The sequence below is a fragment of the Podarcis bocagei genome, assembly GCF_964188305.1.
Source record: "Podarcis bocagei genome assembly, chromosome: 5".
Lineage (NCBI taxonomy): Eukaryota > Metazoa > Chordata > Lepidosauria > Squamata > Lacertidae > Podarcis > Podarcis bocagei.
Window position 1 is genome coordinate 77,051,084 of NC_138129.1, and position 144,179 is coordinate 77,195,262.

General features: G+C 44.0%; 1 protein-coding gene across 8 annotated transcripts; it reads left to right on the forward strand.

Moving 5' to 3' along the window:
• Positions 1-3,764: 3,764 nt before the first annotated feature.
• On the forward strand, positions 3,765-85,186 carry LOC308586926 (uncharacterized protein). 8 transcript variants are annotated; one of them, XR_014008127.1, is made up of 5 exons: positions 3,765-3,866; positions 5,749-6,023; positions 8,625-8,733; positions 9,336-9,688; positions 82,178-85,186. XR_014008127.1 is itself a non-coding variant. In XM_081194140.1 (4 exons), exons 1-4 carry the CDS (start codon positions 6,488-6,490, stop codon positions 82,195-82,197), a joined length of 306 nt encoding a protein of 101 aa, XP_081050266.1. In that variant the 5' UTR covers positions 6,407-6,487; the 3' UTR covers positions 82,198-85,186. The 8 variants fall into 8 exon arrangements, 2 of the variants coding, with proteins under 2 accessions (XP_081050266.1, XP_081050267.1); XR_014008130.1 differs by lacking the exons at positions 3,765-3,866; positions 5,749-6,023; positions 82,178-85,186 and adding exons at positions 6,407-6,531; positions 73,977-74,055; positions 75,613-79,791 and having other exon boundaries at positions 9,336-9,468; XR_014008128.1 differs by lacking the exons at positions 3,765-3,866; positions 82,178-85,186 and adding an exon at positions 75,613-79,791 and having other exon boundaries at positions 5,336-6,023.
• The last annotated feature ends 58,993 nt before the right edge of the window (positions 85,187-144,179 follow it).

Below are 144,179 nucleotides of genomic sequence, written 5' to 3' on the forward strand. Positions count from 1 at the left end.
GGCAGCCGTAGGGTGAACTCGTGCGCGTGCATGTAAGGGATGGAGCGGGAGAAAGGCGAGGACGAGAGATCAAAGGAAGCAGACAGAGCTTCCAGGTCGAGGATGATCAGCATCCAGGCAGTAGATCTGAAACTCTCCTTCTGTCTCCTCTTCAGCGCTGCTAGCCACGTCCCGTGCTTTTGCCTCCTGCCTGGAAGTCTCCTCCCCGCCCCGCCCTCTCTGCCTCGGAGTTGGCCCGCCCGTTGCCACTGGAGGGATGTGCTGCTCGCTGGCCTTTGAGCGGTGCCCTTTAGCTGCTCCGTGAGTTGCCTGGCAATGAGGCGCTTGCGGCTCCGCCCATCAATCGGCATCTCTAGGCGGTTGGGCTTTCCCTCCTCTGGGCACGCTGGGCTCGAGATCACCACGAGGGTTGATGGTGTTCCCATCGCTGGATCCGGACATCGCTTTTCCACTCCTTGCGTGCCAGCATTGCGGCCTGCCTTCTGGTTCCTTGCTATTCCTTCCTCCTTGGCTTCCTTTAAAGGACTCCTCCTTGAGCCTCACGTCAACGCGAGGGTTCAGCATCCGCAGCATATGCCTGGTGGAAGGTTGTGATGTGGGAGAGGAGGCTCCCGAACATGCACAGAGCGCGTGTTTTCATTCGCTACACACAGAAGGTAGTTAATTAACTCCCAGGTGCATCTGAGAAAAGGCTATTTCGGGTCCGGTTAATCCAGTGGTTCCCAAAGTTGGGTCGTCAGCTGAATTTTGGACTACAATTCCCATCATCCCTGACCACTGGTCCTGCTAGATAGGGATGGTGGGAGTTGTAGTCCAAAAGCAGCTGGAGACCCAAGTTTGGGAAACACTGGGTTAATCTACAGTCCTGCAGTTTTCAACACCTGGAGGGGTAGGTTGGTCGGGATCTCTTGGGGACCTGCAGTGGATCGCCAAGGGTTTCTGACTCCCTTTTATTAGCAATATCAACAAAATGGCTTCTCCCACCTACATAAGGCTGCTGAAATGAAGAAAGCTAGCCAGGGCAGGCGTAGAATTTTGTGCAAGAGAACGGTGATCTCAGTTCAGTTCTGGTACTGAGAGCATTTTCCTGGGCTCCGAATGTGCTCAGAGGCACCTTGTCTTGGAATTCAAAAAGACCTGGCTCTGGTTGGTAAGATCATGGGCTTCTAGTGAAAATCAAAGATCTGACAAGCCGAAGTCTGCCCTCCTCTGAAAGTACAGAACGGGTGTGCACGAGAGAGGCTTGAGACGGGGACGCAGTATGTACTCCGCCATCTCAAACGGAAATCCTTCCTGTCCTCGTGTTCTTTCTGCTACATCGGAGTTACTCTCCTTTGAGTTAAGAAGGTGTAAGAGAACCTTCGGCGCTCCAGGTCAACTACAGCTCCCATCAGCCTCAGAAAGCTAGGCCTATATCTAGGGATGAAGGGAGTTCATGGACATATGGAGGGCCAAAGGCCTCCCACTTCTGATTTAAGGCAAGGGTAGTCATCAGAGTGCCGTCCATGTGCCCTAGCCAAGGTGGCCCGTGGTCAGGGATGATGGGAGTTGTGGTTCAACAGCGCTTGGAGGCACAACGTGGGCAATCTCTGATTTAAGGCACATCCCATGACACCAGAACCATCAAAAAAGCATTGTCGGGTGCTAGCAAGCCTAGTTTCAGAGGGAATCTTCTGCATGCTATAATATGGATGGACCCTCAGCTCCCAAACTGCCTGGGAGTATCACTCATGCTTCTGAATGGCACACCACCTGGCTTATCCTGCTGTCACCACGATGATTTGAAAGTTGGAAAGGAAATCACCACCAGAGAAGGGAAGAAGGGGACGTCGCTGGTTACCTCCAGCCAAAGAAAGAGCTGCATTGAGGCATATTTGCATTGTATGGCTAGCCTCCCGCCCCCCGACGTGGATAGCTTTACCACCCAGTGGTCATAGACAGCCATTCCATATGCTCATCTGAGGAAGCTCGTCCCGATTGCTCTAAAGGGCAAAGAGCAACTCGCATTGCAAATCTTCAACTCTGTCCTTTGCCTAGGAGGGCGGGGCGTGGAGAGGCGAGCTGGGCTATCAAAGCATCAACTCCTCCTTTGCGGCCCTGGAATGACAGCTGCTACCCCACCCCCTTCGGTGCAACGCCATTTCCTTACTTTTGAGTTGAGGCACCCAGTGCAAAGTCAGGTGACGTCACTGAGCTGGGACTGTCCCTTAATAATAATTTTAACAAGAATTTTCACGTAGCGATGGTCTCCCGAAGGAGGAGTGGCGTGCAGTCCTCATCCCCCAGACCCCAGTGACAACATTATTGTTTTTAGAAGGGTGGGTGGGAGGTTTGCATGGACGTTTCTTGCTTTCCCATCCCTTTACCTTGTTGAGAAATATTTGATTCCTCAACTGCACACGTGGAAATGTATGCAAGTCACCAAAGCAAAACAGAACAACTCCCCGCCCCATCTTATGCCTACGACTCCCTTTAATGCTTTTTAAACAGGACAAATCAAACGCTCTTCAATTACCTTTAAGCGAGCGATTAATAATTAGTCTGCCTTAGTATCTCCTAATAGGGCATTTTGCATATTATTGATTGACTCTTCGCTTGCACTGTATGAAGTGCGGCCAACTATCACTGCGGGAATCATACCTGACAGAGAATCAAAAGTTACAATCCTCTTTACAGAAATATAAAACGATCCTTATCAAGAGGCAATTAACTGGGCTGTTGTTTCTCTCTCTCTCTCTCTCTCTCTCTCTCTCTCTCTCTCTCTCTCTCTCTCTCTCTGTGTGTGTGTGTGTGTGTGTGTCTCTTTCTCCATTGGATCGGTTTTCCTCTAAAGCCCAACCCTTCCAGTCCAGTCTACAAGCACAGCTACACAACCGAACACACATTTTATCAGTGGAATAATTCATCCAGAATAATAGCTACCTCTGGTTTTGGGGGTTTTCTTTCTTTCTTTTTTTACAGTCACTAACAAGGGCCGGGATCTCCATTCAGAATCTTCATGATACAGTACTGAAAAGGCAGAAAATGTTTCCCCCTTTAGTCATGTGTGCAATAAAAGGGGGAGGGGGAAGGGCGTTGGGGGGGGGAGGGAGCTAGCGTGCATTCAGAGGAATCTAAGCTGCACTAAGCAATCTTTCCTGTGCAACTTCCAAGTAGAAAGGTGTAGTCTGAGTCGCCTTTCTGACTGGCCAAGGGATTCTCGTTCTCTAGGACTTGCAACCGTGAGTCCCCAGATGACTACTCTACCTTAAAACTCGCCCCCCATACGTTTGTGATTAAGGAGAAACTGAATTCCTTGCTGTGTTTAAACACCCAATTGAAGCCCAGAGATTTTCTGCGGGTCAGGTTCCTGGCCGGGTTTCAATCTGGGGTGAGTTGTGGACAGTAGGATGGGGTCTACTCCAGCACATAGCAGAGCTGAAAATTGTTAGCACAAAACTCCCCAACTAGCGGAGTAGAACAGAAAGAACAGAACTTCAGATCATAAGCAAGCGTGAGTGTGTTGGGGGGGGTGTAATATGCTAAGTGCGGCCACACACACACATGCGCGCGCATACATACAGTGCTAAATAAACATTTAGTGTCCTAATGCTAAGCCTCCGGGAATGCTTGTAAAGTTCCCTACCTGCCTCTAAAACGAGCGACCAATTCGTCTGCCATACTTCTTTCTTTCTTTCTTTCTTTCTTTCTTTCTTTCTTTCTTTCTTTCTTTTTTCTTTTTTTCATTTTTTATTTTTCGCAATAGCCTTGCCTGGGAGGACTCGAAGGCTGACCTGCAGAGGGCAATCGTTGGACACGGATGATAACAAAGGCAGCTGGGGAGATTAGGCTCAGGCACGTGGCTGTGACCCAGGACTGCTGCGTAGGTAGGCAGTGGTGCTTAATTAATGGATATTGAAACAAAAGGTGTGTGTGTGTGTGTGTGTGTGTGTGTGTGTGTGTGTTTGTCTTTAGGCTACGTTTTCCAAGGCTAATCTAATTCATAACCGTTAGGTTTGTTCTAAAGAGATTAACCCAAACTTTCAAGAGACAGGTCCAGTTAACTCTAGAATTATCCTAAACGGTTAATTGTTTACTGGAATATTTAAAGTCGGTCATTTAGATGCACCCCCCCTCTTCTTTTTTAGTTCTCTGCTAATCAAATAGGGAGGAGTGGGAACTGACAAGAATCTTAATTGCTTCAGCCATTGGCAAGAGAAACGTGTGGGCTTTATATAGGGACGGGACACCCCCCTCCCGTCTCCACTCCCTCCCCCTTCCAAAGCAAGCAGTGAACCACGTCCCAATTCCTGGTAATAAATTTGCTGTTTGCTTCCTATCTGGCTATTGTCTCCGCTTTTAGAGCGGTTCACCTTTCCGTTTCAGCACCAGGTATGTGGACAGCGACACGCTAATTTGCATATCATACTCAACTCCCTTCTGCCGTCCGCTTTAAAAAAAACCGCGTTCACACGAAAATAATATTCGCGCTCCGTGTTTGTTTGTTTGCTTATTTGTTTTTTAAAAGACTCTTTTGGCTAACTTGTTTTTTGAGCTGCTGTAGTGTAACCTGCTCCCACCCCATTAACGGCGTATTCATTAGAATAGAGGAGAGGAAACAGTGTGTATTCCTTCCAACTTTTTCTGCATCCTTTATATATTTTAACAACTAGCCCAAACGGACTGGAAGCTGCAAGGAAATTTGGTGATGGCAGACTGTGTAAATGCTGTTCTAAACACACACACACACACACACACACACACACTGGGTCTCCCCCTCCCTCCCCTGTCTGAGCCTTAGGAAGAACGGGTGGGAAACCCATATTTAATCAGTCGATGTCCAAATTTCAGTGATCGGAAATGTCTTTCTCAAAAATAATCCCCACTGGGAGGTTGAGTGGGGGGAAAGGTCCCGGGGTTTGCTGGCAAGAAAGCGACTTTGCGTCAATCCTGATGAAATTAGCAGCGCTGAGATTTTAAGAGACATTATCTGGGTGTGCTTTGAGCGCAAGTGAGATGGTATAGATTAAACACACACACACACACACACACACATCATGAAAAGAAGGGCGCCTAACTTCTTCGAAAGGAGCAAGACCCTGTAACAACCATACGTTCGAGACCGTTACAGTCCCTAAAGAATTGATATACATATCTATTCTTACAATGCAACGTGCGGGGCTTGCTAGCTCTGGTTCAAGAGCATGCATAAACACACACACCGCCCTGCTAAACGGTTCTGCTCGACACATGTTTGTTATCAGAGGGAAAAGCTGGGAACACAGAGCCATTTTTCTCAGCAGCTTCCCCCCCTCCCCCCCTTTTGGACTGCACGTTTACCATCATACCACCCAGCATCGGTCCTTTCCCAATAGGAAGTCATGAATATGAGCTGTATGAAGCCTGCACGTCAGATCTTCCTCAATTAATCCACCATTAGCATGCTTGGGATCTGGTGCTTGATGGCTTAACAGAAGCTTCGGTGGTTGCTGTATGTGCTTGGCCATCTCCAATTAAGCTCTGCTCAAAATGAACTCGGCAAGACCAGCCTTTCCTGAGCTGTCAGTGACTCCCGTTTTTCCTTATTTTAACGTTTGTGTGTAGTGGCAGGCGACAGATGGTGTAGATCAGATCGATTTGATTGCATTAGGCGATTTTTTTTCTCTCTCTCTCCTCTCTCTCTCTCTCTCCTTCTCCCTCCTCTTCTCTCTCTCTCTCTCTCTCCCTCCCTCCTCCCTCCCACCCCCACCATCACTTCTTTTCTGGAAGCTCGCAGCATCTGAAAGGCGATCGTCGGGGACTTGGAGAACACCAGCATCCGTGAGGTGGGAAGGCAGCGGAGCACACAAAGACAGCCAGAGGCGCCGAGGTCCCTTTCCCAGGGCTTGTTAACACTATAATCCGGCACCAGGAGGGAAGGCGAGAGTGCGGAGCGAGGAGTGGGGGCAGCTTTCCGCTGCCCAGAGCGTCTTTCCCTAGCTCATCAGATGCCTCCCTGGGTTTTACACACAGTTGGAGTTCGGCTCGAAACCAGGATTTAAAGGGTAAGCGCTTCAATAGAGGTGGATTTCTGGGAGTTGCATGGGGAGGAAGTGGCGAGGAGTGACTCTCTCGGCTCTGGAAAAGGAGGCAGCACTTTAATCAAGATAAATATTTCTCTGATTAACCCCCTGCGTGCACTTGCACCTTATCCTGCCTGGTCCAGAGTTCATATAAGTCATCGCATCCCTGGCTTATATTGGCGACGTTTCTCTTTCTTCTTGGCAATCCCTGAACTGCTCAAAAGCTTTATTCTCAATTGCTGGCAATGGCTTGCTCATCTCTTCCTAGCCCCTCACCCTCCCACCCACCCCAAATCAACACAGAGAAATATTTGACATTTTAAGCGGAGCCTTCCTCGCCTGTTATTCTGATCGGTGGCTTTGGGAGGGCTCAATCCCTCCAGTTATTACGGTAGGGAGGGAGGAAGATTCTAATCAACATGGCTTTCCATGAACAAAGGTAGTTAATGCTGATGCTGAGCGTCGCTCCGGGCTCCAGAAGCTGCAAAAGGTATCGAAGGAGCAACAAAGCGCCAGAGATGGCACTGGGGTTTGTGGTGTGGCATGGCGTGTTTGTGTATGTCTGTGTGTGAGAGAGAGAGCGTTGAGGGGTGGGGTGGCGATGGAGCCGACAGTTTAAGGAGGTTTGAATAGAATATGCGCCCAGAGGCAAGCGATCTGGTAGGAAATGGTGTTCTCGTTAAGTCCCCGTGCCCTGCCTGAAGGAGGGACCGCTGTTTGTTGGCTTAGGGCTCATCAGAGCTCTCTCGCTGGTGCAGCGGGGAGGGATTCCCCAAGGACGGAGCTGTCCACTAGCCCCGGTGCTGAACTGCCTTCGACCATTTTGGTAGGTGCTATCCAGCAAGGAGGGCCGTGCACAGTAATCACTGCATTGAAGCGGTCAACGGGCGCGACTGATGGAGCAAGTTTGGAAATGGGCGCTTGATACTCCGGGGTGGGGGTGGTGAGTTGGGGCTGATTTCTCAGCCCGGGGAGGAAAATCGCCAAAGTGCATTTTGTTATGCGAGCTTCTGTGTTTGGGGGTAATAATAGTAATGCTACTATTGGAAAAGTTTGGCTATCAACCCTCAGCCATTCCCCTACCACGAATTTTTGGCACGAGGGGATTCTCGGACACGTTGTTTTCGGAATTAAGGCGAGAGAGATGAGGTGCCTCAAACTGGTGGCGTGTTGACTTTCGTCAAGCGGTTTTTCTGGCTGAGAGTTCAGTAGGAGGACAGACTGCCCCCGTCTCTTTTCCTCCCCTGCCCGAGCTCTCTGTAGTGTGTCAATCTTCAATTGTGCACAGCGGAGGGAAAGGAATCTCTGTGTGCTGCTGCTGGTGTTTCTTTTATAGCTGTTATTCTCGTAGTGCAGCCTCAGCCTTCTGCCTTCAGGAGGGTGAGAACCGTAGCTGAAAACTGAAGAGAATGCGTGGAAGTTGCATGTGTCATTATTTTTTAATGATTGAAATTATTATCTTTATCGTGTAAGTACTTTGGGATGTTGTTGGTGTTGGTGGGTGTCTATATGCATTTTTTAAAAAAGAAAGAAGCAGTTATTCTTTCTAGGTCTTTGTAATGATCTGGTATTAAAGCAGGAGCTGGTCCTGAAGGAGGAAATCTGGCAAGAATAAACGCAAACATCTTGTGTGAATGTCACTTGCAATCTGATATACAAGCTGGTCAGTTACAGAGCTCTCTAGCTAGACAGATGCCTTACAATGAGTCTTGGTGCGAGGAAGAGTGCAGCACCCACCCACACCCAGCCTTCTAGCGGCGCTTCTTTGTATTTTGCAGCCAAGGCGGAACAAAACCATCCCAAACTTACTGTGCACTGGGATTTTTTTAAAAAAAATATTTTTATTTTATTCTGTTTGCTCCTTTAGAGGAAACCGAATCCTAAACCCTTATCCTCAGGGGCAACCGCTGCAGGTTCGACAAACAAAGACCTCCTTTACCGCCCCCACTCTGGCTCTTGATTGTAGAGTGTTCATTCACACGTTGTGTCTGTCTATACCAGCATTGCAGGATGAGAAAACTTTTTTTTTGTAAAAAAGAAATGTGAATGGATCCGTACAAATGTACATAGGGACGGAGTGTGAAGGGGAGAGACAGGGGAACTCGGTTAAGCGCTTTCACTTTGGAGACATGCTGGCCAGACCGTAAGGCGTAGAGAGTTTCCGTAGGATGTGCTATCACGCGTTTATCAGGCGATCTCAAACCCTCGCCACTGAGACCCAGCTCTTTAGGGGCACGCGGGAAAGGAAAACGGATGGTTTCTATTTTATCTTATATTACTGCGCTTGGAAGGGACTTTTAGCCTTAGGTTATACAGCATGCGAGAGGCCTGGAGCGGAGAGGCACTTGCTTCTCTCCGACAGCTCCGGGGGCGCCTTCTAGCAGCTGACAACGGCGGAGAGAGTATGTTTTTTGTTTATTTTCCCCCGCGAGGACGGGACCTCTCCAAGCGCCTCGCTGAAATTCTCCCGGGCGTGCGCGGTTTTCTTGATCAGATTTCCACCCATGCGCTCTTTCTCACCTTGCTAGTCTAAGCAAACAGCTCGGTAAGACTTGTGTGCTTAACTGTGCGTCTCTTCTCCAGAAATCGCGTCGGCTGCCATGAAGAGCCGTTCAGCGCAACCCCAGGGAGAACTCGAGAGAGGGGAAAGGATGGCAGACAAGCCCAGAAGAAGAAGCTGGAAGCTGGCCAGGTAACGCTGGGCGGACGGAGCAATGAATGCATGCAGGGATGCATGGATGGATGGATGGATGGATGGATGGATAGACGGAGCAGTGAATGCGTATAACGGTGCTTTGGAAAGGTGCATGCGGCCGGCTTCCTGGGTGCACAGTCTTTGCATGCAGCTGATGCGTCTGTAACGCGCGCCTACGTCTTTTATGCGGATAGACGGTCTGTGGGGTTTGATAAGAACATGTGTGTGTGTGTGTTGTGTGACACGCAAGCAGGCTGGATTGTCAGCTCGGTTATTTATGTTTGCTGACGGGGTATCCAAGCACGTCTGGGGCATTCGTGGACGGGGGCTGTGCAGCGCCCAGGTGGATCCAGATCAGCCCCGTCCACGCGTCGCGTGGGAATAGGGCTGCCTCCTCGGAGGAGCCACGCATCTGAACGTGGCGTGGCAAGGCTCGTGTCTTGATGTGGCCGCATGCTTGCGGGGTGCATGCGTGTGTGTGTGCCCTCGCCTGCCTGCCTGCGCCTTTGGACCTGGGCATCTGCCCTGCTGCCAGTTGCTCTCGGGAGTTGCCCTCGCTCCAGTCCTTCATGGCTGCCTCTTCTCCTTTGCCTTGCCAGGGTCCCGGAGTCCAGCAGCCCTGCGTGGATTTGGGATCATCGCTCGCTGGGCGACTCTCTCTCGGATTCTCCTCCTGCTCCTCCTCCCGTTCCTCTGGGCCACCGGACGTACAGTTGTGGATTTATTGTCGCGGTGCGTGCAGCTCCAGCCTCCTCTTCGCCTCCTCTTCCACCGGCGCCAGCACCACCACCGGCTTTCTGACTCTCTTCGGTGACGGGTATTCTTGGGTGGATAATACGGATTACGTTGTTATTGCTTAAGAATACGCGTAGTCGAGGAGAGTACTCGCGGCAGGCGGGTGGGCAGCGACCACCCACCCCGGTTGGCTCCTTAAACGGCTCTAGTTGCCAAGGTAGCGCATCATTTTTTAAACATATATATTTAAATAATAATCATTATTTCATTTTGCTCTCGTACTTCCCTTTTCTCCTACCTCGCAATCTCCGGCTGCACCAGACCTCTCCACCCCTTCAACCGGGGCGGGGTTGCCTCACTGCAGCTTCCCACTCGGATACTGCGGAGATGGGAGGCAGGGAGGGAGGGGGGCGTCTGTGGAGTCCTGGCGTCTGCGCTCCGGCTCCGGACGTCCTCTTTCTTAATGCGGATTATTGACTCCCCCACTTTGTTACTTCTGATCCACTCCCAACCGGAGTGGAATTGGTCCGCCCGGGTGCCAGACGCGCAAGCGGGGATTCTGATCCGCCTTAAGCCATTGGGAGGGTGAAGCCGGGGCACGTATGGATGGAAGGAAGGGGTGGTGAGGTTGGGGTTGGTAGAGTGGCGGCGGTGGTTTGTCAGGATGGAAAGAAGTGGCTTTGTGTGTTTGCCCAAATGTGGAGTTGGGAGTAAATCTCAAGGAGGACTAGCGGATTGGGTGTTCAAATACAATTTGTACATTGGTATCCATCTTTGCTTCCCGCTTTTGCCTGGCCCGGTTCTATTGCGTTTTTGGACAAGGGCTGCGTGCTCGGTGGGAACAAAACAAAACTTGAGGGACTAGCGACAGGTTTAATTCGGTTTAGCCCTGGACGCTTGGTTTCTCGCTCGAGGGAGGTGGGGTAGCAGGGTCACCCGTTCCTTCTCTCTTGTCTCTTGCGATGCGGTCCTAAACACGTTGACTCGGATGTCAACCCCATTTAACGCGTGTTTACTGAGAAGCAAATCCGACCTTGTTCATTAGGCCAACTGGCAGCCAACTGTGCACAGAGGGACAGCCTTAGTCTCTAGCGATCCTAATGCATGGGATTACAGCTCGATCTTTGAACTGTTTTCTTGGTAGTCTGGCCGAGGTCCTAGACTCGAAAGAGCCCTTTAAAACCGGCATAGGATCCGGCTGCGCATCTCAATGAGTTCTGTATGTGTATAAAACTGCAGCCTTAGAGAGTTGCTTCAGTCCTTGCTACTAGGTACCTTGGTCAGCTCCACGGAACAGGGGTGAAGAAGATCCAAGCTTTTCACAATAGGAATTGTATATATAGTGTCATTTTATACACTTCACGCGCACACGATCCGGAGTTTCAGTTTATTTAGGATCGTAGGGTGCGCAACATTGCGGCATTTTGATCGAGAAGTCCTCCCGCAGTGCCTCTGTGTAGACAGGCCGGGGCAGAGATTCTTTTGGACTTCCCACGCCGTGGTTCTGTAGGAAGGCTTCGCTGACCCTAATGAGTGCCCGACTGATGCAATAGCGAGCCGCTTCCCGCAGGCCTAAGGCGGGGTGTATATATCTCTCTATATAATAATTACAATTATTATTATTACTTTGCACCCAAGGCCGAGGCAGTATGGAGAAATTTCCCCAAAGTAGAGCATGTGGCCTGCCCTATTGTAAAAGAGGAGGATCTGGGTCCATCGCTTTCCTGCAGGAAAAAAAGGAAGCAGAGTCTGGGACGAGCTACCACACCCTGGGTTAGCATTTTACCACCCACCCACCCTCCACTAGCGACTACCATTTTAAATCAAAGCTCTCGACTCGCTTCCCTTACTACGCGGAAGAGGAACGTGATTATCTAACCAGAGAGAGATACAGACTCGAAGAAAGAGCGCCTGCTCTCCTTTCAGTTCTATGGTCAAAATACAATCCAGTCCCTAGTGATGTCCGTTTGGTCTCCCTCTCTTTTGACGTAACTTATCTTGTGGGGATGACGGTCCCCCCATAAGTAATTCGGGGGAGTCCAATTTGGGAGAGGGAGTATTTAGTCCAGAGCAATAGGAATATGCCCTGGTGTAGTTGAGAAAGTGGGGGTTGTTTATTTGTTCCAGATCCCTTTGTCCGCAATTCTTCACCCCAGCAGCTATTAAATTTAACTCGTGGTCTGGCAATAGAAAACATACTGCGTAGTATGGTGGTTGTGTCAGTGTGGAGAGGCTTTAGTGGCACATTCACCTCTGGGTTCAATCCTGTCCCATGCTTGCTTACCACATCCGATCCATAATTTGCTGGTTGTCCTTCTCTCATTGTGGGACAACCAACTGGAGTAGAGCAACGCTGTCGAAGGGACTCCTCGCCTAAGTTCTTTCCGAGCCACACTAGAGCTCTTCCTGCGCTCTTCCCTTCCTCCCCGGTTCCAAGTAGCCCGTCTCTCTCTACCGCCTGGATAATCTGCCCTTCTTTCGCAGTCAGTTGTTACTACTGCCCGAAGGCTGCCTTGTCCAAAGCAAACCCCATTGGTGGTGGGGGAGGGGGGTATGTAATAAAACCAGGCGACAGCAAGAACGCCCCCCCCCTCCTCCTCCTCTGACCCTTGGGATTCAACGGACGATTGACCCCATTCTAGAAGACTAGCCTAGCCGGGTTTGGCTTTTGCAGCCCAAATACACCACAGTCTGGGAGCATCCTGAGCACTCATTCGGCTGCAAGCCTAACCCGGCTTGTCCGGGAGTAAACCCCACTGAATTAAACAGGACTTTGAGTAGCTAGCCGTGGTTTTAGGATTACAGCCCGGGACGTTGATGGTGGCCCGTCGTTAGATACGTGGTGCCTTAGATGTGTGTGAGCAAAGAGAGAGGACGGGGATGGGCTAAAAGGTCCATCCGTGAGAAACGACCAGGATAAACTTCACAAAAGGATGTCTCTGTCCAAACGTTTTAGTTACTACTGCTAGTATGGGCCTCCTTTCTAATCGTTTCTTGCCGCGAAAGCTGCTAGGATTCCTTCTGCATTATTATTTTTTTAATCTGTTGTATAATTGCTTAATTCACTCCTCTTCTCTTTATTTGTCCACCTGATCCTTGTGGGGGCATGGGAGGGGAGCCGCTGTTTATTTTAGGCCCTCCCTCCGCTTGGAGAAATGATTGGTGGATTTTTGAACTCGCTGATCTGTATGTGGCGGAGGCTAAGCCAAGGCCCTTCTCCTAAGTCGTCGATTCCTCTGGTCAGTGGTCCTTATGAGTGGGTTGTTGGGAGATAGTGATGGTTCCATAAGTGTGTAGACGGCCCCTTAAGGGTCAATATTAGCAAAGCAAAGCAAATCCCTGCCCCGAAGAATACACATTTCTTTTGCCAGGAGTCAGGAAGGAAACACCCGGGATTTGAAATCATGAGTGACGGGAAAGAATTGCTTCCATCTTAACAGCATTCTTCTTCCCCATTCCTGGCCACACCCAAGTTTCCTTTCGGCTGTGCCGCATTAGAACAGCAAAAGGAGCAGGAAATTTCTGGATAGGGGTGCGCAACAGAAAAAAGCACCCGCATCGCTTTCAACAGCATGTTTTTTTTGTTTTTGTTTTTTTACAGTGCGGGGGCGAAAATAAAGAGGTTGGTAGGATTTAGGAGATCTTTGTTCTTCTCTAATTAAAAATAAATAAATCACAAAAGCCCATTAAAAATCCTGCCCACATGACGAAAGGGGTCAAAGGCGTAACGGAGTTAATCCAAGAAATGGTTAGGTGAAATTCAAAGCGCGTACAAGAATCAGAAAAGTGAGAGTACTCGAAATTTCCAATTTCCCTGCCGAATGTTGGAGCTGCCGAACATTCCAGCAAGAAGGGTGGAGTTGGTGAGGGGCGCGTGGGAGGGGCAAGGCCTCCAATGGGGACTGGCGCTTTCTCTTTCCAGTGGCGCCCCGTTTGGCGAGAGTCCCTCCTATTGCTTAGAGACGCCTTCTTCGATAGGGCGGCTCTTCCCAAATCGTGTGTGCGCGCTCGTGTGTTCCCCTTTCCTCTTCTTCCCTATATTGATCTTACATCTTGATTGATTGAACGACATCCTGCTTATTAACCCCCAGGTCCACGCAGTGGCAACGTATTCAAAAAGCGCAATTGAAATGTCTGCTAGGCGATTCACACCAAGCAATGGGCGTAAAGCAGCAGCAACAAACTTGAGTGTCACACCGAAAAAACCTGACGATTGCGTTTTGGTGGCTTACAATTCAAAAGCCTGAACAAAACCACACACAGAAAGAGATTTTTTTAAAAAAAAAGAAGTAAAAGCATGGTCGCCTTGCGGAACACAGTAAATTAGGCAGCCTTGGAGCAACAATTCGTTATTTTCCATTTGTCAGTCCAGAAGCCCAGAGTTATCCTTTATTAGGGTGGCAGGTGAGGAGCAAGGAAGGATGTTACAGTTTCCAAATTCAGATGGGGGAAAGCTTTCAATTGTTCAGGCTGGGCAGCTATGTAGGGTACATACTTAAAAAGCAATGTAGTGGCTCTGGAAAAAGAAGGTGTTGGGTGTGTCTTTCTCCTATTTTTTCCTATCCCCAAAGATTTCCGGTCATAATTAAGTCATGGCCATTAGTATAGATGGCTTCTTAAGAGGATTAGACAAATTCATGGATATGGCTGTTAGTCATCATAGCTAAGGGCCACTTCACAATGATGTTATTCCTGCATGGAGATAATTGTGCAGAGGCAAGTGGGCAGAGAAACAAGATCATGTTTGCAAAGTGCAGAGCCAATGTTTATTGTAAGAGTTCATTTTATCATAAGAGCAGATTATGGAGGCATATCTCGGGGAAGATGTGTGTAAAGTCCCACTGAGAATGGAACCTCCAGAGCCAAAAGCAGTCTACGTCTGGCTAACTGATGGGTCAAAGTGGAGCAAACAACAGGAGAACGCTATTGCCATCATAACCAGTTTGTGAGCCTTCCAGCGGCTTGCTGCTGTCAAAGACAGAACGCTGGACTAGATAGGCCTTTGGTAGTTTATTTAGGAATTGTTTATTTAAAATATATATACCTCACTTCAGTTGCAGAGAATCCTGAGGTGACAGACAGACAGACAAACAAACAAACAAGCAAAAGAACACCAACAAATAAGATTATTATTATTATTGCTGCTGCTGTTACTACTGCCGGTGGCATTATTTATATATTACAACTGTTATATCAAGGTCCCTGCACTCAAGATGTTTCCAATCTAAATCCTGACAGTGGTGGAGACATTAATGAGAAAGGAAGGAGAAGAGAGGCAGAGGCAAAAAAACAAACAAAACACGAGCAAGGGAGAAATCTGAGCAGATGCACTTAGACCTGCACTTAGGCTTGGCTACAGCTGGAAAGCGCTGAACTCATTCAGCGTTGTGATAAACCAACATACAAAGTAATGTATATAAAATACAGTCGGAGATTCTGCTTTGTTAGACTGTTGCCGTAAGCACTTAGTTATCTCAGTCTGAAAGCCAGATGTGCTTATTCTCCAAATCAAATTTTCGTGTTCCGTTTAATTCACTTTCTCCAGCTGGAGTTCTTTGAGAAGGAAGGATCAGCACATATATTATGTGGGAAGAGGGAATGTAGACCACACCCTGAACAGCCCAGTAGCCAGGCAATGGTGGATGCTGAATTTGTAGCCCTGTTAGCAGGGCCTCGTATTGGGACACAGTACCCCCCTCTCCCCTTAACCTCTGCAAGAGACATCCCTCGTTCTAGCATGAAAGCGGAGCATCTCTTTCGGACTTTTGTCCCACATGTATGTCAGCGGTGCACTTTTATACTACTAAAGGGAGCTGGTTATTCGTTTGATTTAAATGTCTCTTAAACATGCTTCACCAAGCGATTCCAAGGCAGTTTATAAAGGCGTGGTTAAAATGATTCGGACAACATAAACAATGCAATATTGAAACCAACGAGCATGCATAAGAATACAGAGCAATATTAGAGGCAAATAGAAATAAATTAAAGGGCAGAGTAAAGGGTATTTTTCAAGTGCACCCAAGGAGAGAAAGGTCAGTGCTGGCATAAGAGAGCCCAGCAGTGGCTTAGTTCATTCTTCTTGTGGCTGCCAGAAATGATATGAAATAATTCCAGTCCAAATTAGGTTAGGACCAAACCTTTATTAGAACAACCAAAATTTCATAAAATAGGGTGCAAGCTTTCGCTACACTCAATACCTAATGAAGGGTGGGCCAAATTGCATTTCATTTTTTTTGGGGGGGGGGGACCCAGTAGTAGCCAAGTTAGCCTCTTCCATCATCATTTCAAAGAGATTCTTTACCTGAGTTCCATTTCATTTCTCCCCAGGTTTATCTGTCTTCTTCCCTAAAATACATTTTTAACAGCCTAACGATGCTCCCGAACAAGATTTTTCCTCTTCCCTCTTCTTCCCCATCAGAAAGAATGTGGTAGAAAAGGAAACATTGCTTGTATATTTTTGGAGATAAATTTATCTTTCCTTTATGAATCCTATTATGATTGTGTCGGCCTTTTTGCATTTAACTCTTATTCATTTTAATGTTATTCTTGTCAAGATCATTTAAAACTCTAAGATATATATTTAAAAAAATCAAAGCTTTCTTTTACGTTTTGAGAAGCTGGTTGGCAATGTTAACCCGGATCAGTGTCCTATAGTGCAATCCTATGTATGTTTACTCAGAAGTAAATCCTGCGGAATTCAGTGTGGTTTGTCCCCTGGTAAATGGGGTTAGGTTTGCAGCCTTTAAGTTCCATGGCACTGCCTGTTAGCTAAGTACAGGTAGCAGCCCAAAATCCTCAGTCAGTAGGAGAACAACATAGCAAAAGGGAGGCTGAAGAGAAAATGAGGCAGGATCTGAAAGATTCTGATTTGTATTACAAGCCTCTGTACACATCCTCTTTCTGGTGTCAAAAACACTACCTGGGCATCAAGTTCAACACAAAAAAGAGACGGCATATACAATAATTATTTGCTTTATGGTGCGGCTGCGTATCTTGTGGGGTTGAAGTGTTTCAGCCACTAGTATATATAAGTTAGGTAAGCATCTATTTAAATTTGTATTTCTATGGTTTCCTTGTTTAATATGACTAGCTCGTGGAATGAATATATATATATATATATATATATATATATATATATATATATAGTCTTAATGATAGGGGCTGATGCATTTTTAATGCCTGTACTCTTTGTGCTCTTTTGTTGCCGTCTAAATTAACATTTTGATGACCATGGGTTTCTTTCTCCCTTCATCTAGCATTTTAGAGATTGCTGCATTGTGGGGCTAATAATAGCCGATGTATATGGCCTTCTTCAGAAATATATAATGTTGACAAATGCTAGATGGTGCAAAAGCAGCTAGAATTACATTCCCAGTGGCCTTGTATAATATATACCCTTAGCAAATGGCCTAGCTGCTTCTGGGATCTGCCATCCAGATACAATTTTAAGGAAACAGCAAGGCTCCTAGAATCCTAGAAATACAAGGAGCCTGAAAAGCCTTTGGAATCATTTCCACCCCCCACCCCCTGCAAGGGTATAAAAGACGTTTATGATTTCTAATATCTAATTGTTCCTCACAACGACCCTGTAAGGCGGGTTAGAAAGAGGCATAAGTCAACTGCAGATCGCTGAGTGAGGAACTGACTCCCCTCAGTGCTCTTGTCTAGTAGTAGTAGTAGTAGTAGTAGTAGTAATTTATTTATATGCTGCCCATCTGACTGGCTTGCCTCAGCCATTCTCAGCAGCTCCCAACAGAATACTAAAAACACAACAAAACACCATACATTAAAAACTTCCCTATACAGGGCTGCCTTCAGATGTCTTCTAAAATCAGATTTCCTTGACATCTAATGGGAGAGCATTCCACAGGGCGGGCGCCACTAATGGAGAAGGCTCTCTGCCTGGTTCCCTGTAGCTTCACATCTGACAGTGAGGGAACCACTAGAAGGCCCTCGGAGCTGGACCTCAGTGGTGGTGGTGATGCTCTTTCAGGTATATAGGGCTGAGGCTGTTTAGGGCTTTAAAGGTCAGTATTGCATTTGCACATGCCCAGAGCCCAGCATGGTGTGTGTGTGTGTGTGTGTGTGTGTGTGTGTGTGTGTGTGTGTTTAATGAGGTGGGAGTTAAGAGCCTAGAGGAGGGACACCACACTGTGAAACAGCAAAAACCGAAACACAAGTAGTCTAATGGGTTGCACTAAAAGTTAATTATGTAACTCTAATTCTTAAAAACTAAAAATAAATGCTAGATGCAGAGCAGACATTCAAGCAAATATTTGTAGTGGCTAGAACATTGGAAGCAGGGATTAGTAAGGGCATGTGTACCCTATGATCTGCATTAGGGAGATACTTACTTCACTCCTATGATTAATGGAAACTAAGTGTTCAAAGAGGGACGCGGGTGGCGCTGTGGGCTAAACCACAGAGCCTAGGACTTGCCAATCAGAAGGTCGGCGGTTTGAATTCCCGCAACTGTGTGAGCTCCCGTTGTTTGGTCCCTGCTCCTGCCAACCTAGCAGTTCGAAAGAATGTCAAAGTGCAAGTAGATAAATAGGTACCGCTCAGGCGGGAAGGTAAATGGCATTTCCGTGTGCTGCTCTGGTTCACCAGAAGCGGCTTAGTCATGCTGGCCACATGACCCGGAAGCTGTATACCGGCTCCCTCGGCCAATAAAGCGAGATGAGCGCCGCAACCCCAGAGTCGGTCATGACTGGACCTAATGGTCAGGGGTCCCTCTACCTTTAAGCGTTCAAAGAAGGGGCTGGTATATCCCATAGGAAGCTGTGTCTCAGCATCTTCCACAAGGCTGCAGGCAAACTTCTCCACCTTTCCCAATCGAGGCTGGAGCTTCTGTGGCTAAATAGAAACAAACACACACATTTGTGTGGAAATCTACTTGCCTGTACCTACCCACCTCTAGAGAGCAGCCTGTTATCAACCAAGTAATAATATTGGAGAACAAGGGAAGCCAGGGAGTCCCATGCCAGAGCACTCTATCAAGCAAACAGACATTTAATAAAACCTGCAAGAGCAGCATGCTCCACACACTGCAAAGTGAAAAATCCTGTCCTACTGGGGATACCGCATACTCTGAGCTGGGCACAAATCGCTTCCCCAATTTATCATGTTGAAAGTGTTAACCTTTAGAACCCTAAATGGCCTCAGCCTGGTATACCTGAAGGAGCGTCTGGACCCCCATCATTCAGCCTAGACACTGAGGTCCAGCTCCGAGGGCCTCACTGCGAGAAGTGAGGTTACAGGAAACCAGGCAGAGGGCCTTCTTGGTAGTGGTGCCTTCACTGTAGAACACCTTCCCACCAGATGTCAAGGAGATAAAGAATTGCACATCTTTTAGAAGACATCTGAAGGCAGCCCTGTATTGGGAGGTTTCTAATGCTTGATGTTTTTAGATATGCTGTAAGCTGCCCAGAGTGGCTGGAGAAACCCAGCCAGATGGGCAGGGTAGAAATAATAAAATTGTTGTTGTTGTTAGTAGTAGTAGTAGTGGCAGCAGCAGTAACTATACAACCTTTAGAAGACATCTGAAGGCAGCCCTGTGTAGGGAAGTTTCTAATGTTTGATGTTTTATTGTGTTTTTAATATTCTGTTGGGAGCTGCCCTGTGTGGCTGCGGCAACCCAGTCAGATGGGAATAATAATAATAATAATAATAATAATAATAATAATAATAATAATAGCATTTAGTTGTCCTGAGCCTGAAAGCTGAGTATGCATCTCTCCATCATCACCACTATGTCTTCCGTTTATGTCAAGGGTAGTGAACCTCCATATGTTGTTGGTTCTGCAACTCCCATCAGCCTCTCCCAGCATGGCTGATGATGGGAGTCTTAAGTCCTACAACATTTGAAAGGACAAATATTCTGTAAGTTTGATCAATATTTTCTCTTCAGACGCGTGCCTAGTTGTTGGAAACCCCCCCCCCCTCCAATGAGTGCAGGCCCTGGGGTAGGGCACACACACAAAAATCACCTATCAGACTAAGGAGTGTGTGACATATGTTTGTGTGGCAACACACCACTCCTGTTGCGGCAATATCAAACACAGGAGAAGCTTCCTGTCCTATTCACATTGCAGCACAAATGTGTGCAAATGCGTCCTTCCTCCTCCCCTCATCTGCACTGGGGACAATTTGATTACCGTATTTTTCGCTCTATAACACGCACCTGACCATAACACGCACGTAGTTTTTAGAGGAGGAAAATCCGTAGGCATGCTACCCGTAGGCATTTCCTCCATAACACGCACAGACATTTCCCCTTACTTTCTAGGAGGAAAAAAGTGAGTGTTATGGTGCAAAAAATACGGTACTTGGGTCAAGTAAAATGTAGTAATTTCTAATGCAGAAAAGTGATTTTTTTTTTCCTGCAAAGGGCTGTGGGGCACTGATACATCTCCTTGCCAAGGGCACAAGGGACCCTAAGTACACCTCTGTCTATCAAACAGCTTAGGATGCTAGATGGAGTACTTATTCTACTGAAACAAACCTGTAAAGTAGGTATGAATGATTAGTTCATAGCTGAGTTCCAGGTCTACTCAGTGCATCTTGCCCATTGGTTCGTGGGCTTCTCCAACAGAAAATACGGTGGTACCTCTGGTTACATACTTAATTTGTTCCGGAGGTCCTTTCTTAACCTGAAACCGTTCTTAACCTGAAGCACCACTTTAGCTAATGGGGCCTCCTGCTGCCGCCGCGCCGCCGCCACACGATTTCTGTTCTCATCCTGAAGCAAAGTTCTTAACCCGAGGTACTATTTCTGGGTTAGCGGAGTCGGTAACCTGAAGCGTATGTAACCCGAGGTACCACTGTAATTCAGAATGAAGTCAGATACAGTGGAAGCATTCTTAGATCATTTTAGCAGAAATGGTCCCATAGAAATCAAGGTGTTTAGAGTAAAATGAATTGAAAGATGTCATGATTAGTGAATGAGGCCCCAATTTTGCAACTTGTTTAAGATAGTGATAAAATAAAGGATTGTTTCTTCCCAGTACAACATTTCCCTAAAAAAACCCTAATGTATATATATTTGCTTCACAGAAAAATAAAATTGAATATATAGCCAGAAGAGTACACCTTTAATTTTAAGCAATCTGCAGTTTTGGTTGCTATATTTAAACATGGCAAAGTATTACATCATCATAATTACTCTTATGCCTGAAATTTTCGTTATAACTACTCATTTTTTAAAAAATAAAATCAAAAGCCAAGATTTCACACAAGTCTGGGCATTTAACTAAAACTGAGCAGTTTTTAAAAATCATTACACTGATTTATGTGTCCTCTTTTGTTACCACATGCATTTTTTGATGCTTTGATAAGGATATCTTTAGCCATGCGACCCTATACTTGCCTGCTTAGATCCAGTGAGTTCAGTGAGGCTTACTCCCAGGTAAGTGAGTGTACAATGGCAACCTTAAACTGAAATCTTATGTTTACTGTCTAGTGCGTAAGCCAAATTGAACACAATGGGTTTACTTTTGAGTAAGCATGCATAGCATTGCACTGCACTTTAAATAAGTACAATAAATATATATTTATGGGTCAATAAAAAATATGTTGTAAATCAACCGTTGAAAGAGAAGTACAACGTGTTTAATTAGTTGCATGGAATTTCAGCCCCTCCCCAAATATGTGTGTATGTGTATCACATAGGCACAACCTACATACATGAATATCTTTAAACACCAGTGTGACTATAGTCATTTCACTCTAATGATGCACATTTGCACGATTGCAGAAAATGCTTACATATAATTATGGCCTTCCTTATCTAATATCCACGAAGTACATATTCTTCTCCTTGCTGGAGCCTTAGATCCTGCCAGCGCTAAGCAGTTCTGCCTAAACATTGTGTGTGCCCTGACCTCACATACAAACACTATATGATTCTCTCCTCAATAAGGATTCACATTACTCTTTCTCTAAAGTTTCAGGTGTTTAAGTCTTGGCAATCCTGTTTAAACTGCATGGCCATAAAGGAAGCCATTGTGCAGGAAGAATTTCCAGGGATAAATTGGTCTCTGTAAGGAAAGTAGACCCAATTTCTCAGTGAAATCCAAGAAAAGAAAATGTTCTGTGTCTTCTCATAACAGGATAGGCCACATCATGTGTGAGGGACCCTTTGCCCTCCAGAAGTTGCTAAACTGCAAATCCCATCATCCCTAGCCACAGGATGTTCTTGATTTGGCTGATGGGAGTTGAAGTTCAGCAACATCTGGAGGGCCACATATCTGGGCTCCACCTATGTGTTCTGGCCTTAAAGTTCTTCCTCTACTCTTCAGTATGATTGGCAGTTCAAAATGAAACCTAAAGTACTTGCCTTTAAGGTGCGCTAGCCCCAATAGAGTCAATGGGATAAAACAATCTTAAGTCAAATTCTGTTGGTTTAGCCACCCTCTATCAGTGGTGGAGTGGTGCTGTGGGTTAAACCACAGAGCCTAGGACTTGCCGATCAGAAGGTCAGTGGTTCAAATCCCCACGACGCAGTGAGCTCCCGTCGCTCGGTCCCTGCTCCTGCCAACCTAGCAGTTCAGAAGCACGTCAAAGTGAAAGTAAATAAATAGGTACCGCTCTGGTGGGAAGGTAAACGGCATTTCCGTGCACTGCTCTGGTTCACCAGAAGCGGCTTAGCCATGCTGGCCACATGATCCGGAAGCTGTATGCCGGCTCCCTCGGCCAATAAAGCGAGATGAGCACCGCAACCCCAGAGTTGGTCATGACTGGACCTAATGATCAGGGGTCCCTTTACCTTTATCAGTGGTGGACAGCTATGTGAGTGCAATTTTTAAAAAGAACCATATTTAGGAAATATATTAAAGAGCATATTGCTCCTGGCTCTTTACACTTAACTTCTGTTTTTGCAGTCTTGATTTAGGCACAGTTCTCACTGACCTCAGCAAAGGCTGCAAGATCAGACCATAATCGGTATTCAATAGCCTACACACGCCGAGTGCAGATTTGTCATAAACAACAGCTTGTATATGCAGCTTAGCAATACAGCTTTGGCACAGAAGCCGTGTTTTCCTTGGGGGCCAATCCAGCTTCCCTTCTACATCCAACAACACTTCCCATTGATTTCGAAAGGGATTTTAGTTTGCACCAAATGTTCATGTGCAGATTTTGTATCAAAACCATTCTTGTGATAAACGTCTCATGTTCCTGATGCTGGCAAAGCTTTTATTTAGCAAAAAAACAAACAAAAAAAACAACCAGAAACCAACTCCTTGCACATTTGCATTGTTTACTGTGCTACAAGAAAAAATAGCAAAGAAACTTAAAATGAGTACACATCAATCCACACCTTTGCATTTTTAAAGGCTGCATGCATGTCCTTTATTATAACATGGTGGCTGCAAATCAGTGCAAATTTTTTTGAGCGTAAACTCCACTAAATTTAGTGGCACTTGTTTCCGAGTCAGTGTGTCTAAGATTAGGTTCTACATTGTAAAACCAAGCGAAATATTAGAATGGCACCAATGTGCTTTTCTAATTTATATATTGACCCTCGTATGCCCACCAAAACAAATTCAAATATTTAAATGCATAAGTACCAACAAGATCAATCTTAGTACAAAGAATGCGTGTATCCGCAAGTCTATGAAGTAATTGTTTCAGTATTTAGCCATCCTTCAGTATTGCTAGCTTTGAATACAGATAAGAACTGTTCAAAGAATCCTTGAGAACTAGAATTGTAAACACAATATTCAAAATAGCCTGGAATTAGAGACACTGAGAGCTGTTACTAACTACCAGGATATATTCGAAACTCAATTATGGAGGGACCGCTATATTTCGATCACCACGTAGTTCTGAATTCAGCATGCATTCCATATGTTCCCAGCAAAGCTTTTCCATATATGTAAGCCTTTAGTTGTTGTGATGCTTCCCAGACCTTTCAAAGAAATGTCTCTGCACAGGTAATTTCTTTTTAGACGTATACTTAAGATTAAAATGTTAAGCCTGAGTTCAATAAAAGGGTGTATCATACAGGTATGTTCAGTGGCGAGCCAACATTGGCTACATCTCCCTTGCTAAATGTATACAGTACTCAGCAGCAAACCCAAGTTTGCTCCTTTGGTATGTGTGAAATGACTCTGAGTTTGTCCCGTGTTCAAAATCAGCAGCCATATTAATGCAGTAGAAGAAATTACGGGAAACTGCACTTTACAGAGTAATGTATGAAAAATACTTGTCTCAGATGACCTGCAAGAGAGAGTACAGTGTACCGATAAAATAAAGATACCTGAAGAAGTGTGCATGCACACGAAAGCTCATACCAAGAACTAACTTAGTTGGTCTTTAAGGTGCTACTGGAAGGAATTTTTTTATTTTGACTATGGCAGACCAACACGGCTACCTATCTGTAACTAGTGTACCGATAGCTCAGGATAATGTTTATGGAAGGCTCAGGGAGGACACCAGTCAGAAAGCTGGTTAAGAACTTCTGTTTGTCTTAAACAAGAACATAAAAGTAACAGGGAACACCTGACTCCACCCAACTATAGCTAAGTCCAGAGCCACCTAGTGACTAAGCTGTATAATGACACTATCCACTACCTTCCCCAACCTTTTGTTTAAATAAACAATACAATAAATCAGCACCACTGAAATATCTGGTAATTCAGGGGTTCAGCCACTCATCTCTTAAATTCTGGAGGTTTCTGAATATCTTGGCTGGACTGAGCAATGATCTGAGTAGTAGCATTGCTGTTAGTCTTAAAAGATGGCTCAGGCAGTATCTCAGTAGATTAATTTGGGGTTTCAGGTACTTCTTGGGCATTTGGCAACTGCACCTTTTCGGGAATAGGAAAATGTCAGATTCTTTTAAGCATTTCACATGTAGGCTCAAGAAACAGGGTGTTTCATTTGTTCTGTGCACAGTAGCTGGAGTTTGCCATCAGATTTGACAAAGACTCTTCCTTCTGACTCACTCTTCCTCCTGACTCTAAATGTGGTAGTTCTCATTCATAACCACTCCTAACTTAGAAATCTGAAGTGGCGACAGTCCCCAGATCCTTCTTTGTGGCTGAAATTGGTGGTCAGATTTTTCTCCGTATTGACAATTCTTCTGTGCTTTATCCAGACGCTACCAGTGGTGCTGACCTGCACCTTTAAACTGCAGTATACGGGTGATTGTCTAGAGATTTGGTTTGCAGTCTGTACTGTTCTCTCTGCCTCACCTTTTGCTTGACAGTAGCAGGGGATAGTGCTCATATGATTAAAGGTGTAAGATGTCTGGAACGACTAGGATTCTGTATGGCAAACTGGATTGCAGTGTTGGTCACATGCATCATGTATGGCTAAGTGAACAGTTGTGCAACATTTCTGTGACAGGTAATATCAGGCACAGGAAGCATCTCTGGACATATAAAACTGTGGTCCATGACAATTGTGTCAATCTCTCAATCCATACAGGTCAGCCACTAGCCTTTTCCAAAGTCTATTGGATAAGGATATTGTGATAATGGTTCTTCCCATGGTGCTGACCTAATTCTTCTGCAGTATTCACAGGATACGATTTTCCTTGTTGTGTCATTTCTATCACCAGACCACCAGACTGTCTACTTGGCTTACTTGTAGCATTTGATTAGACCTAGATGGTCTGTTATTTCTTTCCTGATAATTTATGGTGTAACAATACAGTTCCCTTTTGTTGTTAGGCCTTCCAGTTCAGTCCATAGTCAGCACAGTTCCTAGTAATCTCTGAAGCACTGAGAAGCCCATCCTGATTAGATGTCATGTGAGACTTCTTGAAAGTCTGAAGCTACATGAATGGCTGCTTATATCTGATTAAGCCTATTTTCAGATGCTGATAAAGAGGTGGGCACCACACGTTCACCTAACTTGTAAGCATCTACTTGAATTGTGAGGTTTTATGGTAGGATGTTTGCTATGAACACTTCTCCGGGTTTGCTTTTGTCCCATCCTGCATGAGTAGTGTTCTAAATACTCTATTTCGCCTTTATGAATAACATGCTTCTCCTCATTTACTTTGAGTCCAGATTCATGGATCCTTTTCAAACCAATGGTCAACATTTTGTCATGCCTTCTCACTGGTGTGCCATGAATTAAGATGTCAGTCAAGAAGACAATGACTCCTTTTACGTCTCTGAGGAGTTCTGTCATCTTCCTTTGAAAGAATCTTGAAGCACTTTTGATTCCAAATGGCAGGCATTGAAAGCAAAGTCTCCCAGAGGGTGTGATAAACATAGTCAATTTAGCACTCTGGTTTGTCAAAGGAAAAGATTTGGAAAATCTTACCACTTTTGAGAAAAGACCGGTTGGAAGTGCTCCCCCCCCCCGACTACAACTTCATTACTTTTTAAAAGATCTACACAGATTTACATTCCCCTCATTTCTTGATGTTTGGAACCATTGGTAAATGATGTAGAGTTGGTAATTTTTTTAATAATGTCATGTTTGTTCATCCTTCCCACCTCCACACACCTTATGGAATAAGGAAATGGGGATGCCGTGGGTTGCTTTTCTGCAGGATCACCTCTTAGTAGACCAGAGGTTTTCAACCATTTTGGGTCCGCGGCTCCCTTGACCAACTACATTCTTTCTGCGGCACTCCTGGAGGGCAAAGGAGCCCAGTTATGCCACCCCTTACCTGCAGAGCCAGAAGCCCCTCACCCCTTTTCAAACACCCTCTCTTGTGGAGTGTTCCCTCAGCCTCCTCTCCTCTCCTCTCTCTTGGGAGTCCCATGGGAAGCCGCTGCTGCTGCCCTGGTCTCTGAGCCACTGCCACCCCAAAAAGAGGTGTCTCCTCACAGTGCCCCACAGAAGCCTGGGAAGCACCCCCTGGCCAGCCCCAGAGGCACCATTCACCTGCAACAAACAGCCATTCAAGCCTTTGGGAAGCAGAGACCTGAGAGGGCATCAGAGGAGGGAGGGAAGGAAAGAGGGTCAGAGGCCAGTGTTGCCGGCAGCACCCTTGATGATCATTCAAGGCACCCCAGGGTGTCATGGCACACTGGTTGAAAACCACTGTAGTAGACCATTGTCTCCAAACTTCTTCTGATTATCTCGCTGTTTTCATTAGTCTCAGTCTTGGAGCTTCTCCATAACTGATGTGATTATCCAGCTTAGGAGCTTGTAGCAAATATACAGTGAACGAAAACTGCTCCTGAGCTGATTTTGAAATTAGTAGTTAACTTTATTCTCTAAGGAGGGACAATGTCTTCATAAAATGTGGTACCTAAATTGTTGTCTGCCTCTGTTGTTTTGCTTTTGGGGCAATCTGGATATGACACATGATAGCAAAATGCCTGCTTTTGAATATCACCTGCAAGAAACTTAGGAAGCTGCCTTAAAGCAGGTCAAACCAATGGTCCATCTAGCACAGTTTTGCCTACAGTGATTGGCTGTGGCGATTCATGGTTTCAGACAGAGAGATGTTACTTATAGATGCTGGGTATTGAACCTAGGACCTTCTGGCTGCAAAAGTGATGCTGTACCACTGAACTACGGTACTGCAGTGTGCTCCTTGAGCCAGACAAAGCCTTCTAATCGATGAGTCTTTCTACATCTTCTGCATGCAGTCTGAAAGGGTAGGACTTTTTGCTGCAGGATGCTTTAAAAATGTATGGACTTCTTTTTAAAGGCTTCCTTCTCTGTAGCTTCTGTCAGGACTATCCTTTTCAAAATGGCTGCTGTGATGGTTTCTGGTGTTTTGTGGAGCAGAGGTTAGTTACCTCTTCCCAGTCGCTCACACGTTTTCTGTGTTCCCTGGTCTGGGCTTTGATCAACTCAGACTGCCTTGCTTTCTCTTATTCTTTATGACTTTGTGAAGTGCTTCCACTCTTTCAGAAAGGACTCTAAAGAATTCCAAGTACAAATCTCTTTTAATCAGCCAGCTCACAGAATTCACCCTGTTCATAATTCATGCACAGTCCTAACAAACGACTCAGCAGTTTCTCCTGCCTACTAAGCTCTTTGGTTAGGATGGTTGCATAGGTATTGCCGAAAGAGAGGAGATGCACCATCAAAAGAGGGAACACAGATCTGCCTAACAATTGGCATATGCTAATAATATATATATATATATGATGTCCAAGGACTGTCAGTTGAGGGGCTCCTTCATGGCCCTTGCTCTCCCTTCTTAGGATTCTTTATCTTTAAACTAGATTTGGATCAGACAGCTTTCCAAAAAGAGGACTCCTCCCAACAGACCTTCAAGTAGAAGACTGTCACCTTAAAGTAGGACACATCTCAAAACACATTCCTTTTGGGGGTCAGATGAGCATTCAGCTTCGCCAGACCATGCTCACCATTGTGTTTATGGACCTCTTCAGCAAAGGCTAAGAATTCATAAACATCATTGGCTTCTTACCCCATGGCTTAAAGCAGTGGTTCTCAACCTGTGGGTCCCCAGATGTTGTTGGACTACAACTCCCATCATCCCTAAGCTCTGGCCTTCCTAGCTAGGGATGATGGGAGTTGTAGTTCAACAACATCTGGGGACCTACAGGTTGAGAAAGGCTGGCATAAAGGAATGAATGTACCAGCACAATTCCTTCCCCTTGTAAAGCTTTCAAGCTCAGTGGAAGCAACCGGATCTTGCTTTTGGTTTAGGCGGCGCTGTTGGATTATTAAAGCTGTTGGTTCCTAGGACGGAGAACTCTACAATTTTCTTCCTTTCATTGAGAATCTGTGGGTTTAAAACTTAAAAGCATGAAACTGCACGGCACTCAGACAGCTAGACATAATAGCAACACAAAACTCCTGACTCCACTAAGATACAACAAAGCCGAGTGCCACATGGTGTTTTAAACTATATAATGATGCTGTCCACATGATGATGTGCAAATGCTGCTAGGTTTGCTTCCATTTGGGAGGTGGGGTTTAAGGCTTTAAACTGAAGACTTCTCTGAAGAGAAGAGCTTTGGGTAAGTGTCTGTAGGAAAAGAGAGTGGAGGCCCCACCATGTTGGTGTTTGGAGGATTTCAGGCATAATTGTCAGCAAGGGAGAAAGGTAGTTAAGAGAGCAGGGCACTTTTGAGTGCCCAACGGTTGCTGCTAAGGTCATAGGGACCTAACATGATTGTGTATATGAAGTCCAATAAAAGGGAGAAAGCTCATAGTCGCTGAGAACTAAGCAAGAAATTTGCTTCCAGGATCAGGAATTGAGTTGTTAAAAGTCTCCAATTAAAGGAGACACTGTGGGTGGGCACAGAAAACCATAAATGCAGCCGAGGGCGGGGCGCAGATAGTGGTTTAAAGAAACTCCATAAGGCTACATCTATATCGCCAAGGTCTAATGAGCATAAAATAAAATAAAATGCATCAATGAGTTAATCATAAATTTTGCTGCTAGTTTAACTGCAGCTCGCTCGTTCTTAGAGAGTATTGGAGTGGGAGGATCTGTAGGATGGCTTTAAAGTGAGTCAGATTTCCAATGGGAACAATGCTCCTGGCTACTGAAAAGTGAGTGCAATCTAGTAGGTAGATTTTCTCCCCATAAAAACCTGTATATTTCACACACACACACCCAGTTTGGGAAAAAATTAGTGCAGTCAATCAGCTAAGAAACATGGAGGAAAAGAGCAAGAGTCCTATAAAAGAGAGATATCTAATTTTGGAGACACACCCCCCCGGTACAGTATCTTTCCATGAGATCAAAATGACTCGGCTATTTCTGATATTTTGTGCCATTAGAGAGAGAGAAACCAGGTTCATATTGAGCTTTGAAAAAGGGGGAGAGAATTCTTTCACAGTGAATCTCTCTCAGGCAGACTGTACAAAACCATTTCCGTCTTCTGTATCTGCTCCAAAACTAATTGGCAGCAAATGTTTATTCCCCCCCCACTCCACTCTGTATTAATTTATTTCTCTCTATCTAAAAAGAAAATGCAACATACACTAGTTAAGAGTTGATCTGGCGTAACTATTGAAATCCTGTAACTGTGTTTCCTCTGAGTATTGAAAAAGATGCTGATTCATGATCTCCCTTGGTAAATTTAGCCGTCCTTTTAGCAAGATTTAAAAAATAATATTCACAGAATTTGTTCACCCTGTTGAGGCCAAATCAAGCCCATAGAAGTGGGGGGGGGGGAATCTATATTACCATTTGACGAGGGAAATGGACTTTTCTAGTGGGAAATACAATAATGTATAGAGCCAAATGGAATTTAAATGGACAGTCTGTCCATAAAATCCACAGATGGAGAGCACAGCATTGCATCATGTATGAATGTTTGCATAGAAAATGTAGAATTTCAGTGACTCATTTTACATTAACAGAGAGTAATGTCTTTATAAGGATCACATCTTTCTTTCTCTTTCCTTTTTTTATCAAGATAGTTCCTTGGTGGAAAATCTGTATTTCAAAAATGCATTACTGACATTACATTAGAGGAAGAGGGCTTAAAAAAAGAAAAAAAGAAAAGTTGAATGTCAGCAGATAAGCGCACTGTAACTAGCCAGTGTTCCAAATAATGCATCATATTTTGGAATCTAAAATGGTAATGTAGCCTAATTATATTTTAAAGGAAAATGAATGATCACAGAATTATACTAAGCACATGTAGCAGCAGTATGATGTCCTTAGCTGCAATGTGGAACAAGCTTTCTTTAAATCTAAAATTATACAGTTTAGCACCTGCTGTTTTATTCAGGTGTTGGCTGTTACACACTGTTTTGTCCACAGCAATAGTAGTCAATGAGAGCCCACAAAGGGATTGGAGGAGCGCTTCTCTATCTTTTGTTCTTGTTATTTATGGAGGGGGGAAAAATCCTTTTGGCCAATTGATTCCTTGTGATATGCGCAGTGAGGCTAAGAAGGATTTTATTCTCTTTGCTCTTAACCTTAGAAAATACCCAAGTACTAAATTTCCTTTGTTGTCTTAAAAAGCATGCTGGATTTTGTAAAAGGGTTTTCTTCTCACTTCACAGTTGCATTATGGCTTTAGCTGAGTTTAAAATCTTTCTCCTGGACCATTTTTTTGGGAGATTAGAATTAAATATGTGTTAGCAAATGGGGGAGGGGTGGTTTAACTGACATATAAAACCTTGCCCAACTCTGGCCTCCAGTATACTGTTCATTCCTACGATGCTTAAAATTACCAGTGGATATTTGGGACGCAGGTGGCGCTGTGGGTTAAACCACAGAGCCTAGGACGTGCCAATCAGAAGGTCAGCAGTTCAAATCCCCACGATGGCGTGCGCTCCCGTTGCTCGGTCCCTGCTCCTGCCAACCTAGCAGTTCGAAAGCACATCAAAGGGCAAGTAGATAAATAGGTACCACTCCAGCGGGAAGGTAAACGGCGTTTCCGTGCGCTGCTCTGGTTTGCCAGAAGCAGCTTAGTCATGCTGGCCACATGACCCGGAAGCTGTATGCTGGCTCCCTTGGCCAATAAAGCGAGATGAGTGTCACAACCCCAGATTCGGCTACGACTGGACCTAATGGTCAGGGGTCCCTTTACCCTTTACCTTTATGCAGAGATTGAACTAGTTCACAGGTAACATGTGAATGTTTGGGTTCCTGGAGAGATCACAGCCACTTTGCTTCTCCTCTGGTCTTACTTCTGCTGTGCTGCCATCAGTTAATCCATGGTTTGTCTTCTTGTGTTGTCTGACTCATGGTTTGTCTCACTCTGTGACCAAGGTTTGCCCTTGCATTTATAGCTCTATAAGAAACAAACCATGAGCTTGGGTTTGGACGATACACTAAGAGAAACCATGGCTTTGTTCACATCAGCACAGGAGGACTCAGATTAGGGGAGAAGCACAGCAGCCATAATTTCTTCTCTGGAAATCCTCATGCTCATACATTTACATTTTGCCATATTGTGGCATCGTGTTACATGCAAATCAATTCATAGTGCAAATGGAAAGTGCAGAAGTCATATGTATTTGGAGGTTGGGGCTAATACGATATTGGGGAGATAGGAGATCAGTGAGAGAGGTATCAAGAGAACCTTGATTTCCATTACCCTTCTCAATCATCCAAATTAAAATGTATACATAAAGTCTGGCGTTTTCAGTGCAGAAGCAAAAACGAAACACCGCTTGTCATCACCATTATAGGCCCTTGGTTCTCAGACCAGGAGGCAGACTACACGGCAGTTGAACGAAACACATTGGTGACATTTCCTGGTCTACTTTTCATACATAATTTTGATTGATCAAGGAGAGAAAGCTGGGATAGGCATTCTCCAAACCAGTGAAGGGTAAGTGAGCATGTGGGCAAACCACAGGGCAGGCAATCCTCCCACCCATGGGTATATAATCCATGGTTAAACTGGGAGGGGTGTCCTCAACTCATAAGTGGGGGATTGCTTGCAAAGAGGTTTAAGTAACTTTTCTTTTTAGATTTAGGCAGGTTTCCCATGGCAGACATGGATGCTTCTAGGTATCATTTACAAAGTACATCATTTAGAAACTGGAAACAAAGATTACTTAGTTGGGTGGGTTTTGTTTTTTTAAAGGGTGGTGGGATCTCCACTGCAGAAATGGATCCACCACTTTGTCCCATGTAGCTCTCTTTGCCGAAGTGGGTTCCTTTTGTGAGATTGACAGGGTGGTTGCCTTCTAATGGAATTAGAACTGGTGTTTGTGTGTGTGAGTCAGTAGAATCAACAATTGTCGCAGTAGGCTGAAGAACATAGAAAGACAGCTTCTGTATTTTTAGGAGCTACTCTCTCTTCTCCATAAAGTGGCTCAAGACTGTAAATATCAAGCATCTTTGTCAAGCTCCATAATGAAGCTGGAATTATCCACAATAAGGGCTTCACGCTAAGAATGGGCAAATCTGTCAGTTTCATTTTCTCTCTGTTTCTCATTTCCCAGTCTTCAGTTCTTCGTATTTCTCCATCACTTTTAGGTGTGTTTTTTTAAAGTTCCCATGAAAATTCACCAGCATCTTAGGGTGAACATTTTCATATGCAAAATATTTTCCCTGAACCTAGGGCATTTTATATGTTAATTTCATCAATATATGCATTTAGTGGCACACTTTACCTCAATATATGCACCTTTGTAAGCATTATGTTGCTGGAAAACTGCATTGCAAAATTCAGAGAAGTACAAATTTTGAAGGAGGGAATATGTCTCAGTTTGCATATTGCTTCAGAAAATGAGAATTAGGCAGATTCTCTTTTGATTGTGAATTGAACCAAAGTTCTCTCCCCATTGCTACTTCACAGTATATGAATTGGGATGTTTTGAGGTTTTTCAGGGGGTGGGTGAAAATTAAATTCATTCCCTTGATAGATTCCCCCCCCCAGAAGCAAATTGGCAACATATTCTGTGCAGAATATGGATGACGTAGAAACAGAAATATGTAAGATTCCTTTCCCCCCGTCACATATGAGCCGAACTTAGCACATTTCAATTAAATTTAGCAGGATCAGTGGATAAAATTGACTTGAGGGCTGGATCTGGTCTATGGCACCAGCTGCCCCTCTTTGTTTTAAGGAATAATGCTGATCAAATTGGGAAGACGGCGTTTTGTTTCATTTTTAAAGCATTTTATTTGTAGCAAGGTAGGGGATGCCAAAATCGATTGGCATTGATCTTTTAATTTTATTCTGTGATTTCTTCATTTCTGTTTAGAACCCCGGCATACTGCTCTGCAACAAAAGATAAATATTGGCTCTTCAGCTTGACTCAGGAAAATGGGCCGTGCTATTCTCCTGACATATTATGCTTCTCCAATTAAGTCTAGTGGGTGCTTTGACCAGAAAGTTCAGTTTGATCGAAGTTTTGAGGCTCATTCAGACCATTGATTTCTTTCCAGCTGGTTATGATTTTGAATGACAAGGAAGTGGGCTTGCTAAAGGTAATGACTGCCGAACTTTGGATTAGACCAGACACCTTGTCAGAAACTGCATACAATGACAGAGAAATGCAGATGCGTTGAGCTTGTAGGATTTGAAGTGGCTGAAAATCTGCCAAGTATAGCTTCCTATTTTTTTAATTTTTTATTTGGTACATAGAACAGCCCAATGAGGATATATATATATATATATATATATATATATATATATGCCTTACAGTATGATACAATAAAGGCACACCATGCCAGAGGTATTGTTGGGGGTGTTTCTTTAAAAAACCAAACCAAAACCCACAAAATTTTCATTTAGAAATTAAGTTGGGGAAAAAATGTAAAAAAGAAAATGTAATGACTGCAATAGTGTTACAAATTAAGTGCAAAAGGGTAAAACAAAACTCTCTGGTTGCAATCCTTAGCATAGGTTTGTGGGACAAGTAGCCCAAAGCAGAAGATCCCTAACAATTAAGCAAGTGTGGACATGCAAGTGTAACCGAATCGTACTCAGAAATTAATATATGTGTCTGCATTTGATTAGAATGTGGTCAGAAGCTTGAAAGGCTTTCACGTATGAGATAAATGAAAGATGTGGTGCCAGGATTCAGGAGAAACAGTGATTTGAGCAAAACTTCAGGAAATCGATGCAGAATGTATTGTAATTTAAGGGAAACCTTCGTGAAATCACCACAGTCCTTTGCTTCTTTGAGTTATTTCACTGATTCTCCAGCAAGCTGACTTGAGACTTAGTCCCACTAAACTCATGGGGCTTATCTCTGATTAGACATCTGTAAGACTGCAGTGTTAATCTTTGATTTCCACTCACATGTACCTCCACAATAGCAGGAGATGCCTTTTGAACCTTCAAATAAAGCATGCTTGCTTCATTGCAAGACATTCTTATAGTTTGAAAGATTGAGAGGTGAAACATGTTTTCCTAGTATTTTAGGATTAAAAAATAGAGTTGTGTGGAATGACATACTGTGTCATCTCCTCCTCCTTACAAGGCTGCTTTATTAACTACCTTTTCTTTGGAGGGTTGTTTAACACTCAATCTCTCAAATAAAATTAGCAACAATCTGCCCGCTCTGTAAAAGCATGTAGATAGTCAACTGCTCACCATGAAAATGGCGGCCCCCAGTAAGCAGCAAAGGAGGCAGCCATCTTTAAAACTCAATAGCAGCCATTTTGAATTAACAGTGTCATCCTATAAACAGCTACTCCTGTTTAAGTGCCATTGATTTCAATGAGGCTTACTCACAGGTACGTGGGCACAGTATTGCAGCCTAAGTGGGGTTAAGGAAATCTATAGGAATGCTTTGTATCCCTCAGGGTAAGCAGACAGGAATTGGGTAAGTTCTCTGAAGAGCTGAGTTATCATCAGGTAACAACATGCAGAAATGGGCCAGTGGGAGGATTTGAAGCTTCTGCTTTCACAGTGACAAACCCTTTTACACAAAGTAATTTAAACAAACATAGTAACCAACAGGCTACTTGTAAGTGGGGCTTTGGGGCTGTAGACAAGATGGAGCCAGTCTGGTTTGGCTGACCAAACTTTAGTAGCCCACCTAATTTTTGTCACAGTCTCCTACCAAGTCAACCATTCATCTCTGTTAGGAAAAAATCAATAAATATTTTGATCTGTCATACCAGGCGAAATAGTTTGAAATAGTCTCTCTAGAATTAGTGTTCTCTTAAATTTCCCTCTCTAGGCATTCTTCTTCTTCTTCTTCTTCTTCTTCTTCTTCTTCTTCTTCTTCTTCTTCTTCTTCTTCATATATTGATTGCCTTCTTTATCACCATCTCAAGCTGAATGAGAACAAAGGCAATTAAAAAAACACAAAAGCAAATACCATGCAAAATAGACACTCATGGCAAAGACCCAGCTATGTTTACTAGTTATTTCTTAAATTTATATACCACCCTTCATCCAAAGATCTCAGGGCAGTTCCTGCTGGGAAAGTGTGTCAGAACAAAAACGACTTGAATTATTTCTGGAAAGTGTTGACAGTGTGCACCTGACAAGAATGCTATTCCACAAAACAGGGGCAGCCACACTAAAAGGTCCTGCTCCAAGTAATAGTAGTAGTGGAAGCATATTATTTTTATCGCTCTGAGTTACTCAGATAACACTGTTCTTGGACACCATAATTTTTTGCTAATAATAATAATAATAATAATAATAATAATAATAATAATGCTAAGAGAAAGATGAAACCTGCTTTAAATGTAGCTCCTGGGCATATTGCTGTTGTTTTGTTGTTTAATTTATTTGAAGCGTTATAAACCGGTCCATATCTGAAAGCTACCAAAGCAGTGTACAATAAAATCAAAGATTACCCACTCAATAAACTGTGCTACTTATTTATTTGCAGTTGTGCTACTTATTTATTTGCAGTTAAAATAGTGTGGGTGTTTTAACCTTTCCACGTGGGATTCCCACAGTCAATAGCAACTCTAAACCTGACCACCCACTATACACGCCACATTAACACAACCAGATTCCTTTGTGCAGTTAGCACACTGATGTGTTCCCACTGATGGGCTAACACTCTACAGCTAAGTGTTGTGATTCTGTTTAGACACGACACTGGCTGTGCGGATTACTGCGCAGGTAAATTTCTAGCATCGTGTTTAATAAGCCACAACAGACAATAAATACTTTATTCTAATTTGCTTTCATTTAGGACTGTTTCCCCCATCTTATTAGAGAGTGTAGTTTGCAATTACCCACTATTAACTGGAAATAGCAATATAATATGGAGCTTGATGAAAAGGTCCAAAGATCACGGGATCCTTCTTTTTCAACTGTATTAGTGAGGATAACTTTAAGAAAATCCCGACTGTAATGTAATAGCATTCTTTGAAGAATTAGGTAGCTCCAGAACACTACCATTGAATGGCATTTCTAAATGAACTGAGGGCAGAGAACAGCGATGGGTGTTATAAATATTCATATTCAAATGTTATTTTTTTATCCAAGTCCATAGGACTCAATGGAGCAAAAGAAAAAGGGAACAATAGAAAACAACTGTATTAACAATCCTGTAATATAGCTCAGTTGGTTAGAGCTCTGTGCTGATAATGCCAAGGTTGCAGGTTTGATCCCCATATGGGACAGCTGCATATTCCTGCATTGCAGTGGTTTGGGCTAGATTATCCTCGGGGTCCTTCCCTGTTGTAGTGGTTTCGGCAACGTTTGGTAGTTCTTTTTGCAGATTTTTCCATATAAATTTGCTGTGTTTCTACAATGCAGGGTCCCCCCTCTCATTAAATCCAAAAATCTTGTGAATTTAGAGCCATCAATCTATAGAAATTGCAGCACCTTCTATGGATGGGTGGGGGGGGGTCTCTGTTCTTTCCTTAAAGATGACATTCTCTTTCATGCAGTTCTCATTTTAATGTAATAATTACAATTTGGGGGCATGAAAAATATATATCTGAAGCTCCAGATGCAGTTCAAAAGTCAAAACCATATTTATTTAAGGGGGGCATCTCTAATTTGAAAGCAATAACTGCTATTTGTTAAACATAATGTGGTTTCTGATGCTTGCAAAGAATGAGAGTGATGAGCCCTTTACTAGTTGACTACGAAAACAGAGGCAGGGAGGGATGGGGAAGAGGCTAAACTTTAATGCAGCAAGAGGAGGAAAATCGATTGCAGTGTTCAAAGAGATCTCTGCTGGTGAAGAATATTAAAAAACCTTTTCGCCAGTTTTGCAATGACTCTTATGATCTACAGAGAGAAAATCAACTAATCTATGAATGAGCTGGCAGGGAGGAAGAAGAGAAAGGGAATATTCTTTTGCAGTTTGGCTCCTGGTCTACAGAACAGGTAGTCGCGGGGGGGGGGGGGAATTGCTACTGTACACAAATTAAATTTAGAGGCTTTGCTGACACGTCTTTCCAAGCATTTAAGAGTGCAAGCCTGTACCTGTTTACACAAGAGTAAATCCTATTGAGTTCAATGGTGCTTCCAAAGTGGGTATTGAATTATACTCAATGGAACTTACTCCTGAATAGTCAACCATAGGATGCAAATTGCCCTAGCGGGGTGTGTGATTGGAATTTGTGAAGGAAGGAAAAAGGGGAGTAAATAAAATGAAATAAATATTCACCACAAAAGAAGAAATAACTGGTTTGGCTTTGTACCTAACCTGTAGAACAGTAGCAATTTGATCTTCTTCCAAGTTTACCACTGCTGTACCATAGCCAAGTCCAATGTTAATTTGGGTTACTGGCTGTGCATGACTTTGTTATGATGCCCTAATAATAGGATCTGAGTCAAGTTTAGCCAGATCTGTGTTTGTGCCATGATTCTGTAAAGAGCACAGTCAAACCTCAGCATGCAGTTTGGGGTGCAGAACTGATTGAGAATCAGGGCCTCAGCGGCTCTCATGTCTCCTTGATAAGCAAAAACAGAAAGGTGGATCGCAAGACAAAAGTCTGAATGGCTAGCAAAATTGCGCAAGATGGCTTACATTGGGTGGTACAGTGGTACCTCGGGTTAAGAGCTTAATTCGTTCTGGAGGTCCGTTCTTAACCTGAAGCTGTTCTTAACCTGAGGTACCACTTTAGCTAATGGGGCCTCCTGCTGCCACCGTGCAATTTCTGTTCTCATCCTGAAGCAAAGTTCTTAACCTGAGGTACTATTTCTGGGTTAGCGAAATCTGTAACCTGAAGCGTATGTAACATGAAGGGTCTGTAACCCGAGGTACCACTGTATTCAGCTAAGTTGTTCTGACAGCTGGCCGTGGGCTTCGTCCAAGTGCCTTCATTCTAGGGAGTTGCTCTTCTTGCCCATGTGTTCCCTTGCTTTTTCTTCCATCCTCTATAAAACACACTTCTGGTAAACGAGGAGGCTGGAATGACTCCACTGGATAGATTCTAAATTGGACGAGTCCCTTCCGAATTAAAGTATGTGTGATACCAAATGTGAGAAGTGAAACTTAGCACCTTCCAATCTGGGCATGTGAAGGAGGAAGGAGAGTCGCCGAAGGAATATGAGCCATATGGCTTCCACCCACCTACCCGCTTAACTGCAGCTCAACCAATGTAGCCTTTCCAGAGTTTTCTTTTCTTTTCTTCCTATGCAAATGCATTCCAACTGATATAGAAGAAGAAGAAGAGTTTGGATTTGATATCCTGCCTTTCACTCCCTTTAAGGAGTCTCAAAGCGGCTAACATTCGCCTTTCCCTTCCTCCCCCACAACAAACACTCTGTGAGGTGAGTGGGGCTGAGAGACTTCAAAGAAGTGTGACTAGCCCAAGGTCACCCAGCAGCTGCATGTGGAGGAGTGGAGACGCGAACCCGGTTCCCCAGATTACGAGACTACTGCCCTTAACCACCACACCACACTGGCTCTAGGGCTTTCTTTGCTACTTGATGCCACTCTTAAATTAGCCTTTGCACAAAAGGAATGGCTCTTGAATTCGTAGATGGATGCATGTGTCGGTCTCAGAATATGATCCCCCATCAGCATAAATCTTTAGTAGCATGAAATATAACTAACTAGGCAGTGTGGTTTAGTGGTTAGTGTATCTGACTAAGTATGGGGACACTGGGAGTGGCAGCCGAGACAATATAACACTGGTCCTGAAAGACCAACATTGGCTCCCAGTACGTTTCCTAGCACAATTCAAAGTGTTGGTGCTCACCTTTAGAGCCTTAAACGGCCTTGGCCCAGTATACCTGAAGAAGCGTCTCCACCCCCGTTGTTCAGCCCAGACCCTGAGGTCCAGCTCCAAGGGCCTTCTGGTGGTTCCCTCACTGTGAAAAGTGAGGTTAGAGGGAACCAGGCAGAGGGCCTTCTCAGTAGTGGCGCCCGTCCTGTGGAACACCCTCCCATCAAGTGTCAAGGAAATAAACAGCTATCTGATTTTAGAAGACATCTGAAGGCAGCCTTGTTTAGGGAAGTTTCTAATGTTTGATGTTTAATCATGTTTCAATATTCTGTTGGGAGCTGCCCAGACTGGTGGGGAAACCCAGCCAGATGGGCGGGGTATAAATAATAAATTATTATAATAACATTATTATTACTACTCAGGTTCAAACCCCCACTGGGTCATGTCACTCACTGGGTGCCCTTGGGCCAGTGACTCTCTCTCAGCTTGGCCTACTTCACATGATTGTGATGAGGATAACATGGTGCAAAGGAAGACTCTTGGACACAACCCTGAGCTCCTTGGAGGAAAAGCAAGATAAAAAATGTAATGTTTTAAAAATATGGGAAACAGGACCTTTTTTTTGAACCAGAACTAGCTGGAACTCAGTTTTGGCACCTCTCAGGTGGGCACCATTGCCATTCTCAGAGAATGAAGGAGGTGGTCATGGGAATTCCAGCACCAATTTTACCAGAAAAATAGCACTGAGGAAGCTAGCATGAGTAAAACAACAACAACCAGAAATTGGTCTAAGGTTGTAGAAGCACATTTATTCTCAGTGGCTCCCATTACGTTTTGGGGAAGAAAATTAACGTGTCTGCAATCTTGGACAAGCAACTGAGGTAAAGGCTAAGTCTATACTTGTGCCAGACCCTGGTCTCACCTGGGGCTTGAGGCAGTTTAGCCCTCACCTCAGCGTTGTATTATAGGCACTCCCTTTGTTTTTCTTTTGTGGTGGCCATTTACTGGATAAAAGTAAGCTGCTGTACTGGGGGACACAGTTGCACTGAGGGCAAAACTTGTCCTTCGGGCCAAAATGCCACAGGAAGCATTTCTGAGAATATGTCTGAGATGTTTCTTTGTCTCGTCCCCTCAAAAATGATGGCCACTTTTCATATTCTTCCCTGAAGATTTTCCATCATTTAGTTTTCAGTTTTGTGGCAGTTGTTGTTTCCCCTCACAATGGCTTAGGAAGGATGCTAGTTTCAGGGAATTGTGGAGGATGCAAAATGGTGGATCGATTGTGAGGTGGGTCATGAGGCTATGTTAAAGATGAGCCCCACTCCTGAAAAAATTCCCAACAAATTCCCAAAGAAATTGGGTGAAATTTCTCTGTCAGCAAATAGGGAAGATAATTTTGAGAGGCCATTTGAACACAGCCCTAGGTTCATCCTTGACACTCGATGGACTGCTTCTCCCCATTCCCCAGTGATCCCACAATGTCTGCATTTGTGCCATGTGCCTCAATGTGTGGACATAAATTCATTAAACCTTCCAGAAGTCCTTGCAACAACAGACAGGCCTTCCTGCACACATGAAGTGTACAATCGTAATTAATGTGTCACAAAATGCATATCCTGTCTTTCTAGGTACCCACTAACTCAAGATGGCTTAAAAGAAGTGAACAAGTAGAAGAAAAAGTGATTTAACATACAAACAATAAAAGAGCAGATCAGGCAGGCCCCAAAATTAATGCCCAACTTAATAATTCTGTCAGCAAGAGAACAAGAAGGAAGGCATTAGAGGTTGAAGGAAGCTTCCAGGCAGGCTTATCTTAATAGAGATGATTCTTGAGACAGTCTGGTCCAGGACATTTCAGGTTATAAAAGCCTAAAGCCAGCATCTTGAACTGAGCCTGGAAGCAAACCGGCAGTCAATGCAGCCAACATAAAACTGGGAAGATATGGTCTATCCTGGCAGCAGCATTCAATATCAAGTGAGGGGAATGATACTCAGGTGGAATCTACACACATATAAATAAACGCTGTGAAAATGCTTTTTTAAAAATGTTTTGAAAAAATACATTGAATTTTGCATAGCTCAGTGTCGCCATCTAGTGTCACGCTTATTTATTGCACTTTGCAACACATTTAAAAGTTTTTATTTGCAGCTGTATAGCTGAGTCCTAAGTGAGGCAGTTGTTCATAGGCTATAGAATCATAGAATTGTAGGGCTGGAAAGGATCCCAAGAGTCATCTAGTCCAATCCCCTACAACGGTAGCAGGAATCTCAGCTTGATCATATATGACAGGTGGTCATCCAACCTCTGCTTAAAAACTTCCAAGAGATGAGAGTACAGTGGTACCTCGGATTAAATACTTAATTCGTTCTGGAGATTTGTTCTTAACCTGAAGCACCACTTTAGCTAATGGGGCCTCCTGCTGCCGCCACACCGCCGGAGCACGATTTCTGTTCTCATCCTGAAGCAAAGTTCTTAACCTGAAGCATTATTTCTGGGTTAGCGGAGTCTGTAACCTGAAGTGTATGTAACCTGAAGTACCACTGTACACCAACTCTCATGGGAATATGTTTTCCTGTCGAACAGGCCTTGCTGCTTGAAAGCTCCTCCTGATGTTTAGTCTATATCTCCTTCCTTGTAACTTGAAGCCATTGATTCGAGGCCTACCCTCCAGAGCAGAAGAAAACAAGCTAGCTCCATCTTCCACGTGACAGCCCTTTAGATATTTGAAGGTGGTTAATCATATCTCCTCTCAGTTTCCTCTTTTCCAGGCTACACACATCCAACTCCCTCAACAGTTCCACATAGGGCTTAGTTTCCAGACCCTTGAACATCTTGATAGCCCTCTTCTGCACACGTTCCAGGTTGTCAATATCCTTCTTAAATTGAGTCACCCAGAACTGGACATAGTATTCCAGGTGTGGTCTTCCCAAATCAGAATAGAGTGGAACTATTATTTCCCCTGATCTGGGCACTATACTTCTATCGATGCAGCCAAGAATAACATTAGCTTTCTTTTGCTGCTGCATCATACTGTTGACTCATGTTAAGCTTGTGCTCTACTAAGACCCTTAGATGCTTCTCACATGTAATACTGGCAACCCAGGCCATATTATGACTTCTGCGTGCCTTACAGCTAGTTCACAAGCAAGATCTTCCATGCATGATGCGTCCTCCCAAGCTTCCCTTGGCGATGTGCATGCTTGCAAAGCAAGATCCAGCCTTTCAGAGAATGTAGCTGCAACAACCTTATCATTCAGCGTAGTTCAGCACACCAGAGTCACACAGTTTGACAGCACCACCAACTCATGGGGACTGCAGAGCATTATAGTCACACACATTCCTTTTCAGACACCCCTCATGTGCTTGTTGCCGTTATCTCATCTGTTTCCTTCAGACTTTCTCTGTTAGAAGCACATCCTGTGGTTAGTAAACGGTTCTTTGCGTCTGGAACAATGGAGCTGTCAATAAGCAAACACAGCAGTGGTTGGGTTTCCATCACCCTCCTAAACCCCTGCACTTTTTAAGATGCTCATAAACATTTGCACACATGCACACACACAAGGTAAGGTGATGTAAGGGAGAGAGGGTGGGAGAAAACAAAAGAAAACAACTTAGATGGCCCAGAAGGGGCAAGCAACCCAGAAATATAGCTCTCAATGTATCACCCACATTTTTGAACCCCTGCCATTTACTTGAAGGAAGTGGACTTTTCACATACAAATTTAGCTGGGAAATTAAAATCAGGCTTCAATCCTTAGACATATTTTTTGCTCTATAAGACGCACCAGACTACAAGACGCACCTAGTTTTTGGAGGAGGAAAACAAGAAAAAAAATATTCTGAATCTCAGAAGCCAGAACAGCAAGAGGGATCACTGCGCAGTGAAAGCAGCAATTCCTCTTGCTGTTCTGGCTTCTGGGATAGTTGCGCAGCCTGCATTCGCTCCATAAGACGCACACACATTTCCCCTTACTTTTTAGGAGGGAAAAAGTGAGTCTTATAGAGCAAAAAATACGGTACTTAAAAATCAACTCGGTTGAAACCAGTAGGGTTTACTTCAGAGAAAATGAGTGTTATTTGACTAAGTTTTACTTAGCCCCAATGGAATTAATGGACCTAATTTTGTTATGTTCATTTCAGTGTGAGTAAAACTTAGTTGAATACCACCCAATATGTTCAGGGTTGCTTCCAGACTGTCACTATTTTGGTGTGAAATTCAGGTATATGCTGGCAAATTCAGGTTGCAGAATTAAAGTTGATTCAGCACTCTTGCACAACAAATTGCCTTCCCCTCCTCAAAATGGGCTCTTTTGCAATAGGAAAGTGATGTTAAAAGTACACTGGAAAGTGTGGAACAGCCCTTTTTTGGTCTAACATTGTATAACCTCCCCACAAACAAATCAGCTCAATAAACAACCAGCATCATCTAACCTCCCTGCAAACTTTGTGCAAACAAATCTGAATGAACGCTCAATAAATGGGTTATCTGGAAGCGACATAAGATGAGAGAGTTAATAAGAAATATATTGTTGTTTCTCTTCCTGAAATCTGACAAGTGTCACCTCCTTGACTGTCACTCTGGAAATGTACTTTGTCCCATATTTACTCCTGTTCCCCCTTGTCTGGTGTTCCCACTGAAAAATGAAGGGATTTAATGAAAGCATTTCTGGGAAGAGAAATGCAGGAAGGGGGTATTCCAAGTAGTGTCATATTAACAAATCCAGATGATGATGTTGATGATAAGGAGGAGGATATATATAGCCCACATGGTGCATTGCAGAGCTTACATTCTAAATTTTGATACTGCGAAGGGAGGGGAAAGGGAAGCAGTTTTTCTCCTACCATGATGAAATCTTTCCCTTCCTTAAAAAATGCTTCTTGTCAAGAACTGTACAATTAGAGATTTGCTGGTAACGAGCACGCTGCTTATAAAGAGGTATCTTTTTAGACTCTTTGTATTATTTCTTATATGGGAGGCAGATGGGACTAAGCTATAGCATTTGCAAAATTCTACTGCTAGTGATAGCAGTGATAATAATAATTAAAGCTGTAATAATGTCAAACATCAGTTTTGGAATCTTGGATAATTTAGTTTGTTGGCTTTGCTTGCAAACTATAGCCATGTTGTATATCCAGGCTAGGTGTGGGCAGAGCAGGCTGCTTCCATTTCATGTCAGTCTTGTGTGTACTCAGTCATAGAGCCCTTCTGCCCTGTTTTCTTTTCTTTGAAGGTGTTGTTTTTTTTAGCGCATGTAAATTCACATTCAAATCATACACTGTTTATATGCATTTTATTAACATTCTTCATTTTATTAACATCTATTAGCATTTTCGCACTGGGAATGCTTTCCAGTGCATTCCCCCAAAGCACAATATATTTTTTTTGTACACTCTTTTTAAAACTGAAACTGAATCACAAAAATTGGGGAAAGTGCACCAGCTAATTGATAACTGTCTTCCAATTGGCATATAAGTTTGGGACCAGAGAACTGGGCTGATTTACTTCAAGTTGCACAGGTTTCTCTTATTGGTGTCAACTGAGAGAAAGAAAAGAAGCAAGGGATGGGAATACAGACACACAAATGTCTTATCTCCATCAATATAAATAGGAGAGCCCTTCTAGAAGCCTCAGATGCGTTTCCGAACTCCTGCGCTCATAAAAAATGGTTGAAACTGTGCACGGATCCACTGAAGGGCAGAATCTGTCTGCACATAAATATTTTTGAAGGATTGGAGGGCACTTTTAGCACAGCCAAACCATACTGTGTCTCACCTACCATTTCCAGTTGTTGCCAGTGCAGCTGGTCAAAATGGATGATTCACATCCACCCTGACTCATCAGCGCTTTCACAGGCAAGCCCTGATCTAACCTGGCATTAAGCACTTAGCTTTAAGAATGTGGGTATGTGGATCCGCAGCTAGAGGTTTCAGATCTGTATTTTTCCGATTATCGTATAGCCATGAGTTGCTAAGTGCTTGCTGTTCGTAGCACCCACGTTACATAAAACAGAAAGGCGCCAACACTACAGCTTGTGCGAGGGGCTCTGGCTTCATCCCCTACATCTCAGCCTTACTTTATTGGTTACTTAATTTAATTGGCGGTGACATTAGCATTGGAACAGGCCTGATTGTCATCTCGGCCACAAAGGCCTCCCAGCTGAATATAAGCTTTGGTCAAGCCCTTCTAATGCTGCTTAAATGGACAGGGGAAAACAGGCCGCTCTCTGGCAATGCAGTTCCACATTTAGACTTAAATTCCTGTAATTTGGCATATGCCAGATAAGAAAATCACATTAAAGCAAAGTCTTTCCAAATGGGCAAATGCAGCAGTGTTGTGTCCCGCCCCCCGCCCCCCGACATTCATCCTCAGGATATTTCCTGGTTTGACTGTGCATTATCTGAAACCAAATGATATGGCTTCAAGCTGTATATAGTGGTACCTCAGGTTAAGAACTTAATTCGTTCTGGAGGTCCTTTCTTAAAATGAAACTGTTCTTAACCTGAGGTACCACTTTAGCTAATGGGGCCTCTCGCTGCTGCCATGCTGCCACTGTGCGATTTCTGTTCTCATCCCGAAGCAAAGTTCTTAACCTGAGGTACTATTTCTGGGTTAGCGGAGTCTGTAACCTGAAGCATCTGTAACCTGAAGCGCCTGTAACCCGAGGTTCCTCTGTATTAAGGTTGGGGGCCCTTTGGTCCTTCAGATGTTGATGGACTACAATTCCCAGCATCCCTGACCAATGGCTATGCTGGCTGGGGCTGATGGGACTTGGGAATCCAACAATACCTAAAGGGCTACAGGTTCTCAATTCTTGCTATAGGTGATATTCTAGCCAAACTATCCTATCAATCCTTTTTGAAGGTAAATGAAAAGGCCTTTGACATGCCCAACTGAACCTAGCTTACACTGTTGTGAAGATCCGGTGAGATTAACAATTACTCTAGGTGCACTGTCCTGGACTGGGAAGAAAGGTGGGATTTGTGATGAATAAAGCAATGCAACCTTTTCGAGTGTGAATTGGTGATAAAGGAAGAAAAAAGGTGAATCTGGCTTCCCTGAGCAAAATCCAACATAGAGATGGCACAATGGGATAAGAAAGAGGAAGCAAGCAGAAACAGTGGGACACAAAACCGTATTGGCTGGACGAGGGTCAAAGAAGAATAAGGCAAGAGACAAGAGAAAATATGGCCGCTTTGAGCCACAGTGATGGAGAGGGCCAGCCCAAGGTTTTTGGCTACCTCAGATGGAACACCAAATGATTTACCTTCACCTAAATCAAGGTGAACAGAAACCCAAGACTGGCCAAAATATTTTAAGCGCTGTGCCAGAAATTTCTCCCAACATCCTCCACCCAAACATTATCGCAACACCCCAAATCACTTTACTTAATGGAGGGCAACTCGCTAGGGAGGTCTTACATGGGCTGTTAGCCCATCTGCCAGTAGTCTCTTTGCTTTCCATTTATGGATGGGTTGCTGGAAGGTTGGCCAGGCCTCAGGTGCAGCTGCATTCCAAAGGAGGGCGGGGCTGGGCTGGGGACAAGCGATAGATGGCCTAGAGGAGAACAGATGCCCATGGTCTTTGTTCTCTCTCTTAATTAAAAGTGATTTTGATTCATCAACTTCCTCTGGAATAGGAGACCAGGAGCAATCAGCAAGTGTGAGACAGTGCAGATATATAAATATTCGTGCCAGTTTCTTCTGCTCTTCTGCCAATAATCAGCCATAATCCTTGAGTTTTGGCCACAACCCAAACAGTCTTTTTCCATTTACCGTAAACAGAGCTTAAATCCAGTTTCAGCTATCAACATGCATTTCTTGTCAATTGTAATTTGTCGCAAGTGGGGGCGGTCCACAAAGGAGCAGCTCATGAGGAAAGAAAATAGCTATGCTTTTGTGCAGTTCCCAGGCATTTTGAGTGTTTTGTGGGTCTGATTTCTGAGTGGGTTGTACCCTTTTGCAGGAACTAGATCAGGGATAGGGGACCTGTGGGTCTCTAGATGTTGCTCAACTCCAATCAGCCCCAGACAGCAGTGGCAAACTTGGGAACTATGGCACCCTGTTTAAGACTAAAAATTGGCTCACACATATCCACAGATCTTGCATTGCCTTCCCAAAGGTGACTAAGGAGGCACCCAACCTTGGGAAGGAGTCTGGAGGGTCCTAGAGACTTCCCACTGTTACAAGGTTAACACACATCCATGACAAGCACACATCAGAACTCCAGCAAAAGATCTTTAAACCTCTCAGCAGTGTGTATATGAACATACACGAGTGCTGGCTGTGCACATGTGAGTCCAGGTACACACTGGTAACACAACCTGCTTCCCAGAACTGGGAAAGCATTAACTAGGCTTTGAGGAAGAGGTGGGAGGACTCTAGGATTCTGTCAGAGCCCTCACGCTTCCTTCCCAAAGTTTAATGGGCTTTGAGATGGCACCCTCTCAGCTCAGCACCCAGTGCATGTGCATCACTTGCACAGCCCTAAATCTGCCCCTGCAGGCAGCATGGCTAATATCCAGGGATGGTGGAAGCTTTAGTCCAATGTGGCTACAGGTTCCTCACTCCTGAAGTGGATTCAGTGGCGGAGCTATATGCTCCAGCACTGGGAGCGGTGTACATCTGGGGGTGTGGTGTGCGTGTGTCCCAGGGGGCATGTGCGCCGAGCGCCGGGTGTCCCAGGGTACGCGGAGCACCAAGCATCCTGGGGGTGGGGGCAGCCACGATGGCACCCCCCCGAATGGCACCTGGGGCAGACCGCTCCCCCTGCACCCACGTTCATCCACTAGTGAGTGGATTGACTGCTGTGGTGTTCTCTAGAGGGGGAAGTGATAACATGGTTCCTTTACTGGGCAGCAGATTCCACTCTGCTTGTGGAAAGCATTGCTTCTTCTCTGTGGGGATTTGACAGAGAACTCGTGGGGAGGATAAATTAGGCAGACACAACGTTTTAAATCTATACTCTTTAGACCAGCAGAGTCTGGTACAAGGAAGAGAGAACTGTCCATTAAAGCAGAGGAAACTGTGGCCCTCCAGATGTTGTTGTACAATGGCTCCCATTATCACTGGCCATGTTGGCTGGGGCTAATGGGAGCTGGAATCACAGCAACATCTGAACAGCCATGAGTTCCCCATCCCTTATTTGCAGAAATTATAGGCAACGGTGAGGAGCAACCAAGATCTGTGCTTGGAAACTGAAAAGCCCTTTGTGGAGTGTAGCATTCTGACACAATGTGCAGGTGGGAAGTGCTCTTTCATGTCTTTCTGACCCAGCAGCCCATCCTTACCCAACAAGTGATGTGTAGATTAAAGTCCACCTAGGCAACATTTTCTTCAGTCAGGTGTAAGCCTGCAGTTGAAAGGCGTGTGGTCATAAATTCTTTATGGCAGCGATGGCCACATCAGTGTTTTCAAGGGCTGCTTGAATTTCCAGATAGCGGCTGGGAGGCCAGGAACGTATATTGCCACACACACACACCAACCCCTGTATTGGAGCTCACACTCTATAGTAAAGTCTGCCCTAGCAAGCTGCAGTGGCGTCCCAGTTAATGCACTCCGATATATACAAAACCTCTCTCTCTCTCTCTCTCTTTCTCTCTTTCTCTCTTTCTCTCTCTCAGCCCAGTCATGTGCAGGTTGACTCTGAAGGATGTTCCATTGTGTGGGATTTATTCCCAGGCCGAATGTGCAGTCTTGCATGTTTTGGAAATACGTTGCACTCCTCATAAATGAAACTATAAGCAAAGAAACAGTAGCTCACTTAATGTTGAAAGGAGCTCTGTTAAGTCATATTGGTAGATGAAGAGAGAGGAATGGGCCAAGAGAGGAGAGCTGGAAGGAGGTAGGCAGGTCCATTGCTTCCTACAACAACATTAAAATAACATTAAACAATATTAAGAATGAAATCAGCAGTTGAACCCTATTAGGTGGGAAATTGTGGAGCCCATTTTGCTAAATATACTCATGGAATGGAGAAGGCACTGAAATTCTCCAGGAGAGAGAGAGAGAGAGAGAGAGAGAGAGAGAAATGTATCAGAAATTTGTCCAATTTCCCTCTCCCTGGGAAGCAAGAATATGAGCCCTACTAAATAGGTCAAAGGCCCATCCAGTCCGGCATCCTTTTCTCCCAGTGGCCAGCCAGATGCCCATGGAGAAGTCTGCAAACAGGATCTGAGTGCAACAGCACTCGCCTCACATGCAATTTCTGGAAAATGGGATTCAGAGGCTCACTGGCTTTGACAGTGGATGTAGAACATAGCATATGCTACAAAGACTCTTCACTGCCAGTGAATATTGCTGTTATTGCCATATCTAGTATGGGAAACCCTTCATCAGAGTGTAGTATGAATGATCTGGTGGACATCATGTGTGCATATGAAATGCCCCCTATGCGCATCTCCTTAGAATGTGCAGATTGTGCAATCTCACTGAGTGGGGCTTACACCCAGGCAAGCATATATAGGATTGCAGCCTTTAGAAAGCATGTTAGCACTACTTGAGAGAAGTGGCAGATCTGTGGTAGACCGGCCTCTTCCAACCTTCAATAGGGTGTGCAGCAGTGGGGCAGTGGAAGGTGGGGCTCATAAGTGTGCGCTTAATTTAGATAGCTAGCTGAAATGTTTCTTGTGTGCATAATTGCAGACATCAGTGACATCTCTGCAGACACGCTAACGTTTTCAAAAAGCATTCTGTGTGTCTTATGAAAGCACCTTGATTTCCATTGTTTTGAAAAGAAGCTGCATTCCGGAGTTCACGCACTGCGTGTTGAGGAGGTTCAATGAGAGAAGGTGTGGTTTTCCGCAAAGCACCTTTCAGTGGCCTCTGACAGACCCAATCACATTTTAATCAAAGAGACGAAAGAGAATGTTGCTCACAGTAAATTTCATGCAAATTTTATTCTATTGCCATCTGATGTACTCTATGCAGTGACAAAGGGGCACTGCCAATCTGTCTTTCAAGAGGATCTCTCAGGATGTGAATTGCTTCCCTAGTCTCCATCCCCAGCTGATGATCTCATACCACCTAACCCAGCACCAGTAAGGACTGGTGTAATAATACTAATGCTACAAAAGCCCAACTCCCTAAAGCAAGGGAAATCTGTGATACCCAATATACTTAATAGGGAGGGTTGAGGAATCCCAAGTCCCTCTCTAACCCAGTCTATGGTTTTCTACACCCTCATGACTTCCCAACAGCATCAGGTTAAAAGGAGACAGTGGGTGCAGACAGACAGCTAGATTGCAGATGCGTGGAAGGTTATTATAGAAGATATTGCATGGGAGAACAAACTACAGGCTGTGAAGCTGGCATGACTAGGCCTCAGTGTGTCTTGGAATGGAAAGTGATGTTGTTCCTCTGCATTTTCCAGAGCTTGGCATTTGGAAGAGGCTTCCAAACTCTGTGCAGAACGGCCATAAAGCCCAACAATATAATTGTCCTCACCAAGGCTGAATGTGTTCCTAATGGTGATGGTAAAACATAAAGGACCCCTGACAGTTAAGTCCAGTCACAGATGACTCTGGGGTTGCAGTGCTCATCTCGCTTTACAGGCCGAGGGAGCTGGCGTTTGTCCGCAGACAGTTTTTCCGGGTCATGTGGCCAGCATGACTAAGCCACTTCTGGAGCAACAGAACACCGAAACCAGAGCAGCGCACAGAAACGCCATTTAAATGGTGATGGTAGGACAGGAATTTTGAGAAATGTAGCAGAAAGAGGCTCCCCAAACACAATAGGGGATATCGTGATAGATCCCAGATGTTCTAGCAGGCATTGTTCTGTGTCAGCATATAGAGTGTCTGCCATTTCTGGTTTGTCACATTTTGAAGTTGGCAAAGTAACACACATTGCCATCTACAGCAGAGCCCATAACACCATTAAGTCCACAGTCTAAGATTGCTGGAGATTACGTATGGAGAAGTGTATTTCATAGCTGTAAAGAGCTACTCTTACTGTTGATACATCGCTTAATACTCAAGATGGTCTCTAAGTGGTTTACAAAATCTCCAATAAAGTATGTACATAGAACCAGCAATGAAAGTGAGAAACTACAATGCAATGCAGTGCCACAGAACAATCAAATCCTAACAAATCAAAAACATTTTGAAGCATCTTTAGAGTCAGGGATCCTGTCCAGCTTCAGCCTTTGTCTTGCGAAGGCACACCCTGTCTCACAAAATACAGTACTCTTTCCACTAACACATACAAACCACACCCAGATACTGACTTATCTCTACACAAATAATACAATGTCTGCTACTCAGTCAGTATCACTCTTCCTTTTTTTAAAAAATCAAATTCTGCCATCTTGATATAAAACTGCTGTCCAGGAAGGCATATCATAATAAACTTTCAGGGACTAGATAGGAGTCTGGGAAATGGATGAGTGCCCTCCAAGACTAGAGAACTTGGCTGTTCCTGGATAACCCACCAATGCTTAACCCAATATTTGTTGTGTTTTTCTTTGGCTTGGGTTGTAAAGGCTATATGTGTTATCTACATAAGGTATCATAGTGCAGTACCTATTGAACCACCCTGTTACTGGTGGGGCCATCCTTTAAAATTGATACTGTTGAACAAGACATCTTTTTAGAGCTAGTACTTTTATTGCAGGGGGAAGACAAAAGATATTAACATTCTTGGCAGGAATTGTATGCCTTCCATCCGCATTCATCCCCCCCCCCCAAAAAAAAATTGGCAGTAAGTGAAAACTTACAACCAAATTTCCTGCTCGAAATCCTATTGTACAGATTGCCTAACCAGGGACACTGTGTCTTTAACATTTACAAATGGCTGATTTTAATCCTCTCAAACAGCCAGTTAAAAGCTTCTGCCTGATGCATAAAAATTAAGTTAACAGTAATTAATGTAACCAGCCTGGAACCTTCACAAACTCCTGCCAGCAAGTGTCTTTTGGTGCACTCAAGAGGCTGTGGTTTGCTTGACGGTGCCAGCAAACAGGTTGTGGATTGTAAACACTGTAATTAGTTAGTAAGTTTCTAAATCTCCACTTGCTAGGCTGGTGGTCTGAATTGTTGGAACAGTTGACCCCCTGAGAGGAGAGAAAAACAAAGGAAGGGAATTAGTGCAACTTTGCTTTGCCGTGCCAGCATATGCCACTGAGCCACTGTTTTACCTGGCAAATGTTTTTTCCCCAGAAGCGGATGCTGCAGCCTTGCTACAAACACCTTCTGAGGAGGGCAGTCAAGCTAGTTTGTAGCAGCAAAACTGGAAAATCATATTGTGGCACCTTAAAAGCATCATTGTATTATGGCAGAAAGATTTTGTGGATTAGAGGCCACTTCGTCAGATCCAGTGGATTGCATGTGATTAAATGGGCTCTCCTTCAGAAAGGTTCATGCCATAGTAACATTGGTTAGTCTTTAAGGTGCCACAGGATTCTTCATTGATTTTGCTGCATCCAAGGATGCCAGCTGCAGTTTTATTCATTCACAGGAAGACAGTTGCTCAAAGCAGGTGCGCGCACACACACACACTCACAAATGCATGCATCTATTCATATACACACACACATACACAGTCACAAATGCATGCATTTATTCACACACACACACACACACACACACACACACACTACATGTATGTGTATTTATTCATTCACAAGAAGGCAGTTCATCAGACCACCCATATACACATATACAGAAACATATATTCCACATGGCTGCAAAGTCGAGAGGAATAATAATAATAATAATAATAATAATAATAATAATAATAATAATAATAATAATAAGCCCATCTGATTGGTTGCCCCAGCCGCTCTGGGTGGCTCCCAACAAAATATCAAAAATACAATAAAACATATCCTCTACTCTCTAACCCAAAGAAAAAAAAAATACATTCTTGGAAGGCTGCACTCCCCCAGCAAGAAATTATGTAAGTTCCCCTTTTTCTTTTTCCATCATGAAGGCAAAAAACCACACAAAAATCTTTCATTTTTCAAAGATGGAAATACTCTAAAGATGTGACTTCTCCTAGAGTTAGGCAAACGAACCTGCCTAAGATTGCACTGCCTGCCACTCAGAGCCTTTGAGGGGTTGCTGGTAATGATCTAAATAATATGTAAAACATTTGCACCCCAGCTTTTCGAAAAATGTCCAAGATGGGTAATGATTGGGGGAGGGTATCAAAAAATGTATGGTATCACAAATTAGGCTGTAATCATAACCCTACTAGCCTGGGAGTAAGCTTGATTGAATTCAGTAGAACTTCCTTCTGAGTAGAAATGGTTAGAAATATGCTGTGAAAGCCCAGAAGCAGTAGAATCAAACAGAAACTGAGAAGAAAAAGAGCCTCAAATGAAATAGCCAGAGACAACATCAGAGCAAAACATCACTAAAAATAAAATAAAATCCAGCATTGGAATAAACAAGGGAAAAAACCCACAAGCAGAAGAACAAACAAACAAATGCACATATCTGTGTTCGATACCAAGCAGAGGGTGGAACTTTGATCATGCTTTCAAGAAGAATGGGATTAAAGAGAAAACAACAGCTTCGCAGTAAAGCTGAAAGACTTCAATGTAGGGCCATTAAAATGTGGAGCCTATTGAGTGTAAAACTGAAGGCAGTGACACCATGACTTTCCCCATACAAACATCAACTGAGTTATATTTATGTGCTTAGAGGTACCGTCCATTCATAAAGCATGGGGCTTTGCATCCTAAGAGGACTGGTCCCTGCCCTAAGGAGCTTCCAGTCTAAAATTCAACACTGGGGGAAAACACAGAAGAAGGAAAAGGAAGTGGAGGCCAGCAGGTAAACAGAGAAAGAATGTGTTAAAGCTACATGGATCCAGCCTGAGGTCCTGACTACAAACTACATTAATATTTTCATTGGCAGTCATGCCATAGGTAACCATAGATGATTCTGTCAATTCTGGTAACCTTAACTTTGTCATTTTTCAAATCTTCAATCCAGTTCTCCACATTTCTGCAGCAATTCGCTTTAAAAAAACAACAACATATTTGTTGGCACTTTAATCCTAATAAACACAGTTTTATATGCAGTTTCAACCAAGTCGGCTCAGAAGTAAGTGCAATTGCAGCCCGAGCAATTGACGAATCTGTTCTGCAATTCGCTTTCCATGCAAGTACAGTTCAGTCGATTGTCGAGCTCAGGGAAAATGTCAGCAACAGGAAAAGGCATGTTCTGATGTGCGAACATCGACAGCCGCGAGCTTGCCTCGTCCAATTTCCACCACAACATCATACAATAAACCAATTACTGTTTGGAAATAGCTGCAGTTGTCCCAGGCTTAGGCGAGAGAAAGTTAGCTGGCGTGTTTGCAGCCCACAGGCAAATGTTGCAAATGGCCTTCGGTTCTCAAACATGTGCAAAAGTGCGTCAGGGCTCCTGCTACCTGTGGAAGGTGTGTAGCAATGGGGAGGTCAGCAGGTGCACCTTGCCGGACAAACCACACCTGCTGACCTTCTACACAACTATTACAGGTGCATAAGTCCTGCCAGGCTTGTATCTGCCCCCCCCCCCCAGATTGAACCCCATCCTTTGATTCTCAGCTATTCTACATCCTTAGGGACTGTGCTAAGTGGAGGGTGTGTTTGAAAGCACAATAACCAGCTCTGCCCCCAACTTCTTCATAATAATTTGCAGACTAATCTGAATGAATGGCCATGTGTAGAACACTACAAGGTTAGAAGATGTGGGGGCGTTTCTGTGGCGGTATTCAACTAAGCTTTATGCAAAGCAGACCTCTTGGATTTTATGAGCATGACAAATTAGGTCCATTACTTTCACTGAGTCTACTCTGAGTAAAATTTAGTTGACTACCACCTTCTTTTTTTAATTGCTCCACCAGCTCTAAACTGGTTTGGGGGGCTTTCAGTAGGCTGCCGTTGGCAGAAAGGCCCCCAAGGAATATCCTAAGCTTCCTCAGCCACCTACATTATAGAATCATAGAACTGTAGAGTTGGAAGGGACCCAGAGGATCATCTAGTCCAACCCCCTGCAATGCATGAATAGGCAGCTGTCTCATACAGGGATCGAACCCCCAACCTTGTGATTATCAGCACCACTCTCTAACCAACTGAGCTATCCACACTGATGGCCTTCTGTGCCAAGTACATGTACTTATGCTTTCCACCATGAAAGGTGGTACTGCCCTGCCTTTCGGTGGTATTGCCCTTCCTTTGAAACACCCTCCCTAAGTAGACAGATGTGAAGGCCTTGCTTTTGCCCAGATTTCAGATGGTTTTTGGAATTGTGCTCTTACTGAGGTTATTTTATTTTTACACAATTCATTAGGTTGCGTGTTTTTAGTGGGTTTAAATTGTGTTGGTATGTTGTGCGAATTTGTTTTATTCATACTTCTTTCTCACACCTCCCTGAAACCCTTTGATGAAGGGCAGTGCCAGTTAAGGGATATTTTAAAGCAATGACAAAGCTACCCAAACAGCAAAAAGCTGAAGGAGCGTCTCCACCCCCATCATCCAGCCTGGACACTGAGGTCCAGCTCCAAGGGTCTTCTGGCAGTTCCCTCACTGCAAGAAGAAGTGAAGTTACAGGGAACCAGGCAGAGGGCCTTCTCAGTAGTGGCACCCACCCTGTGCCTTCAGTCCCATCAGATGTCAAGGAAATGAGTAACTATGTAACCTTTAGAAGACATCTAAAGGCAGCCCTGTATAGGAAAACTTTTTAATGTGTAATGTTTTCTTGTGTTTTTATATATGTTGGAAGCCACCATAGTGGCTGGGGTAACCCAGTCAGATAGGAGGGGAATAATAATAATAATAGCCTTATAGATGAGGCCATCATAGGGCATCAGTGATAGAGCATGTGCTTTGCATGCAGAAGCTCTCAGATTCAAACCCCAGCATCTCCAGGTGGGGATCAGAGGGTCACCTGTCTGAAACCCTCTGGAGTTGCTGCCAGCTCAGCATAGGCAATACTGAGTTGGAGGGACCAATGGTCTAACTCAATAAAATATTGTGTCCTTGGTTCTCATGGCACCTGCAGCAGCACAACAGGCAACAGAAAGCAGAAAGAAACATTGCTACAGTTTCCAGCAAACACCAGAAGAAGACACCCATTCTAATGTTTCTAGCAGGCTCTGACCTAGTGTTATTCCAGGTGTTTGGAAACATCTAGATGACAACTTCCTGCATCCAGTGTAGTGCTATGCGAATGTTCCATCAGCACAAGGATTTCTGCTTGCACAACAGAACATTCCCCTTCTCTCCTCCTTCTGCCAACCTGTACATCTGTTCTATGGGTTCTCCCAACCATCTGGAGCAGATTTGGGGATGGGCCCAGGCACACAAGGTGGCGACAGGGAAGAGGAGGTCCCATGGCTCAAGCAGAGATCCTTGTGCCGACAGGACGTGTTCGTTGAATGCTGCCCTGAATCCCGGTGCTTCCATTTGGTAAATTTCAGACAACCAGTATGGGGAAGGATTGGGAGAGCAAACTTCAAGTGCAAGCACTAGTGAGCCCACAGATTTTTGGGTGCGGACACCATCCCTGAGCAAGCACCCCATACATTGCATACACATAAGCTCTTGCCAATGGGATCAGAGCCTTGCAAAAAGCATTATCATTGATTGTACACACAGAGCCTAGTCATAGTTTGTAATGCATGTAAGACCCTTTCAACTGCATGCTGTATGTGCAAAAAAGGTAAGAGCAAAGCCAGCAGGTGTGATCCCACTCTTCCCACGAACGTTCAGTCTGCTCCAATCATTGGAGCCAACTCCTAGGGGCTGAGGGGGCTTCACACCCCCAATAAAATACTTTGGGCGGCTGCCTCCCCCCAAAGTTGATGGGTATTGCCATTCAAATGGTGTGCATGCATCACAACATGTGATCGATTAGACGGGGCAGGGCTTACCTGCCCCCTAATATTTTATTCTCCAATAGAACATCTGCACAGGCCTTTAGATATCTAATTCCTAGTGCGTGTGTCCTTTGTTGTATCCCCGGGTCAGCATGGCATGATGTAAACAACAGTCCCCTTTAGCTGTAGCGTTGATCGCCTAAAAGTTTTACAAGTCCATAAGGCTGTTAGAACTAATTGACATCATTTAAAACACACACACACACACCCTGGGTCTAAAGCTCTTTGTTGATTGTAAACCAAATGTTGCCAACTTTTAAAATTACTTATTAAAAGGTAGTCTACAGTCAGCCACTATAACCCTCCACAGTTCATGCCAAGTAGACGGTTGCATTGAGTCCAGGCTAATAAACATATAGACAAATCTGGGCATAATGTATTTGGTGCTGTAGTGTTCACCAATGCCCTGTAGCTGCATCATTTCCTCTAATAGCAAACTCAGCTGGTGAATTTCAAGAGGACTGGAGTCAAAGTGGGTGGGAGCACTGAGGATCAAGAGAAAAACATCAGCATGCTCGGGGGGATCCTGACGACTGTGGAAGTACAAAAATGTTGGCCAGGGCAAAAAAATTCAAAAGATCCCAATGAGGACTGAACTGTTGGGATACTGCCAGGGAGACGGAGGCATCAGGCAGGCCTCCAGTCGTCTCCGGACGATCACCGGTCTCCCGTGGAACAGCATCAGTCAATTAGCGACACAAGCCTCAGAGACACTCCAAGACTCGTGCACACCCTTTCAGTAGAGTCTCCACAACGAAAGGATGCAGACAGGAGAGCATATTTACAGCTTTATTCAACGTAGATCAGAACAAAGGAAAAACATGACTGCTTGCCTCTGTGTCCAGAATACAAAAGCTATATACAAACGGAAGTTCCCAGCAAGAAGCTGGAAGTAAACAGGCATGTGATACACAACAATCATGCCTGACCCTTTTAAGGTGGAACGGAACTATTTCCTAACATGAACATGCTGAGTAGTCATTGAATGAATATTAGGGCATGGCTGGCTAAACAGAAGCATTCCCCCCCCCCCAGGAAATCAGGATAGGCTGCAGAATTTTGCTGCAGATCCCACTTGTCATATTAGGGAACCTGTGGGCTTCCCACAGGCATCTAGGTGGCCACTGTGAGAACAGGATGCCGGACCATTGCCTTGATTCAGCAAAGCAATTCTTATCTTCTTAAGTAATCAGGCTATCAAAAGATGCTGTCGAGTATGATGTGCAGGTCAGTGCCTAAGATCTCTTGTTGTTGATGTAGTGGGGTGGGTGTGTGCAGGATGAGACAATGTCAGTCATGTATAGATGCATTTAATAATTATAAAAGGAAACGAAAGGTTGGTTTCGGAAACAAGTGGATCAATCTCTCAACAAGAGCGAAGCCAAAATGGTGCCACTGAGAAACAAAAGGGAGATACCTGGTTGTTGGGGTAAACCCCATGGTATGCAGGAGTGCAAAAAAAAAAAAACCCTCCAATAAAAAGGTGATTTTGAAAAGCCAAAACACCCTAATGAGAACTGAGCCTTCTCCTTGACTTCCAGGAGCTATGGTATTTTAAGTCACACATCCAAGGTGGGGAAGTTATGGAGGGTGTGGAAATTGAATTAGCCTGCTTGATCCCTGACTGCTATGATATCCTGGAGGTGGACCTAGCTGCCTAAAACCTTGAGGAATGGTGACTTGCCCAAGGCCATTTCTCTGTGGTGGTGAGGATACACTGCAACATTTTGTTGCAGATCTCACTTCTTTCAGCCTCAAGTTTGAAATGTACCAGGATTGTCAGTTGAGCAGAAGAAAAACAGCCTGGCTGGTTTTGCGGTCATTGCTAAGGCCATTTGATTTTGCTTTAAAATGAAGGGTGGCGATGTCAGTCATTTGCCATTCGCACGGGGCACCTTAGTAAGTCAGAGATCATAGACCAGCTGGAGAGGATTCTGAGATCCTGTGCCCTTCTTCTTCCAGGTTAAGGGAGCACACTGAGCATGCCTTGCCTGTCTGTTCCCAATAACAAAGAGCCTGAATTGCCCGCGGAGCTTTGTAAGGGGTTTATAGCAATTAACCATCATGTGCAGAAACAGAAATAATGTGATCCTTATAATATCTCTCTGAGGTAGATTATGCTGAGGGATGGTGACTTGCCCAAGGCCAGAGCTGAGCTGGGACTCTGGACTGAAGCCACACCCAATTCTCTAACTGCCACATTATATTCCTACTGCATTTGTGGGGAGGGATAAGATAAGAGACCATTTAGCTGACAACTGGCACAGGAAAGCACAGCCGAGGCAGAAGGAAACAGAACAGATCCTGCTTCCATCATCCACTTTAGTAGAAGCCCATTTGTCCTTTGTTAGATAGCCTGTGTATATAAAGCCAACCAGCTGGCAAATCAGAATAAAATGAGCGTAGTAGGTAGGCATGCAATTCTCCTTTCACTCTACATCCCTATCTGGGCTTGGTTTGATGTTCAAATGTTTTTGCTTTGTTTCGTTTTTGCCAGAACTTAACATTATTGCCATGGAGTTTAATTTTCATGAACACCAGCAAGCAGGTCAATTAGGCCTTGGACACTGATCATTAATCACCTGGGCCTCGGAAGAATCGCCTACTCACCTGTATGGCCTGGGGTCAAGTTACTGTCTTCATCAGGCGTATTTGTTATTGTCAGGGCTTCCTCTGGAATGTGGATTTCCCCCTTTCCTTTTTTCTTTTGTGTGTACAATCATAAGATTGTAGAGTTGGAAGGGACCCCAAGGGTCATCTAGTCCAAACCCCCCCCCCACAGGAATGTCAACTCAAGCATCCACGGCAGATGATCATCCAACCTCTGCTTAAAACCTCCAAGGAAGGAGAGCCCACAACCTCCCAAGGGTGTGTGTTTGTGAGTGTGTGACCTCTGAATTGTGGTAGGTTCCCCAGCCTTGATGCATGGGACCATCCTGTAAACCTTAGATATGTACCAATCTGCATCAGGTACCCATTGGATCTGTATCAAAAGTTCTTGGTCACGCCAATTATGTGATGCCTCTTCCCTAAACCCTTACACTTTTAAAAGAACAACTTATATCAAATAAAGCAATAGCCAGCAATCCATTAGAATACAGTGGTACCTCGGGTTAAGTACTTAATTCGTTCTGGAGGTCCGTATCTAACCTGAAACTGTTCTTAACCTGAAGCACCACTTTAGCTAATGGGGCCCCCCTGCCGCCGTGCCGCCGTAGCACGATTTCTGTTCTCATCCTGAAGCAAAGTTCTTAACCCGAGGTACTATTTCTGGGTTAGCGGAGTCTGTAACCTGATGCGTATGTAACCTGAAGCGTATGCAACCCGAGGTACCACTGTATAAGAGTAAACAGTGAAATTAAATATAAGCAAATAGTAATTAAATGATTTACACTTATCAATTACACTAAAGAATAACTAAACCATAATCAATAAAAATAATGGCAAATCAGAATGCATAAAATTCCATAAACCCTGCAAAACCACGTAAAAGGATCAAATTGAGAAACAAGGACTTATAAAATCATTTGTACAGCAAAGGATGCTCCTTCAGTTGCCCCTCTGTTTGTTTGCACCGCTGGCATGAAAGCTGCCTCTTCTGACCAGGCGGCCAGAATAAGAACACATTTTTCCTCCGCTTTGGACTCTGGTCGGATCACATTGCGATCGTTCATCTCTGGATTTGTCCTCCTGAGTAGAGCAAGCCCAATTTTCTACTCAGGGATATTATCCCAGCTCTGGAGCTGTGACAATTTAGCTTTCTCTGTCTGGACTGCCACCAGAACTGCTGCTGCAATTACCACCCCCTTCCTCCAAAAAACCCCCTCTAACAATTGCAGCAAAATTCTTTCGCCCCTGGCATGGCTCTGCCTGCTCCGAAATGGACAGTGAGCCCCTGGGGTCCTTCAGGGATATCACTGGCTTCCAATATTGATATAAATGCTGCTCTCCAGCTGGTATCCCCTTGGTTGGATTCCTTCCCAGTTAAATAGTAAATTGCAGCCGCAATGGTGTAGCTGGCATTACAGAACATGCCAAGCACAGGCAATAAAGAACCTCAAGAGCTAGTGGATTTCTCTCTCTCTCTCCTTCTTCTCCCTTACAGATTGTCCTGTTCTGTAATAGCAAATTGGGTCGGGGGCCAAGAGAGCTTTAAAGCCATCTTTTCATCTCTTTCATTCGGGCCCAGCAGCGCAACTGCTGTGTGGCACACAGCTCAGCTCAGCTCCAGCTGTATCTCTCTGGCAGGCTATTATGCTGATCAATAACCAGGGGAACATCACCCTTCCTTACCTCCATATACAATCCTATTCCAAGACCTATTCAGGGGAAGGAGAAAATCAGCCCAGGGATGGTACAAAACTGCTTGGCTCCTAAGAGCGTTTCATCTCTCACCGTGGACTACAGGTCCTATCTGATTCAGCCCAGGTAGACCCCACAGATAAATAATCAGATTTTGACAATTTGCTGGCATTGCGCCACAAAGGGTGCCATTTTAGGAAATGGTTTGGGCCCAGGTTCAGAAACCCGAGGACAAATTCGTATTTTATCACATCTGTTATGATGGGCACAAGTGTGCATAAATCACAACATCCCCTTTTAAAGCACCAGTTATTATCAGACTGATCAATTGATATAAAAACATCCCTGCTCCATCCTGCTCCCTCGGTTCAACTTCCAAGGCAACATTAAAATCAACACACACGAAAACCCAAACAAAAATGCAACGCCTCAGAACAAGTAAGTCAACAACAGTAAAACGGCAACAGTGGACACCAAAAAGAAAGTAAAAGAAGCAGGTGGCAATATAATGAAATGCATTGCTTCTGCAGTCTCAGTGTCGTTCCCTCATTGCAAATGGGGCCCAAGGCCGAAGGAACAATGGGAAGCTAGTGAGACAGTGTCATGGGTGCTCATCACAAAATGGCTGCTGACGTATGTGGGGATGCATCTTATACCTTGGGATGATGAAGAGACAGATCAGTCTTTTTACAGTCGGACTCAGTTTTGCAAGTGCTTCTCTAGAAGTTCCATTTAGGCATTAAGCTGTGGCTCTTCCCCCCCCCCACTTTTTTTTTAAAGTATGTAAGAGAATCCATATATAAAAGCATAGTTGCAACTGGACTTTATCTATCTATCATCCATCTATCTATCATCTATATTTATCTATCTATCTATCTATCTATCTATCTATCTATCTATCATCTATCATCTATCATCTATCTATCTATATCTATCTATCTATCTATCTATCTATCTATCATCTATCATCTATCATCTATCTCTATCTATCTATCTATCTATCTATCTATCTATCTATCATCTATCTAAATATCTGTCATCTATCTATCTATCATCTATGCACACATTTCTAAATGTATATTATCCTAAAATATGCATTTGGGTATTTTGGGGTGGGGGGTGGGGGGGTTGAGCCAATAACTGTATCACAAAATGTGGAGAGGGGGGATTGCAAAATTTAAAGGAGCAGTGCTATTTTTCTAGGAAAAAGAGGCGCCGGAACTCACAATGAACGCCTTCCTTTATTAGTATCAAACTTTATTTCAGTCACAGACCATCATAAGATAAAACATACTGATAAACTGAACACATAAGACTTAAAAGAGGTAAGGGATAATAACTAGTAACTAAAATGTGATTATATTATACATTCTTAAAAAGATAGAAACAAGGACAAAACGGTTAAATGCAACTATAAGGGAGGGAGTGTGAAGGAGCGCAGGTCTTACATTTTGGGCCTAGTTTGTGGCGCAAAACATCCTTCGATGAATATCCATCATGACAGCACAAAATCTAGCAATTGAGTATGTAACATCTGGGTTTTCATCTGGAAGTAGCAGGGAGGTATAAAATTGTTCTGTGTGACCTGGGAATTTTTGTAGTTTAGGTAAGAAGAACCTAGCTCGTATATCTGTGTAGTCTTGGCAGTGAAAAAAAGACATGTTCTGTTGTTTCCAGTTGCCCAAAGCCACAGGGGCATTTTCTCTCCTCATACGGTGTCTCATACGCCTTCCTTGTTCTCTTAGAACGGCAATGGCGCCCACCTGGGTGGTGCCAGAACTAAGTTCCAGCAAGTTCCAGCTGGAAAAAAAGCCCTGCATAGGAGAATAAAGGTTCTCTCTACCTGGAATCCCTCTGTAAAGATTGAACCTTTCAGTGCTGCCACAAGGCTGTTGCTCTGAGCCCCGCAGCTCTTGTTGAACAACAGCTCTTATCAGCCTCAGCCAACATAGTCAAGGATGATGGGTGGCAGGTGTAGTAAAGCAACACTTGAAGGCCACCATGTTTGCTGTCCTGGTCTAAAATGTGTTCTAGAGTTCCCAGCGTATTTCATCCAACTGCTGCTGTACTCTTTTTTGTTATCCTTCGTTCCTGCACTTTATTAATATTCTCAGCAACTGAGCATAACTGTTGCCCCCATTCCAGGTCCCCAATTACCACAATGTTTAATTCACAAGGCTTGTGGGACATAGGTGTCACTCTCCTGCAGATCCTTCTGCTCCCATATACCTGACCTTGCTAACAATCTCACACATTGACTTCCCGCCCTTCCCTCCATAACTCAAAGCTTTTCTACTGCATTATATCTTTATTTATTACATAAAGTTTCTCTATTGCAATTACTTTGTCATTTTTCTTCTTCTGCTTTTATCCATATCCTCCCTGTGATTTCATTTTGCTGTAGTGCTTTTTCAAACAGTCCATGAAAAGCCTCCATTTTTCTACAAAAAGTTCATTATTTTGATCTCTTAATTTCGCTGTCAGCTTTGCCATTTCCCCCCAGTCCATTACTTTCAAAAGCCGCCCCTCCTTTGTTGGAACCTTCTATTTTTTTTCCCATTTCTGTGCATATAATATTTTAGCTGCTGTTGTCACATATATAAATAATTTAGTCATCTTCTTTGGAACCCCTGTCCCTATTATACATGTAAAGGAATGTGGGACTTTCTACATGCAAAATCTGTTATCTACCACTGATCACTGATATGGCCCTTCCATTGGAACTCAGTGAGATGTTTCTAGATGGAGCTTTTCCCAGGGGAACATGCATAGGATTTCAGTGTTAAAGTTGGTTTTGTATATTGACTATATTTCTCGCTTCACACATCCCAAAGCAATTTACAAGAAAAGTAATATACAAAACAACATAATAAAACATTCCCACCAAATTCAAGGCAAATACACCCCAAATCACCTAAAGCTGAGAACATCCACCACACACCCAATGCTTGCTGATCAGAAGGTTGGCGGCTCGGATCCGCACGATGGGGTGAGCTCCCGCTGCTCTGTCCCAGTTCCTGCCAACCTAGCAGTTTGAAAGCACACCAGTGCAAGTAGATAAAAAGGTACCGCTGTGGTGGGAAGGTAAACAGTGTTTCCGTGCATTCTGGCAATTGTCACGGTCCTCCATGCACCAGAAGCAGTTTAGTCATGCTGGCCACATGACCCGGAAAGCTGTCTGTGGACAAACGCTGGCTCCCTCAGCCTGAAAAATGAGATGAGCTCTGCAACCCCATAGTCACCTTTGACTGGACTTAACCGTCCAGGGGTCCTTTACCTTTACCTTTTACCTAGAACAAACACCAGAAACAGCCGCTAAAAGTTGGATCATTGATACTGTCCAAATGCCCCTGAAAATAAAAATGTTTTTTTTCCTGGTGCCAAACAGATGCAGAGTCCCTTTCTAAACATGATTAACTTGGCAATAAGCCCTACTGAATTCACTAGGACTTGTGTCTTAGTAAGCATGCTGAGGAGTGCCGCCTTAATTATGTTTGGCTATATCTGAAGTATCTCTGTTGATTTTAGTACAAGCCCCAAGATGTATATCAATAGCTGATTTACGGATTTAACCAATTGTGCCCGCAGTGGTAGAATGAGTGATGGGGCTGGGTGCGCACATGGCGATAAGGAGGGTTCTGGTAGAGTTGCTCAGATTGTGGCTTCCATCCAAGCTGTTACTGAAATAGTAATGATTCAGGAGAGTGGAAATAATGATACAAATGCAGCTCTTAAATCGTACCAAATTGCATCTCCTCTAGTGCCTTAAATTAAAATTACTGTTGGGGGAAAAGAGAGAGTGTGAAATGATTAGTATAGCTTTCTGTTGTTATATAGCTGAGTTGTATAGAGCTCCTTCTTCTGCAACAACAACAACAGCAGGCCTATCTCCAGCAAGGCAACACTTGTGCTGGGAAAGACACCTTTGTTTTGTCACAGGTTCCCAAAGTGCCAGGGTGAGCTATCCTGGAAAATGGGAGCAAATTCTGCCTGGATTTCCATCATCTGGTGGTGCAAACAGAACTTCTCAAATGTTGTCCAATATTTATTTTGGAGCTACTCTATTCTAAAACGAGCAGAAAAGATCAGAACTGAATTCAGGGAGGTTGTGACCCTCTTTAGGGGTGGGGAGCATTTTTCAACCTCGAGGGCCTCATTCCTTTGTGGGCAACCCTTCTGGGGGCCGCATGGAAGTGATGGGTGGGGCAAGAAGCAATACTGGACAAAGCGACATAGGTAACCTTTGTACAGTAGGCTCACATGCCACAGGTACAGTAGGTTCGCATTTCCACATGTGCATCTCTCTCTGTTCTTCATCCAGGCAAGTGGGAGAGGCATCACCAGAGCTCAAAAACAACAACACTCCAGCTAGGTCAAAATACTCAATGATGACATGGGGAAGGGCCCTTGAGGGGCATGGCTTGTGGAAGAGTCCTGAGCAGGGATAAATCTACTATGAAACTAATAAAGTTAAAGCTTCAAGGCCTCTAATCCCAGAAGGGCCCAGAAGTGACTATAGTCCACATTGCTTAAAATGTTTGGGTCTAGTAGACCCAATTTGGGTTGCGCAACACAAATCGATTATTTTTGTTGTTGTTGCATGTATTTCAACAATCCCAAAGTTAGCGTCAGTAGCACAGAAGTTGTAAACGTGTGGTGATCTGTTGTGGAACCAGGGCTTTTTTCTCAGCTAGAACTCTCATTGCTCTTCTAAGCGACTGAGGGAAGTGTTCATGTTTAGTTCCAGCACCATTTTTTCTAGAAAGATAGCACTGCGTGGAACAACCCCACTGAAGAAGATAACAGTGGTTACCCAGACCTCGTTGCTGGTTGCGAAGGGGCCCCATAACAGTTCAAGCTTGAGGCCCCCCCCCCAAATGTAGGCCTGCTAATGGGCCTGAGGGCCCCATTCAGCTCACAGACCAGAAGTTCCCCACCTCCGGACTCCAGTTAAAACAAACAAACAAATAAACCACGTGCGCCGTGATGATGCTGTTATGGTGCAGGTTTTTCTTCCCCTGTAATCAATACCTAATAAAGTGCAGCTGAAACAGGAAACCTTTGCCGCAGGGTGATATGATCTCACATGCTTCCATGGCAACGAGCCCCACGTTCCGGCCCAAGGCATGGAGACCCTTCAGGAGCCCTAAAAAAGGAAATATGGATTCCATGTCCAATTAAGTGTGCCGTGCTTAGGAAAACAGCCCTGTTGTTTTATGAAACATTATCGTTTGTGTCAAGCTGTAAGAGCTGCTTCTCGCCTCACCGTTTTTAGGGTGGACCCCTGAGAGGTTTTAGCTTCTCTTGGAGAAGAAAGATGTAGTGACGCTAGGGGCAGAGCTTTATCCGTAGCGTTATGAGCTATGTTCCTGAAGGAAGCCCATCAGGCCACCTCATTGCTTAGCACCAGGCAAGTCATTAAAATCTGTTTAGTTGTCCCAGGCACTTTAATTGGAGCTTTTTCACAGGGTAGTGCTGCTGCTTTATCTCATTTGCTGCTGCTGTCTGTTGACTTTAGTTTTCTTTCAGTGACTCCATGATTTGCCCACAGCTCACCTTATTGACTCCATTATTTGGGAAGCACTGAATAATAATAATAATAATTTATTATTTGTACCCCGCCCATCTGGCTGGGTTTCCCCAGCCACTCTGGGCAGCTTCCAACAAAGACCAAAAATACACTAAAATGTCACACATTAAAAACTTCCCTGAACAGGGCTGCCTTCAGATGTCTTCGGAACATCAGGTAGTTGTTTATCTCTTTGACATCTGGTGGGAGGGCATTCCACAGGGCGGGTGCCACTACCGAGAAGGCCCTCTGCCTGGTTCCCTGTAGCTTTGCTTCCCGCAATGAGGGAACCGCCAGAAGGCCCTTGGCGCTGGCCCTCAGCGTCCTGGCTGAACGGTGGGAGTGGAGACGCTCCTTCAGGTATACTGGGCCAAGGCCATTTAGGCATATCCTCCAACATTTCTCCGATGAAAATGGGGACTTCCCATTCTATAATGATAGTTTTACTATTTATACCCCACACATCTTACCAGGTTGCCCAGCTACTCTGGATGGCTTCCAACATATATAAAAACATAATGAAACATTAAACATAAAAAACCTTCCCTATACAGGATTGCCTTCAGACAGTTCTGGAGTCGGATAACTCCATACCCTCTAACATTTCTCCAATGAAAAAAGGGACATCCTAAGGAAAAGCAGGACATTCTGGGATCAAATCAGAAACCGGGACATTTTCTCTAATACAGGGACGTCCCTGGAATATAGGGACGTTTAAAGGGTCTGGGCTGAATACAAATTTGATGGGATTTAAGTGGTTTTGAATGCTGCCACAGTGCAACGAAGGCTGTAAAGGATTAAGAGGGCAACAGTTGCTTACATCTAGGACTTTTGCCATCTTTTACCTTTTTAGAGGTTGAAACAAAATAAAAAAATTCCTTCCAGTAGCACCTTAGAGACCAACTAAGTTTGTTATTAGTATGAGCTTTCGTGTGCATGCACGCTGCTTTGAATATCTCAATGACAGGCAGAAATCAAACAGACACCCTTTTGGAAGCTGCAACAGTGGAACTTCTACCTGACTTTCAGGGCCTCTGTCTGGAAAAAAAGAGATGCCACTCCCTAACTAACAAAATACAGAAGGCATTTTGCCTTCATGTTAGGCCTTTATAATCCCATTCGCCATAGTATATTATTGGTGCAAGGGCTTTGTTAAATAACTTGCAGTCCTCACCTAGGTCTACTATTCTCAGCCACTGTCAATTTTAGTGGGAGTTCAGAAGTTTATTGCTGGATTCAACCTACTACGATCATGCGTAGTAAAAGTTCCTGTTGAAAAATAGTATTGAGGTGACTCCAGAGCTAGAGAGCGCAGACTCAAATGTGGAGTGGGAAACTTGTACAGTGGTACCTCGGGTTACAGACGCTTCAGGTTACAGACGTTTCAGGTTACAGACGCTTAAAGTTACAGACTCTGCTAACCCAGAAATAGCACCTTGGGTTAAGAACTTTGCTTCAGGACAAGAACAGAAATTGTGCTCCGACGGCGCAGTGGCAACGGGAGGCCCCATTAGCTAAAGTGGTACCTCAGGTTAAGAACAGTTTCAGGTTAAGAATGGACCTCCAGAACAAATTAAGTTCTTAACCTGAGGTACCACTGTAATGACATTAGGACTTCATCAGTCATAAGAAAGGACCACCTGGCACAACAGAGGGCAAGTCAGGCTGGTTACAATTTCCCCATCAAATGGTGGGAATGTTTATGAAAAAGTGGCTATAAATATGAGCTGTAGTTCAGGATATGGACAAATGTATGCCCCCAATTTCTCCACATTTTTCTTTCTTAGCTACCCACTCCATCCCATGGTAGCCTCACTTTCATTTCATTTAATGCCTTATCTACCCAGGAGGCACGAATCTGACCATTATTTTGCTTCCTCTTTTTTCCAATCTTCAGTTTAATTCACCACATTTCTGCACTGGTTTGCAATTAAAGGAAACAAACAAGTCCTTGTGAAAGTACATCAGCATTTAGTGCGCATTTCTCCTAACACATGCAATTTTGCCACACACACACACACACACACACACACACACACACACATGTAGGTTTCTATATATGCATTATATATATATAGGTTTCTATATATAATATGCATTGTTGTACACTTTTTTGTTAGACAATTGCATCTCAACATTTGTAGAAGTGCAAGTTTTGAATGGCAACTGCATGCTAGTTCCTGCATTGTTCCAAAAAGTGCAGATTAGGAAGGTTTGCCTTAAACTGCAAACTGAAGAGAATTTTCTCCCCCATCCCTGTTATCTAGAACGTGTTTGCTTGTTTGTTTTGCAAGCCAATTGTGTGATGAGTACTGATCTCACAAAGGCACTGATATCCAAGACAGTGTTTGAGGACTTTCCTCAAAGGTTACCGATTCCCCAAATATGCTGAATTACCTTGCAGTCTCTTTCCCTTTTCAGATACAACCTTTCCCTGTCTGTGTTGGCAAAGTGGGTCCTGGGAGAAGGCAAATGGACAGACAGATGTGTTGTGAAACATGCCTAGTTAACAAATACTCTCTCTTTTTTTAAAGGCAACTTAGTTTAATCAGTTGCCTTGCTTCCCTGTATCTTGAAATCTATGAATGACAATGGAAGTGCATGCAGCAGAAAGCCACTCAAAGATTCCCAATTTATTTTCATTGATTGAGAAAGCCACAAGCAATGCTGTTTTCCTCCATTTCAGAGGGGCAAATGACACATTACACACAACCCTGACACCATTCTTCTCTGGCCTTTGTACAACTTGGAGAAGTGGTGGCTCAAAGTGGAAAAGTAGTATTGGGAGGGAAAGGGAGTTCTTAATCCTCTCCCTGCCCACAATTTCTCTGTCCCAAATGATTCAACATAATTTTGATCCATGAAGGGAGAAGCATGACGTAGAGAAAATACAGGTGTGGAATGGGTTAAGTACCTCCTTTGCCATTTCTCCACTCAAAATCCCCCCTCCCTAGGGTGATTTTCCTGAAAAGAAAAAAAGGAGTTTCTCTTGCACACATTTATGCTTAGCATTTAGTTAGCCCCAAAGCAGGCTCCTTGTCCAGCTCTGAGATTAATCATCTCCATGTCATCAAACGTAATGCATGAAGTGGCCCTCAAAATCATGTTGCGAAAATATAATTCAAGCTTCCAATATTCCAGCTAGTAACTGATGTGAAAGAAGTGAAGTGTTCTTTTTTTTCCCCAGAGCAGAAAAGATTTATCATTAGTATGACATGTTAACATTTGAAGATGAAGTGCTTCTGTTTCATAAGAGGTGGGAATTTGAATTTGGGGGGGTGAGGAACAGAATCCCATCATTTTTTTAATTGTAGCAGGTCACCAGCCTGATGGGGCTAATCATTTCATTAAAGGCAAAAGCACAAAGCTCGGTAGATGGGCGTTTGTGCGACGGAAACAAAAGAAACCTACAACATGCTAAAATAGTTTATTGGCATGCATCGCTTTCCCTGGAATTTGAGCAGTGACTTCCTAATTCAGAGTACCTTTCTGATAACATTCAAAATTCATGACAATGAAAAAAAGAAAAGAAAAAGAATCACTTGGAGCATTTCCAGTCCAGTTGTAAATAGAAATATTAACGTTTGCCTAATGAACAAAGACTTTCTTCTTTGCCTTCAGCGTTAGGTGAAGGGTCATGGCTCAGTGGTGAGGCCACTGCTTTGCTTCCTGAAGGAGAGCAACAAATGACAGCCCCGCCCCCATTCCCATCAAGGCACAGGTCATTTTGAAAGATGAGGCAAGGAAATCCCACAAGCGCATCTCTTCCTCCATAGCGCGAAACATGGAGGGCCATAGCTCAGTGGCCATAGCTCAGAGCTTCTCAGCAGTGGTGGTGCGGCACTGCTTACCCATCACCAGCATCACTGCAGATTACCAGGGTGGGGGGGTCAGCATGGTGTAGAGGCACCCCTGGGCGCACTGGATTGGCTTCACCAGAGCATTTGCACCATGCCAACCTCGCCACTAGGGACACGGGTGGCATTGTGGGTTAAACCACAGAGCCTAGGGCTTGACGATCAGAAGGTTGGCGGTTTGAATCCCCATGACGGAGTGAGCTCCCGTTGCTCGGTCCCTGCTCCTGCCAACCTAGCAGTTCAAAAGCACGTCAAAGTGCAAGTAGATAAATAGGTACCGCTCCAGCGGGAAGTTAAACAGCGTTTCTGTGTGCTGCTCTGGTTCGCCACGCTCTGGAGGAGCATGGAAGCGAACCCCGTTCCCCAGATTACAAGACTACCGCTCTTAACCACTACACCACACTGGCTCTCAGTGGCACAACCTGCTTCTGGGAGCACTGTGTGAGGAAACAGAGAGGTGATGGCAGGAACTGAGGTCTCAATGGTGAAGCAGAACTGTTTACAGTGTTTCCTGTTTCCTGTTTCTTCATCAGGGAAGTGCCACTTGAGGTCCCCTTCAGATTAGCATTGAGCTGGCATTGCCTTTAAAAATGCAACAGAAGACCAGGTTGCATCAAGTGTGACTAGGAAGGGGGAATAAATTTGATTCAGTTTGCATTTTAACAGGAGCATTGTTAATTTGCACTTTCTAATATAGCACAGACCAAATTCCAGCTATCCGTCAATATTTGCACTTCTCTGAATGTTGCAAAGCAGTTCTCTGTCCAAAGGGTGTGCACCAAAAAATGCACATATTAGGGGGAAATGAGCACAAATGCGTTATTAGTAGCTTTAAAATGTGTGCATTATGAGAAACTGCCGGTCAGTTTTTGTGAGGATTTTTTAAACAGATTCAAAGCGGTACAGAAAGGTGGTGAACCAATTTTAAGATTGGAAATATGAGAAACTGAGTGAAACTGACAGAGTTGTTTATCCCCAGGTATGGCTTTCCGTTTCACAATGGTATGAGAAGCCAAAGCTGGTACCTTCAGCTTGCTTTTTGGAGAAGGCTGTAGCTCAATAGCAGAGCACCTGCTTAGCATGCAAAAGGTTGCAAATGTCCCCTGTCTGAAACTCTGGAGAGATGCTGCCAGTTAGACAACACTGAGTTCGTTTGGCCAAGAGTTTGACTTTCTATGCTCAAATGCTTCCTGCGTTCCTCTGTTCCAAAACTTGGAAGAGTCACAAGTGGCTCAGCTGGGCTCTGGGGTACATGTTATGATATATTTTGTCCATTCCTGCTGTGTTCTAAGCACATCACAGGACCATAAGCCCTGAGAAGAAAGGGAAGCATCAATATATCTTGTGATGAAAGGCAGGACATAGAAATGACAAATGAAAATTACAAGGGCTGTACCTCAAGGGTAGAGCCAATGCTTTGCATGCAAAAGGTCTCATGTTTGATCCCAGGTAAGACTATCACCAGGTAAAATGGGGGAAGACTCCTGCCAGCTTCCTACATTCCAATGTAAAAATAAAAGTGACAGTATGATTGGTAGAACCTCACACCAGGAGCATCTTGCTACTGAAGGTCAGTTTGGAATCTGTAGAGAAGGGAAGCCAGTCAGAAGAGAGGAACCTGCTGCAAAGGGATGGAGACTGTGACATATTGATGAGCTCCCAGCCAAATTGGGATTTTGGCAGGCAGTTGCCTCTATGATAGTAACCTGTGCACAGCCAGGCTTGTGAGCCATCCAGTAGATTCTGAGGACGAATTGCTCACCATATATCATGGCCTGCTTGACAACCGCTCTCATTTTTAGCGTTCTACACAACTAGTTTGGGGAAAATGACAGGCAGTTTGTTGAGCTCCTGGTGGACTCCAGTACAGTGGTACCTCGTGTTACGGATGGGATCCGTTCTGGAGGCTCATCCGTAATGTGAAATGCCTGCGACTCAAAGTGCTGCGTCTGTGCAGGTGCACGGCGCGATTTGGCACTTCTGTGCAGGCACAAGCGGCGAAACCCAGAAGTAACTTGTTCTGGTACTTCCGGGTTGCTGCGGGATGTAACACAAGGTATGACTGCACATAGCTGCTAGGCTTTGTTTGGCTTTGTGGGCCACAAGTCATGCAATTTTGCTCCTGCAACTTGGATGCAGTTGCTATATGTGCTGAAAAAATGCTTCACCACCACTGCTATCAACGTAGGTCGTCGAAAAGGGCAAGCCATTGTGGCAGGACCCAAAGTGAGACCTCTGATCACAAACCCAGCAAAAGCAGGAGATCAGCTTAGCAGGAACATTTGATGCAGTGACTTGCAGGAGGCAGTGATGGAAGGAGATCTGTGATTGAGAGGTACATCTCACACTGCATTTTGCTTCCTGCTTCACTTGAAAGCCTCAGTTCATCAATTCTGAATAATAGCCATCAGTGGCCATTGAGATCTGTGTTCACATTTAGACTGTGACTCTTCAGTTGTGAGAACGGAATAATGATATGACGCATTTTTGTGATTGAACAGGAATTGTTTATTCATTATAGATTCTGGATTTTGACCCCTCTTGGGCAAAATATTACAATTGCAATATTAAAGATATGCATTTTTTTTACATTTCCTTCCTGGTTACAATGTGGCCTTAGCCTGCATTCATAAAAAGGTGGTCAGAAAGTAGATCTTGATTACCATTCATCACCATATATAAAAGAGACCCCAGACAACTTATTATGAAAATATAAGAAATGAATACAATAACATTTTTAAAACACCCCAAAAAAGTGACAATGCATTATACCACCGAGGTGGGGTTTTTTTATTTAAAAAAAATGTATTTCTCCCACAACAACATCAGTATAATCCCCAGAAAAACTGACCAGTTAAAATAGCCAATGAAAAGGTACTCTCCAAAGCAGCAGAAAAGTACAGCAGTCAAATGTCTGGGAGAGGGAGGAAAGTCTTCAGCAGGTGCAAAAAAGATGAAGATGTAGGTGCCAGGTGAGTTTCCTTGGGGAGAGTGTTCCATAAACAGGGGGCCACCACAGAAAAGACTCTCTATGATGGCACTTTGAGGAGGTCTTCCAATGATGAGCTCAGGCTCCATGTATGCTGATATGGAAATATGTGTTCCATAAGGAACTGGGGTCCAGAGCCATGGAAGGTTTCATAGGTTAAAACTAGCACTGTAGATTAGGCCCAGAAATGTACTGGAAGCCCATGCCTAACATCAACAAGATGGGAAGCCTTTAAAGCAGTATGAAGAACCTATGGCCCTTCCATTGTTGTTGGACTCCAGCTTCTTTCAGCTCCAGCCACCATGACCAGGAATGATGGGAATTGTGGTCTAGCATATCTGCCCCTGCTCATCAGAGCTGGATTTGGGTCCTCTGGCTACCCTTATGTTACTATAATTGTCTGAAATAGGACAGTGACTATTGGCTGTTGGCATTTTTGTGAATACTGACAATCCCATTTTTAGATATATCAGAAAATTGATTTGTGTTTGACCTCTTTTTAGATATATACCAGTGAATATTCATGATGTAAAGAGTTTTCAGACATTGCCCAAATGTGTCTGGATTTGCCAATATACACAGGTGAGCCTCAACAGCCATGTCTTTTGGATATTCACCGTAGCGTGCACACGCACACACACACTGTAAGTACAGAAAAACTAGTAAAAATTCATGAACTTGTCAACCCAGTGCTGTAAAGAGGCATTCTGCTGTGCTACAATACTTCTTGAGAAGACAGCGATAGCAAGCCTAAGTTGCCTTGCTAGGAAGTGAGTTTGATTGAGTTCACTGGACATTCTTGCTAAATGAGCTTATTTAGGATCAGGCTAAAATCAAGAAGTCATTCTCATGCAATTTTGGACCTTTTGATGCTAGAGCATTTTTAGCCATTGCACAATACTTCTCTAATTGATTTCCTAGTGACAGTGGCATCATATTCCATCTGCATGTAATGGGTTGTGTTGTATCGCATCTAAAATATTAAAGCTTGCAGACAATATAGCCTCACCACTGTCTGCTTATTTTAAAATCTGGCTAGACGTGCACTTCTGCATAATAGCCGTGGACAGCTTCCCAAAAAGTATATTTTGAAAAATCCCCTTCACTTTGATTTAGTAAAATTAAAACAAAATGGTCACAGAATGTTGTGGGCCTCACACAAAAAAGATGGGACACTGCAGTGGACACATTTCTGAATTATGATTGACATTTTTAATAAACAAATCTGACTAGATGGTGCTCCCATGCTGGACTTGGTCTGTTTTATTTCCATGGGTCAAGCACATATTTAAATCTTTGCCACTGAAATTGTTGGGACTTAAAAACACTTAACATGTCTGGATTGTGTCTAAAGGTGTTTTTTAATTTTAATTAGCTGTGTCTACTCCTTCTTTGATGTGGTTTCCATCTCTCTTATTGGAACAGCCATGCCCAAGAGAGTTTATAAAATAAATCAGGGAAATCTGTTCTGAGTCATGATATTAGGAGTGAGCTAGACCCTCGTAGGGCCGCGGGTGGCGCTGAGGACTTGCCGATCAGAAGGTCGGCGGTTCGAATCCCCCCGACAGGGTGAGCTCCCGTTGCTCGGTCCCTGCTCCTGCCAACCTAGCAGTTCGAAAGCACGTCAAAGTGCAAATAGATAATGTAGGTACCGCTCCGACGGGAAGGTATACGGTGTTTCCGTGCGCTGCTCTGATTCGCCAGAAGTGGCTTAGTCATGCTAGCCACATGACCCGGAAGCTGTACGCCAGCTCCCTCGGCCAATAAAGCGTGATGAGCGCCGCAACCCCAGAGTCGGTCACGACTGGACCTAATGGTCAGGGGTCCCTTTACCTTTACCTTTAGACCCTCATATGCCACCCCTTCTTAAATTTTATCTGCATTTGTTGAGATTATAATTAATGAATGGTGGATCCATTGCTCAGAGGCGGGCAAGCTACAAGGGTGAGCTGGTCCTTGTAAACAATACAAAGTTACCCAGATGTTGCCTTGTTATAACACCATCCCACTGCCACACACACACACAAAACTAACGCTAAGATGCTGGAAATCTATACTGCTGGGCAATGATCATTCTGGCGCAGCATATAGACAAATATAGTTGTCGCAAACCAAAGCATTTTAAATTTCTACTTTCAGAATGGCAGAGCCTAGTAAAAGGGAGAAAAGGGCCTCGATTAAAGCAGGAATGGGGAACCTGTGACATTCCAGAGGTTGTTGGACTACAGTGCCCTTCATTCTTATGCTGGCTGGGGCTGATGGGAGTTGGAGTCCAACCACATCAAAAGGCCACCACCCCCGAATTAAAGGATCCTTGACAAGCTGCCTAAGACTTTCATACCTTTGCAGGTAACAGATTGAAGGCCTGACTGTCTAAATGATGCACAGACTAAGGCTGCTGCACTTAGAAAATGAAGCTATCAAAAGCAAGACCCCTTCATGTAGATGCATGGCATATATGACATGTTGTGGTTGTGAGGCTGAATTTAATCATTAGCTGATCTGGACATCAGGGAGATCTGAGGAGCATAATTTTGAATAGGTATGGAACATCTCAGGCTGTTCATGTTCCCCAAAGAATCTGGGCCTGTAAATTATAAGCCAAGCACTGGTGATGATGATAAATAATATTATGGTGGGTTTGTTCATAGATGTTGCTTTTCAGCCACACACAAAATTCCTCTTCCTCCATTTTGGCTCCCATGCATGCCCACCCTTCCAGGTCTGGACATTAGATGAATCCTCTGGATAGTAGGTCCACCATAGAATCAGTCACCCTCATTGGTGCTGTGTTCTCCCTTGCTGGAGGTCTTGAAGCAGAGGCAGAATAGATATCTGTTGGAATTAGCTCTGGATTTGCCACCTCAGACAGAGGGTTAGACTACTACCAAGCAGCCTATAAGGCTTCATTTAACTCTGTGCTTTTCTTCTAATTTTTAATTGCAAATATAGCAGAAAAGAGGAGACAGCATCATTTCCCATGAACAATAAGAATAATCCACCAATCTTACTTTAAACATAGACATTGCTATACACCCAAATTGGTATCCAAATGAGATTGTTCATTATTAAGATAGATGTTCAACTGTGGAAGGACCACTGAGGAATGGATGGTGGGTCTTCACCTATCCAACCTTGAAGCACAAGTCTCTTTGCAACCATAAGGACTCACAAGCACCACTTTTTAATGCCTTGATCAATGTATACATTTTACCATTATAGTACTGGTTTCTTTGTTGCAGTTGTAACAGGTGTAGAAACGCATGAATGGTGCAGACAAACTGAATAGAGAAAATGTTCTCTCGCACCCTCATAACGCCAGAACTTGTAGACATCCATTGAAGCTGAGTGTTGGAAGACTTAAGACGGACAAAAGAAAGTCCTTCTCACACAGCACATAGTTAAGACTATGAAATTTGCTCCCACAAGAAGTGATGGCCACCAACTTGGATGGCTTCAAAAGAGGATTGGACAAATTTGGTGCTTTTTCCCCCCCTAGAAAAAAGAGGTGCCAGAACTCATCATGAACGCCTTGCTTGTTCTCTTATAATTGCTATGGCACCCATCTGAGAGGTGCCGGAATTGTGTTGCATCGAGTTCCAGCTGAAAAAAAGCCCTGGGCATATTTAGGGTTATCAATGGCTCCTGCCCACAACTGCTATCTTCTTCCTCCTCTATCAGAGTCACTATGGAGGGGCCGCTGAGACCATATAACACCAGTCCTGAAAGACCTACATTGGCTCCCAGTACATTTCCAAGCACAATTCAAAGTGTTGGTGCTGACTTTTAAAGCCCTAAACAGCCTTGGCCCAGTGCAGTGGTACCTTGGGTTACAGACGCTTCAGGTTACAGACGCTTCAGGTTACAGATTCCACTAACCCAGAAATAGTACCTCAGGTTAAGAACTTTGCTTCAGGATGAGAACAGAAATCATGCGGTGGCAGCACGGTGGCAGCGGGAGGCCCCATTAGCTAAAGTGGTATCTCAGGTGAAGAACAGTTTCAGCTTAAGAATGGACCTCCAGAACGAATTAGGTTCTTAACCTGAGGTACCACTGTATACCTGAAGGAGGGTCTCCACCCCCATCGTTCAGCCTGGACACTGATGTCCAGCTCCGAAGGCCTTCTGGTGCTTCCCTCACTGCAAGGTGATGTTACAGGGAACCGGGCAGAGGGCCTTCTCAGTAGTAGCTCCTGCCCTGTGGAATGCCCTCCCATCAAATGTCAAGGAAATAAACAACTATCAGACTTTTAGAAGACATCTGAAAGCAGCCCTGTTTAGGGAAGTTTTTAATGTTTGATCTTTTATCATGTTTTTAATATTCTGGTGGGAGCTACCCAGAGTGGCTAGGGAAACCCAGCCAGATGGGTGTGGTATAAATAAATTAACATCTTCTTCTTCATCATCATCATCGTCATCATCACTATGCCTATGGATGCCAATAGCTGGAAATCACAAGTGGAGAGAGTGCTGTCATGCTCAGGTCCTTTTTTTGCACATCCTGTAGCCATCTGGTTGGCCATTGGGAGAGCAGGATGTTGGAAAGGATGTTCCTATTTTCATTGGAGAAATGTTGGAGGGTATGCTAGCCATTGACCTGATCCAACAGGCTCTTCTTGTGTCCTTAATGCACTGAAGATTAAAAAAATACCTTCTTAGCAGCACATGTCGTAGTGATCTTAAAAGTAAGAAGGCAAGGCTCATCAAGAGGCTGGGAAAACAGAGGAATAGTGATCAAAGTGTCTTTGATTCAGTACCTTTCACTTTATGCAGCTGACTGTATTCCTTGATTTTTTTATTGATACCTCCCCACTAACTTTGAAGAGTCAGTCCATCTAAGTATTATTTCACAAGAAGTGGGGAAATGGCTGTCACAATTGCATTTACTCAATTTTCATAAATCACTTCTCAAAAAGATGATTCCCTGCCTCGGCCCTCTGGCTCATTCAGCCAGCCCAGTTCCCATCGGCAATTGTCTAAGGCAAACACAGATTGATGTGGCGGTGGCGGAGAAGAGGTGCAGCCTGCTGTTTGTCCTCTGCCTCTGTTCCTCTTGGCCAGCTCACATGGCTCCTTCCACATTGCACAGAGCAAACCGTGATAGATTTGAGCAAACGAGAAACGCAATTCAAGCGCAGCTTGCCAAGCACCACCGGAACACAAGGCTGTCACACCTTGTGAAGAATTAGAGGACAGCAAGGGAAGCTTAGCACGCAGCACCATGAAAACGAATGTCTTTAAATATATCTTAATATCACAGTGGGGTTGACAGCTCTAATATGAGATTACTTTTCTTTTTTTAATGTAAAAGATTTAATTCCAGGGGGGCACTCAGGCTGCAACCAGTTGAAGTATGGTGAGATTAAAAATATATATAATTATGATCTTCTTAAATGATGCACTGGGCGGGGGGGGGGAAAGAATCAGCAAGAATAAGAAGACATTTTCTTCTAGACCGCTAAATAGCTTTTGTTTAACCCCTACTATTGCATTAAAGTTCACTGTCCTAATCCCACTCATCAGACACCCACCCACCCACCTACCCACTCCTATTTCATGTTGCTATAGCCTCTTCTCAATCTGGTTTATGTTATTCATTTAGATTGAAGCGTAGTCATGAAACAGTTGTGCTTTTTTGATTAATGATATATGAGAAATTAGGGAATCTGTCCATTTCATTTTCTTGCTTTTCCAATCTTTTCAGCTGTCCTAATTTCACACCAGTTTGTGATGTTTTTATTTTTAAAAGTCCTCATGAAAATGTGTGCACATTTTTGCAAGCAATTTTCTTGAAATGGCTTCTCTATGCTAACCAGGAAGTGCTATCTCCAGTCAATGGAATGACTCTTCCTATCTCTGCGGCTGTGACCTCCTGGGTGATGCATTAGGCAGTTCAATGTGCATGTGTACTCCGTTCATTTCCCTCCTTCCCACTTCTGCCTCCCGTGTGGCCCCAGGCACTGGCAACCCATGCTACGTCACTGCCAGAGGGTGGCAAGTAGAGTGAGAGAGTGTTGTGATCAGGATGCAGGCCTTACATTGTGCACAAGTCTCTTCTAAATGAACTAGAGCTGTGATCTCCAGTGATGGTACCAAACACTAAAGGATCAAAAGGAAGTTGCCCTGAGCAAACAGGGTGCAGGGGATGTGATTGTGGTGAGGATTCCACATTTCTCTCATGTATAGAAACAATTATGGAATAGAAGGGTATTATAAATTTCATCCCTATTTCACAGCCCTTGATACAAATCTGAAAACAAATTTTTGATTTATTAATGCCATCCACGCCACTTCCCAGACAAAGGAACTGGACGGGGGGGGGGGGGAGGCTGCAATTCTGTGCTCCAAATAGCTTTCTGAAAGCCTCTGGGTATTTTTTAATATCACGCTTCTCAATGTTAATCTCTAAAGATCACTGAACTTGCATTAAATCTACAGATAAATAATGTTACACAGTATTACGGAGGTGATAAGATGTGGAAAGCTGCCGTAACCTTCTAGGTGGATTTTCATGTCTAGGAAAGAGGAACTTTACAACGCTGGACTACCATTTGCAGGTGGGGGCAATCTATCAGTAAAAAGGAATAATGTAAGGGCATTTAGCAAGTTCCTCTCTTTTGTGCTATTGGGTGGGCTTAACGCACAGGTCTCTAGGACTCATGGCTTGCTAAGGCAAAAGCAGCTTACCAACTCTAGACTGTGGCTTGCTGGGTCTTTCACAATAACACCTTTTTTCTGTTCCAGGCAGGCTGTAAAACCAGTTTTCACTGAGCCTTTGGTAAATGGCTGGTGGCTTTCAATGGGAGCTTTGAATGGGGGCTGTTTTAATAAAGGCAGTGGTGTTCATAATTTTCAGCCCCACTCCCGCTTTGAATAATTGTCCCACTCCTAAGGGAGGACTGAGCTCTGTTCCACTCCAGGAACCGAGTTGGGATCACATGAGCCTGAAACTCACCATGACTTGAACCTGATAACTAAACCAGGGCTGGGCAATGTGGTGACCTGCAGATGTTCAGCGCCAGCCAGTATGGCCAACGGTTACAAAAGATGGGAGCTGTAGCATCTGGAGAGTACCATGATGTCTACCTCTCAACTAAACCATGGTTTGGGTCAGATGTGATGACCCAGTGGCCCTCCGTATTTTCTTGGACACCGATTCCCATCAGCCCCAGCTAGCATGGCCAAGAGTTGGGGATGATGGGAGTTCTAGTCCAACAAATTCTGGAGGGCCACAGGTTTCCCCATCCAGGTTTAGGTGATTATCAGCATCAACAGTGAGTGTTGCCTAAATAGGAATTAACCATGTTCACTTGAAGATAGGTCTGGCCCACTGATGAGGCAGGGTGAGGCACCTGCCTCAAGTGGCAGAAGCCCAAGAGGTGTCATCAACCTCACCTCCACCACCCTTCCCATTATCTCCTCCTACAGCGGAGAAGCAGCACAGCAGTGGCACCATTTCCCACCTTGGTCTCATGGAGTGCATGAGCTCTTATGAGACTTTGGTGAGATCTCATCAGATCTCACCGGAAGTCAGTGCCGCAGTTCTCAGGTGCCACCACACAACACAGGTAAGATGGGAACAGTGTCTGGCAGGGCAGCATCAAGCAGGGGTGGCAACATGTTCCAGTTTTGCCTCTGGTGGTGAAACGGGATGTGCTCCCCTGCCTGAGGGTGTCTGAAAAGTGAGGAAATATGCTGGTGTGCCCAGATATTCAGAAAACCCACCAGATGTTATCAACATTCAGCTTTGAACATTGACATTAACCAAATGCTGGGCATTCACTGTAACACACACACAGTTTGCTTTTTGTCTAGATATTGTGTGTATTTGAGCAGATATCCAAAAAGTGTGTGTTGTCCTTTTAGAAGTAGCGTGACCAAAGCATTATTTTTCTGTGATACAAGCGGGGGAAATCAGAATCTCTTTACTTAGCTTCAGGCTGATTCCCGAAGAACTTGCTACACACCTTCTTGTTTATCAGCTTCCTCTTTAAAAAGCCAGTGCAGGAGATGAAGGCATGTGGACTTTTTGAAATCACATGTGGTGATGTGTTCTATGGATGTTTATCAGACCTACAACAGCCAGGGGTGATTATACTTCTCTCTCTCTCTCTCTCTCTCTCTCTCTCTCTCTCTCTCTCTCTCTCTCTCTCTCTCTCTCTCTGCAGTTTGCTTGGCTTTTTTACAGAGGTGTTTTTTTTTCCTTTTAACAAAATCATATTCTGATCCCAATACCTTAATTCCACATACAGTGTGATGAAATCAATATACATCTCTACAAAAGCTGGCAGTTTCTGGATTTTATTCCCTGCACATTTTCAGATATTCCCTCCCCTCTTCCCATGCTCTCATTCTTTTTTTCTTCCCCCCCCCCAATACAGGCATAAATAGTGAAACTAATAATACTGTGGCATTCATCACTATCTAGCTGAAGACTAAGCAAAGTTTAGTACATAGTAAGCTAATAACGGGGGAGAAAAAATGAAAAAGAAAGCTTCCCCTGCTATTGAGAAAGGGAGGGGGGAAGTAATGCAAGAAACACCAGATCAATATGAGTAGACCTGAGTTGAAAAAGACAAGATTTAAGATCATATCTGAAAGAACTTATTGACTAACTTTTCTAAACTGAATGCCAGATGTGGGGTGAATAACAAACAAATAAATGCATGCGTTGCACAAATCTTTAGCCTGTGTTTTCTTGCAGCCAATAGGATGCCTCCCTGATCTTCTGAAGCCAACAGCACAAGTTCCACAATGGGAGAAGGCCCCAGTAAACACACCACCTTCACCACTTCTAAATCATCAAGGGAATTTTCAAACCAATCTAGCGTTCATCAGTCAGTTCATTCAGGGTTCTGAAGTTCCACACTTGGAGCCAGTTTGCAGAGATGTTCACAACTAGGAGCTTATGAAGACTATTCTGGTGAGCCCATGATAGGGCAATAACCTCAGGTGGGTCTGAAAGGGGATGATGGAGAGCAGGAGCTGTAAGATGAGATGGGGGGGGGGGGTTGGGAAAGACAAGAGGTGATTTTTTCCCCCTGGTGAGAACAGAAGGATGCAAAAACGGAGAACTAACCTGTGTTTCGGACTTTGATGCCTTGATCCTGAGAGACATTGCACTGACATGTGATGCATAAGCAGGAAAATATGCAAACTTGCAACCCTCCCTACCTGATTTCTGCACGGAGAAAAACCAAATTCCGCAATGAAAATTAATTAGAAAAAGTAAGTGCATTTGTGAACATCTGTGTTTTTCTATGTTTTAGCATGTTTCTATTAGCTCCTGGAAGAAACACGAGGCACTCGTTCTGGCCAGTGACCGAAATAAATTGATTTATTCATTCATTCACACAAAGCACTGGAATACCTTGAGTAGTAGAATCATAGAATCATAGAGTTGGAAGGGACCCCAAGTTCCATACTTGATGGTGGAGATCAACCCAGATGTTTTCAGCTTTATCTCTGAACCCATAAGGGCTAGAAATTTGCTTTAAACATTTGTGACAAATCCAAAATTCTGCACTGGCTCAAAATTGTGCATTCAGGCCTGCTCCCTAGGAGAAGTATACATTCAGCTGCACCACTGTAAGAGCATGATGACAGTCTGGTCCAAAGGTGCCATGCAAAGTGAGTTTGTTCAGCTCTGATTGGGCAGGTGCTTATTTGTCCACAGGATCAGAGCTTCACAAGCTGGTGCTTTTGTTCTGCACCAGGTTACACCCGCTATGCCTTTTAAGCAGCATAGAACAAAGGGCACCCTGGCCAGGTTTCGAGCTGGCTCAGGATTTTGGGTGGTTCCTGACGAAGACAAATGTAAATGACTCCCACTTTGCCAATAAGCAAGGTGGCAAACACAACCAAACAGGAACTGTGGGAAGGGTCGCAGCAGAATGGAAGAACACATGCTTTGCACACACAAAATCCCAGATTTGGTTTCTGGAGTCTCCAATTTTGTTTAAAGGCCAGGGATGAGATGATGGAGCTTTTGAGAGAGTCCAAGACTCAGTGACACTCAAGCGTAACTTCCTGGTAGATTCTGCCCAATGGATCAGACGTATTGTGTCTCCTGCCCAGCCACTCGCAAAGTACCCTTCAGTTTATCTAGTAGTAGAACCAGCCCCATCTGCCGCCCTATTGCATGATGTTTCACCAGCATCTCTGGTTTGTTTACATAGCACTCTGCTAGGCTATGTGAACTAGCTATGCTAGTCATACTTTACTGTGACTGATCATCTGGGGGTGTGGGCAGGCTGGTTGGCTTATCGGGCTGCAGGATCAAAGCATCATGGTGTTGTTGTTGTTTTTAAAAGGGGGAACTGGGCCACTCTTTAAATAACTCTCATTTGTTAGGATGGCACCACGAAGTCTGCTTCCAAATGAGCAGAAGAGAGACAGAAATAAAGTGGAGTTGTCATGGGCAATGGTGATTGTTTAACACAAATTGATTTAAGGCAGAAATAATAGGAAGCAGAGGGAACGATGATGAGAAATGGAGGAGCCTGGTGCAGAGGCAGAGGAGCAAATAGACAAGAAGCGGGGGGAGGGAGGAGGAGTTTGATTCAGCAAGTGGAAAGGCAGAATTGTGTTCTCTGGGGGGCAATGCTCAGCCTATGCTCTCTCTGTTTTAATATGTTGTGAAATGTGCGCAGTCAACTATTGACAGATGACCATTGCAGCACAGTGGGTTGTGAATCAGATTGGGATCAGGGATACCTCGTTGCAAACCCACGCAGTCATGAACCTTCCTTGGACCAGTCCCTGCCTCTGTCTCCCTAGCAGGGCTGTATTGAGAACAAAACACATCGTATCCTGAGCACTTATTCCAAATACTGTCAATACTAAATGTGGTTATTGCAAACCTTTTGCTTTTACAGTCTATACCAGCAGCTAAAGAAGCTGCAACTAGCTTTTGCTTCCTTATACTGACATTTCAATATTGTAAATAGTTGCACTGAATAAAGATCTTTGTACACCCGAAGTGGTATTCACCTTACTTTTGCTTCATTGTTAAGATCTCTGGATCTTTGGAATCCCTGTTGTCATGAATTTTTAAAAACATGAGTTCCAAAAATGTGCATCAGGCTAAACTGCTGTTTATATGCAATGTTACGTATAGAAAGTTGAATTAATTTTCATCTCATGTGGGGAGGGTGGAGAGAGTGTTCCTGCTTTCAAATTGCATCTGACAATAGGCTTTTAACAGTTTGGGATGCTTTCACTATAACAATGGAATATTTTAATCTTTTATAATGGATTTTTTAAAAACCTATTTTGAAATGTATTTTGTCACTCTACAGAAGTGGGATGCTTTAAATGAAGCATTAGAATTAGGAGCTACTAAGACATGCTGTGTGTTGATTCCACTCAGCCTCATGCTAGCGAAAACCAGATAGGAATGCAATCTGCGTGCAACCCTTTAACATCCAAATTCCAGGCTGTGTGCATCTCTGAATTACAACCAATTAGAAATACTTTTCTCTTCTTCAAAAAACCCCACCAAAAAAACAAATTTGTTGAGACATCAGTCTAGAAGCAAGCGAAGGGCAGAATTCAACCAAGACAGTTTTATTTTATTTTTTAATTTACTGAAAATGTTTCTAACCTATTACTGTGATACATGGCTGGTTCTTTTTCTGTGGTTTCCTAATGTATTGAATGTGCTTTGTATGTTGTACATATTTCTATTAATAAAAGAAAGAAAGACAAGCAACGGTTTCTAACCTGCCTTTCATTGCAAGGCAATGCTAGGGTGGGATGCAACATCACAAATTGAAATCAGCCACCACAATTACAGAAGGAGAAAGGAAAAATAAGCAGATAAATTTGCGGCAAAAGCAGCAGTGCCTCTGTAACAGGGGCCAGAAAACTTTTGAGCCCAAGGACAATGTTCCAGGGGTCACTTATCAGCGGAGGGAGTGGTCAGAAGCAAAAGTGGGTGAAGCTAGGGCTTTCAATCAGAACTTACAGGAAATCAGTTCTGGCACCTTTCAGGTGGGTTTCAAAACCTCTTAGGTGGCTGCCACTCATTCTATGAGAACGAGGGAGGTGTCCATGGGGAGTTCCGGCACCTCTTTTGCTGGGAAAATAGCACTAGCTGGAGCAACAAATGTAAATTATACAAAAATGCTGATTTCCACACACACATCCCAACACCCTCTCTCTTGTCCATCCAGGAAACAAAAGGCCTCATGAGAGTTCAAGGACACATTCCAGCTTGCCAGAAGCACTTGAGGGCGCAGAGTATGGCCAATGAGGAGTTTAGCCTGGGGTAGAGAAAGGGTGGTAGCAAGAGACACACAGACAGACAGGCTGGGAAGGGCTGCATTTGGCCCCCAGGCTGAAGGCTCCTCACCCTTGTTCTAGGTTCCTGCCCATACAAAATTGTCCAGGTTCCCCAAATCAAATAGAAAGCTCAACAGATTCTCACATATTTTCACATTTTGCCCCACTGGTTCTTCAGTTAGCCATGGGAATGGTCGAGGAGCTAGTTGTGGCACCTGTAGGCGTCAAATCATAGAACTGCAGAGTTGGAAGGGTAATCATCCAACCCCCTGCAGTGCAGGATTCTTTTGCCCAACATGGGGCTCAAACCCACAACCCTAAGATTAAGAGTTTTATGTTCTACTAACTGCCATTACTAAGCAACAGCCAAGGAGAGGAAAGGAGCGGGGTGCTTCAGGGTTATGACACTGTGCAGATGCACTGTGTAAGCTGCAATCCACTTACATTGGAGTAAGCCCCATTGAATAGATGTTTAGAGGATTGCACTCATGGCCCCACCGCCATCTCCCAGTGGCAGAGCACATGAGATGCTTGCAGAAAGTTCCAGGTTCAGTCCCAGTCAGTGTAGACAGTAATAAGCTTGATGGGCTGGTGGGCCGATTCTGCATCAGGCAGCATTTGATGTTCCTACGTCAGCCCAAGCCTGACCAAAGTTTGATTTGATTTGATCTCTTGCATTTCCATTCCACTTTTCATTCAAGTGAATCTCAAAGCAGCTTACAGACAACACATGACACAACAGAACATCACAAGCACACCATAAATCATATAAAATAATTAATAAATCACCAATAAAGCAATTGCAACCCATAAAACGCTATTAGCAAAGCGGCAACTAAAAAACAAGGTAAACCTCACAATTACAGCAAAAGTTTAGCCACCCAGAGTGGCTGGGGCAAATGGTGTGGGCAGGGTGCAGATAATAAAATTATTATTAAAATTAGTATTATAATATGATTAACGAATCAATACAGCATTTATAATCTATAATAAAAATATTAACAACATTAACAGTTGCTGCATACATCATCATGCCCTTGTTTCACCCCTTTGATCAGTGGGCATCATGTACTACATTGTCAGAGATTTAAGTAGTGTGTGTGTGTGTGTGTGTGTGTGTGTGTGTGTGTGTGTAAAAAGGCTGCATTCCTCTGGGAGTAAACTGTCAAGATCTGAATCCAGCAATGAGCAGAACCCAAAGTGGGAAGGGCCAGCCCATGTCTCTCTCTCTCTCTCTCTCTCTCTCTCTCTCTCTCTCTCTCTCTCTCTCTCTCTCTCTCTCATTCTGCCACCCCCTTTTCCATTTCTCTCTCTCTCTCTCTCTTTCTTTCTTTCTTTCTTTCTTTCTTTCTTTCTTTCTTTCTTTCTTTCTGCCAGGTTGCTTGAGGAGTAACAAACACTCCTGTCAGAAGTCTGGACTGACCCCTTAGGCTGAGGGCCCTTGGTTGTCCACACCTGATCTATAAATGGTTGTCCCCATTTCTTCCAAGTTTATTTTCATTGTCATATGCCCTGATAAGGTCCTTCCACTCCAGTAAAACGCAACATTTAAGGTTCTCTTTATGCAATATATCTCCTGTACGTGTGTGTTGGAAATCAGAAGAAGGGGATTGCAGGTGTGGCAAGGCAATGTAAGTAATTGCAAGAGGAGGCTGCTTACTCATGTAATTTCCTTCAGTCATGAGATTATTCAATCCAGTGTCTCCTTTCTCCATAACAATGCCTGTTCAGATATAAGCTCCTTGGTGCATTGGACCTTGTGCTTCCTCCATCTCAGGGATGTTACCATTTGCCTTTGAGCTGAAAGGGGTGGTGTCTCCATTATTCCGTAGGACTCAGATGAAACAGAAGCCTGACCAGTGTTCTCACTCGTGTAAGCAAACATGTTCATGGTGTGCAACACAGTTGGAAACAGCTCTGGCAGAAAGTCAGCGCTGCCCTCAGGCTTCCAACAAGAACAGACACTGGTGCTTAGGACGTAGGGCACAATTCTGAACAGCAGTGTGGCGGAATATGAAAGAATGGCACAGCCAGCAGTGCATCCATCACCCAGCCCTAATGGAAGGTAAGGGGCAGGGTGGCACCAGTTTCCAGGCTGGCACTGTAAATAGACTGGATCAGGCCACTTTCCCTCAAATGATGGCAGCATGGTTGGCACAGCACAGACCCTGAAATGCCCTTTTATGGGGCTACTACTGACAAGAATGCCCCCTGCAGTAAACTCTGCATGCCCAACATTTGGATGGGCACAATGGGTCACACATTGCACCTGAAGCTTCTCTGCTGACAGTGAAGCTCCCGCACCAGCAAAGCTCACTTGAGAGGACACCTCACCCCATCCAAGCCCCTTCCAGCACTGTGGTTTGGGGGGTAGTATTGCTCTGCCTAGCATTTATATTAATATAAAACACAATTGAGGCCTGGAGCCTCTAACAAGTCACCTGTCGTATTCATAACACAAACAACATCATGGCGTTCTTCTTCCCATGTTGCCTCTGGGTGGCTCCTCCTCCAATTATTAACTCATTGTTCTCCCAGTAAGTACCATTACATGCACTTTACCATGGAACTGTATATGGATTTTCAGTCTCAAAAGATAGATTTTCATTTTCATTTTAAAGTGAAGTGTGAAGTGGGGAGAAATGAACAAAATAACCTTTCACTAGAATCAGCTTTCAGTTTGCTTAGCTTCCAAAGAGAAATCTCTGACAGAGAGCATAAACTGACAACCTGGTGCTTCCAAGAGAGCTGGCAAGGAAATAAATAGACATCTAGAGCTCAGACGCCATTAGGGCATCATGTCAGGCATCACTGCCCAAGGAGAGAATCTGTTTGCCTTCATCTTCGTCCGGAGTATTATACTTCAGAGCAACAGGGCACCAGGATGGAAGTTGGGGAGAGATGCCCTTAACAGGGAGCATTGGAGCACTTCAAAGCTCTTGAGGAGGGAATGATAGCTTTCTGTCTCTGAAGTGGAAAGCAAGGATCAAGGTACTGATAATCGCGTCCACAGCTGCCTGACGTTGACTGAAGATGTCAGGTCTGGAGGAATGCTTTTTCTCAAGGGAAGCTGAGACCACAAGGCTTGACAGTTCACCAACCGTAGCGACAAGCCCTGGCTTAAGTTGTTGCAACCTAACTTCTACCACTCAGCATCACACTGCTTTCTCACAGGCCTCATCATGTCCAAACACTCAAGGTACGTCTCCCTTTGGAAGAAGGAATCAAAAACTAGCTAAAAGAAAAACCCAGAGGAAAGGTCATTGCAATGCCTTACTGCTAGGAGTCGCTGTCTTAGCCTTTTCTAACTGCACAATCCTATTCATTTCAGCATGACCAGGGATCACACTGTATCTGTGCCATTAATTTTTGATAATACATTTTTCTGTTAACACCCCATTCACTATTATACTTGCAAATTACTTTGTATATATTGCATTTATTCACCTCACAAATTTCTCTCACATTCCCATTCAATCCAGTAGCTTCCCCCCAAAAAATCCAGGAAAGATTATCAAAAGCTTTTTCTGTATCTAGTTGTTTATCAAAGGCATAATATTTATGCCATTACTCTGAACTCAAAAATCTGAGGACCAAGTGTAAAAGCAATAGAGATGAGCCCATAGTTCATATGTGGGAGCATGCAGGAGGTTCGAGCTTCAATTCCCACAGCAAGGACCAAGTAGCAAGTGAGCTGTTGCCAGTTAGAGAAGACCAAACTAGACTAGACAGACTAATAGTCTCATCTAGTATAAATTTCCTAAAACTAATGATGAGGATGTTGAAGATGACTAAGATTTATAGGCACTACATCAAAATTAAGAACACAGGTGCTGCTCTCAGGCTAATATAAAGATACCTCTCCACTCAGCGCATAGAATCATAGAATTGTAGAATTGGAAGAGAACCCCCAATGGTCATGTAGCCCAGCCTCCTGTAATGCAGGGATCTCAGCTAAAGCATCCGTGACAGGTGGCCATCCAACCTCTGCTTAAAAACCTCCAAGGAAGGAGAGCCCACAACCTCCTGAGGGAGACCATTCCACTGTTGAACAGCTCCTACTGTCAGAAAGTTTTTCCGTATGTTTAGTCGGAATTTCCTTTCTTTTAACTTGAAGCAGGAGAAAACAAGCTTGTCCCCTCTTCCATGTGACAGCCCTTGAGATATTTGAATATAGCTATCATATCTCCTCTCAGTCTCCTCATTTCCAGGCTAACCACACCCAGCTCTTTCAAGCGCTCCTTTTAAGGTTTGGTTTCCAGACCCTTTGTTTCCAGTCATACCATTGGTCCCTTTCGCTCAGTATTGTCTACACTGAGCGGCAGGGGATCTCCAGGGTTTGAGAATGGACATTCCCAGCCCTCCCTGCAGATGCCAGGCATTGAACTTGGGACCTTCTGCATTCAAAGCAGATGCTCTCCCCCTGAGCTGTGTCCCTTCCCTAAAAGAAAGCGATCAAGCATTTCTTTCTCCCTCTGCAGCACTGCAGTCCAGGAGCAGATCAGATCAGATGAGACTTTATTTGCTGCCTTTCCACAAGGGACGTTGTGTTCAAAGCAGCCAACAAAGTAAGCAAATAACAGTGGCACATAATAATATTCAATAAATATTTCCTTTGTAGTGCAACGGCAACATTTCAATAATGTCACAATAGCAACTCATGAAAAAAACGAAAGCCCCAAATCTCTGCTTTGATATTGAAATCTAGCATACGTCTCCGTAGGCTCCTGATTCTTGCCTAGCCTTGAGATGTCACAGTTTAAGCGGGGAATCAGAATGCAGTCTGAATAGGGATTCTGTTGTCCCTGCTATGTTACAACATGAAGGGGAATTGGGTGCAGCCTTGCAAGAAATGTTACGAGGATGGGGACAGATGGAAATAGCTCCTGGTATTGTAACTAGTCAACAATTGCTTTCCCAGCCTCTACCAGAGGTGACACAGTTCCACACTGTCAACATTGCTCATGGCCAGGATATTTGTCTTCTGACAGTCAAGCACAAATAGCTTCTTTAAGGCAATAAATAAATAAACCAGAAGCACACACACACATCTCAGCATAAAAGGTCCTCAGCTGGTACAAATCAGCCATGATAGCTCTGCGGGTATCAATGGTCCCATGCCAGTTTCTCCAGCTGAGGACCTGGCCTTATAAATCTATGAAATATTAACCTGCCTTTATGAGTGTTCCAGAATGAAACAGTAGATCAAATGGGTTGGTGTTATTTACTGCACCACATTGCAGTTGACAATACCTGAAGTTGTTGCAGGTTATTTTGAGAGCAAACAAAATTATGTCCACAGTCATAAAAGGGGGGACTTTCCTTCTCACTATCCCTCTTATGCATGCCATTCCAAGGTCTTCCCTGCCATCCCCCCCCCTCGACTACACAGCCTTCCATCTACCAGCGTTCTTCACTGCAAGGCAGATTGATTAGTCCTTTCAGCACATGACTGGTTGAGTGGGGACCAATGACAGGCATATCAGAGTTACTTGCCCCTGCTTAAACGGTCTCGAAAGGGGGTAGGGCCACAACTCAATAGTAGAATATCTACTTTGCTCAATCACTTGCAGCTCAAGGTGGGGCTGGAGAGATCCTTGTCTGAAATCCTAGACAGCTGCTGCCTGTCACTGTAGACAACCAATACTCTGACTCAGAATAAGGCAACTTCCTTTGTTCCTATACTACCCAGTAGTGGCATTCAAAGAGGAACAGGAAGTATAGTTACATTACACTATCTCATTTTTTCTGGACTCCACACAGATAACTTACATGTCTGTGGCTGCTGTAGGCTGCTGTAACAGAAGATGTCATTGCCACAGCTATAGACTGAGAAACAGATGTTGCTAATTCTCTGAAGCCTGCAGATGGAAGGAGAAAAGAGTAGGCTTTGGACGCATCTGTCCTTTGGAAGTATAGATTTAAAAGAATGCTCTGCTGTGTTTTGCACAGGCTGTTACGTGCACAGGTGCTTTATTTCACTGGTGGCAGTTGCAGGCATGATCTCCCTGGCCCAGCCATTCTCAAGCTTTGCTGCATGTGACAAGCGGCTGCTGTTGGGAATGCACCTACAAATCCAATTGGATCCAACCCAGAAGCTCATCTAAAGGCACATCTGCATCTACAGATGCATGTAAATATCCCTTGCTGGATCTAGGTCAGGGGTGGGGAACCAGGTGCTGTCGAGCTCCAACTTCCATCTGCACCAGCCAGCATAGGCAATACAGTGCAACATCTGGAGGGCCATAGGGTCCATAAGTGAGTTCCAAACACATAGTTACAGCAAATGATATCCAGTAATAACCACACGGTATACCCTTAACAGCAAGCTCAAAGTGGGATGATCCCGTAAGTAACAGAACTGTGGAAAAGCATAGTATACTTGCAGGAAACATACAGTACTGTTGTTCTAAATGTACAGGATGCATGGGGCTTGAGACTTTTGTTTCAGCTCTGCTCTGTCTATATGGTCTTAGATCACCTCACATCTGCTGTACACTTCAGATCCTGGATGGAACCCAGAGCCTGTGTGTGTGTGTGTGTGTGTGTGTGTGTGTGTAGCTGGTTTCCCCATTCACATCAATGGGTTGAGCTGGTTCCACATGAGCCAAGAGTGAGAAACCTCAAGCTTGGGGACTGAATTTGGCTATCAGGACTCTTCGCAGTCCACACCCATTCCCAGTCCACACACCTCAGTCCCTAGGCTACAGCTTTCAATAGCCATAATCCACGCCTTCCTCAAGTACTTTGGCCTGGCTGGAAGGCGTCCTGTGATAACACCTCTTGCTTGACTTGATGGCAAATAGAGAAATGTGTGAGAGGTGTATGCGAAAATCTCTGACTTTTACTGTATTAAGGTCAGGGTAACACCTGTTGCTCTGATCTTTTTTTTTTTTTTTAAATATTTTTATTGGGTTTTCACATTTTATATAAACACAAACAACACACCAAAACAAACATAAAAAACAACAAACATGAATAGTTCCCGAAAATCTTATTTTCTAACCCTAGTCCTTGACTTCCCCCCACCCCCTCCCCTGCATCCCTATTCCCAAACTTATGTCAGCAAGTTGGCATTTCTTCCATCTTAATATTAGTCCTTTTATAAAAAACAAAAATAAATTTTCCCTAAGTTGGACCCCAATTCTCTTCCCTCGATTTCTCCTTTTTTCTTACATAATTTTCTTAATACTAAACCCCCTGGTCTTGAGTGTTGTTTAAATTTAATACTTCCCTCCCTCCCCTCCCCGCTTTGCGTCCTTTCCCAAGACATGTCCAAATTAACAGTTTTTAGCCTGGATTCCGGATATCCGAGGCTCTCAATTCTCTTTTAGTCCCTCTCCGCCGGTTTTGTTGGTAGTCCTTTTTGTCTATCATCGAGTCTCGAAAGATTTCCTTAACAATCAATCCAGTCAGTCCATAGTCTCTTCCCATATTTAAAGGCAACTGCTGAGGAATTTCCACAAGGCCTAAGTCTTGCTGATAGTCAAAATCAAAGTCTATGTGGAGGCCCCAATTGTACTTCTTTATTTCGAGCTCCTGAATTCCATAAAGTCCCAGGGCCTCCACTTTCATCTTCTGTATCTTTCGTAGGCTTAGAGTGGATTTAATCCAATAGTCTCCTTGCTTGTGTTCTCCAGATGCCGGCTTCTGGTTAGTACTTTCCCAGATAACTTGTTCTCTTTCTTGTTTTGTCTTCTCCTCTTCTTTGTTTATTGTTTCAAATTCAGCTGTGGGTTCTTTCTCACTCAGGCCCTCATTACTTTCAGCAGAACTACTTGTTTCCAAATCCAAGGTCGTCAATTGTTTACTCATAGCTGTAGTCTGCTCCTGTAGGGTTCCCACCAGTGAGAACATTCTTTCGATTTCTCTCAGTATCTTTCCACCCACAGCCATTGTAATTCCACAGAATTCCCCCTAGAGGGAATCTGGTTACTGAGTAACCTTTTCTCCAACAATCCTCTGTCCTATTATTGTTTCTTTGTTTCTCAAGATTTTAGTTCAATTGTAACTCCTTTTAATCCGGAGAGGTCTTAAACAGCAATTTTTTTTTCACTATTAATAGTCCATTTGACAGCTTTTGACAGCTGTCAAATTCTGCTCCTCTATACAGGCTCCAAATCAGGTCGCTCCCGGGCCCGGGAGGGAGGGTTGTTTACCACAAAACAAAGACTCTTCCAACACTCCACTCTCCTGCTCAAATTTACCTTTCTAAATCTTGGAAGTTACTGTCTTTTTAAAACTCACCCTTTACAGGGTAGGCACTCCAGCTTAGTTCTTATTTCGTTGCTCTGGATCGTCTGCAAGGGGGGGGTGTGGGGACTTCCTTTTAGCACACCCCCCGGTCGTCTCAAATTCAAAAGGTAAAAGTTTTAAAGTTCAGTTCCAAATTACTCACGGGTTCTTTTTTCAGTCCGAATTTCAAGGAAGGAAGTCAGCGCTCTCCGGTTATGGCTCGCGGCTTCGCTCAGCGGCGGTAGCGGTCGACTCTCAGTGCCACGCCGTCCCCTGTATCCCCTCCGTAGCCTTTAAAAAGGCTCATTGCGAATCAGGGGGGGCGCTTAAGGCACCCGCCGAGTCTTCAGTCCGCAGGCTTCCGCGCCTGCGGTTTTTAAGGGTCCCCGTGTCGCCGGCACGGCAAAGACCCATCCACCGCTGAGCCGATTCCCTCCGGAGCTCGGAGGGAATCCGCCATTTCCCGATCGCGCCAACCCGGAAGTCCCCTAACACCTGTTGCTCTGATCACCACCGGCATGTGGCTCATGAAAGATCACCCGTGAGGAAATGCCACCCTCAGACTTAAAACACTTCCTCAACCCCTGACATAAGCCAACAGGTTCATGAACAGAACCTCTCCCTCAGATGTTGTGAAAGTGGAAGCCCTTGAAGGCAGAAGAGCACTGTGTGTGCATAACTGTGAAGTTCTGGTCCAGTGATGGATCCCATAGGAAAGGGGGCAAGTCACCAGGTCATGGCTGGAAAGAAGTTTCAGGACCCAGGATAGCTCCAAGTGAGCAATTGGCTACAGCAGACTGAGGCCCTATAAGCCTCTGTCATCAAACTGGCTCCATGCTCCATCTCCTTTTGGAGAGCCTTAAACAGCCAACCCCTTGGCCTGAAGACAACCTCTCCTCCTCTGCTGCAGAACTTTCTTCCTGGTGCATTTCCTGTACTTCTGGACAATTTATGTGAGATATGTGTGAATCCGTCTGGCTCTATAGGCTAAGGGGAAGGCACATGTGTGGCTCCAGGCTCTGGCCCCAGAGGCCCTGGTAGTGTAGGAAGTTCCCCTGTCCCTCAGTTGCAATGGTGCCCTGATCCCCAGCAGCTGATTCAGAGCCCTGAACCAGCTCTAGCTCCTTAGCTGGTGCCTTTGCAGCCTTCAACTCCGTGTTTGGACTGGGATCATGAAAATAACCGCGACTGCATCTCCAGCAAGCCACAGGATTGGGACATGGAGATACATTTTCACTAGCTTTTCTGCAGCAAGTATCATTTTTATTTTTTTTAAAAAAAAAAGATAGGATTGAGAGACTCTTTGGGGATTCTTATTTTGTTTTGTAAGCAGTCACTTTGGGGCAATTCCAAATCAGGAATCTAGATGCAGGATTTCTACTGTACACACTCCCAAAGACCTATCTGAGAAGCAGGAATGGGGAAGAAAACTGGGTTGGCATGGGGAACAAAAGCCAAAGGGAGAAAAACAATAGGATGAAGCAAATGATAATTCCTACAAAACAAGAGCTATGCTTGCAAACATTCTCCTGGGCGTAGTCCTTGGAAGAGCTAAATCCAAGTCCCAATGGGAGTCTCTTCATTGATTTTCTAGTTGTCTTTGGACGAGGCCTTTAAGTATTATGTGAACAGAGAATGCATCCATGCCGGAGCTCTTAAGCACTAATTAGTGGCATCATTTTAATGCTTCCAGCTTTCTACATTAAAAGCACAATCCCTGCACTCTTATTGTCTCTTGGCAAAGTGATCCAAATGAAAATGAAACAAAATTTCATTTCCTAGGCTCATAAAAGGATGCATCCGTTTCTCGTGCTTTTTCCTGCCATTAGAATCTCTTTGCCGAAATAAAAAAAGATTTTAAAAAATATTGTGTTCTCTCTTTTTTTGCTCTTAAGAAGACTGAGTATAGGATTATCACAAAAATTAATCAACATGGTGACTGCTTTGGGACCAATCCACCATACATCCACTGTTCACTTCCACACAACTATAGGAAAATAAATGAAGGCTGCCCGGAGGCAGTGCTTAGCGGATTACACACTCAGTCTTTCGTTTCCCTTCTCCATGTATCACTTATTAATAACTTTCCTTTGGGCAACATGTTTGTTAATAATGCGTAGCCTGTTTTCATTTCTGCATAGTGTACTTTGCATCTATAATACAACATCAATCTCAGAATTCAGGTGCCAGTTTTATTCCAGATGCGGAGGGTTGGCTTCATGGACAGTTTGCCAGCTCTGGCTTCCCACCTGGCATTGCTAAGAAGGCAAGAAATCACAATCACAGTAACTGGAGGGTTTTATGATGTTTTGGAGAATTAGCTCATCTTTCCATTACTTGGCAAGCAAACACTGAACACTGCTTGATCAATAACCACCATTGCCAGAGGTCCCTTATAGTCTCCAACAGCTAACAGGAAAGCGTTGCTATAGGCTATGGAACTAGAAGTATAAAATGGTGAACGGCAGTAATAATTCATGCATCTTGGGACGTATAAAACCAATGGTTTGTCAATAGCTCGGGCATGCTCTGCAGAAAATATGCAGCATTCAGATGCTGCAGAAACCTCTATTATACTATAAAGCAAATATTTCACGGTGAAATATATCCTCTGCTTCTTTGTTATTCCCCCCTTCTTTTTTTCAGCTGCACAATGAGACTTTCCCAGGGTGATGTGCAGCTGGGGGGGAAAGAACTGATTCGGTGCTTCAAGGGGAAAGCACATGCACTTATTGAACAAAAACACATCAAACATTTATACAGCAGAAGGTGGAGGTGGCAAGACTGGTCAACAAGGCACATTTAAAATATTTGAAATTCATGGTGCATTCCTGTATAAAAATATAGCCACTTATAATTCCAGTGCTGTCCTCTTACTGAATGCAAGGAGAGCAAAACCTTATTGTCTGCTTATTTTGGAACAAACTTTAAACACAAAAAAACCCAGAAGAAAATCCATTTTTATTTTGTTTAGAAGATGCATATTATGTATGTAAGACAACCACCCATTTCCCCACCAGCAGCCATTGTTAGTTTCAGGTTTCAAAGCAATGAGGGGTCTCTTTTTATTTGAGCATAAGACTCTGTCATAATATTCCAGGGCAGGCAGCTCTGGCAAGAGTATTTCCCAAGCCAGAAATATAGGGTCATTTAAACCAGACTTGCCAGGGATCCAATGTGGAGCCTTTTGGGTGGAAAAAACCACACATAAACTACTACAGAATTGTGGTGACACTCCAATTTTACTGCCCTGCATTTGGGTTCCTTCAAAAGTAGAGCCCTTTAGTCCTGCTGAGGCCCTTCTCCCTCTCCCAATTAGCTGGAAGTGGAATTAAAATGGAGGTTCCATAAAGGCCTTAAAGTGCATTTATTAACACTTTATTTTCCATCAATGTCCTTTTTTTAATGGCCAAGCTCAGGGCCAGCCATCCCATTAGGCAGAGTGAGGTGGCCGCTTCAGATGGTGGATGCTAGAGGAAAGGATAGAGAAGTGGCTAGCTGTGGATGCCATACAGCTTTACCTGTGCCCCTAAAGCTAACCTATTGCTTTCATTTGTGGCAGTGGACACACTGCTCCAGGGTGTGTAGCCGGGGGCAGGGGAACCATCATCCAAGGCATCCCCAGCTGCAACCTGGTGCCCCCTGGTGTTTTAAACTCTTTGTGCATAAAGGTAAAGGTAAAGGGATCCCTGACCATTAGGTCCAGTTGTGACCAACTCTAGGGTTGTGGTGCTCATCTCACTTTATTGGCCGAGGGAGCCGGCGTACAGCTTCCGGGTCATGTGGCCAGCATGCCTAAGCCGCTTCCGGCGAACCAGAGCAGCGCAGGGAAATGCCGTTTACCTTCCTGCAGGAGCAGTACCTATTTATCTACTTGCACTTTGACGTGCTTTCAAACTGCTAGGTTGGCAGGAGCAGGGACCGAGCAACAGGAGCTGACCCTGTTGCGGGGATTCGAACCGCCGACCTTCTGATCGGCAAGTCCTAGGCTCTGTGGTTTAACCCACAGTGCTCTGTCATAAATCCAAAGCACTGGCTCTAAGTAGGCTCTGGAGATGTGCCATGGTGCCTTTCTGTGTCTTAACTTGGCTAGCCAGGGTGGGTGGTGTGCCTCAGCTGGGGACCCGGAAAGAGTGTGTGACTTTGGATGCTTTCCCCCTGCTCTCAGAAAGACCACAGGTGCTTAAATCATGCCCTGAGCCAGTTCCTTAACGCACAGCAAGCCTCATCCTTGGCCACACTAAAAGGAGCCCACCCTGCTGCATTTAGAGAGAAGAAACTCAAGGACTAGAATGTATCAGTTTATCCTTCATGCTGCAAAAACTCCCATTCCATGATTCAGTGTCCTGATTCCTGGCCAAGCCTTTCTGAAATGTAGACAGGGAGAAAAGATGCATCCTCAAATGATAATCGGAAGTGCCTAAGCAGCCATTGTATTTTAAATGGGCCATGACTGCTGTCTGTTCGAAGCAGCAAAACAGAAAGGCTCTAATAGATGAGTTCCAATATATCTGAGGCACAGATGATGAAAAGAACTGGCTCTCAAGCCAGATGATTCCTTAAGACATTGCTCCCTTTTAAAAATGGGACCTCTTAACTCATTTGGTGTTTTGGCTGGGTGTACCATTGATATACAGCCAGTTTTAAATCTCTTGTTCTGGCTAGGTCTGTGTATCTTGATTTGGTGTGTGGTGAGGATTTATGATGTTGAAAGCCTAGAGAAAGAAAGAAAGAAAGAAAGAAAGAAAGAAAGAAAGAAAGAAAGAAAGGTGATAGAAACATAGATGCTAGATAGATCGATTGATTCCTACACTGTCTCTTTTGCCTGAGAGATGGTCAAGTTAGCCAGAAACCTAGATCTCTTTCTCTTTGGTGCTGAATTTGATGTCCGTGATTTGTGGTATGGCACAATGTTGAATCTCATTTCCCCTTCTAATCGAAGACAGCATATTGGGGGGAGAAATAAAGCTTTATGTACCTTCCTTCAAAAATCACTATCTGGTGTGTTTCATAATAGCTACAGCTGGCTGGACGCTGCAACGCGGTGTTTGCAAACATTTGTCTGAATTCCAAATTGCTCTTCAGCTCAGTGGTGCTCTTGCCTCTTTTTCATCTCCTGTTCACAAAAATTTCACACAAACACGTTTATGCTCACGCTCGATATTTTTCTGAGTTTCTGTTGTATGCAGAGGGCGCCTGTATTCTCATGTGGGGGGGGATTGGAACCGTTCAATAACCACCCTGTTCAGCCACCAGGAATATATTTATGATTGCCATATTTTTTTTGAAAGTTACCTTTTTGTTCATTGAAAAAAGAAAGACTCTATAATAGAGAAGGAGAACCTCAGATCCTGTCAGGAACTGGACAGAGGAGGAATGGTGGAGACCACCTCCCCTTCCTCCTGAATCTTCCAGCGGAGAGGAAGACAGTATAGATTTACAGCAGTGGTTTGCGGAAGGTCACAGCTCAGAGACAGATGAGGGGCAAAGTTGGGAAATAATGGGAGAGGAGGAGGAGGCAGAGCCGGAGCAGCTGGCTGACACATTATCACTAGAAAGCATTCCAGACCCACCATCTCCCAGAACCCGGCGAGCCTTAAAAGTAGGAGAGCAAAGAGCTCGGAGACAGATGGCCCTAAGCGGCAACCATAAGGGGTGGGGGTTGTGCCGTTGACGAATGAGGTAGTGGGAGAAAAGGGGGGTGGAGATGCCATTTGGGGCAATGCCATTATTCTGAGAGGCTGCATTCTCAAGCCTCTCTCTGCAAATATTGAATAAAAAGCAGGTGGTAAGAACTTTTCCTTGTCTTATCCGCTCCTGGCAACCTGCCATGGGGAGATTGGATTCCCTGATGCCTGACAGATCCAGGGGGCAAATGAAGTCTCCAGGACTCTCTGTCTGATCCTCAGGACTCTCCTCAGGCCACTTCTCCTCCCCTGGTCACAGCCCTCATTAGACCTGGTCCACACCCTCTTCTCGTTCTTTTGCCTGCCTGGAATGTGTCTGTGAATTCTTGCTTGCCTAGATGGAGAGCTTTGTGTATAGAAACCTCTAGGTTTTCACAAGCTGGCATATAGTCTACAGTTCAAAGGTCAGAAGAGTCACATGTGCTGCTCCACCCACAAAGGAGATGGGGACCTCAGAAGGTTGCCCACCAGAGACAGTGTGCCTTGGACTGAAAAATATCTGACTATAAGAGCTAAGAAGGGATGCAATCCTCATGGAGTTTCTTTTGTGTGCATCATATTGAAATGAACAAGAGGTTGTGTGCTCTTGGACTGTTCCCATTCATTTCAGTGGGGATGATACATGAGAATTTCCTGAAGAGCAATAACCATGTTGACCTGAGAAATCATCCTCTGAGAAGTGGCCACAAAGAAACTTGTCTTGGCAACCACACCAAATAATACTCATTGTCAGGGATGAGAATTAGCAGTTCCTTCTAGAGCACAGGTGCTCTTTTTTTGCCAAATTATATTTATTAGTTTTCAAAAAAAATAACAAATCTGTGGGAGTCATAAAGCCACGGTAAAGGCTTGTAATATTGCAGGGTGCCCCCTGACCTCGGCTGACCAGCACTCTGAGCTTTACAATGTATTGGAATGTATTAAGAGCATAGCCTTATATGGAGCTATGTCCCCCCCCCCGGGCAGTATAACCTTATTTGGCGATGGGTGGGTTTAAGCCATGACCGGATGTAGGTAATGTGAGACATTGGCAAACGGCCATGCAGCTGGAGAGAGAAAAAAGGATAATAAAAAGTTACTGGAGAGGAGAGAAGAAGCTGGAAAGGAGCTGCCCTCCATCCATGAAAATACTGCTGGCTCTTTGTGTCTTTATTTTATGCTAAACAGCACCATTTTATAACCGCTGGCTCCGACACAAATCAATGCCAAATTATATCAAATTTAATACAATTTTTCCAAAAAGTTGACTTCCTGCTCTTTGTCCTAGATATGTCTCCGCTTTCCCCCACTGCTGCTTGATATTACACATTTATCCCTAATTCACATATCATTCCTTATACTCAACTAACAGTTTTCCCCCTCTTCCCATTATCCATCAGCTAGAGAGCAGATGCTTCCTGGGCTCCTGATGACCAGGCAGTCCCAGAAGATTCTAGAGGAGAGCACCATCATGCTACCACCAACTTCTACCTCTATGAGTCAGTTTAAAAAATGAGCTCCAGAGATTGATTGATTGATTGATGATTTCATTTATATACCACCCTTTATCAAAAGATCCCAGGGCAGTACAAAACGTTAAGAACGCATTATAGAGTATCAAGAATAAAAAACATAATAATTAAATAATTAAAAGCATGATAACAGACAGCATTGTAATAATAATAAAAATCAGTAGGAGCATCATGTTGACTTTTCAGTGCAGCGGCAAAAAGATCAGAGGTGAAGTGTGCTTAGGGACAGGACTTTTTTCAGCCAGAACTCACCAGAACTCAGTTCCGGCACCTCTCAGGTGGGCACCATTGCCATTATAGAAGAACAAGGGAGGCTTTCATGGTGAGTTCCGGCACCTCTTTTTCTAGAAAAATAGCATGGCTTGGGGATACCCTCCTTGTCCACAGCACAGCAGAAGCTTAGATCTCCATGACTTGAGCTTCACACACTTCCTGGTTGCTTTGGACTTCAGTTTTCTTTTAGCCTTCTTGCTGTTTTCTCCCATTCCACCCTTTACTTAGGAGAAGACAGCCTGTGGTCTTCAAAAGGAGTGTTCCATTAAAAGAAAACCCTTCTTCCATTATTTCTTTCAGCTTATTGTTATGAGCACTGGAGGAAGATGAAATGTATTATTCATCGCTTCTACTCCTAAAATCAATACCTATCAAAATACAAATACAATTCAGAGAAAATGGCACTTGTTGAGCACAGATCCTAATAATGGGTATGATTTCCCAACAATTTCTTAAATTATTTATCCAGGAGATGGGTACTTACATATCCCGGAGAGAATATTACATGCCTCCTGTCACTGTGAGGCCCAATGTAAAATGCTAAGCACTACACCCTGGTTTCTAACACCAAGGAACTTATGTGCTATCGGCACACGTCAATCAATGGACAAATTCCATTGCATTGTAAACATCTACAGAGATATGTAGGAAGACAGTCAGTTGCAAAAAATAAATAAAAAAATGTGTGTTTTGAATGAAGGAGTCAGATTGAGCTGCTAGAAATCAATTAAAAATATAATAGCAACCCTGATGGAAGTGGTTGAGGTGCCATCACTCGGAATACAGCAAGCATCGTGCATTATTAATCTATTATGAAGCACTTTTGATTTGAGGAGCTTCTTACAAACTTTCAGATCATTCATCATCACACCAAGGACATTTAGAATGTTACTTTTCCTCCATTTTAATGAAGGCTGAGTGATAATGACCTTGTTCACACATGGCAGTAAACCAAAGTTAATGGTTTACCAGGAACGTGCCCTTTTGGTATGTTTTGCTCCTCGTTGCTGACACTGTAAAGAAACATATCATGATCCTTGGCTTAGCATTACATCTGAAACAGAGATCATGGTTTGCTTCCCCAGTGAAACTCACTTGTCATTTGGCTTAGAAGATGTTGCAGTTTGTTGGACAGAAACAAAACCACGATCGTTGGCTTTGACAGAAGCAGAGAGAAGCAAAAGAACCCCCTTAGATGCATTCAGGGTAAACCAATAACTATGGTTTGCTGTGATGTTCAAACTGGGCCAATGGCTCACAAAAGGCTGTCCAAGGAATCCACAACACCCAACCTTCCAGGTTTATTGTGCATGCCACAATAAATCTATTACTTCTTAGGATGCCACATGGTTTTCACTGCAACAGCCTGTTATGGCTTCCCTCAGAGGAAGGTCTGGTCTTTTTTTTCAAAGCCATCTGAGCTGGTGCACAACTCCTCTTGTGGTACCACATTCCATAAACGAGTCACATAATTAAAAGTAAGCTGAGCAGGGTAAATGTTTTTTGAATTGCAAGCTAGGCTTCTGGCAAAACTATCACGTGGCCTCATCCATCTTCCCAACCCATCAGAACGCCACTTAAGCATTGTGAACAGAACCTTCAGCTGCATGGCTTAAACAGTTTGTGGTTCATGCTGTCTCTCTTCTGTCTCATTACGCTATATTTCTAGACCCATTTCATTTGCTGGGAACTCTCCTCAACATTCAAGCACAATTGCCCAAATTAACTATGCAAAAGGTAGCCTTAGTCTGAATGTCATGGCTCTTCAAAGTTCAAGACGGAATATTAATGATATTTTAACCTTTCCGATTAGGACATTAGGGGACTCTCAAATGATGGCTCGTGGATAAGGCCTTACAGAGCTGCAGAACAAAACCTTTGAGAACTGTGAAGAGATGGGGGAAGCAGATGAGGGGGAAGTTCTGGGGGAAACTCAGGAGGACGATTAGTGAGTATATCTGTTCCAATATATGCAGGGTTAGGTGGATGAGCATATTGCAAAATTAGTGGAAGAGAGAGAGAGAGAGAGAGACCTCATTTGGGACAACAGCTTACAGGATGGAAAATCAGCTTGGAATGGATTAAATGTGGTAATGCTTTATTATTAACAATTAATTATTCATCAGAGTTTGTATTGTTTGTGTACTATAATACATGCTCTTTAAGGTGATGCAATCAATAATCGTGCGTTAACTTTCTTACCCTAAAATGATTTTTTTAAAAAAAGAAAAGAAAAGAAAGAAAATTGAAGGTTATACAGTGGTACCTTGGGTTACAAACACCTCGGGTTATAGACTCCGCTAACCCGGAAGTAGTACCTCAGGTTAAGAACTTTGCTTCAGGATGAGAACAGAAATTGTGCGGTGGCACAGCAGCAGCGGGAGGCCCCATTAGCTAAAGTGGTACCTCTGGTTAAGAACGGTTTCAGGTTAAGAATGGACCTCCGGAACGAATTAAGTTTGTAACCATAGGTACCACTGTACTTCTCTGCATATTTGGGGCCTCTTCTCAAACAATAAGATAGCACTTTCAAAACCCAGTCCACAAGGAAGGAGCCCATGCTACTCTTCTGTCCACACCAGCACAACTGAGTAGGCTCCTCCCACCTATCCCTGTCCTCCTCACATTATCCAGGCAGTGGGTGAAGCATCAGTGCCAGTCCTACCATTAGGCAAAGTGCCTCAGGCAGCAGGTTTGGGGTATCATAAAACTGCAGCAAATTGTTGGTTATTTGATTTATGATTGTTTAATCTACTACTGCTAACAAGACGGGGAGGCCCTTATGGAGTTTTCTGCCTTAGGTGCCAAAATAAATGTTAGCAGTATTGGGGGGCCTATATCTTGAATGGGTCGTGTGGGCTATGCCATTTGCTGTACCTTCTCTGGAAGCAGAACATCATGGGCATGCCACAATGTTTAGACTGCCATTGCAATGAGAATGGGCCCCTTACATGGAGATTGGAAATGTAGAGATGTCAGTAGATCCTAACAGCCTAACAGATTTGTTTAGGGCAGAGGAGTTTTGAAGCTATCCTCTGACAACTCAGCACTTCTACAGAGGAAAAGAGAATCCATCTCCATGTGGCCACGTTTTCAAAGCCCCTTAATCCTGTTGTTCTACGTAGCTTCCACCCACTCAGAGTGCTTCATAAAAATGTTAATGGATCAAGAAGTTGTAGCTTATTCTTTATTCATGAGCCTTGTATTCGAAATGGGAGTTTTAACATCACTGGAGCCATTGCTGCAAAATCATTTTCAAAGGTGGCGGCATTAGGGTTTGTGGTCTGTATGCATTTGCTGATTTCCAGAACTGGTTTGCAGTTCTTTCCTTTTTTTTTTCAAATTAGCACATGGCAGCACTGGCAGTCTGCCAATGGAGAGGGAGAGAGCTCAAGCCTGTGTAGAAGCCACACCTCTTGACCTGAAAGCCGCACCTACTATGGCTGCCATTATTGAGTAATGGCTTGCATGCGTGAAACCGTCATCATAGATCAGCCGCCAGGGACAGAGCTCTTGTATCACCTAGGGTGGAAATTCCAACAAACTTGGCAGCAAGCCTGGGAGCAGGCCAGGTTAGTATTGCATTTTTATTGGGAAAGATTGGACATTGATAAAATATGAGAAATCTTTCACTGAAACAAGGAACAGATGGCAAGTTTACTGAAGAAGCCAGCCTAATCTGAAGCTGCTACCTAAATTCTAGGAACAATGTTAAATAGAATGAAAATGCTTCTACTCCTGTATAGCTCGGTATTCTATTTCCCTATGCTTTTCTGATATCTCATTGGTTCCTCTAGACACATATTGATTGCAGAGGGTTGGACTAGATGTCCACTGAGGTACCTTCCAAAACTACTATGCTATGACTTTGTACATTCCTATGTCTTTTGGCTTTCCTGGAGAGAAGATAATGGCCCCAGACTTTTTCAGCCACCCTAATTCTCAAACATGGGATAAGTATTGATTGTCTTGGTTAATTATTAAATTAAAGCAGAACCCAGCCATTCAAAACTGGTTCAAACTTTCAGATTAATAAATGTCTACATACCAGGGTTCCTCCACCCCAGACCAATGTAATACTGGCACAAAGAATGAGAGGGTTGTGCCAACCTATAGCTTCTTTTGTTAACATTGATGCCGGCACAATTTGTAGCAATGGGTGATCCATTCTCCAGCTGACCAAACCCGGGACTGCTATATGAAACTGTGTGAATTCACTGTATTTACTTAAGCCTTTTGCATTAAATGTTTTGACACACACAAAGGTGCCATTTGAAGAGGAGGGGGGAGTTGCCTTATATGGCCTGCACCCAGTGATCTCCACAAAGCAATATTCTACTAATCTGCCTGCTTCGCTCAACAGCAGATTTGCCATTCATAGGAGAATGGCAGATTTACTATTCACTGCAGAACTGTATTAACATTTCCTATTGTGTCAGGACCTCCCGTAGAGATAAGCCTGAGATTCTGCACCACTGCAGCCTCAGAAGCCCTATGCCTTTACAGTCAGGCACTAGGAACGGCATAAAATACCGTCAGGTAAGGGAGTTAAGGTCTGGCCCTCTGAGTTATACAGCAGTAAATAAGCATCAGGATGGAGCACAATGTCGACTGAACCGCTCTGTTCTTTTCATTGCATCCATGATTGATGCTTTGTGGAATTTGGTTTATTGTAAATTTTATGGTGGGCATGGTTTTGTGCTGCGTTCATGCTTTCATGCTGCGAGCCTGTTTTGAGTGGGGTGTGGAATCAACATTTTAGCAACAAAATAAAAAAGTCAGTAAGTGCAGCAGCATAATCTTGGGACATGTGGCGTCAAACCAGCATCATGAACATAGCCAAAGCGTTATGGTTGGTGCAGCCAGAGGGACAGATTGGCCCTATTGTGTTGGGAGCACACCAGATTACCATGGCAACAGCCTCAAGTCAAGCTTGGGGTACAGAAAGAGAGATGGGATGGGATAGTGAAAGGATAAAAGTCAATGGCAGAGCAACACAGCAGGTCCCAGCTTCAATCTCTGGTGGCTCCAGGTAGGACCGGGGGAAAGTCCTATTTGAAACACTGGAGAGTTATTGCCTGACAGCATAGACCTAGAAAAAGCTCAACAACTTTAACCTGAACCCCCCAAAACAGGGATTTCCTTCCTTAAAAAAAGCTGAACAACTTTGACCTGAACCCCCCAAAAGGGGGTAGATCACTGCCAGTCTTTAACTCTGTGAGTAGATCACAGTCTCTTGGGAGATGGCCACCCCTGGCATAGACAATGCTGAGCTAGATTAACCAATGGTCTGACTCAGTATTTTACAGGTTGCCTTTAATACTGGTCCTTCTCAGAGATGAGCCACTGATGTTAATAGGCATGACTAATCTAAGAGTGCAATTCTAACCCTGTCTGCTCAGAAGCAAATTCTATTAAATTTAGCAGGGCTTATTCCCAGGTAACTGGAGTTAAGTTTGCAGCCTTAAGCTTATGCATTTTAATGGGTCTGCTCTGAACAGTGGCTTAGCGGGGGGGGGGGGGAAGGATGGGCTACAGGGGCAGTTACCCTGAGTGCAAAATTGTGGGTTTTTTTAAATAGTTTTTATTCATTTTCCAAACATTTTTATACAATCAACTCATATTTACTCACACATTCATCAATTCTTGACTTCCCTCAGTTTCTCTGCCAATCTTTCGTTAAAATTTCTATTGTTAACGCATTTCTGAACTTATTATTGCCTTTAACCATTCCTCTTCCTTTCTCCTACTTTCTTTTATACAATATTTCTTAATTTTTCACAGAGACTCTTCAAAACCAACAAGCGTTGTCTGTGCATCACATATGCTTTTCAGATATTCTGTAAATCTCCCCCAGTCCTCGATAAACTTTTGGTCTTTCTGATATCGAATCTTCCCAGTCAGTTTATCCAATTCTGCATATTCAGTCAGTTTCATTCTCCATTCTTCCACTGTTGGAATTTCTTCCTGCTTCCATCTTTGCGCCAGAAGTATTCTTGCTGCTGTTACAGCGTATTGGAAAAGTTTACAGTCTTTTCTATTAATTTCATTACCTACCAATCCTAGTAGGAAGGCCTCTGGTTTTTTAACAAATGTATATCTCAGCATCTTTTTCAGTTCCTTATATATCATTTCCCAGAAGCCTTTCACCCTTTTGAGTGCAAAATTGTTAGGGGCGCAAAATTTCAACACCCAGTACAGCCTCAATACAGCTATGCGCTTCCGTCACTGGGCTCCATTGAAAATGGCTTCGTCATGCGAACTAGGAAGTGACTTCTCCAGACAACAGAACCACTCTTCTTTTCTTACCTCTGCAGCTGTGATCTCCAAGGTGATGCAAAGACTGTTAAGCAGTTAAATGTGCATGCATAGTCTGTCTGTTTCCCTCCCACCTACCCATTCCATGGAGCCACAGGTGCTGGCAACCCATGCTACACCACTGACTTTGAGTAGAAGTTGGGTGGTTACCATCCTATGTTGAACTTGCTGCAGCAAGGCCAAATCTTCTCCGATTTGGTCATGCACTTAAAATTAGCACACTTGACACAACCGATCAGATATTCACCTAAACAAAGCATCGTCTTTGTTTGGTTTTTTTAATGCTCTTTAGCATCTTTTTGTTTCATTGACTGCTACGGCTTCTTGTTTCCATTTTCCTTCTTCATTAGGTAACCTGATTTTGTCCACAAGCAGACAAGGTGTTATGTCTTTATCTCTTGTCAGTATTATCCATAAAATCACATTAAGCCCCCATAGCCAACAGGATTCAACTTGAGTGTGGTAGGTAAATGAGGGAGATTGGTGGAGCATGGGGTGAGGAGGAGGAGGAGGAGGAAATGGTGCAGAGAAGAACAGAATCAAAATTCTCTCGTGTTTGCAAAAAAAATGACTGAATAGGGAAGGCAAATTTTGAGGTTGATTTTGCTTCAAGCCTAGGAGCTGGGGTAGGCTGTCTCCATGCTTTTCTAAACATATTCCACTCACTGGCTATATTCATTCAAACTGCTGTGCTTAATATTTGAAATGAATTGTAAGTGTTGCATAATGTGACAACATGATTGCCTTGCTAGGGATGTTGCTGCAGCTGCGTCAGAGCAGAGAACTCTATGTGTAGGAAGACTAGATGTGGCAGCAGAAGACCATGGCTCCATCCTGCACCTTTGACAGTAGTGGGACAGTTGGCAACTGGTGTTATAAAATGATGGGCATAGTCCATTCTTCTGAGTCACTTGCCGAGACACTTTGTAAATTTCAGTCTGAAAAACATGTCTGGCTTCTAATTGTTACCCCCTTGCTTATTCTGGTCAAGGACTACTTCTTGTCACAGCTAATATTGCAGGTAGTTCTTGTGACTGTGAATTGTAAACCTACTTGTCATATTATTTTGTTTCATGGTTTATTTGCATCCTATAAACACTCCCAGGCTGGCTCATATAACATCAACAACATGCAGGCTGTGCATGCCTCACCTCAGGCATATAATCTAAAAGGCACAGCACAAAAGGAAAAAAGAATGAGGAGGGCAGAAGAAAGAATTTCAGAAGCTGCTCCTGTCAATATTTCCTCTTATGCCAAGAAACCAAAGGTACAGAACCCCCATCTTACCTTTATACATGGACACCCAGGAGCATAATCAATGTGACTGTTCTGACTGACACACGCCCAAAATCAGCTTCAGAGGATCCCCCAATTTGGGGGGCAAGTGGGGAAAGTAGAGGAATGCAAAATCCCACTATGCAAGCAGAATTCCACTCACTTGGCATTCAGTACAATTTCCTGCCTGTGTTCCACATCATATGTTTAAGACATAATAATAATAATAATAATAATAATAATAATAATAATAATAATAATAATAATAATTTATTATTTGTACCCCACCCATCTGGCTGGGTTTCCCCAGCCACTCTGGGCGGCTTCCACAGAGACCAAAAATACACTAAAATGTCACACATTAAAAACTTTCCTGAACTTCCCTTAAGGTCTGTCTTAAGATGTCTTCTGAATTGCTAAAGAAATGAAGGTGAAATTACAAATTGCGACAGCAAGAAGTTTAAAGATAGCATTTCAACTTTGTACAAAATTCAGGTGAAGGGAGCTGTACCTATCGAAAGAGCCTGTAAGTAGCTTGTGGAATATTTCCACTTTGCACTAACTAAACTTGAAACATGTGAGCATTGATAATGGCACAGAATTAGGAGACATGCCACAGCGGCTTAACAGAAGCAGGCAGAATTATGTTGGCTCCATATGTCACCTGGTTCTTTTTTGGCAGGTACCTGCAATACTGCCCTTTGGCCACCAGGAGTGGTGGCATTACAGCCAACCTCCTACTGGTAACCTGTTGCAGTGGCCCAAAGAGGAAGGAGCATGGTTCCCTCTGCCGGAATATCAGGGCCATGGCTGCTGGTTTTTCATGAGGACCAGTCCTGCAGCTAGCCATGAAAAGTAACCTATGCAAAGGACAGCATTCTCATGTTGATGGTTACATCTTTGATAAGACCAAGAGTAATCAAATTCTCGGTCCATAATGGAGTTACTATGGATCTCAATTCTCTGAGCCAAAAGGTACTGCAGGACCACAAAATGTTATTTCTAATACGTTGCATCTCTCGTATTATTTTTTAATTACAGTTGACAGAATTTGTACTGCTTGGCAGGCATGCAAATGAAGAGCAGCTTGATGGTCAGAGAATACAAATGTGTCGGTGTTAATGAAAGGAGCAGAGGCCGTTGCCGCAACTGTAGGCATTCCCAGAAGGTCAAGATCTTCCAAGGATTCATAATTGAGAAAGAAGAGAGCCAGCTCTATTGATGTTCTAGCAGAATATGCCTGTCTTCTTTATACATTAGAATAATATGCCTTTGGGTGAGACGACTATCCACTGGAAAATAAAGTGAAATATATGACCTTATCAGTAATAAAAACAATTCATATGTGCAGTGTCAAATGCTTTTACTAAGGCTGAGCCAAAACTATTTTTATAATATAATTTTTGCCAATGCCGAAACCTTATATTCTTTTCACACCTCTCTCTCTCTCTCTCTCTCTCTCTCTCTCTCTATATATATATATATATATATATATATATATATATATGCTTAAATTACCCTGAGTTTCCCCCTCTCTCACTTTTCTACATTTGGTTGTGATTTTATTTGGTGATGTCATCCCATAAGATAACATCACATTCATTTATGACATCTCTAAGTGGCTGAGAATGTTCAAGTGTGAACTTTGAAAGATGGCTGTGTTTCAGTTCATGTCTTGTTTAGGAAAAAGCAAGTTAGGTAAATTCACCTTTAAATCCAAACTGAGTTGAATATCTCATTCATCCGTCCTAGGAGTTGTGGGTCACACAAGGGCCAAACAAGAGAAATCCAGGAATCAAATTCAATAGCAGGTTCCCCCAACTTACAACTCACAAGAAATGCCCCAAGCCAATAAACACTCAGGAGGGATATCTGCGCCCTTCTGAAAATCAAAAAAAAAGAGATGTTCACTGATTTTTTTTGTATGTTATTATTCTTGTGTTAGCTGCCTTGGACTGTACAAAGAAAGGCAAGATAAAGCAATTTTCATTAAAAAAATAAATACAGGTTTCTCATTCTTACCTCAAAATCTTCCCAGCTTGAACCATAATTTTAAAAAATCAAAAAAAGCAAACAAGGTAGCTACTTAAATGTTTTCATTTATTCAGATCATGTTTCTTAAAAATATGCTAAAAGCAGAATAATTAAAAAGCCTTAATTGGCATGCTTAATGCAGGAACAACAGACTTCCCCTCCCCCCCCCAAATAAAGCTTGAGAGATCAAAGGAAAGCACTTTGTTACATAGCCCAGTTCTTTTGCTCCTTCACACACACAAGTGCAGAACTGTGTTGCATGGTGCCAGATTTAAGCCAAGCACAATAAGAAAGTAGAACCCAATCAAGACCCACCACAAAAGCGCAAAGCTAGGAAACACCAATATACTGAGCAGCCATTGTATTCCAAGCTTTTGACAATGCATATTCCAGGGAAAGCTGAATTTAAATGGTAAGGGGGTCTTATTCAGAAGTGTAGCCTTGGCAATATGTTTCCTTCACTGCGTCTGATGGTGTTACAAGCATCTGTGGATGTCTTAAATTTACTCTGAGCCATCTCTAACATCAGCATAAACCAGTACAGTGGTACCTCGGATTACAGACGCTTCAGGTTACAGACTCCGCTAACCCAGAAATAGTACCTCGGGTTAAGAACTTTGCTTCAGGAGGAGAACAGAAATCACGTGGCTGCGGCATGGCAGCAGCGGGAGGCCCCCATTAGCTAAAGTGGTGCTTCAGGTTAAGAACAGTTTCAGATTAAGAACAGACCTCCAGAACGAATTAAGCTCTTAACCCGAGGTACCACTGTAGATGTAAATGCTTTTTGATGATATCTGGATCTTTTCAACAGGCAGGCTGTTGTCTTGTCTGCATGGCTCTGTAATCTTGCTCCAGGTGTCTCTCACCTGGCAGGCTGCCTGTACCTGCCTTGCCTCCCTGCCTCCCTTCTTCCCTCCCTCCTCCTCCACTCTCCACATCTATTTGTTTAGCTGTATACCTACTGCCTGCCTCCACCCATGCTTCAGAACCACATTGGATTGACTCCTTGGCTCCGACTCTGCAGTTAACTCCATGCCTGCACCGACTCTCTTTCTCCAGTACTCCATCCAAATCAGTTGCCAATCTGTGCTCAGCTTCCTGTTGCCCAGGGGCCAAGGGGCTAGGACCGCAAAACACCTTAAAGCACAGGACATCCTTTATGGACAGCCACTTCTCTCTGCAAATATGTATATTTAAGAGAAAATCAGGGGGTGGGAAGCAATTGCTTCATCCCAGAGCAAAACAAATATGCTTGATTTCATGCATTTAAGAGACAAAATCGAGATCACTGCTATAAAAGCGAGAAACACCTACGTTCTGCAGAAAAATATTCTGTGCTTCAGTAACCTTTGTTTAAATGGTCCCAAAATTCCTTCAGAATCAATACATCATTTAAAGTTACAAAAGCAATGATTAAGCCAATGGAAGATATGGGGAAAGTAAGGGACTTTTTTTCTTTCTCTCCAAACAAGTTGGGCATTAGAATAATGTTGGCTTTCAAATAGCAAAGTTATCAGAATGGAAGGGCAACATCAGGAAACATTCAACTGTTTCTGCAAAAGGAATTCAACGGGGCTCACTGTAATTGCCAATCAGTTGATTGGTGTCATCAGTGAGGCCCCCCCCAATTGCCAAGGATCAATCAAGGTGTGGTTCCTTATTGTCATGTTTTCATTTGTCCCACACCTGATGGCTACAATGATTTCATGTATAGAGCAGGTGGGTGTTGTGGACTAGCTGGACGCAGAAGAATGGTGGGAGGAACCAGCTGGGGAACCCCCAAGGGAAGAAGGATCAGAGCCAAGGGATTGGTGGTGGGACAACAATGAGTCATCAGAGGGAGAAGAAGGAGAAGACTGGGAGGAGGACGTGTCCGAAGCTGAAGAAGTCTTCTTCATTCTTTCTTTGGCAATCACTCGTAGCCAAGTAAGATTGTCTTCGATAAACACGGTTTTAACAGTGAGTCCGTAAGTGACCGTGGAGGCCAATTCTGGATCCACACATCCTTCCACAGTGGGGACATAAGTTTCCAGGTGGGAGTTGATCAGAGTGAGGGTTTGCCAAGTGTGCCTTCCTCTTAGCAAGTTTCTCCCATTCGTCCTGAGTTCGGGCATCTTCAAAGCCCATGACACCTTTGGTAAAGGCTGTTCTCCAAAGGCTGAAGAAGTAATAGAGGTTAGTGGGCTGAGAGAGTCTGTGACAGAGACAAGTCGAGAAACAGAGGTAGAAGTTGATGCGGGGGGGGGGGGGAGAGAGACTGTTAGAATTCCTGCTCCATGATTGCAGTCATGGGATATATTTTTTTCACATGACGGTGTATGTTTTGACTCCACAAAGTGGGAAGTGACAGAGACAGGATGTTTGTGTTACTGTGTTCCGTGAAGTGGGACTATTGTCCTTTGTTCTTTTTCTCTTTGCTGCCTGATGCTAGAGAGAGCGGGAGCCATGTTGCAGTGCTCCGTGTGTGTTTATATGTAAATAAAGTAGATAAATAAAATGCTGAGTTGCTGAGGTCTGTTACGCAAGCTGCGCAAACTCTGCAGACCCCTAAGTGTGCTGATGTCTGTTGGCATCGGTCGCTGTGATGTTTGGGTTGAATAAAGCTTTTGAAGCTCCTGAATGACCAGGAGGGAGAGAACATGCCAGTCGGGCATGTGTCTCTGCCAGGGTCCTACTCTCAAGTGTAGACTGAGCTCCTGACAGGGACCATGGGGCAGCCTGAGTCAATGGTGGGTGGCAATAAGGGTTCCACAGCTACAGACTATTAGAAAGATCAAAGTATGAAGTTATTATGCTTATCAGACCTCTTGAAAATATTTCTCAAGCAGATGGAAACCCGTGAACTATGTGGCCATACTGTGCTGGTCCCGGGGGGGGGGGTTACTGTGAGGCATGGTCAAAGTCCGGTCCTGGGCCGAGGGTCTGGAGACTGTCCACCAAGGGGGAAGCGGGGTCCAAAGCAAGAAGCTGGGTGTGGTCGGGAACTCCAGGAAAACAGGTCTGGGTGCTGGCAGAAACAGGTTTCCAGTGTTGTTGCCCCTGCAACCTGGACCGGGTTGACTGGCCTTTATCTCCTCTGAGGCCAGGGGCTGTCCCGGCCCACAGGTGACCTGCCTCTCCTGGCCTTAAGGCGAGCACTCCTCCTGGGAGAACCCAGTTCCCTCTGCCTCTCTGCCCTGAGCCTCTGCAGCTCCGGAGAGGCTGGAGGGTTACTGGACCCAGGGGCAGCATCACCTTCCCCTGACAGGGCTGGGAGAGGCGCACCTGCAGGCAATGGATCCTCAGTCACCTCTGGAGCCAGAGCGGATGCATCTGGTGTCTGCTCCTGAGGATCCGGCACAGGTGCAGGCCCTTCAGACTCAAGCCCCTGCCCCAGCTCAGCCGGCCCTGGAGGCGGGGACTCCTGTGCAGGCTGGGACTCCTCAGGTTCAGCTTCTGAATCAGATTCCCAGGCCATCACACATACTGTCAAACAACTAGAAAAACCTGCAAGTGGGCAGTTCGTGCACATGTAGACAGACCCAAAGAGAAGTGTGCGCATGCACATACACAGAGCCACCTCTGGAGAAATCTCACAACTGTTTCTGGAGTTACTTATGCAGCAACTGCAATTCCGTCATGTCTGCCACTTAGACATATGCTAGTTATTTACTGTTGCGTCTCCATAATAGTTTAGAATGATTAGAAATATGCAGCTGGGTCACAGGACAGACTTGGAATACATGGAGCCAGACAATATCACAACCCAGATAAATAAGAGTGACAGGATGACATCAGCGAAAAGCAAAAGCAAATAAGGGGTGCCGTCAGACTGGATTGAGATTTATGACGGCACCATGTACAAAAGCCACCGTGACCTACCAGAGCTGGAAAGTATCGCGACGAAGCAGTGATTTAATCCGAGTGCAATGGGATGCAGTAACTTCACAGAACATCAGCATGTGGAGCCCGGGAGCACATGCTGAATGCATGTGTCACAGGAAATGATGAGAGAAGTTTATACTCGGGGCCCCTGCGCATTGCTGAGCTCATTCGCTATCATTTATATGGTAATTCTGATTCATTCACAGTGTGCCTTTCTATCAGCTTTGAGGGTTATTAAGTACAAAGCTAATAGCAAGTTGCCCAGGTCATCTGCTGCAGAGTAGTTCAAAAACATGTCAGACGTCAATAACCGGCAGTTATTACTTGGCTGTTTCTATTCAGAAAGCAGAATTTGTGAGCTACTGTGGGACGGCTGCAGCCCACCCTGGGTCAGGCTCAATAAAAAGGGAGAAAAAAGGAAAAACCTGTGGAGCATAAGGCAGCAAAACAGAAGTGTGGATCTCCCTCCCTCCCTCTCTCCCTCCCTCCCTCTCTCCCTCCCTCCCTCCCTCTCTCTCTCTCTCTCTCTCTCCCTCTCTCTCTCTCTCTCTCTCTCTGTGTGTGTGTTGGCCTTACAGCAAAAGTACAGAGACTTGCTTTTGTCTCCAGATGATATAGCCTTTTCAGAAGCACCCAACCAGCCACTTTGAGAGCAGGATGATGGGTGATATGGCCCTTTGATATGATTCACCATGGCTTTTCCTTACATTCTTCTGTTTTAAATATGAAACCTCAGAATCTCTCCCCACCCCCTTAAATTAAAAATGTTCCTGCAATAAAACAAGTAAATAAATAAATAAAACACCGGTATAGCTCCTGCCAACCTAGCAGTTCGAAAGCACGAAGTGCAAGTAGATAAATAGGTACCGCTCTGGCGGGAAGGTAAATGGCGTTTCCATGCGCTGCTCTAGTTTGCCAGAAGTGGCTTAATCATGCTGGCCACATGACCCGGACGCTGTACGCCAGCTCCCTCGGCCAATAAAGCGAGATGAGCGCCGTAACCCCAGAGTCGGTCATGACTGGACCTAATGGTCAGGGGTCCCTTTACCTTTATCTTTATAGCAGATACAGAGCGATTAAAGCAAATTTCTGGTTCCCACAGACTCACCCCACTTCCTTTAAGAAGGACAAAATAAGGGCTGGCTCACGTAACGTTTGGGTTCTCTGTGGGCAGATCTTTTTATGTGCTCCTTACGTGTAGCTCTGCTTCTCATGCTCCAAACTGGCCAGCTCTGCATCACTGGCCATTCCTGACGGCCAAACTTTGCTCAGCTCAAATCACAATTGGACTTCCAAAACTGCAAGCTCTAATGTATTCTTGCACTGCCTCTTGGGAGTTCTAGTATGGAGAGCAGGAGGAAGTGGCGGCAGATTTGCATGTGCAGTGGAAATGGGTACGTTAGCGACTGTGTTGCCCAGATGAGTGCAGTTGCCACCTGAGAAGAGGCACTGTTGCCACGGTGCCACTCCTGCCATTGCCACCCAATCTTCTGCCAGGTGCAAGTAGAGCAAGATTTTTATGCGTGATGGTGTAGGCTCTCAGCACCGCAGGAGCTGTTGGGATTTGGGAGACAGGAGAGTGGTTGAGTCAAAGACTGGAACATCCTCTCAGCTCCCATGCAGCCTTGAACCTTTGGTCCCCGAACTTGAACTCATGAAGCTTTGCTCTTGCTCCTAGATTGGATGCCTTCCTGCCAACCCTTTACCTTGTTTAACCTCTGGGACTAGATTAACTTCTTTCCTCCATTACTCTTCTTTAATAAACATAATTTCCATACGAAGAAGTAAGAGCATCTGCTGTCATGTTTTGGGGCAGCAACCAGGATGGATGGGGATGCAAACAGCCGTTCCACTGGTCATCTGCTCAATAATTTGATGAGCAGAGGTGTGCCCCTGGTTCATTTGTTCTTTGCAGCCACAGGTTGAATTCAAGTCAGATTTGCAAAGGAAAAACCTTCACAACGGCGGCTTGATCTTTCAACCACCCAATGTCCTTATGACATCAGGCAATTGACAGGTGGGTGGTCCTGCCAAAGTGGTGCATAGAGGGCTGTCCACCTCTGCGTCCTCAGCTTAAACTCAAGCCAGACTGTAAAGGAACAATCTTCCTTTCCACACACCACCACCACCCCCAGCTTGAACCTGACTTCACAGGAGTGAAGTCCTGCCAACCTGTCTCAGTATCCCAACAGAGGGTTGGTCACTTCTGGATCTAGCCCTGTGGCTGGATCTATTTCCCCAACCTGATCTACAGAGTTTCAGGCAGGAGTTTGTCTTTGTGTGCCCAGGCAGAGAGCCCATGACCCCAAGAGACCACCAGAAGGAATAATAACTCGTGACAACATGTTATGGAATTAAAATTGACCACAACTTTATTAAACTTTTCAGATGTAGGAAGACCTTGGCTTAGGCATTGGGCGTGTATCCCTCCCAGCCCCCCAGCCGGGGAACTGGGGCTCCTCAGGGTGAATGGGATATGGGAAGGTGCACTGCAAGATGCTTGTGGACGCAGGCAGCCTACCCCATATCCCCGCAACGCAGGGGAATTCACTGACAACCTTTCACTGTATGGCCAGTGACTCCCTTTTCACAAACCCCTGGAATTGCTGCCACGGGGGGTGGGGGTGAGTCACCACCTCATGCCCCCCCCATTTAGGGAAGATAGACTAAATAATTCTGCCCAAGGCCTAAAACCGCCAAAGTTGTGACAATTGCTACGGGGAGGGCAAAACCTGCGGAGCAGGGAAATTCCTTCCTGGCTCTTTAACAGCAACCATCCAAAGGCCGTAGCAATGCCTGCTGAACAGGAAAGAAAAATGGTTAACCTGCAATCAAGCATCAGACAAAGGGAGGGGTGGGTGGGTGAAGCTCCAGAGCTGACTGCATGCTTGCTGCCAGCTCCGCCTCCCATTTAAGCATCTCGAGTGGACCAATGGGAAGCCTGCCCATTCACAGTCCACTCATCTGGCTCCACCTCCACAGAAGCCGCTGATAAGTTTAAACTGGGGTTTGTGTGGGATGTGAAACACAAGAGCAGTCAAGTACAACATTCCTAGAGTGAACATGTGAACACATGGGGAGGAATGTTTGTCCAGCCAGCAGGTAAACTTCCTGTTTCCTTCTGGGCTGGGACAGACTTCCTCTGCATGTGACTAGAGGTGAGTGTGGCCTCACCTGTGCAGGTAATGACAAAAGCACAGGGCAGGGCAGCCATCTCTCTCTCTTTGACTACATGCATCGAAGAAGCAACATCTGCTTAGCCAAGGATGCTTCCAGCCAAGAGAGGACAAAGGGACTATCTCCTTATGAGATAGGTTCCAGGTGTATGTTACTTTTCTAAGCTAAGTCTGCCTTCTGGGATCCGTTTGTGAACAGAATGTGAGTAAACTCTTTTTATACTTTTATAGAAGACTGTGTCATGTCTTATCTTTTATGAGGGAATAAGGGGAAAATACCAGAACAGTTATTATAGAGGCTTTAGCGAGCCTGAGCAAACACATCCGCTGCAAGTTTAAAAGGGGGAATGTTACTCTGCTAAAATTGTGAACTTGTTTACACAAGTTGGAAAGGCTATCATAAAACAATACATCCTCTCCTGTCGGCAGAGAGGTGGCCCAGCCCAACCAGCTGGTGAGTCCCATGTGGCCTGGGGTTGCTCCTTGCAGTCACGCAAAGGGAGGTGTGAGCGTTCATTACCAGCCCACTTGGTGACGCCAGGGATCGAACCAGAGACCTCTTGCATGCAATGGCCTCTGTGCACATTTCTTAAAAGTGCAAGAAGGTGAGAGCAGCCTGCTGGATGAGGCCAATGGCTCATCCGGTCCAGGATCCTGTTCTCACAGTGATAAGCCAGATGCCTGTGGGAAGTCTGTACACTCTCCCCCTTCCTGCAGTTTCAAGCAGCTTTCCATCTGTGGAAGGCCAAGTCTGGCTCAAACCCATCGCAGACAGCAAGCAACATGTTGGCCTTGGACTGGGTGGGTCTCCTCACCTGCTGAGATGTTCTGCAACTTTAAACTCCAGCACCATCCTTGCACAGCTTCTGTCGTAAGCCAAACATGTTTATTGTAGAGCTAGCAGTTTTTATATCCCTGTTTCAATGACAGCAGCTCAGAACTCTTTTATCAGATATGTATATGAAATCAAATCCATATTGACAGCTTATTTCCAGCTTTTATTAAAATATTAAATGGATAAAGTAAAAATCAATGCAATCTTAATAGAAAAAGTTAAATTGGGATTATTATAAACTCTTTCCTTCAGGTTTCTTAATAAAAAATTGATAGTTCAAATCTGGTGAGACATTCCCTAAGCCTTTTTTGGAGGCTGTGCCGATGTAACAAGCCCAGTAGAGTGGAGTGCAGCAGGAAAATGTGAATATTTACTCAACAGTCAGGAAATAATAATAATCCCCTGCTCCAGTAGAACCTTTGTTAATTGAATATCAATTATCTGAACCTCCTGAATATCCAAATTAATTGTTTCTTCCAGGCAAGCCCCATGTAAACAGCATTTCCACGTCTCTGGATGTTGTATGTAGACTTTGTTGCTGCTGCTGCTGCTGCTTTTTTTAATGTTTGGGGGTGGGTTTTTTTGGCAGAATACAGTTTCATGTCGGCTTTCATAATCCATTGCTTTAAATAAATAAGAAAAACAGACTACCTCTTTCTCTTCAAATTTCTAAGGACATTTTGGTCCACAAATAGTTTTCTTCCTGGTCAACGAAATCTTATGATTTCTACTTACAGGAGTATCCTTTTTTCAAAAATGGCTAGCTTATTATATTTTTTGCCATTTAAAAGTTGGGGGGAAAGGGGGCTGGAGTCTGACTCAAGAGAGGGGGGCAATGGTTTGTGGGGACTTGTACCAGCCAGGAGGCAAGAATCAGAGGTAAGAGAAGCTTCTGAACTAGAGGGTGGAGCACATGGTTGGTTGGAAGAAGAGGAGTCAGAGGCAGGTGAGGCAAGAGAAGGGCCCAGCTGCTTCACCGTCCTCTCCTGCCCCACTGTCCTCCAGAACCAGGAGGGGACTAAAAAGGGAGGAGCAGAGGACGTTTCTGCGCAGGCATAGTCTCTGGCCGTGTGCACACTTCCTGTTGGAGGAAGGTACATAAACTGGTGGAGGAGGCATGTTCCCCTGCTGCTCCTTTTCCCTTTGCCTTTGGCCCTGTCCAACGCTAGCAGGTTCCCTGCAAGGGAATATGACCGTTGTGCTGCAAAAGTTTCCACAGAGTAGCTTTTTTGTGTGGTCCCCTGGTACCAGTGCAAATGAAGAGTGGGCTATTATAATAAATACGTTTAATTGTAAACAAGCATTTATTGCTGCTGACACACACCCATAATTTCGAGGCTTCCCAAGCCGTTACTATTGGCTACGGACTACCTGTGATATCACAAAAGCATAAGGCAGCTGAGCAGATATCAAGGTGCCCCTTTTTATCTTCTCCAAAATAACACAGCAGGCAACAGCTGTGACATTCAGCCTTGCCCAGTCTTCTTACACCTGCAGGAGGGGGATTGGCAGATGGACAGAAGTGACCCTCTAGCTGTGAGATGCTGTGGAGCACTAATAAGGCAAGTTCTCTTGCTGAGTGGGATCGTGGCTTGAAAGCTAATACTAATAACAATAATTTATTATTTATACCCCGCCCATCTGGCTGGGCTTCCCCAGCCACTCTGGGCGGCTTCCAACAAAATATTAAAATACAGTAATGCATCAAACATTAAAAGCTTCCCTAAACAGGGCTGCCTTCAGATGTCTTCTAAAAGTCTGGTAGTTGTTGTTCTCTGATATCTGTGGTTGGAATCTGGTTGATGTCTAGTGTTGGACCTAGCAGAAGCTGGCAGGTGTTGGTGGGTGGAAGCCAGAGGAGTTTGCGTTCGAAAACCAGTGGGTGCTGCAAGGCTGAAGCAAGCTGGTGCTTGCAGATATAAGCTGGTTGAAATCCATCTTCCATCAACAGAAGCCAGTCGATATTTGTGGGTAGAATATGAATAAATGGAGAGTGAATGTGTCAACTGGTATACAGTCATACTTCAGGTTGCAGAAGCTTCGGGTTGCGCACCGCACCGAAACTGGAACTACCAGAAGAGCTAAATCGCGCTTTGCACATGTGCAGAAACGCCAAATCACACTCCGCACATGCGCAGATGCAGCACTGCGGGTTGTGAATGCTGCAGGTTGCGAACGTGCCTCCCACACAGATCACGTTCGTAACCCGAGCGTCCACTGTACTTCATGGATGTCAGTTGGCATGTGCTTGTGTTTGTAAATTTATCTATTTTTTATGTAATAAAATTCATATGCCTCTTATAGAATCACAGAGTTGGAAGGGACCCTGACGATCATCTAGTCCAAACCACTGCAATGCAAGAATATGCAGCTGTCCCATATGGGGATCAAACCGGCAACCTTGGTGTTATCAGCACCATACTCTAAACAACTGAGCTATCTTGGTTGTGGAAAACCTCAGAGTGGCTTACAAAAAAGAATAAAACTAGATTATTAGTAAAACAATTAAAGTTTTCAAGAAAATTTAAAATGAGGTCTGTGGTCTCCTGCTTCCTCATATCTCTAAAATCGAAGGGCAGGCAGGTTATCAATAAATAATAAACAAATAAATCAGTGCTGAGGTGCCCCACAATGTTAGGCCTGGAGAGGTTGTGTTGCTGCCTCAGCAGCTGTTGTCACAAAAGGACATGGTTGCTGAGAGGAAAGAGGCTCTCTTTCTGTAATATCACTGGGGCCCACCTTCTGTGACATCACTGGGCTGCCCCTAGATCTCAGGTTTGGCCTTTGAAATCTCAGGGCCTGTGGTCTCCTGATCTGGAGACCCTACAACCAACAACAGCTGTTTGGCAGATTAAAACCAATACAATAAAACAACCTACAGCCCAAGAGGGGACAATTTGAATCACGGTAAACAAATTTTGAATGGTAAGCCTGAGAACTAAGGATGCACTTGTTTATTTTGGGAGGCTGTTTTGCTTCTGGTGCACAAGGAAACTCAGAAGAAAAGGAGAAAGACAGCTTTTCCTTCAAACAATGAATGGTAGCTTTATTAATTTCTAAGTTATCTCAAACTTCATTCAGTCTCATCAAGAGGCACCTATCTTGAGGTTTTGGTAATCAGCTGAAAGATACAAGCCTGATCAACTGAAAACATCAATTGGTGGAGAACCCGACTTATTTCTTACAAGCACTTCACCACAGAAGAATTCTGGAGGAACAAATTACGCTGGAAGATTTTCATATTTCGTTTTAGCATAATGAACGTATTTTGCATGACATTTACATAAACACAACTACTTGGAGATATTGGCCTATCTTCTGTTATTCTAACTGTGTGATTTAATTTCCTGTGTGGGATTAAAAGGAGAAGCAATTCTTAGGTTCCGTTTGAGCAAATGGTCAAGTTAACTGAGATCACAATCCAGGCATTCTTAAAGGTTGTAAATATCTCCGCACAAATATACTGAAAGATCCTGGGGATGAGGGCGAATGCAGATTTTAATTGCTGAATCTTTGAACCATACTAGTGCCACACACCCTGTCTCTCTCACACACACACTGGTGGAGGAAGAGGCGTGCGGGGGGAGCGCACCGCCCCTGGCAGCGTGATCCCAGCGGGGTGCCATTGTGGTTGCCCCCCTGCGCGCTGGGCACCATGCCCCCAGGACGCGCTGCACGCCCCTACTGGTGGCACGTCACACCCCCAGGACATGTCCCATGCCCCTACAGGCAACGCACCACGCCCCCGGGATGCACACCTGGTGCCGGAGCATGAATTTCCCCACTGCACACACTTACACAGAGATTCACCAACCATACATAGGCTGTACATGATTTTACTGTGATACAGTTGGCAGAGCAGCATCAATCCACTTTGTCATCCCAATGGGCCACCATGGAACAAGTAACAACGGTAACACAAATAAACAGGCCTAGCTTTTAATTTTTCAGGTACATTTGCAGTTGAGGGACTGAAAGACCCTAGGACGTTTATCAATTGTACACTTAGTAGAAATCAAGCCCTTCTGAATGCAGTGAGACTCAATTCCAAGTAAGTATGCATAGGCTCAGGCCGAATATATTTGCTTAGACATCTAGTCAACATCTACATTCAAAAAGTGCATGGCTGGTTTGAAAAAGCTGGGAACTTCAACAGAAATAAATAAATCTTCCAAGACACAAGGCAGGCATTATTGTCACTGCTAAAAAATTGGCCGCTGTTTCTTTAATGCTAAAAGAACTAAATTACTCATGCAACCTTTCACCTAATTGTACAGTGGTACCTCTGGATGTGAACAGAATCCGTTCCGGAGCCCCGTTCACATCCTGAAGTGAATGCACCCCGTGTCTGCACATCTGCTCATGTGCGGGTCGTGATTTGCTGCTTCCGCGCATGCATGTGATGTCATTTTGAGCGTCTGAGCATGCGCAAGCGTCGAAACCCGGAAGTAACGTGTTCCATTACTTCCGGGTTGCCACAGAGCGCAACCCGAAAATGTTCAACCCGAAGCATATTTAACCCGAGGTATGAATGTACCTGTATATATAGAGTGGTCAATGTTAGTGTTTGGGGAGGGAGGGAGAGGTGTGTACAGTTGGTCAGTCATTTTCCAGATAAAGACTTTTAAAAATAAAAGCAGAAAATATTCTGACAAGAACTCTTCTCGTGGACTCTTTTATGCCAACAAGGGTCCGAGGACCAGGCTGAGGTGACAAAGGAAGTCAGGACCTTTGCTTTTTCCAAACACTGACAATTATTTCCAAATGCAATTTGACATATATTTTAGTATGTATAATCTTCTTTTATAGTTTTGAAGGCTGATTTTGTTTATATTTTCACTTTGTAAGATCAAGTGGTATTTAAGATTGGATTTATATTTTATATTTTATGTCTGCTGCTTAGAGTTTTTGATGATTCAGTGGTATATGAATCCTGTTAAATGAAATAAATGCCAGTACATTTTTCTTGCCACCATGAGGACTACAAGCTTTTAACAAATGTGATTACTGAGAGCATGTGGTGATCGTGGAAATGCCATACAGGTTTCCTGTGGTTCACTAACTACGTTCTTCACACTCTCAGTGAACAATAGCAATTAGAATTACAGAGAAGACTTGAGCCATCAGTCTCAATGGCATTCTGGTTTAATTTCCAGTGGGAAAGGATAGCAAGCACTGTGAAGGTTAGTGACATTAGCTTGCACAGAAGATCCTCTGTAAAACTGAATTACAAAGGAAGTGCCCAAAACTATAATATTCTCTCAGAAAATGTGACACCACAACATATGATCATTGCATGCTTCGGGTATAAGGCAGCAGAGTACATTGCTGCCAGGCTCAAAAGACTACAACTCTCCTGGATTCCCAAGTTAGACCTTGACATGTGTGTCACATCACAATACTCCGCTCTTTGTGTCTAGAGCCCAGTCTGGATTTCACAAAGAAGATATTCAACCTCATAGTGCAAAAGAAATCCTTGTTAAAGTTTAGATTATAGGGTCTGTTGGCAGCTTTCCTATAATGTGTCTTTGATGGAAAGAGAAATTCCGTAATAAGCCCATGATGAAAAGCCCATCAATTGAGTTGGTATCACATTGCCATGGCAACAATGTAGTGCTAATGAAATTGTAACTGGCAGTCATTGTATAAGGAGCATCTCAAAATGGGCTGCATAGAAGGATGAGTTTGATTGGTCGCCAGACCTTTCAAGCCTTGGCAAATAACTTCATGAATACATATACTGTGACTTGCCACATCAGCACCGTTCCTTTAAAATAACACCTTTCTGTCTATGACAGTAGCCTCACTCTCAGAAGGGAAATTATATAATGTGCCTACATATCTAAATGTCTAGTGGCGCCTGGATAACGATGCTATCCATGCTCCGTACACCAGCGCATGGGAGATTATATTTAATGTGCTGCACATGGAGATGCTGGGCTTTTCAGCTCCTCTTCCTGATGGCAATTCAGGGATGTCAACTTGAATAAAATAGGGGGGGTAAAGCCACATCCCACATATTCGATCACATGACATGACACACACACTATTTGAATGGCAATGCCCCCAACTTCAGATTTTCCTTTCTTGGGCTCCACGATCACTGCAGATAGTGACAGCAGTCACGAAATTAAAAGGTGCCTGCTTCTCGGGAGAAAAGCGATGACAAACCTAGACAGCATCTGAGACAGCATCTGATAAAGCAGAGACATCACCTTGACGACAAAGATCCATATAGTTAAAGCTATGGTTTTCCCAGTAGTGAGGTATGGAAGTGAGAGCTGGACCATAAAGAAGGCTGATCGCCGAAGAATTGATGCTTTTGAATTATGGTGCTGGAGGAGACTCTTGAGAGTCCCATGGACTGCAAGAAGATCAAACCTCTCCATTCTTAAGGAAATCAGCCCTGAGTGCTCACTGGAAGGACAGATCCTGAAGCTGAGACACCCATACTTTGGCCTCCTCATGAGAAGAGAAGACTCTCTGGAAAAGACCCTGATGTTGGGAAAGATTGAGGGCACAAGGAGAAGGGGACGACAGAGGACAAGATGGTTGGACAGTGTTCTTGAAGCTACTAACATGAGTTTGACCAAACTGTGGGAGGCAGTGGAAGACAGGAGTGCCTGGAGTGCTCTGGTTCATGGGGTCACAAAGAGTTGGACACGACTAAACGACTAAAAAAAGCCCCCAACTTGAGGGGGGAGACGCCATTCTCAGATACTAATAATAATAATAATAATAATAATAATAATAATAATAATAATAAAATTTATTTATATCCCGCCCCCCCCCCAGCCGAAGCCGGGCTCAGGGCGGCTAACAACAATAAAATAGTATAAAAGTATAGCATAAACAACACTCTAAAATCATTCATTATAAAATTAATTAATTCAGGCCACTGGCAACCATTGGGCCAGAGCTCCGCGAAGATTGCCGAGGGAGGGAGTCAGGCTGTGCCCTGGCCAAAGGCCTGGTGGAACAGCTCTGTCTTGCAGGCCCTGCGGAAAGATGTCAAGTCCCGCAGGGCCCTGGTCTCTTGTGACAGAGTGTTCCACCAGATCGGAGCCACAGCCGAAAAAGCCCTGGCTCTAGTTGAGGCCAGGCTAAGTTCTCTGTGGCCTGGGACCTTCAAGATGTTTTTATTTGAAGACCGTAAGTTTCTCTGTGGGGCATACCAGGAGAGGTGGTCCCGTAGGTACGAGGGTCCTAGGCCGTATAGGGCTTTAAAGGTTAAAACCAGCACCTTAAACCTGATCCTGTACTCCACCGGGAGCCAGTGCAGCTGGTGTAGCACCGGATGAATGTGATCTCGCAGCGAAGACCTCCTAAGGAGTCTCGCTGCAGCATTCTGCACCCGCTGGAGTTTCTGGGTCAGTCTCAAGGGCAGCCCCACGTAGAGCGAGTTACAATAATCCAGTCTGGAGATGACCGTCACATGGATCACAGTGGCTAGGTCAGGGCGAGAGAGGTAAGGAGCCAACTGCTTAGCTTGGCGGAGATGGAAAAATGCCGCCTTTGTTGTAGCTGCAATCTGCGCCTCCATGGAAAGGGAGGTTTCGAAGATTACACCCAAACTATATATATATATATACACAAACACACACACACACACACACACAAATATATACATACATACACACACACACACTGTATATATATTTTAAAAACCTCAAATTAATACATTTTCCAATTAACAATCAATTGAACTTCCTGTCCACCCCTCCATGTTTTCTCCAAATTTTCAAATATTGCTGCATATTATGGTTATTCTACACTACAATTTTCTCAGATGTGATTTTACTGTTGTTCTGATTCAAAACCTACTTGCATTTTAACATATTTACAATTGTAATAATAATAATAATAATAATAATAATAATAATAATAATAATAATAATAATAATAATAATAATATGGACATTTCCCACCCCTCCTTAAAGTCTGCTTCAACCTGATCTCTGATTTTATTTGTTAAACCTGGCAATTTGGCATATTCCACCATCAGATAGTTGTTTATTTCCTTGACATCTGATGGGAAGGCATTCCACTATGGCTGGGAATGTCCTGTCTGAAACGCTATAAAGCCTTTCAATGTAGACAATATCAAGCAAGATAGTATACATGGTTTAACCCAGTAGGCAGCTCCCAGTGTTCATAATATAACATCCTAAAATGCTTGATCCTCAAAAAACAATGCAGTTTAACAGCTTTTCCAAACTTACAGCTTACCCATGCAAATACAGTAAGGCTAAAATGTTTTCCCCCCTAGCCTTCCTGATAGTAAAATCATTCCAAACGTCATCAAAATTTGTTTGTCTAAATTTGTCACTTTCAAGGCCTGGGCAGGCCGGGACTTCCTGTTATATACCTGCTGGGATTGACAAGGCATAGGACCCTCACCTGAATCTCATAGCTCTCCTGACATGTGATTTGGTCTGTAGTCACAGTATGGAAATAAAGGAGGAGATTGCCCACCAGATACCAGGCACTCTATTATTCAAATTAGAGCCCCAGTGTTTTTCTTACAATCCCCTTCTTAATGAATTAATCAATTTTAATCTAGCATGTAAATTCTCAAAACTTTCTTACTTGTTAATTCAAGCAACTACTGCTCTCACTTCATTACAAACAGTATTTCTACCTGCAAGAAACTTGAGCAAACCTGCTCCTCTTCCTTTCACAGATATTTTGTTTCCATTTGCAACTGTAGCTGCTTCTGATGAGTTATCATTTAACTCTTTGAGGGGGAATTAGCATCAGACATCATGTGCATGGAAGTTGCCAAATCAATTAACCAAATAGAAGGTTTACTGTTAATAGCACCAGTTTCCCCATAATTTGATATTGCTGGATAGTTCTGATGCATTTTTAGTTTGCTTTCTGTTGCCACCCTGGAATTTTTCTTTATTAGTACCACTTTGTTTTGTATGATTCCTTGCAAATGAAGGAAAACAACTTTTCTGCTTGTATATGTTGATAATATAATTTTGGTTACTGGGAAGAAACAAGATTGTACAAAAACAAGATTGGGTGCAGGCCTGGCCAGGGCATAGGCGTCCTGTGACAAAGGTGACCTGTGTGCTTGCTTGCTTTTTTAGCAGCTGTTGGGAACATCAAGGTCCCTGCTCTTCCTTTTTATAGTCTTTATATTAGATCTGGAGACTCCAATACAGAGCATTCCATGTCAATAAAGAGGGCAAGTGGGCACACTATCAAATGACAGAGCAGGAGCTACACAGAGCAGGGCCTTTTCACTGGTGCTGCCCATTGTATGGTTTGCTCTTCCCAGACCTGCTCTCTTTTGGCCTGTATTTTGAAGCTTTATAATTTAGGAAGACATTGGAAGAACTGGTTGACAAATCTTATCAGTCACTGACATATGAGCAAATTTTATTTGCAACTATTCTGGGCTCCTGGTGCACCAGGGTTTACACCAGCGTCATAGAGTTGGTGAGGACACCAGAAGGGAATCAATTTATGAGCTTTCTCCATTATCTGCACAGCAGGGGGTGTTCAGTAAACAGTGCAAAGGCTGAGCTGAAGTGTTTCCTGCTGGTTACCTGCTTTCAGCAATAGGGGTCGCTGGTTGGTAGTACCCGATTGGTTAGCTGTCAGATTCCAGAGCTCCCTATTGGTGGCTCTTAGGTAATTCCAAAAATACAGAGTCCATTAATAAAATACAGTGTTCCTTCATTAAGCAGTAACATAAATCTACATTGCTACGTATTGGGTGTGTATTTCAGAGGTTGAACGTACAGGTTCTTGGCCATGCTGTAGTGAAGTGCTTATGCAACTGTGAATAAAAGGTGGCTGGGCTCATCTTCCCATGGTTTGGGGGGGGGGGAGAGGTGACAAAAGTGATTTACAATAAGTGCCCTGTTTATTTCCATAACAAGTCCTTGAGTCTGAATAGTGACACCAGGGACCTAGAAGGTGCAGGGCTTGTCAGTCCATCCCCTGCACAGTCTCATCAGGGCTGACCTTAAGGCAATTGGAGCAATTTGACCAATTTGGGCCCTGTGGGCCACTCCTAAGGCCCCCTAAGGCCCCCCCACCAGGGCAATCTAGATTAATTTTATTTATATCTATAAGATTTTGCAGACTTTGGCTGTGAACCAGGACCCTACAAAAAAAAATTCAACTTGAGCCCCACTGCTTCAAAATGGGCCCCACTGGCTAGCCCTGAGTCTAATAGTTGCTGGGCCTGAGTTGCCCTGCCCTTGCATAAAGTCTTGGGTTTGCCATTTTGGGAGAGGGGAGACTACGGGAGATGGCAGGCTGGTGAGGCCCCCTAGATTTAGAGGCCCTAAGCTTCAGCCTACTTAGCCTGTACATAAATCCGGCACTGCACAAAGTCTAAAATATAAACCTGAAAATAACATATTATTGTTCTTCTGTTGCTCGAGATATAAATCCATCTCTTATTGGACCAAGAATTAAAGTATCTACTTAAGTCATCCGACAAGGGTTTCCATTCTTCTACAAACACCTCATCATTAGAGCAACAATCAAACAGTTAATTCAGGTCTTCGTCACTTCGGAAGCTGAACACTACAATGCACATTTATGTAGGTCTGCTGCTAGCTAGAGCCAGAACGCAGCACATGCTCCCATCAAGGCTATATTATGTCAGTGCCTCAAAGTCTGCCCTGGCTTCCTATAGCCTTTTATGCAAAGCTAATGGCCGCCTTAATTGAATTGGCCATGAGAAGGAAGTTTTTCACTGCCAACCTAACACTATTTTTAGCTGAAAATAAAGGATTTGAAATATATGAAAAGGGGGGAGAAATAGGATAATGAATACAAATATGTCAACTTACATTAGTGACAGCGTAAGGGTACTGCAAAGGCATTTTATAGCTATGTTTCAGTTCTCTTGATAATAGCTTTTCATAATGTATCCCATTACAGTGAAATCTTACGTTTTGGGCAGTGAATCAGATCCTATGAATCATTTCATCCCCGCTCCCTCCCCGTGTTGATAAACAAGAGAAAGCAGACTCTGGGCCCATGACACATCCTTGAAAGATGCTGAGTGCCCTTGAAAATCTACATTCAATGGAAATGAAGATTATTATTAATAATAATAATAATAATAATACCCCACCCATATAGCATATGGCTTACAGCATATATTGAAACATAATAAAACACCAAACATTAAAAACTTCCCGATCCACGGCTGCCTTCAGATGTCTTCTAAAAGTTATGTAATTCTTTATCTCCTTGACATCTGAAGGAAGGGTGTTCCACAGGAAGGAAGCCACTACTGAGAAGATGTTCATCTTTGATCTGGCATGGCACCATTGCCAGCTGACACACACACTTATGGCAGAAGCAGCCCAACCACTTTGCAGGGTATTGTTGGGAGGATGGCATGGCCATGGGGAGAACTATGAATGCACCACCCTTTAGCTTTTGGGAAGAACAGAAGCATAATAGATCAAAAGATCTCAAAGATCCCTTCGTGATTCTGTGAAATAGGAATTTAAGAACCAGCAGAGGCCTTCGGCAAGCATATAGGTAGAGTGAATCTAAGGTCAACATGCATGCCATCCATTTAAAGCCATTTAAAGCACATGGCTTTACTCAAAGAATCTGGGAACTGTAGTTTGTGATGGGTGCTGAGAATTACAGGTCTGTGAGGGGTAAACTACCATTGGAGGGGGAACCATATGTTTGTGCTTTAAATGTGTGTTGTGCATATGACCTAAAGCAGAACAATGCAAGGGTTAAAACAGCAATCTCACCCTCAACATATACAGAGAAACAGAGCAGTTGTCCTTTTATAGCTTTATTTGATTCTCTGAGCCAGGCTCAGCTTCCTTCCTTTACATGTCTGACGTCTGGAATTAGCTACAGTAAATAGGAACAAAAAAGTAGAATTAGCATGATGAAAACCCATTACATTTATTTCCCACCACCACCTTCCTTGCTTTTAACCATTAGTGTATGCAAATGCTCCGTTAACAAGTCGTCATGTTTTCTCTTCAATGAATTGCTTTCGTTATGGCAAATAAATATTCATAAAGAAAATGTGGACAATAAACCTCTGCAAGGAGTTCAAAGCCATTTCCTTTGTCGGCTGCGCATATTTTCATCTGTGGCTCGTCTTTAATATTTCATTCAAAAGAGGGACTTGAGGAAGGACAATAGAGACAATGTGTCAAGTAGTAATTAAAACGAGCTGTAACGATTAAAACTCTCTTTTGATCTGCATTATGTGCAGACAGATCTGTAATCTACTGTACTTATTGGAGTGACTTTCCACTTCACTTTCTAAAGAAAAGTCAAAATAAATGTTTACTCTAAAATACTGCACAGGAAATTCCCCCCGAAGAACAGGCACTGGGCTGCATGTAACATTTAGCTCATGGAGAGCAGCTCACTATTTATTATCCTGGGGTATATTGTTCACTCCACATTCTGGAACAGAGCTGTCCAAGTCACCTGTACTGAACCCATGCGTGGATCAGAACTAGGTAAAGGTAAAGGTAAAGGACCCCTGGGTGGTTAAGTCCTGTCAAAGGCGACTATGGGGTTGTAGCATTCATCTCACTTTCAGGCCGAGGGAGCCGGCATTTGTCCACAAAAAGCTTTCCGGGTCATGTGGCCAGCATAACTAAACTGCTTCTGCCACAATGGAACACTGTGACAGAAACCAGAGCGCACGAAAACACCGTTTATCTTCCCACCACAGTGGTACCTATTTATCTACTTGCACTGGCATGATTTCTTTTTCTTTTTACATTTTTTATTGTTATCATTCACTTTAACACACCATACAGGAAAAGAAAACAAATATCCAGCAGGACATTCCAGGATCAAATCAGAAACCAGGATGGCTTCTGTAAATCCAGGACCGTCTCTGGAATACAGGGACACTTGGAGGATCTGGATTTAGGTCAACACTTTTTCTGAGTCATATTTTGATATGACTCACAACATAGTATGCTGAACACGTTGTGTATGTTACTTAAGAGCCTGGTAGCACCTTCTGACAGTAACTCAGCATTTTGGAACTCAGAAATCATAGCATGATTTGACACATGTCCCAAAGATGATTTGGATGTTGCTGACAGACTTATTTGCACAGGCTTAGCACATTTTCAGATCATGATTCAGAACCTTCTTAGAATAACAGCTCATCTTTTGCACAGATACTGATGTTGCATATAATAAATGTATACAGCTTGGTACTTTAACACAGTGTGACTTAATTTGGAATGACTTAGTGATTCAGAATTGTTTGATTCAGAATGTATTCTTTTTTGCAGAAACGTGCTTAGAATTTTTGAAGACAATGACTCAGCATGTTTGGAACTCGCCCTCAAACATCTTTGAGAGGCTCAGCACTTAGTAGATCTTGATTTGACACGTTTCCAAGCAATGACTCAGAAGAGCTTGATGCATGAACGAGCTCATGTGGGAAAAGTCAGTTTTCCATGAAAGTTTTCAGCAACTGGGGCGGGAGGAGGGATGGCGGCTCTGGTCCAAAATCAAGAGGCAAAGTCAAGCAAATGAATACTGTGCAATGCTCTGATGGGAGGAATTAATATTATGAAGAGGTCTGTATGGAACTGCTGCTTCTACTGCGACTGTAAAAAATAATAATAATCTTCTGCACAAAAGAAGAACAGGCATGCACAGAAGTTTCTGAATCGTGAACTACATATCCCAGGACAAAGAACAACATTGGGGAAATGGGTGGTTTTTGTTAAGACAATGGTACAAGGGGAAAGGACTGAAAAAAGACAAAAGATTCTGGAACACAAAAAGGATGTTCATACCTACAAATGTTAGACTTTGCATTCATTGTGTAATTGCCTCCTGGATAGGGCTGCCATACGTCCCAAAAAAAGCTCAACAACTTTTGTGTCCAGAAATAGGGAAATAGGGCAACCCCACTCCTGGAGCAGATCTGGGGAGGACGGGGGGGGGGGTAGGCTTTATGTTGGGGGGGCAGAACCGAATTATCTGTGGTGCAATTGCTCAGTTAGCTAAGTATTTTTATATATTTACTTGATTTGGGGAGCAGCTGAGGGGAGGAGAGGGAATTGCCATTGTGCAAGTGGAACTCCTTATGCTGATGGGACTCATCCATACAGTCCCATCCACAAGAAAAGTATGAAGATATTTAACATATCTGGTGTAATTAGGGCCCCCAATCTAGACTGTGACTGTGGCACACAGGCTGGTATGTAAAGCTCCCCAGCCCTGTACCCATGTCCCTGTCAAAAATCTACTGTGCTGGTCCCAGGGGCTAACCAAGAGGCGAGGTCCAAGTCCAGTCCGAGGTCGATGGTGCAGTATGGAGGCTGTCCGTCAAAGCTGTAGCTGGGTCCAAGGTGGGGAGTCGGGTGGGGTCAGGAACTCTGGCAGAAGAGCAGGACAGGGTGCAGGCAGGAACAGGCTAGCAACAATGTTGCTCCCGCAACCTGGGACTGGGGCTGACTGGCTTTTATCTGCCCCGAGGCATAGGGTGGCCCCGGTCCACAGGTGACTCGCCTCTCCTGGCCTGGAGGCGAGCACTCCTCCTGCAGGAACTTAGTTCCCTCTGCCTCTCTGCCCTGAGCCTCTGCAGCTCAGGAGAGGCTGGAGGGTTACCAGACCCAGAGGCAACCTCCTCTTCCCCTGATGGGGCTGAGAGTGGAGCACCTGCAGGCAACGGGTCCTCCATCACCTCAGGAACCAGAGCAGACTCAGCTGGTGCCTGCACCTGAGGATCCAGCACAGGTGAGGACCCTTCAGGCTCAGGCCCCAGCCCCAACTCAGCTGGTTCTGGAGGCAGGGACTCCTGTGCAGGCTGGGATCCCTCAGGTTCAGCCTCTGAGTCTGAATCCCAGGCCATCACATCCCCTCCCCTTCATCTGGTCCAGGAGAGAAGGTGTCAAATGGCAATGTCCATCCCAGGACAAAGAACAGCTTTGGCGAGAGGGTGGGTTTTGTTAAGATAATGGCACAAGAGGAAAGGTCTCTGCGTGCTACAGTCTCGATCCTGGTCTATGAAGCCAGAGGGCAAAAGTGGGCAGAGTAATTGATGCAAATTTTATGTCTCTACAGGAGTCCAGTTTCTATACACCCCTCTTTCACCTCCGTCCTGGCAAGCAAGAGGCGTTATCAGAGCTCAAGGGCACATTCCAGCCATGCAAAAACTCTCAAGGAGTGTGTGAGGCAGCACTAGTAGAAGGTGTGTCTAGGAAGGGGGAGTGGCCTGGGGAGAGTCCAAAGGTGATTGGACGGCCAATCAATCCATTTCCATTCAGCGTGACTTTGCTATGTGTTCGCCTGTAACTCCATCCAAATAAATGTGGGGGTTTTTAAGAAAAATGTATCTCTTAATATTTAAGCACAGTACTAGATTTACGTATAAGCTGACCAAGCTTTATCTTACAGCCCCACTCTCTTGGGGGACCCAAAAAAATTATTAAAGGAGAAAAAAACCTGCATGTACATTTCCATAATATAAGATAAAAAACATATAAAATAAAACCTACATACAACAACAGTGTTTTGTGTTGTGTAGGCTCCTATAATGTAAGTAATGGACCCCGCCTGCTAGCCTGCTCCCTAAAATATCACTGGTTTGCTCATTTCCTATATATAGGGTGCCTACATTCTGCATGGACTGGTTGCATGGCAGCATGTGCAAATGGCTTTAGATACCTATTAGGTCTATAAATTACAATATAGCATATATTCAAGGCAAAAAAAAGGGCAGCTGGACATATAAAGGGCCCCATTACCTTCAGTAGCTTAGGGCCTCATCAAACCTAAATCTGGCCCTGTATAATAATAATAATAATAATAATAATAATAATAATAATAATAATAATAATAATAATAATAATAATTTATTATGTGTACCCCACCCATCTGGCTGGGTTTCCCCAGCCACTCTGGGTGGTTTCCACAGAGACCAAAAATACACTAAAATGTCACACATTAAAAACTTCCCTGAACTTAAGATGTCTTCTGAATGTCAGGTAGTTGTTTATCGCTTTGACATCTCATGGGAGGGCGTTCCACAGGGCGGGCGCCACTACTGAGAAGGCCCTCTGCCTGGTTCCCTGTAGCTTTGCTTCTCGCAATAAGGGAACCGCCAGAAGGCCCTCGGTGCTGGACCTTAGTGTCCGGGTAGAACGATGGGGGTGGAGACGCTCCTTCAGGTATACTGGGCCGAGGCCGTTTAGGGCTTTAAAGATCAACAGCAAAACTTTGAATTGTGCTCAGAAACATACTGGGAGCCAATGTAGGTCTTTCAAGACCGGTGTTATGTGGTCTCGGCGGCCGCCCCCAGTCACCAGTCTAGCTGCACCTTTATAAATCACTAACAAAGGGTTGCTGTTACTTATTGAGAGGGAGAGGGGAAGTCAACCTGGAGGTCAGCGTGGTGCAAATGCACCTGCAGGCATCTTGGATTGGTTCTGCCACCTTGCTGCAACTCACCTGCCAGGAATCTAGGCTAGCAGCTCTGCCCCACCACGCAAGCTGCATCTGATAGAAGTTTGGATTTGGGGCAACCTGCTCCTCCTCTCTGAACAGTGGGTCATCCCTATGGGTTGTGTCTAGACACCATTATGTTTGCCTGGTTTGAGTGTTTTGTGTTGGATTAGAGCCCCTGAGTCTTAAAAGCACTATGAATGTGAATGAATAATATTAATAAAAATTTCCAATTTCAGCACTTTCTTATTAGCAAACTGCATCAGAGGCAACGTCTGCTTGCAAAGGGAATCTGCTTCTAAACGGTCACACAAATAGCATAAGCGTCTTTTGCTTTCCCTTTTTCAAACTGGGGGGGGAGATGTAATTGAGAGACTTTTAATCAATACTTTGTCATTCAAACCTCATACAACAGAGTTGTCCATGTTTGCAAACACTCCATTGGAGAGTTTCTCAATCTTTCCAGGACTCAGTGGTGTTTTGATAAATAACATTTCTAGCTGGCTAATTTTGTAGCTAATTATCATCAAACACTAAGACAGATCTTCTGCGGTATTAGACATGCTTTAAAAAAAAAATCCCTTCAACCATGTGCAAGAGGGAATTACAAATTCACCAGTATACAGGTTTTCAAATCGGAAATTAATGGTTCATTATGTTATCATAGTAGTAAAATATAAAATTTTACAGTTGGCTGATAGTAAAAATAACTGTTAAATTAATATATGATTGATTTCAGAATTAAAAATCATAATCCATAGGCTTATTCTAATTATAAATAGATAAATAAATAAAATAAAAGTGATTAAATATTTTTAGGCATACACCAGACCAGGGTTTACTGTAACTAACTTAGGCAAAAGCAGTCACACTGGTTTGAGATCGTACCCCAGAGTACACAATCCTATATACATACCTGGGAGTGCATAGGATTTAGAGGAGAATGATGCATAGGATAGCACTATAAAAGATTTGCACTGGCCACAATCCACCGCAGCATTGGATGTGCTTAAAATGCGCACTGAAATTTATTAGTATTAGTATTTGTAATAATATCATGTCTATATAGCAACAATAACTGTTTAATAGTATTAACTATTATTATTGGTAACAGTATTTTGCTTTCTCATGTCTCCCTCAGCAACACTGGATAAAATGGTTTCTGATAGATGTTCCTGAGTTCCCTCCCTGCCAGAAGTGAAGTTACAGAGAACCAGGCAGAGGGCCTTCTCGGTAGTGGCACCCTCCCTGTGGAACACCCTTGCTTCAGAGGTAAAGGAGATAAAGAATACATGACTTTTAGAAGACATCCAAAGGAAGCCAAGTATCAGGAAGTTTTTAATATTTGATATTTTACTATGTTTTATATACGCTGTAAGCTGCCCAGCATGGCTGGGGAAACCCAACCATATAGGCGGGGTATAAATAATAAAATGAAATCATCATCATCATCCTCATGTAGCCTGATACTATCCACAATAAGCTAGAAGTTAAGGCCCTATGAATTTAAAAGGGGACCAAGCATATTACAACCTTGCGCTTCAATCCTTTGATCCTTTTTTGGAAGTAAGTCCCGCACTCTCTCGAGAAATGCACTCATAACCTAAATTCGAGGGCAATTCCTGACGTGTTCTGGTTTTCTAGTTGGTAAAATATCAGGGGAAACCTGAATGTATGGAAATGTGATGTGAAAAAGCAGTGGAAACAGCTCCAAAAAGCTTAAAATCAATATTTTTGGGCGACAATTTCCCCCCAAAAGCTTAATAACTTTGGTGGGTTTCTATAAAAAAAACAACTCAACAATTTTGGGGTCCTCCTAAAAATATTTTTGCGGGTGTCAGGAATTTTACTTTTTGAAATATAGAAACTTTAGCCGTAACAACAGGCTCCCCTTAAGCCAGAATGTTGATGGCCTTTCTGAAATCCTGAAACAAGCATGAGGCATGGAAAAGAAAATAACAGAATCACAGAATTGTAGAGTTGGAAGGGACCTTAAGGGTCATTTAGCCCAGTCCCTTGCAATGCAGAAATCTGTTTCCCTTGCCTAAATCAGCCTGTGATCTGGGTTCCCCTTGGCATAACTGAGCAGAGCACTTTCACAAAACATGTGGAACTAAACAACCGAGGTAGTATTTTTCCTGCAGTGTATGTAAATATCAATATCCACTGTCAGCAAACATCTAATAAACAATTTTAATGAGGGATAAGAGTATATGTCATAGCATGCAAAGCAACACAAAACAGATTATTTATAGCTCATCTTATTACTTCTCTATTTTAGCATTTCTTATTGCTTTTCTGTTTAAAAAAATGTGGATGTTCAGCACAGTAGTTGGAGCTCACAGGCCAAACTGGTTTGAGCTGTATCAGGGACTGGGAATCCCTACCTCCCAACATTTCTCCGATGAAAATAGGGATGTCCTATTCTATCATCATAATCATAAGAATTTTATTATTTATACTCCACCCATCTGACTGGGTTGCCTCAGCCACTCTGGGCAGCTTCCAACATATATAAAAACATAATAAAACATTAAGCATTAAAAAAATTCCCTATACAAGGCTGCCTTCAGATATCGTCTAAAGGTTGTTTGGTTACTTAACTCCTTGTCCTGGGGGTTGCATAACTCCATACCCTCCAACATTTCTCCGATGTAAATAGGGACGTCCTAAGGAAAAGCGGGACATTCTGGGATCAAATCAGAAACCGGGACAGCTTCTCTAAATCAGGGACGTCCCTGGAAAATAGGGGCACTTGGAGTATCTGCTCTTAGCATTATCACATAGCTTCTGATCAAACATTCCTGTCTGGATTAGGAACTACTTGTGCAAAGGGGATGATGAGAAATGTGTTATATTCTCTTTACACAAGAAAGTCTATGATAATGTTGGATCATCTGTTCAGGAGAAGGAACAGAAGGCTGCATATCTCTCACCCTAAAACAGCGTCTTGGTGCTGTTGCCAGTTATCAGACTGCATATGCTGGATTGGGGCCAAAATTTACACAAACACCTATTTCCCAGAAAATAAATTTCATTGGCCGAGTGGAAAACCACAATTGCATTAATGGATTTTGATAGCAAATGCTTCAGCCCAAACCCTTTTCTTGTTGATCCCCTTTTATCAACCACTCTTCTTTTTTCTGACTTCTTTTGCAGCGTTGCCTATGGAATCCCCACACCTGTGAGATCCCCCTGTCGTTCCACTTTACTGGATGCAAGAAAATTTATCCTAGGGTTCTTTCAAATATCTGTTTCTGGAATATTGCAGCATGATGATGATAAATGAATGGAAATATGACCTGTTTCATTGGGTTGTCTCCAATGCTAGTCATACTCAGAGTAGACCCATGAAATAAATGGACATGATGTGAACTTAGGTCTATTCATTTCAGTGGCTCTGCTCTGAGTAGAACTTAGCTGTAGACAGCCTATTGTCAGGCTTTGGGGAATCGGCTTCCGCCCGCCGTGGCAGTAGGTAAGAATATCAAACTAAAGGAACGTCTTACCAGTTAGAATCTTTAATAATCACAGTGAGGAAACAAAGAACACGTCTCCCTAGAAATGGCAGTGCTCCCAATTAAGAGGGACGCGGGTGGCGCTGTAGGTAAAACCTCAGCGCCTAGGGCTTGCCGATCGCATGGTCGGCGGTTCGAATCCCCGAGGCGGGGTGAGCTCCCGTCTTTCGGTCCCAGCTCCTGCCCACCTAGCAGTTCGAAAGCATTCCTAAGTGCAAGTAGATAAATAGGTACCGCTTTATAGCGGGAAGGTAAACGGCGTTTCCATGTGCTGCACTGGTGCTGGCTCACCAGAGCAGCTTTGTCACACTGGCCACGTGACCTGGAAGTGTCTCCGTACAGCACTGGCCCCCGGCCTCTAGAGTGAGATGGGTGCACAACCCTAGAGTCGGACACGATTGGCCCGTACGGGCAGGGGTACCTTTACCTTTACCCCTCTCCGTCCCTATTAATCTACGTCACTCCTACATTTTGTAATCTGAGTTTGTAACTACTGTGCTTTCTGTTCTGACACTTTCTGAGCTCTCCGTGACTTTGGAGAAGGGGGGGGTGGGTACTATCCAGAGACTGTGAATCTGTTAATTCTCTGTCTTCCAGTGTTTCTTCTCCTAGCTGTTCCCCATCCAGTATTTCCCAGCTTCTGCCTTCTGAACTAGGCCCCTCTGCAAACCACTGTTCCAAATCTATACTGTCCTCCTGTTCCTGGGAAGATTCAGGATCAGGGGGAGGGAGTGGCTCCCACCATTCTTCCTTAGTGCAGTCCTCCTCAGCACGGTCTCTGACACCTATTGTTTTTAGTTGTGTACTTGTGCAATGTGGACTTAAAAAAATAATGCCTGACACTATTTTTACATTTATATTTTTAATACTATTAGCTGCTGTTGTTGTTTTTCATACTGCAAGATAAGCACAACTATATGCCTGTAAAAACACGTTGTTGTTGTTGTTGTTGTTGTTGTTGTTGTTGTTGTTGTTGTTTTAAAAACTTCAAAGACGCTGGGGGATTTTTGTGGTATCATCAATGTCATCTGCATGCTCAGAGGATGTTTTCAGCCTTCCAAAATCCAGATTTGCCAACATGGAGTGGAACTCCAAGGGCTATTGGAATGTCAGAACAATAGTGGAGAGGAACTGGGGGAAATTGCCTTGCTTATCCTTCAGTTTTATGAGATCCTGTTGTCTTCTATAAAGAAAATCAATGCATTATATATTGTCCGTTTATATAACTGTGAGCAACCACTTTACTTTTTTAAAAAAACAACAAAAAACTTCATCACAGCCTTTCTGAATCCATCTTCAGAGTGCTGGCAATATGTTCATCTCCAACATCTTGTTAATTGGAAGGTGAGTAGCTCAAATGCTTGATTTATCTTTTAGCCAGACAATCCAAGAGGTTAGCGTCTGTTCTTCAGGCCTGTGTGCTCTGCACCTCATTCAATAACAAGCTGAATTATATGTCAGGTTAGGAAGACAGACTTGCTCAAGGACCCGATGGAAGCAACCTGGCACAATATTTGATCATCCTCATTCCGAACAGCTTCTGTTTGTAGCCATAGACGAGAACTTCATTTCAGGGTTAGGAGTGTGTGGCGTTTAAAATGCTCCATAAATTAAAGCACGTTCAGCGAGACCTATGACACGTGTTGGAGGGAGCTGTGCACCAACAGGAGATTACCTACAAATGTGGTAGATTCAGCGGAGGTCAACCTCTTTAGAGAATATGCAATTGACATAATCGCAGGTTGCAAAATCCCTCTGTGCCCAACACCAGGATAAAGCTCATCAGATTAGCTCTGCTGGATCAGATCTAAGGAATGCCAAATTCTGTGTTAAGCTAATGCCCTTCGCCACATCTCGGAATAGCGAATTTGATATGTTAATTATGGATTGTGCAAAGCAGTTCTCCCTCTTCTCTGTCCTGATTTTGCTACCAATCGCATTAAATCACACCAAGTTCTAGTATTCGGAGAGGGAATAATTTATTTCAATCCATTTACAGAGCACTTACTTAATGTTGATGATTTTTACCTGCACTGACCCAGCATTGTGATAAACTAAGTGCAGCAAAAAGGAAATGTAGCGGGGAGGGTTGTGGTGAGGGAAACAAAAATAAAGTGAAACGAAGCTTTGTTTCTGAAGAGGAAATAAGCATTCCCATACCCTCCAACATTTCTCTTATGAAAATAAAGGTAAAGGGACCCCTGACCATTAGGTCGAGTCATGACTGACTCTGGGGTTGTGGTGCTCATCTCGCTTTATTGTGGCACTCATCTCGCCAAGGGAGCTGGCGTACAGCTTCTGGGTAATGTGGCCAGCATGACTAAGCCGCTTCTGGCAAACTAGAGCAGCACACAGAAACGCCATTTACCTTCCCGCCAGAGCGGTACCTATTTATCTACTTGCACTTTGACATGCTTTCGAACTGCTAGGCTGGCAGGAGCTGGAACCGAATAACGGGAGCTCACCCCATCACAGGGATTCGAACCGCCGACCTTCTGATCAGCAAGTCCTAGGCTCTGTGGTTTAACCCACAGTAGGGGTGTCTTATTCAATAAGAATTTTTATTTTTGTTATTAATTCATACCCCATCCATCTGACGGGGTTGCCTCAGCCACTTTGGTTGGTTTCCACCATATATAAAAACAGAATAAAATGTTAAACATTTTAAAACTTTCCTCAACATGGCTGCCTTCAGGTGTCTTCTAAGGGTTGTATAGTTACCTGTCTCGTTGACTCGGGGATCACATAACTCCATACCCTCCAAGGAAAAGCAGGACGTTCCAGGATCAAATCAGAAACCAGGATGGCGTCTGTAAATCTGGGACTGTCCCTGGAAAATAGGGACACCGGGAGGGTCTGCATTCCCACTATGGAGAATGATTAAATAATTCCAAAACGAGAACCTCTATGGGAATTAACCTCTCTCTTTCGATCTCCCACCCACCCATCCACACCAGTTTAAGGTATCTTTGAATCTAACCAGACTTTTTGCTCACTTGGATTGCATTCTTCACCTTCACCAAGGAAAGTTGTGTGACTGGCCCGAGGTTGATGTGATTGATGCCGGTTTTAAAAGTACAAAACTCCATTTTGGGAGACAGGAAGGCCTGTCAGCCAGCCTCCAAGTCAGTCACTCTATAATCAATCTGAATGTACCACCTCATTGTTCCTGTTCCTCTATCTTATCCAATTTCCTAGCCAGTTAATTGGTGTGCTGCCTAGAGCCAAAGGCTCCTGGGGAGGGATTCTGTGTATTCCCTGTCTCGTTCTCTTTTCTGATTGTTTTTCAATTAAAATGTTAATAGCCATTATTACCTGAAGGAAGTATGGCTACCAAACTCCAGTGTTGCTGAACTGACTCACACAAACAGCTGATTCGTCTATTGCTCTGGGAGGTCTACTTTTGTTACCCAGGCGGGAAATTTTATGTCTAAAATATAAGTAGGACCAGTCTGTGAGAGCTACTTGGTTTTCTTCACCTCATGCCTTCCCAGACCCTCCAAGTGCCCCTATTTTCCAGGGACAGTCCCAGATTTACAAAAACCATCCCGGTTTCTGATGTGATCCCAGAATGTCCTGCTTTTCCTTAGGATGTTCCTATTTTCATCGGAGAAACGTTGGAGGGTATGTAACCCAGGAAGCATCAGTCTAAATTTATTTCCATCACTTTGGCATCCACGTTTGTTTTTATTTGTTTGTTTGTTCGTTTAGCCCATGTAAATTAGGGCAAATGGTTGGTGTAAAGGTTGCTCTCCCTCAAATTTGTTGAGGGTAGGATGAAACCACTTTATTACGTATAGCAAGTTGTAAATAACTCAATTTGACATTTGAAATAATGCTAAATTCTGTATGCATGAAAGACATAGAGCACAATCTTCTGCATATCTGTTCAGATGTAAAACCCAGTTGCAATCAATGAAACTTAATCCCAGTTAAGTGTGCATGGGACTGTAGGATTAACTTTTCTTTGTGATTAAATCCCACTGAACTCAGTGGGGTTTGCCTCTGAGTAGACATGTAAAACATCGCATTGCAAATCCAGTTTATATTTCAAAATGCCCAATGCATACAGTTAAAAAATAACAATATGCACTTAAATAAATTCATGGAGGATAAGGCTATCAGTGGCTGCTAGTCATGATGGCTAAATTGACTCTACTATCAGAGGCAGTAACACCATGGAATACCAGTTGTGGATCGAGGGCCCGACCCTGCTATGTGAAATAAATACACAAGGACACGTGATATAAGGTTAATGGGCAAGAAAAGGCCACAACTTTATTGATTACAGCAGTGAAAAGGTATTGGCTTAGGCATAGGATGACTATAGGTGGTGGGTTTATTCAACAGTAGGTGGAGCCTGTTGATGCTCATCCAACTATAGGCTCACCCCCTGATGCCACCGAGGGTCGTGCCATGGCCTCCCGCCAAGCAGGCATCGGACGGAATACACGACCGACAGATTCCTTTAACAGAATAACCCACAGTAGATAGCATAGGCGATGGCCACACCTAGCCCATGACACAGCACAACACATGAATCCAATGCCTAACCTACCCACCAATACCACAAAAGTTGTGACGATTGCTACGAGGTAGGCGAACAAACCAAAAGGCCTAATGCCAAATGGAAAAATTCCTACCAGGCCCCCCAGCCAACCAGGGCGACCAACCTAAGGTCCATAGCAAGGCCAAAAACCTATACCCTGAGCTAAATGGGAGTGGAGGGTGGGTGACTCACTGAGGGACGACGACGAATGAGGAGGAGGCGGAGCTAGCACCACAGCATTAAGCTGCTACACACGCCCCCCGGAGGCACCTGGTTGGCCACCTCCGGTGGGCGTGGGCGCCAGCCAGGTAGGAGGGGAGGGGGCTAATGCCCCCTACCAGGGGCGGGGCTCGGTCTCCCGCCCACAACCACTCCCCTCTCTTCCAGGGAGGAGAGTCTTTGCTGGACATTATGGGGAGAGTGCTGTTGAGTTCAGGTCCTGCTTGCAGGCTCCTGGAGGCCAACTGGTTGGCTACTGTGAAAACAGGATGCTGGACTTGGTGGACCATTGGCCTCATCTAGCAGGCGCTTCTTATATTCTTCAAGTGTTGAAGATAAAAATACCTTCATATGAGGCCTGGGCAGGCCGGGACTTCCTGTTATATACCTGCTGGGATTGGCAAGACATAAGACCCTCACCTGAATCTCATAGCTCTCCTGACATGTGATTTGGTCTGCAGCCACAGTGTGGAAATAAAGGAGG

Excerpts from the sequence above, each read along its gene's own strand:
- LOC308586926 (XM_081194140.1), top strand. The coding sequence starts at position 6,488 with ATGCTGATGCTGAGCGTCGCTCCGGGCTCCAGAAGCTGCAAAAG. Across the intron at positions 6,532-8,624 it reads GGCTCCAGAAGCTGCAAAAG|AAATCGCGTCGGCTGCCATG; the intron begins GTATCGAAGGAG and ends TCTCTTCTCCAG. Across the intron at positions 9,469-82,177 it reads GTTGTGGATTTATTGTCGCG|CCAATAGGATGCCTCCCTGA; the intron begins GTGCGTGCAGCT and ends GTTTTCTTGCAG.